This window comes from Falco peregrinus, chromosome 8 (assembly GCF_023634155.1).
Source record: "Falco peregrinus isolate bFalPer1 chromosome 8, bFalPer1.pri, whole genome shotgun sequence".
Taxonomy (NCBI): domain Eukaryota; kingdom Metazoa; phylum Chordata; class Aves; order Falconiformes; family Falconidae; genus Falco; species Falco peregrinus.
Genome location: NC_073728.1, coordinates 9,555,381 through 9,694,388, shown reverse-complemented (window position 1 = coordinate 9,694,388; position 139,008 = coordinate 9,555,381). Strand labels below are relative to the sequence as shown.

The window sequence follows — 139,008 nt, the reverse complement described above, 5'->3', positions numbered from 1 at the left end:
TCCCAGGTGTGCCAAGTTACTTCTATGAGAAATTAGACATTAGGGAAGTGATGCAAGACGGAATTGGTAAGAGGATAAAGTCCAATACTGAATGATCTGCAAGAGTGCTGGAGACATGTTTGCGAGAGGACATGCCCTTATGGGTCCTGCTGTATCAGAGCCAAGAGCTGTGTGTGCCACAGGCAGCAGCACTGTGCTGTGCAAGGGAGGGATCCACAAATAGAGAAAACTGTCCTGTGGAAGAGCTGCTCCACAGGGCCACATGAGGGGTGCAGGGGCTCTCTCCTGATCTAACACACTGGGAGGATGAGAAGAAATGGCCAGCCTTATAGTTAATGTTTCACTAGTTGCTTGGCCAAAACAACAGGTCCACACACCAGAAAGGTAATAGCACCATAAAATGTCAACACCTGTCTGCTCATTAACACTCTTGGCTTGGCCTTTAAACACGTAGCTGGAGCAAATCTGACAGGGGAGAATATTGACCCCCCCTTGATGTCAGTGCCAGACAAAGAAAAAAAAAACCTAGTCTGCTGGCCACCAGGGAAAAAAAAATAAAACTACTAACAGAACACTAATCTTGTAGCAACTGTGCATGCTACAACTAACCTGCAGCAGAGACTTCCAGAGACACACAGGCAAACGGTGGTTAGGTGCCCTCAGGGGCCTGGAGGAGGAAAGATCACACCAGCAGTGAGTGAAGAAGCATAACCAGATTAACTACCATGCCAGAGAAATACACCCAAAGCAGAATGGACCGAAGGAGATCTGCAAGAAGAGCGATTGGGTAATGCCATGACTCATGAAGAGGCAGGACTCTGGTACTTTCCTCTGACCGAGTTTGCAGTGTCTTTGGTTACTGAACTTAGCTTAGGAGCAAGTCCAGACTGTGCAACAGACAGGCTTTCCTCCTGGCTTATGTAAGCTGATATTGACCAAACATTTGACACTCTTCTTAGAGATCTCAGAGATGCTATGCATAGACTTTAGCTGTGATCTCCTACCCACAAGCCAAGCCAAGGACTGCTGAGTGAGCAGCCTTCAGCCCTACACTCTTATTTGCAAGCTGTAGGGCACTCACAGACCAGCGCTGAGCAAACCTGTCTGCTCAAAGTGCACACTTACATGTCCTGTTAGATGGCACTTTGCTAAGGTCACATGCACTAGGAAGGTGCTATGAAATACAAGTGTCACCATTTCTACCAGAACAGAGACAGATGCAGAACAGATCAAGAAAAGCCTTCATGCAATGGGTACAATTAATTTCCAGCTCAAAGCCCTTGGCTTCTCATTTACATGAAGTAGCCCTCTATCAAAGGGTCAGCCTTCAAACCAAGTCTAAATTTTAGGATGTTCTGAAACCAGAATGAGTAGGAATCAGAGTGTCATACACCCTTGCAGCACCAAGGAAGGTAAAAGTTAAAAGTCTATGACCAACTTAAAACACTACCTTCCTCACAGGTAGCAAAGCAGCTGCCTGAGGACTTGACAGCGTTAGGCAACACAGTGCTGGATGATGCTGAAATGGTGTAAGACTCCTGTGCTAACTGGAACACCACTTGCTAAATGATAAAAAAAGCTTTTGCTGGGCAGCCCACGACATTCCCCAGTGACAGACTGCACATACTCTCTGGGTTACGCCAGATTCCTTCCAAAGGCATGGCAGGAGCCTAGAAAGGTAAATTCTTCCACATTTCCTGGGTGCCTCATTTCAGGCACCTGAACAAGGCAAGGTTTTTAGAGAAATGCTCACTCTGCATTTTTTAGGAAAAAAAATCAGAGCCCTCAGAAAAACTAAAATAGGCAGCAATATTTTTAGCCATTATGGAAACTGCAGGTGATGTGGCATCACCACTGTAGCACTCTGCCACCAGCAAGACATTTCCACGATTTATTGGTGGTTTTTCTCACCCCATTAAAATGGATTTGCAAAACAGTCCCTCCTAGAAGCAGTTTTCCCTCCAGTGGTCCACACTCATCAATTAGCTTGGAAATACAAGGATGTTGATGCACAGAGACCACTCCAAAGAGTTCAAGGAGAACCGTGCTGCTGAGTTTTGGCTCAAAGCCCTGGGATATTAACCACTTTATACACAGCAGCCTTGTTTCCAGGAACAAGCCCCCAAATGAGTTTTGGGATACTCTGATATCAGGAGCACTTAAGCACCAAAATCAAAATGTCTGAGCTTCCTGCAAGTGAATTAGAGGCACCACAGGCTGAAAACATTTGAAACAGGATTTTCAGAAAAGCTCATCACTGGGCTTTTTCCTCTTATGTCCATAACGTTCTGCAGGAACAGATTTAGGGAAAGTAGGGAAATGCAGCTTTTGGCTTTAAAGCCATGGTGCCTCTGTTCAAAAGAGCAGTGATGCTAGCCAGCCTTTTACCCTACTTATTTGATGCTAAGGTCACCTTCATGTACATCTGGTCCTAGCAAACCTACTGGTCCATGAATCATTTCCCACCACACCCAGCAGCTGAGGGCTTTATTTACGAGGTTCCCACATGCATACCTACCTTGCCAGAGGTTGCTTGCGGGCTTCACACTGCACCTTTTCCACCAGTTACAAACTCCCGTGATACCAGTCTCACACAACACTGAATCAGGATTACAAGTTAGTTAGAAAAAGAGTCGAGTGCACAACTAATGGGCAGTGAAAGGCAGCTGCTACTGATACATCCTGGCAGCCACCAATAACCCATTTTGTCTCTCCCTGGTAGAGTAAAAGTTCATCAGCAGAGCCATGCACCCCTTCTATCCCACCCTCTTGCTCATCAAATAAGCCCAACAATGTATAGTTCTCCAGAGTACATATTCAAGCCCACTAACTTGGGGTTCATTGTGCTCAGTTATGGTGCCTCCTTAATTAAAACCCTTTATCAAAATCCTTATTCTTGGGGCTGGGGTTCAACTTCGAATCTACACAAACCCAATGAATCCCAGGGCTTGCAAGTGGGCATTACCCAATGCAACAGGCATGCCCGTTTCAATGCAAACTTTGCTCAAGAGCCTTGCTTTGTAAGACCAAGCGGATGAGATCATTGTGAGTTTCATTATTATGTCCTTTAAACCTTCCTCTGGATTATTAACAATGTTAAGACCAGATCTAATGCCAAGGCTTGCAACAAGATATTAGACAGCTACCAGCATCCAAATCCTCTGACACTTCTCATTTATCATTCTTTGTGCATTCAGCTAGTTTCCAATCTGCATGGCAATGCTCATGTCCTGTCACGTGAACCTGGACAGCTGACAGATGGACTAATTAGGGATCACACTATTTACAGTAAGACTGATAACAAGGTCAAAGAAAGGTCACTGTGAAAAATGGATTTGACTTTGCAAAGAACAATGGCTGGGACAACGGTGCTTTCCAAATGAAAGTGTCAGCAAAGCTGCCAAAAAACTCTGACAAACCAGCTTCCAAATTAAAAGGCCTAAAGACAGTCTGCAAGGATAAGGAAACAGCAGAGGCAAGATGCACTTGTGACAGCAGCTTTACCCTTATTGTGCTGTTCTGTATGCAATGGAAATATATATTTCCTGAAAGATTAAAATTGTATTAAGTTAATAATTAACTATGCTCATCTGCACATGATGGGAAGATAAATCCTCAGTCACATGGATTTAGAAAAGAATTTTTTTTTCCTCTGTTCCATAATAAATGGAAGATTGGTTTCACAGCTGGTTGACTTGAATAAGTAGAAAGAAATAACACCAAGAACATATATCCTGAGAGATACTGCAACACAGAACATGAAGCCAGTATCAACAGAGCAGTGATCACCAGTACTGAAAAAGAACACGCCTTGTGCTTCTCCCATATAAAAATGGGACTAGTTAGCAAGTAGGCCGATGTAGGGACAGAGGCTCTTCCAGTGAGCCTGAAATAATGGACTGAAAGACCCAAATACATTTTGGGGTTGGGTATAGATGAGTGCAGATGACCAGACAGCTGTCTAGCTTGCAAAACACAGAACAAGGCATTCTTAGGAAGGTATTTAACAGTCTTGACTGCATAAGGTTAAAAAAGAGCTTGCAATTTCAGATCTAGGGACACCACTGGAAAACAGGTCTGATGAAACTCCACCAAACCAGAGCTAAAGCAAGAGTTCAGCTCACACAGAGGGTACCACTTGATTTTACTGAGCTATTCAAAAGGCAACAGAGACCAAAAACCTGCCCAGTGTTATGAAGACACCCAAAGCAAAAGTTTGTTTAGCTCCAAGCCACATAGAGTCTTTGAATGTACAAGGCTGACTGTATTTGCTATCAAATATTAAGAAGTCCTTGGCCAAGCACATACCTTGATGTCAGACCATTTCAAAGCCCCAAGCAGCTTCAGCAAAAGCCATGAGACTTGGTTGACATGTGCTGAAGACCACAGAAGCCTAGTGAAATGGAAGACACCACTAAGCTCCTGAGATAAGAGAACTTAAAAGTAGCAACAGGAAAAAAATAAACTATGGTTATTATATGATTATAAACCGCCTACTTATAGTCTAGTTTTCTGAGATTTAGTAACTGAGTTGTGAGCAATGCTTACCCCACACTCCCCATAGCTGGTGCATTCATACATGCTCCTTCCCACACAGATTTTCTGTTACCTATACAAGCACAGGATTCTTAGTCCAGGCACTTAACATATTCTTTCTCATTTACCTAGTTGCCCACTTCTGTGAATTATCTGCAGGCCTGATCATTTCTGTGGGATTTATCCATTAGCATGACCTGTCTAAATTCAGCCAACAGGTTTGGAAGCTAGGGGGAAGGATGGACAAACAACCCCACAGACTCAAATTTCCAGAAGCAAAAAGCAATCTGAGAGAATACTCTAAGGACAAAGAGTCACTACACTCCTATTTAATAGGTTTCTAGGGTGTCTATCCATCACCAAGTCACCTGGGTGTTATTACAAAATCAGCTAATTAAAACCACACCCTGAGATCTAAACGAGTATAGGGAGTGATGATGAGTAATGACAAGTTACACAAGGCCAGTCAGCCTCCCATAGCTGGGAACTTGCTTGCTTTAGAAGAAAAGTATGTGTTGTAATAATCTCATACAAGCACTCCAGTGATGGAGGAGCACAGACAGAAGCAGAGAAGGGCTTCTCATCTACAGACTTTTTCTGAAAGCTCCTTAATTTATAGCAAAGGAAAAGAACCCTTTTTTCACTCCAGGTCATTGATAAAAGACAGATGTCCCAAAAGAGGGTTTGATTCTCTGGCTTATACAATGGAGACAGGCAATCTTCACTGAATGGGTGAGGAAGGCTAACTTAGCCTAAGACTCGGTTATCAGCCTGAGAGAGGGTGTTCAGCCCTCCTTTCCCTAATGACTACCACCCTGGCACCCTTCCCGAGAGAATATAGTCTGGTCCTTCATGAAGACTTCTGATCTGATTCACTGAGCTGAAGGCAGTGAAGTGCACATGAGAAGGGTTTATTATAAGGCATTCTCTGAGTTTATGGCCTGTATTTCAACACCTGTATGTGCCTGCACACAAGTCATGCAGCGTGTACCTTGGGAGGCTCGGTAGGGCGTGTGGTACATGTGCTGGGGAAGACAGCAGCTCCTTGGGAGTCGCTGCAAGATGTGCTGCTGTGCACCTGAGCCTCAACTGCAGACCTAGAGTTTACAATTACCCAGCTGCCTGCCACCAGTATGCCCTTGCTAGTGGTTGCATGATGTGCCCTCATCTTGGGAGCTGCCCTTGATATACACAAAGCTCTTTAGCGATGATATGCCCATCCCTGGATAATCAAATGGGCAAGACCCCACTCTAGCTTTATACCTCAGAGAGCTGTCACTGCTGGATTTATCTAACAGCATGCTACAGGTTTATTTTTCAAACAGAAATGACAGCAAGACAAAGTCTAGAGCTGATATTGTGATTTTGCCATCACATAGAAGCTTTCTTGGGTATGGAACAGAGAAAGAGAAGTTAAACTCAAGTACTGTTGGATGGACTTGCTCTACAGGCACTTCAAGTCCAGCACCTTCTGGATTGCCACAGATAATCAATCACACCCAAAACAAGCCATGTATGGTGGGCATATAGTGACCCACCATGCAGGACCTCCTCAGCAGGTCAGACAGGTCCTGGTTGTACTGCTCCTATTATATGTGCACTGCAAAGCTGAAAAGCAACTTTTCTAGAGCCATTAGTCCAGGACCTCTGGATGTCTGGCGGGCCTGGCAGATCCCCCTGACTATTAACAAGGTTGTTTGGTGACTACATTCTTGGCTTGTTGGTCCAAAGTCCAAGCATCCAAATTGACGTGCTGAGTTTTGCAGCTACCAGGTTGCAGAACTGGCCAGAGTTCTAGTCACCTCCAGTCTGGATGTCTGGAAATCTCAAACAGCCAGCCTTGTTTGTTGCTTCTCGTTTTTTTTCTTGTCCAAACAAAATTTCTGTCTGGAGAAAACTTTTAAATTATCAAAAAAAACCCCAAAACTCCAAGCCCTGGATGTGTGTTCTTTTAAATGCCATTACAACTACCACAATAACAAATATGTTCTGTAAGAAATTTATAGCCATGAAATGCAGCTGGACCAGCAGTGAGAGAGGAGCACAGGACAGACACTGTGCCTGTGCATGAAGACAAATACCTTTCGACAGGAAGCTACAGTCTGTCTACAAAGGGCCCTGAAGAGCTTTATTATTTATGGATAGTATCATTATTTAGAGTCCACAGGTCTGCCCTTTTTCTTCAGCCTGTTTCAACAGACATCAAAGGAGGATTCATCAGTGTCTTCCTCTCTATTGCCAGAAGGTAGTAGTAATAATAGTAATTGGGGCTCTTTACAGTCAAAATGCTTATAAAAACCATTCTCTAATTACTTAATAATGAGACATTTGATGATGCACTGGAAGCAACATTCATTGCCTCCAAGAAAACAGAAGTAGCATCAGATGTCTGCTTGAGGAAAAAATGCCATGAAAGAGTGCGCTCTCTGCAGACAGTAACCTGTGTAACCCCTTGAAAGGAGCTAGCTGGTGCCTTATGTTCCAAAAGTAGTTTCAAGATAGACTATAATATACATAGATATATACGTATATCTCACTAGAAATGCGTGAACAAGCCTCAGATTGTGCTAATCTGACAGTTCAACGACAGCAGTAAGGACTTCTGAGGGCAAATAGGATAGTGATATTTATCTGGGATACAACTTCTTCCTAGAAGTTAAACCAGAGGATGAACGTGGAGATAATATGCAGTATCAGTCAGATGACATAGCAAGGCATTAACTTTCTCACCAGTGCAGGCTGTTTAACTTGTATGAAGAAACCTAGAGTGCGCAAATAACATAACATGTAATAGCAGAAATCATCAAACAACAGATCAACTCCCTCCCATAAGAAAAACTTCTCTTCTCAGCACAAAAACAGAAATATTGAAGTCTGTGATATCTAGACACTGTCTTGCATGACAGCTCCGGTGACTGTAGAACCAACATTTTGTCTTCTGCATTTTACCTGAAGCGAGTTAGACACAGATTAATTTGGAAAAAGGGTATGCTAGCAATGGAATGAAATATTGCAAACAATTCTGTGCTGCGTGACTATTTTCACATTGTTTTGGGCACAAAGGTTGCCCAAGAATACATCACTTTGAGACAGGCAAGAGCCTTGGGGCTCCATTAATGTAAAACACTGTGTTCCTACACCATTGCTATTTACAGAGACTCACTCAGACCCATATATTAATGCCACTTCGATAGAATTTCTTGGAAGTGGTCTAAATGGATGTTTTTTGACAGTGAAGTTACCTTAAATTCCATGGAAAAGTTAATGAAAACCTTAGTTTAAAAAATATTTATCTAACATTGGTTAAACAGTGTTTTTTGACAAAAATCTCTCATACATCTGATAAGGTGGAATGATTCACACACACAAACACTCACACACACTCTCTGAAGTGAAAGCATAGGTAGTTTCAGCAGCACCTGTCCCTGAATGTTGAAGAGTCCCTATAATTCCCTTGATTTTTAGAGGCATGCATAGCTGTGACTGCAATGCTTAAAGTATGTTAATGTCCCTGAAAATTAGGTAATTTGGGAGCCTTTGCCTTCACTCGGCAATAAGGTAGCTTGGTAACATTACATTCAGGTGGTTTCTTGTGGCAGACAGTTTCATGGACTGCTTCAGTGTGTGCAGCCAGTTTAGGGGCACTGAGTCACTCTATCACCCTCCTCCCCGCTGCTGAAGAGAGCCAAGCTGGGACTCCCACCATGTTGTGGGTAGCTCAGCCATGATCAATAACACATATGTGATGTTTCCTTATGCTCTGAGCTGAGCAGGAGCAATGCCGATGCAGCCATGGTGAGAGGCATGGTGTATCAGCTAACTGGAACACATTTGCACAGCTGAGGTTTTCCTTCGAGTATGAACAGGGAAAACTCACATTTGCCTGCAAAATCCCAGAAGAAACCATCTTAAAATGTATAGCACTTAAATAACCCAAAGCCTCATTTCTACAATCATTTATACACATGCTCAACTTCACAGACGACTATAATGTGGAACAGCTACCCACACACGGCGAGAAAAGCCTGTGATGGCATCCTTGCAGGACTGGGGCACCAGATTGTGGGAGCCAGAGGCATCTCCTTGATGGCAGGAATGCACTTTGCATGCTGTGGATGCAATGCAAAGCACCACAGAAGTCAAACCTTAATATAAACATCAGTTAGAACTGTTTCATGATTCAAATCTTGGGAAAGCTGTGGAGCCAGGCATCTTCTCCTTTTTACATGAGAAAATGTGAAAACCCCACACCGCCGCCTTCTTTTGCCCTGGACTGGAAGTTGGGGACTTCCAGACAAGACCCTGTAGCATGCATTTAGCTTTGAGCCTTTTGGTTTTTTTTCTCATTTTCTGGAATGCACAACAAGCATCGCTTGCAGGTATTTTTTTTCCACAGACAACAATCAACAGCTACAAAACCAATTCCAAATGCAGCTTGGATCAAGTTTCAAAAAGCCCTCGTGTGTGTGTGTGCGCACAATTTAATTTACTGTGGCTACAGAATTGCATTTGTAGGACTACATTTATTTTTTTATTTTTTAGTCTCCAAGGCAGATATCTACGACAGTGAGTGTGTTACAGGGCATCAATGGTAGCGATTGCACAAATAAGCCTCCAGCCTCTTGCCTTAACAAGCTATGCGACCCAGTGATCATCAGCATGACACTCCTTGTGTTTTATTGCTGGCTAGGAAGATTTGTTTTGAGTCTCTTTCAGTGCCAGAGGTCTTTATTGCTAAATAGTGCTGGCTGTTGAGTAATACGTGAATTTAATGTGCTCATACTGGAATGCCCACTTGGAAGGTAGTGGAAATTCAACTTAAAACTGCAAGCAGCTCTTTTCTTTCTCTTTTTCATTCTGTCCTACGTTTTCCCTTTGCTGTTCATAAACTACTTCCAGGGCTGTTCCCCGTGCTGTTGCAGCTCTTTATGAAGCAGACTATCACCTCACTCCTGCTCAGACACATGAAAGAGATGATCTAGAGGAGGAAGGGGCAGTGGCAAGTCTGATAAAAGCAGCTTCCTACTCGTGCTGCTTTGACAAGACATGAAATAGTTCTATTCTTCCTGACCATCTTATTAATAATCAAAATCCATCCACAGAAGAAAGCATTGCTAGTAACATTTCAGCTGTCTGTTTGGCAAGATGCATGTGGGGAGGACATGGAAGAATCTTATGAAGAAGAGCACCAAAGCCTGTGAGGGACTGTTTCATACCTGGAAGAGGTCAAGGAAGGTTTCTGGGGGCCAGACTTTGGAGAGGGAATAGAAATCACGCTTTTGAACATTCTGCATCAAAGCTCTCTTGAACATACCACTGTTGCCTCTGATACTTTTTTTCTAGGAAACAAAAAGCTTCTGTGACAGCTACCAGCAGTTACAAGAGTGGAGCTATGTTAGTACTGGGGAAAAAGTTCTAAGTCTGTAAATGTGTATGTGAATTTTTAAACAAGTCTGTTTGGCACTTTTCACTGAGCTTCTCAGAAAGCACTCTACACTTCCAGCAGGAGCACTGACAGTTTAGTGGGAGCAAATCCTGTGTTTTATTCTGAAAGAACGTTTGCAGTTTTGTGCTCCCAGGTATTTAATGCTTTCCCTAATGTTCCTGGTGCAGGGATCTGGGGTATAAGTGAGAGTACCATCTTCCCTTAAAGCAAAAGATCCGTTTTCAGCTCTCACAACTGAAAAGAAATGCTGAAAACCATAATTCCTAAAAAAGACATGGACATCAGAAAGACCACTTAATGCAAAAATGTCACAATTTTTGAATGGTTTGGGATAGTGAAACTGAACTTGCGGTTGTCCCTCTTCCTGTTGCACATGAGAAAATTGATTCTAAGAGTTACACTCCCATGATCAGTGAGGAGAAGCACACTTAGCTATCTTTCCAGTTAATGCTCCAAATCTGACTACCAAATATGGCAGAAAACTGCTCTCAAACAAGTTCAGTATTATTTGTCTTATGGTATTTGCATTATTTGTATTATTCAGTATGATTTGCAGAAATGACAGCCATCACTTTGGCATCCTCTGAGAAAACTGTTATTTCCTAATGGGCTGTTCATGGCAACCCCAAATAGACAAAATTACCCTAATAAGGTATTCATTATGTATCATTTACCAGCCTGTGCAAGTGTCAGTCCAGAACACAAGACTACACCTGACCTTTTAATAGATACATTTTTCTAACAGCCACTTCCTATCAGGCTGCGCTGTAAAGCAGCTTAGCTTTTATCCTGGTGACTGATCAAAATATCCCTCCTCCCCTCTAGCACCGAGCATCCTCCACTAATGCTCCACAACTCTTATCACTTAAGTCCCGCTCCTGCAATGAAGAGCAGAAGGTGCATTGTGTCTTCTAGGGCCTCTCAGAACATCACTGTTGCAGGTGCAAGACCAAAACAAAATAAACCAAAACAGGCATCAAGCACAGAAGCAGTGGCCTGTTCTTGCAAGCTGATGATAGGAGGTGGTAGCTCTGGCAGGTCAGCATGTGTTGGGATGTTCCATCTGTTATCAAGGTGAGTCCTCTCCACGTCAAAGCCTATGGATCAATGTGAAAGCGAGACATTTCCCAGGTCATTGCCCTGACTCTCACACACTGACGCAAACAACCCTAGCTGTTAAAATGTCACTGCCTGTCCTGCCCCTGCACTCCAGGTTACCATCCCTAGCAGAGGACAGCAGGAGCCTCTGTGCCAGTGCTGCAGCATACCCATGGCACCCCTATCTGCTGGCAGCCCATATACACTAGCCAGCCTGCAAATTAGGAGCCAGGGACACAGGGATGTGTTCCCTGATGCAAGGCTAGTCACCGTTGGTAGCTGGTCTTGTTAGCGGCTGGGCCCCCTGCAGTCTGATCTTCAAGTTTTAGCCGTGTGCCTCAATACCATTAAAGCTAATTTCAACAGGCAAAAGGGGTTTACAAATGGACAGCAGCAAACCAGTTGCCTATGAAAGAAGTGTCATCACACTCCTGAGTCAGTGCAGCAAAGCATGAAGCTATAATCAAAGTTTGCAACTACTCAGCAGCCCTGAAAATATCAGGGCCCATTCTCAGCTAGTGTGAGTGCTTTGAGAAGTTCCTTTTTCATGGCTTTGATGTGAAGCTCAAAGCATCTTCCCCACCATGAGGGAAGAGACAGCTGTCTTGAACCCAGGGGAATACTACTACTATTCACCTGAAGTGATGCTATGAGGTGCTAGCACTATCTGTTTTGAGCCCCATGGGATCCTGCATCCCCTTTCTGGGGTCTTCTCTGTCCCTGTGTGTCTACCTTGACTTCAGCTACTTTCCAAAGTGAGGAGGATCCAGTCAATTAACTCCTATGTCTTGCTAACTGACTCAGACTGCAAAGAGCAGAGATGAGTCACCTTCAGATTTGCCCGGGGACAAATGTGCCCAACTGCCTGCTCCCATTAGCTACGGTGGGGAGGCTGATACAGTATTTGCCTTTATGTCCATGAGAAACTAGGAACTGTGTAAGAAGGAAAGATAGAGAAGATGCAGAGATTTTTCTTCTCCCATTTTCTGAAGTGGCTGAAACAACCTACAGACTGGTGCCACTACAGTGTGACTGAGGCAAACCTTTTTTCAGTTGCTGGAGAATTGAAGGAAGAAAAGTATGAACATGAAGACTGGTTTTGTTTTACAATAAACATCAGGCACAAACAGCTCAGCTGTGCCAAGTATAGACAAGCATGAATCTAAGCTGCCTTTCGCTCTACGGGTACTTAAGAGTCTCAATCCAAAAGAGTGACTCTCAAACTCTCCACAGGAATGCTGGCTGATAAACTCAGTGTTTCAGACAAACCACAGACTGTCCCATGGCTGTTGACATAGAACCCAAGGGTGCCCTACAACAAGAGTGAAGGTTAGGTAGGGAAATGCAGGTAAAGGGTTCCCAATGCATGGTAACTAGCTCTGTGGCACATTAAGGACCAGCTCACATAGGTTGGGGGATTTTTTAATATGGAAGGTCCTTTCCTTTGGGGTACACTTGCCTCTCCCTTGAATCAATGATCATTTGTTACATTAATTTAGAGACAGAAATCAGCTATACTGCATTCATGCTCCTTAATTGTCCACCCGGAGAAATCAATGCTTTTATTGAATTAGCCAGTTGCCACAACAAGTTTTCTTTGATTTCTAAGGCTCCCATGAATCAATAGGAGTCTGTCATTGCCTCTAAGCAGAGCAAAGTCAGACCCCAAGTCACACTGGTGGATGAAAACCAAATGCTCCTGCAGAATTCTCTGCATTAGGTGGATATGTGACTGCTTAGCAATTTGCTGAAAAACTGCCTCCAATCACTTCCACCCCTGCCACACCAACTGCCTTCAGCTCACAACTCCACCTCTGCCTTATCAGTTCTCAACTCTCACACCTAGTATCTTCTATTTTCCTGCTTCCTTATCTGCTTTTTCTGTGCCCTGGGCAAGATCTGCTGCTGTCTCCATATTGTCTTAGGTGCAGGTATCTATGCCAGAAACATCTTACAGTACACAGGCCTGCATCTGATAAATCCAAATACCTCTCCAGGACTCCCTTGCCTGTGCTGTCGATAATAAGTCATCTTTAATCAAAGTGCCAGTCCAAATATTTTGGGTTTTTTTTCCACAAAGGTAATTTTGTTGTTGTTTTCCAGCCTTCCCATAAAACTGGCCATTTTTTATCAGCACAGCTGGCCGAGAAGCATGATTCATACATAAATTACCGCTTTTACTGCATTCCTTCCCTTTGTCAGCCCTTCTGCTGTCAGCTACCTGGGACAGGACCATTATTCTTCAGTGTTTAGCAAACACTCTACACATAATGGGCAATACTGTAAATAAATGAAAATAAGACCTGAAATCAAATGAAAGCTGACTGACAGGACTTTTGTGAAACCATCAGAGTTTTGCAGGTTTTTAATCAGCTGCGCTGCACTGTTATATGGCACTTACAATGGCTCTGCCTCACTTTTGTAGTGTTAGACAGGATCGTAAGGGGACAGCAATGGAAATCAGGTCTTAAACTCTTTTACCCGTGGCTCACTTCAGCTGATTAAGAACGATCTATGCCTTACAGGCTGTGACTTGTGACCAGCATAAAATGATGGATAGCCCAGCATTTATTGCCTAATCAGAATTCCTTCCTGGAAAATCAGGGGAAGTGATAGAAATTAATGCTAAGGAATGGCAGGCTGCAGGAGATGTCAAAGTGGAAAACTGATAGGGGAAATTTCAAAAGACAAGTTGGGCCACTGTTAGTACGTGCAGGATTCCATAAAAATCCCATGCAAAACAAATGTTGATCATGTTGTAGGGAAGAGAACAAGAGGGAAAGGCAAGAACTGCAAAGACAACTAAGCGCTAATCTGAGCACAACTGAAAATTAGGGGAAAACAATAAAGCAAGCTCAGAGAGCTGAAGTATTTCAGCTACCAGGTGGAAGTAAAAGAAATAAATAGCAAGACAAAACCAAAGTGGTGCACTGCATGACACAGCTCAAACTGGGGCATCAGACTAATATGAATAATATTACATGGTATTCTTCATAGAAGAAATAGCAACGTTTTCACAGTGCAAACAATGAGAAGCTTGTGGATGCACATGTGTTTGAAATGGATATTGTTTGTGTAGCATTGCCTACCCCAAACACTCAAAACTTTCAATATAGGCTTGGAAACTCTGAAACTGACTTGAAAATTGACATGTTTATAAAAACACTGCACAGATTCTGAATGTTTGTCTTCCAGTATTCAGCCTTTGTGCAACTTTGTTGCAACTTTCAGTTTTGTGCAGTAACTGAACTAGAGCTTCATTTTCTGGGGGGAAAACCAACCAAACAAAAACCACAAACACAAACCAAGCGTCTCATCACCCTCAGGAAAAATCTAAACCACTATTCATTGCAAGATTTCCAGTGAAATCATGCAATCAGCAAAAGCCAGCTGCAAACCAAGTAACAGTGAGTCTTTGGACAGAGGAGAGAACATAAATAGTGATGGCAGTGACACGCTGAAATTGGAAGATGGGAAAGGACTGGAAGGAATTAATTGAGTGGTGGCTGGTTCAGATGAGCACAGATCAGCAGCTCTGAGGTACCTTGTTAAGTAGAGTACTTTCTGCCCACTCACAGAATCATAGAATTGTTTAGGTTGGAAAAGACCTTAAAGATTATCGAGTCCAACCACTCAGAATGGTAGATTTGCCTGCAAGGAAGAAAAGTGGTAGAGCATATTTTGTTGAGCATCTTTCAAGATGGGCTGATTTCAGAGGGAAATGCATACATAGCCGTACAGATGGGATGAATCCAGCAAGCGCCAGGCACATGCACAGATAGCAGCATGACAGCAGGCAGAGCAGCAGCTGATACTCCTAGTGCCAATAAGGCACCAAAGGTAGAGAGAGACCCTAATCCAGTTCTGCTCAAGCCATCCCTGAACACAGAGAGGGTTGCCAGAGTGAACACCAGCAGACCTGGGCACAGCCTCTGACCAGCACCGGCCAAGAAGAACCAGCCACAGCCCGGCATTAAGCCAAGCCTGGCATAGTCAGCAGTGTTGGCTGTGTCTGCAGGAACCAAGGTGTGTGCTTTTGTTAATAATGTGGAAACTTCTTTATGGATTAAACTGGGAAGGCTAAATCTACTTCCCGCTATAGCCCTGGCTGATTTATCTTGTGCAAGGGTAGAATCTGCTCCAATTGTCACACTGGAGGTCTGCGACACAAGTGGAGATCAGACTTCAAACACTGGACTTCCCGCAGCCTTGTCATTTATCCCTGCTTCTTTGGGAACACAAGGAACCCCATGAAATTCAGCATTCAGGATCTTCCCAGATGCTTAGAAGAGGATCTCTTCAGCCTAAAATGTCTCTGAAGAGCTGCCCTCTTTACAGATGGGATGATGCTGATGATAAAGGAAGACATTGGCAGAGAAACGTCAAAACTGAACAAAAAGACAGAATGTGAAGAATTAACCATCCTTTCCCTGTAACTGTAACATTAGACTCGAGTCTCTAGCATTAATCCAGGAGTAAAAATCATTTCACACGATTCAATCACGTGTTCTTAACTCCTAGTCTCAGTGTGCTCCTTGCTATGGTTTATGGCATCTGTGGGATTTGATGCTGCTGAACACTGGGATTTCAGCCCCTTGCAGGAGTTAATCTATAAAGGAAGAACTCCCGGTGTTCTGTTTAAAGGATTTTTATATGACCCATCGTTCTTCTCCTGTGTGTTTGTTATAATGCTGATGTGTGCTTGTGAGATGAGTCATGGACATGATCAGACCCAAGCAAGTCTTTTTCCAGGTTCTGACAAAGTGTGTATTTATGCGAAAAGCAGTGTAAATAAAAAAAACCCCTAATCTCCAGCTCCCCAGAAACAGCTAAATGTTCCATATTGTCAGCAAAATTTTATGTTTTGGGAATTATGTCCCCAGCATGTTTTCTTCTTTTCAACTACAATAAATTAGTCAATAAAACACAGGAAAACAAACTGAAGAGTTACCCTGTCCTTATTAGTCACCCAAGTCTTACAAGACAATGGGATGAGGCCATAGTTATGTGATTAATATATTATGATTAATTAAAAACTGGGACTGGAGAAAATCTTAGTTAGGTAAATTGAAGAACACAGTTGAAAGTCTGTAGTTGTGTTTTGCAGTAAGTCCCATTAAGTTCCCTCTGGCCCTGCTGCCTTGGCCTGAGTTCCAGGCTCAGTTTTTACCACATGGGGCCAAAACTGGCACCCCCATACATCTGTTAATTTAGCCTAGGAAAACAGTTCCACACAATTAAAGCATGACTGATGGCTCTAGTGACTCCAGACAAGAGCCACTGAGCAGAGATGGGCACAGAGACACCGTTTCAATGCCTGAAATGTGTGGAGACAATTGAAACCTAGTGTGGAGGAAAGGTGCACTGCTGCAAAGCCAATACTAATGCTGCTCTTCCCCCAAAAGGATCAGACCCAGCCACCTGCTCCACTGCTAATCTGTAGGAATCAGCAAGCAAGTCAGGACACAGCTTGCACACGGGCAGGAACCACAAGCATCGCAACTGCAGCTCCAAGATAATTAGTACCTGCCTCAGCTCTGGTTAATAAGGGGTGGTATTTGTCATCCCCATCCCGAAGGCTCCCTGCCTCTTACAGGTGGATTTGCCACATGAACACGGGCAGTCTGTGCCTACAATTAATGTAACCTACTCCTGCCCCAGGGATTTTCATCAATAGATTTCAACTCCACAGCAAATGCAGACACGTTGTTGCCCCTTGTTTGCATGCAGGGAAACACAAACAGCCCTTGCTTAATTTGCAGAAGATTATCATGCAGGAAGCAGAACCTGAATTTCCCAAGTCTGGAGCTGTGCAAAGCCTGCTCAAAAGCTTTCCTGGGGACCCTGATTAATGGAATAGTAGCTACATGATTAAATTGTAGTTTTCTGGAAAGTATTACCTGGAAAATGACTTTTTTTTTTCTAGAATCTGGAAATGTTCATTTTAAGGCCTCCTGATCAATTTCAAATGCTTGGGTTTTTTTAATGAAAAGCTGAGAAACCTGGCTTTGATTGAAGAAAAATAAAAAGGTTTGGTTTAATTATATTTTCTGGGGGAAAAGCCCTTTCCTTTTCTAGTCATTCCTAGCCCTAAAACTTGAGTGAGATGATTTTGAAAAATCAGAATTTGTCTTGCTGAGACTGGAGACTCTGAGCAAGGAAGGTCAGAACAAAAAGAAGGAGCCACAACTGATTATGAATGCAGGCCATACAGGATAACAGCATTTCAGAAAGCACAGAAAACTCCTGGGGAATTCAAAGCCATCCAGTTTTGAACACAGGAAAGAAACAACATTTATTTTCTTTTTTTTTTTTCTCCACAATTCTTCATTAAATTGTTACCTATGTTTCTAAGGCCCAAATACAGCGACCTAGTCCAGTTACTTGGGAGGGGGTGTGTGTGTGAAAAAAAAAGCAGCGATTTAGGAAAGAATATTTGACTCTTCCCTTCTGTTTGTTTTTTGTTGTTGTTGTTGTGAAAATTAGACTATATGTAAAGTCAGCAAAATCTGAAAATGGATCATTTGCTGCAACTAAGAACATCTCCTATTAGAATAAAAACATCTGCCAGTTAGAGACTGCTCCAAGCCTTCATTGGCTGTGGCACTGACTGCTGTATGATGCTGGACATGTCTTTTCACACAACTCTCTTTTTCCATCCTTCTATTTAGCAATGATTTCTATTCAGATCACAAGGTCTTGCGGCAAGACCTGTTTTTATCCTATATCCTAGCTCTCGGGGGTCCAGATCACAGTTAGCTAGAATGTAACACACATAAATAACCACCTATGACTGTCTTTCCAAGAGAGCCTCCTTGTGCTACGTTTGGCAAGCTGCTGTTTTTTCAGGCATGCTGCAAAATGGCAGCTCTGTCTGCATTTGCTGTCAGGTCTCCCATGAGCCTGTTTGCAAACTGATAGGGCTTCCTGGGCCCCCCAGTGAGCTGGAAATGAATACAGGCTCATAGCATTTGCCCTTCCCTGCAAGCCAGCTCCTGGAGATTAGTCAGGAAGGTGAGCAGAAAGTATGATGGAACTGAGAGATGGGCTTTGTGCCTGAATCCTTCAAAGCCAGCATGGCCTTCCACTCAGGGAAATTATTTTTTCCTCCCTGTCTCAAGTCTGTCTCTTCCCTAGACATGTGTCTTGGGGACTTTGTGAACCAAAAATGGCTGAGGCTGGATTGCTATAAGAAAATGCCTGTGTTCCTTCTTAATTTGTTGCAGGCTTTCATGCTAGGCTTCACTGATTTCCAGATGCTTCTTGACTCTACAATCAGCTTTGACTCTATTTGCACTGCGTACTAAGAACTCCTTCATGACGGATTTTGCTTTGCTTTTTGCTTTTGCTTTGCTTTTTGCTGTAGAACCCCCATGCTGTACAACAGATGATGCCTGGTGAACAGTTAAACTATGTCACCTATCCTCCCAGCTCTCGCTGGGAGACATGAGAACACCCCACCCAGGGAGCATTTAATCATCTCCCAGATTTAGTTGGAGCAAATTCCAAATATCTGGGGAACCACAATGAATTAACATGCAAATTGAATCCTAAGCCAAGATTCATGTCACTGTCATCTTTACATATTGGACTGTAGATAATGAAAGGAATTACACTCCAGCTGGCTAATTAAGTAAACATGAAACAATTGGGGGTAGCAGACAAGAGCTAGGGCCTAGGAACCTGGGTCCAAGTACTGGCTGAGGCAGAAAATTCTTGTGCGATGATGGACAAGTTTGTTAGGGACAGTTTTGAAATGTACAAATGACAACAGGAGGCCATTAATGGGACCTTGAGATGGGCTCCTGTCCTTGCTGACATACAACACAGATTTCCACCTCCTCTGTCATACAGAGCAGTAAGCTGTAGCAAAAAGGGACTGTGAGACGAGACAAGCTAAATAAAAGGCTTGAGAACAAAGCTTCTCCGCTCCCTCTGTGTACAGGCTGGGGTCTTCCAAAAGGTCTTTCCCAGCACTTGACTCAGCCCAAACTCAGTGTACTCGGGCAGCTACAGCTGGCTTTGCAGTACACTTCAGCCTCACCCAGGGAAACTGTAGGCAAAAGATGGGGAAACGCCAGATTCCCTGTTTTAAAAACAAAGGTGCCATTTCCTACATAGGCATCTTTGATGGTTCCGCTCTGATGCCAGAAGAAAACCATCCCCATTTTAATTGTCCTAGCACACTCTAGTGGGAGCACGTTCCCTGCACAGCTTGACAGCATCCCTGCAAGGCTGCTCTCCCAGCAGCAGTTTTCTCACCCAAGGGCACAAACTTATTCAATACAGGTGTCCAAAGAGCTAGGGGTGAAGGGAGACAACTATAAAACCAGCTCCACTGCGAAAGGGTCAGCAATTTCAATGGTCAGATCACAGAAAAGTTAAAAAAGGCTGTTATTATTTAAGGATAAGGTAATTTCTTTGCAAATACGGAAGAAAAGAAAAAAAAAAAACCCACCAAAATTAGTTCCCCCTCTTTTCAATAGGAAATCTTCCTTTCAAGTGAATAGCTCAAGGAGGCACATAAAGAACCTCAAAGTGGATGAGGTTGGGTTTTTTTACTGCAAAACCTGTATTTGCAATTACAAGCAGACCTGTTCAGTCACACCCTTCAAGCATCATCTTCCTCCCATACCTGCACCCTGTACGCCGGTAACATACCACCACCGCTGCCTCCACCTTGCTCAGGTGAGGCTGATCTGAGGACACACAACCTTTCTGTAAAACACTGCTTTGGCGTTTTGCTTACACATCACAGGCTGCCTCCTCAGCCAGCGATACAGGGTATCATGCTCTCAGATTCACTCTGCGTGGGGGTTTCAGACAACAGAGTAGGCACCAATTCGCCAACAGGAAAAACTATTTCTTACCTTTTTATTATTATTATTCTTTCTATGCTTGGATAGGAACAAGCATCTGTAAGGAAAGGAATGGGAACATTCAGAAAATAAATTGTTGTTTGGTTTATGCTCCTTTGGGTCTTATTCATAATCCAGAGCATTACAAGGATAACTCAGGTTGAAATCTGCAATATTTACTCTATTTACAAGGAAATAGTTTCTTTTGCAGGAAAAGGATTAGACAGCGATATCAAAGGTTTGGGAAAACAGACCACTTATATTGGTGCTTGAACAGGGGACATAACCTTCAAACTGCAAGTCAAATTGCACAGAGAGAGCTCTTTGGTGTCTCTGAACTTTAGCTGATAGGCTAGTCATCATTTCTGCAGCTGTGTGGGACCCTGATCACAGACCTACAAGGACAGCCAATAGACAGCATGCCAGCCTTAAAAAATGTGGATAGGGCATAGGGAGGTATATAAATGAAAGCAGGGCCTGGTTAAGGAAAACAAACTTGATATGATGAATTTCAAAGTTGAAGATTGTTTTTATACAGGCAGAGATGCCCGCAATATCATGTTTTTCCAAAGCAGCCTCATGGCATTGAAACACATTTACTGGGGTAGCGCAGATCCAGACCAGACTTAACACTCACCACCAATGACTTCTGAAGCCAGGGCTGTCCCAAACCACACCAGCCATGGGCTTCCACTTTGATTTCCTACATTTCGGTTGGGTCTTCCTTGGTCCACTGCCAGGCCCAGCCCACCCCTCTGCTAGCCCCCAGGCAGCTGCAGCATTAGCTGGAGAATCCTAGCCTGTTGGCTTCTTACCCTAACAAACTAATACAAGGCCAAATTAACCTGTTTTCTTTGCACTCCTCTTGGTGTGCTACATGGAAAAAAACTAACAGAGAACAGAACTACAATAGAGACTCAGAGCCAAGCTAAAAAGCATTGCCTACAGTCTCAAGAGATGGGAATCTAGCATATTGTCCTAACAACAGCAAAACCAGCAGCAACACCATCCCTTTTGTACGTCTCTATTCAGCTTCATCCTTTTTTACTTCTCCTTATTAACGCAGCAGAGTGCATGGCTAATTAAGCCTGATTTTTCTTTCTTGGATATAGGCCCTAGTATGATTTAGAAATAACCTTAATCTGGTATTTGTAATTCTAGTATTTACCTCTTCCCATGATTTCCAGTATGATGTTACTATATTCTTGGCTCAAGACAAGCTTCTGTGATGCTTTAAAACATCGCAGGAAAACACTGCAGTGAGACCTTGTTCCTGTTGAATAAATAATGGAACATGAGCAGAGCACAGGATATTTGAATATCCTCAAACATCACCAAAACCAGTTAATTAGTTAAGCTCTATAATGCAGAACCAAACCTTTGGGGAGGCAGACTTTGTTTTGCTTGCGTGGCCATCCCAAAACCAGGACATATCTATCACATCCCAATCCATACACCCATCTGGCACACAGCCAGAACACCGCTTCTCGGACGTCAGTCTAAAAGAGGACATGGGGTAAACCCAAACCACCCACCTGCCACACAAGCCCCTGTGCAAACAGAAACCTCGACGCCTGTGCTGAGGAAAAAACTGCTGAACAAGGAAAAAAAAGCAAACACCACTATTTACGCTGATAACATTCCTCTTGACTGTTTGTCTGAAAGCAGTAGTGGCACTGTCCTCTTGTGCATGGGCTGACATAGCCACTTGCAAGCATGCAGCTTCTGCAGTATCACAAAACACCCTGCTTCACAGTGTGCGTGCTGCTCCTTAGCTGCTCAGGCGCTGCACCAGAATACGCAATTGCTTTCCAACATTGGATAAATATGCAGAGCTCTGTCGAATTTTTCATTTTCACATACATTAATCATCCCTAAAGCCCACCTCTGCTGTACAGATCTGTACTCTTTGTACAACTTTTATTCTCTCAAAGGTGTGTATTTTCATAATGATAGTGCTCATGTACCACTTAACAGTATATTTTCATTTGGCCCCAGCCACACTTCTGAACGGTAATTTATTACTGCTTGTCACTAGCTGCTACTAGGAGTAATACATATACTGGGTTTATTTAGTATGTTTAGTATTTCTTGCTTGACTCTTTCTTACACAGACAATACTGCCCAAGCCCAGAGATTCACAAATCAAAACAGCTGCGTTTCTGGGCCTTCCAGTTGCACTTGATCTGCATTTCCTGGCTTTTTGTCTGCCAGATCTAGAAACTTTCATTTATTTGTTCTTTGTAATGGAAGTGGAGAGCCTAATCCACTCTGCCTGCCCAGAGAGCTGCAAGTGTAGAGTGACCACCTATGTGGATGACGAAAACATGAAAGAGGTATGTAGGGGTGTCTCAGGAGCCTGATTCAAACCCCATATACCAGGCCTCCTCCACCCTAGAGGTGAGATGTGTCAGGGATGTGTACGTTATCCGAAGGCAGCCAGGTCCCAGCTTGCCGGACCCAATACCTGCAAAACGTTTGCCATTTTGCTGCGCAATGCTACCCACTGGGAATGGCAGTGCTGACTGCTGGAGTGACAAGCCAGCCACGGAGAGGCCTGGTGGCAGCAGCGGCGGGGTGATGGCCAGGGGTCATGCTGCAAATGGAGCGCAGAGCTCTCTACCTGCAGAGCAGCGTGGGTCACTGCTGTCCCGCTGTGCTGCGGCGCCTGCACCTCGCACTGTGGGGTACAGGAGATTTTAACCAGCGGCTGGGTAAAACCCGCAGGCTCTGTCAGTGCTACCTGTCCACCACAAGTGCGGGGAAATCACCTTGAGAGAGGAATGAGAGAAAAATTGGGTCCTAACAGAAGCACAGTATTACAGAAAGCTTTTTAAGGTAAAATACAGCTATCGCCTTTCAGACGGTTGGCGTGCACGAAATCTGCATCACCACAGCTCCCTAAGCCACACTCTTTTGCAAGGAGTGGCAGGAAATTTGGAGGCCTGGTAGGGGACCAAAGCTCCCCGTTTATTCCCATTACAGAGAAAAATAAGTAAAGGGAAGAGCAGCAACATTTCAGTCTTCGCAAGCTTAAGTTTTTACCTCAGACTTGGTAAACAAGTGTTTTGTCTTTGCCTCTACTCGTGGCAGATTGCAAGCTCTGCCAGAGGATTTTCCACAGATGAAATTCCCACGGGCATTTCCGTGAAGAATTAATTGTCCTTATTGCACCACCTCTCACTGCCATGAGGTACTGCCTCCCCTGCACCTCACCTGCCCCCGGCGCAGTCACCCGGCCTTCCCCTCACTGAAGAGGCCCCAGAGCCACCCGCACCCTGCCCCGCAGGTCCTCGGCCTGCATGCACCCCACCCGTGGCCGCCCCCCCTGCCCCCTGGGGACCTGCCCAGCCGGGGTCCCCCCCCGCCGGCCACCCCCCCTCATGCAGCACTGCTGCCCGCTCGCCCCCCGCCCCCCTCCCCCGCTCCGCTTCCCGCCCCGCCCCGGCCGGGCCGGCCCCTCAGGCGCCCGCCCCCGTGCGGCGGGAGCCCAAATCCCGGCGGCCGCCGCCGCTCGCCCCTTTCCTCCCCGCCTCACAGCGCGCACCCACCGACGGCGCCATGGCCGCCCGGCAGCAGCTCGGTAACGCGGGGGCGGCCGCGCCCCGGCAGCCCGTGGTGGCGGCGGTAGCGACGACCGGTCGCGGCCATTGGAGCCGCTGGGGGGTGGCGGGGAGGGGGCGCGGGCTGCCCTCCCGCCGGGCCGCGAGATGGCCGTCGGGCGGGGGGGCCGGGCTGAGGCGTGTTTCCCGGCTGCCGCGCTCTGCTGAACAGGGGGGCGAGCGGGGCCGCCGCTTCCAGCCCGGTAGCTCCCGTGCCCGGAGGGGGCGGGGGGCGTTCTTTCCCTCCGGGCTGGCCGGACCCCGGTGTCGGTCCGTGGCCGTGCGGCTGAGCGGCTTGAGCCCCGGGGCGGGGGGAAGCGGGGAGGGCGGGGGCGGGGAGCGGCGGCGCTGCCCCCCTGCCCCGCCGCCGGGGTCCCGCCTGGGGACTTCGCTGCGGTGGGCAGCGCCTCCCGCCCCACTCACCGCACGTCAGGGAGGATCCATAAGATACGGAGCTTCCCTCTCTTAATCTTCTTGTTTCGTTTCTCTGTTCCACTTCGAAAAACAAAACACTTGCGCTCGCTCTTCCCACCTGTTAGCGCTCCTCAGCGTCTCTGACAAGACCAGCCTGGTGGAATTTGCGAAGAGCCTGAATGCTCTTGGCCTGGGTTTAATTGCCTCGGGAGGAACAGCCAAATCCCTGAGAGATGCTGGCTTGCCTGTCAGGTACAGATGCTTTCCTGTACATCTCCACCAAAAATGCTCGTTTGGGTCCTGAGGTTGCTTAAATTGTTTTCTCTGTTCATGAGCAAAAAATGATGGAAAACTGGTCTCTAAGCAAGTCTTCCAAAAAAAGCCTGCCCTCCAGCAAACATCAGAACCTTCTTGGCCAGAAGTCGGTGGACTGAGGCCAAAGAGTGTTACTGTGCAGGTGGCCACACAGAGGGATGTCAGGCCGTTGTGTTGGACACAGTGCCTTGTCTCCCATAAGACAATTGGTTGCCTTGAAATTCATAATCTGACCCTAGCGCTGCTCTTCACAGCCAGGTAAAAGCTGATCTCTGCCTGGTCCTGGGACAGGACTGATGTGTCAGGAATATCTTGAAGCTCAGTGGAGATCATCTTGGATGATTTTCCCAGCATGATGGCCAACTTTTTCAGATGGAGCCTTTAAGTGTTGTTCATCCACTGTTTGGGAAAGGGCATGTACGTTCACTGGCTGGTTTGGCCCATGATTGCGGGGAAGTTTGTTTTGGTTTCTTTGGCGCTATGATTAAAAGACAGCTCCAACCAAATAAAAATTGTTTGCAGTGCAATGATGAAAAAAATCTCTCAATTATTTGGTAGGACAGTGACTCCTTTTTTGCTTCAGTGAATGCAATGGTAAGGCCCCTGGGACACATCGGCTGGAATATATGCTGCCCCTGGAGCTCCCTGTCCCTGCTGTTACCCAGCACTTGGTCATGTCTCTCCAACTTCTTTGCTTGCCTGTGCTGTCAGTGAAGCCTGAAGCAAAGGATGGTCACATTTCCCCTTCCTTCTCCAGTTCCTTTACCATCATAAACAGTCACAGGGAGTGGTGAAACTGATTAATGTTTTGGCTAAGCTGGGAAGACCACCACTAAGGTATTCCATCTTCTGAGCATGGCCTTTCGTTCTCTCTATAAACCACATTGACTTGGGATTTGCTTATCTGTGTTATTTCAGTGTATTCAAAAAATAACTATACAGATTAGTTAAGTCCGGCCCATGAACTTTTATTTCCCTTTGTGGGAAAAGCAGTCGTTTCCCCTTTGGCATAACGGGGGTTTGTAGTGAATTTATACAATTTTTGGTTTTGGTCACTTATTAGCAGTGTCTTTTTTGTCTTCTGTCAGATGTAGTTTTTGCGGAAGATACAGATCCACATCTTGGGAAGAGTGAGAGAACATTAAGCCAGCACTTTGGCTGTTTCTACTAATGCTTCTGCACCTAGCAGCATTTTGTGAACTAGTTGGCAGATGCCAGTTGTAATAAAAGCAATCGGATCTGTCTTAATGTAGAATGTTTCATCTCCGAACTACTTCCCAGCCCTCTGTTGGAGGGATTAATCAGTCTGTCACTCAGCATAGCTTTTTTCCTAGCAGTTCCTAGCAACACCTTCCACATGTTGTGTTCTTACTGAGATACAAGATACTGAAGTTTAGAGGAATCATGACTGTTTTCTCTCTAAAGTCCTCCTGTCAATAATGGAAAGGTGGCGATTATTTTTTATTTTCTTTTACAGATGGACCAAAAGAAAGCAAAGTTTATTTCCCTCTTTGCTGCCTTCAAAACTCCTAGGTTTTAAATCTCCTTCCAGTAAAACCAATGTTGCCAATAGATCTAAATTACTGTCCTGATGGGAATAATAAACATTCAACCTATAGGTAAAATCAGTATGGCACATTTATTAACATGTTATGTTTTCCTGTTGAGCAGAGATGTTTCGGACCTGACAGGATTCCCTGAAATGTTAGGTGGACGTGTGAAAACCCTTCATCCTGCAGTCCATGCTGGTATGTTTCTGTTAATATATTTTCAGTCTAAAAGAGAAATCTGGGGGCAGTGAGGGTGGGAAGAAGGGGTTGACAGATGTCTTTTTTAAGGGTTGTGTGGAGGAGCTGAGTAATGAGAAAAAATTTGCCCTAGCAGCAGAAGGAGAGGTAAAAAGCACAGAGTGGAGAAGTGCACAGTGGCTGAATTACTTCCTGTGTTGCTACGCTTGCATCTATGCATTAGCAGAGCTTTTCCTCCCTAGGGCTGCATGTAACCGGGCTTCTCTATAAATGCCTTTGCACATTCTTTGCAGAGTCAATTTCAGACCTGTTTAGGCAGAGAACCCCACTGAATTTAACCTGTGGATGAATCTGGTGTGCAGCATAAGGAACATGACAGCATAGTCTTTAGTGGGTGATTTCTGCATGCTCTAATAGTCCCTGGCTCCTCTTCAGCAAGGAAGATGTCTGATAATTGGTCAATCTGCACATTAACCCGTCTGCTTTTTCATGTCCTGTTACTGTGCTTGAGATTTCTCAAATAGAACCTGTTGCAAATCGTACCTGAGGGCTGGAGACAATCTCAGGATTGTGCTGCTGCTTATGCTGTGCCAACCAGTCACGTTTCTCCAAGCTTCTAGACCCAAGCCAGCCACCTGTGCTCAGCTAGAGGCACAGCATCTCTCGCTTCTGCTGTTTCATAGGCTTTGTGTGTTGCTGGCTGATGGGCGGCAGGTGCCCTTTTTCTCTCCATGAACTCCATAACAACAGTTTCAGTGGTTTAAAGGTAGCAACTGAATGCTTATAAAAGTACATTTGTGTGGTTCCTGTTCAGCACTTGGAATGCTTTGGGATTTAGCATTGGGGGGAAAAACCCCACCTATTAGTATGGAATTTGAACAGCCAAAGCGTCAGTACAATGAATTAAAGGTGAAGGCATAAAGTAGGCTGAGGACTCTTGTCTGAACTAGAATCAGAAAGTTTACGATACAAAGTCTCTTAGGAAAAGCACAATCTGAAGGAAGGTGTTGAATTACATTCTTTTTTAATGAAAATGTACTGTTTGTTGCAACTAGGCATCTTGGCTCGCAATATTCCAGAAGATAAAGCTGATATGAACAAACAGGATTTCAGCCTTGTAAGGTAAATGTTGGGGAACATGATGCAATTCATTCAATGTTCAATTCATGTTCAAAATCAAAAATGCACGCTGGAAACCAGTCAGCTCCAGTGAATGGAAGCAGCAGGGATTGTAAAATCTGCAAGCCAGCAGATCTGCACTCTCCTTGCTTTCCTCTGTCAGGAGATACTATGTTTTTAAAAATACAGTTTTTCTGCAGATGCATCTTCATCACTTTTAGTAAGAGAAAACTGCAACAAGAAGGTTACATTGTAGTTTCCACAGGGAACGGAGGTTTTCATTTCCTCTGGTTATCTGGGAATTTTAACACTTTACGTTTAGCCAATGTTGGACCACATTATGCTTCTCGCAAAGTTGAATTCAGTACTTTCGAAGCTGGCACATCTCCCCTCAACTTGGCTCTGGGTGCCTCATCAGATGACAATTCCCGATTTTGAAATACTTGCTTAGTAAATGTACCCTTTGATATTTGCATAATGTTTACTGAGTTTCAACGTGTAAATAAAGAGTAGACATGAAAAGAGGGTCAGGAACATACAGCATTTGTACACACAGAAAACACACAGATAACAGAAGACTTGCCTTCTGAGAGCCATTATGGGACCAAGTGGGCTGCAGCCAGAAATTGTTTATGTGCTAACATGCCAAAAATATTTGTCTTCTGTTAGGATGTATTTACTCAGTACATTCACACAGGGAGGTTTGGGACTGTGTTTAACTGGGTTTAACATCTAACTAGTGATTGTGAGTAACCAATTCTGTGCCAGCGGGTGACTCCTAGTTGAGAAACAAATGGCTGAATCAAACATAGTAAATTGTAGGTATAGCCAGGATGGAGGCAGAGTTTGAATGTAGTGATTGGGCCAGAATTCATCTTAGCTTTTAAAGTTACTTTTAAAAACTGATGTCCGTAGGATGGATGGATTTTCAGGCTGAATTTGAAATCCGGAAATTTAAAGCCACAGGAAATCCTTATAGATGCTCAGCAGTGGTGGCTTTTCAGAGTATGCTGTGTATTAAAGCAGGCTCTGCTGAATTGCAGCAGAGAAGCATGCCTTTACATCAGTGACTTACAGTGCACTTGCATCCAGAGTAATATTTGGATTCGGGTTGTCTTACGTAAAGCAGAAGGAGCTAATCCTCAGCAGGAGTGTCTTTGCATAGTTGCTTAAAATTTACATACCCAAGTCAAGGTAGGAAACCTTGATAAAAGCAATAGCACTGTTAAAGTCCACAGATTCCTGATGGTTTGCAGCAGGTTAGGAGGATGAAAGAATTCGGGGGGGGGGGGGGGGGGGGGGGGAGCGGTAATAGAAGTGGAACAGACAATAAAAGACTTTGTAGGAAATTTAGAGACATAAGGGGTTCTGAAAACTATACTGGAAGCTGATCATCCTTTCTGCTCAAGTTCATCACAGGGTGTGGAAACAAAGGAATATTAAAAGTTGGACACAAGTGTATGCATCACAGCAATTCGCTGCCAATACTGGGCATGCATTGGAATTTGATACCTTCATACATTCAGATGGAGAGAGTAAATTCATTTTCTTGCATTAAAAACATTGTTTGTGAAGGTCAAAACAGATACTTCCTTTCACTGTACTTCATGTGGCACTGGTAGGATGGGACAGGGCAAGTTATTTCATGCTTTCTGGAACACAGACTGCAGCTTCTTCCAGATCAGGTCAAAAAACTAATTCCAGTAATGTCCAGTCTTGAAAGTCAGTTCTACCCCCTGCTTACATGTGCTACAGAGGCTTTATGGGATCCAGGCTGTGCACTCAAGTTTTATATGCTGTTGGTATTTTAAAAGTCCGGCAGATGATACGTAGGTCAGTTTCTGCTCTTGGAAAAGTTGTGGAAAATTAGATTGATTGTACTTTGTTGGCAACGGACCTTGCCCTGAGTGTTTACTCTCTTATGAGAGTTGGTGGATGCCTATTTTCAGTAATGCTGAGAGCCCACTTTGAAATCCTTTGAAATGGCCCAGGTTGTGCACCAAAATCACTGAACATCTAAATACAGCCCCAGGTATTTAAACAAACACTCCCTTTAAACTAACTTTTGTAATTTTGGTTCTGTCTGCTGTAACAGTGTTTAATGCACAGAGTTCAGTTAGATTTCATAATGCATTGTACCATCACTTGGCCTTTGGCTGGACACCGCCGTCTCTTGAGTCTTTTAGAAAAAGAAACCTTAGCTACAGGATTTTGTGTTTGTCCCTGATCTGAGAGACAAGATAGTAAAAACACTTGTGGTATCTTGTGCTTGCCAAGCCCAGCTTGGCATTTTTATTTCTTACTGAATAACCTTGCTTTTCCCCTCAATTCTCAGAGTTGTCGTGTGTAACCTCTACCCCTTTGTGAAGACTGTATCTTCTCCGAATGTAACTGTACAAGAGGCAGTGGAGAAGATTGATATTGGTAAGTTAAAGGGAGAGCAAATCGTTTATCCAGGCAAATGTGATGGTTCTGGTCTCCAAGTGGTCTCAGATCTTTTCTTTTTGTTTGGTGGCCTTGCATACCCATAAAGGAAGTCTGCTAAAGAGCTCAGGAGTTGCAGGGAGCAGGCTGAAACCGTCATTGGGTAAACCTTGCTTTTAAGCAGGCCTACAATTAAAATGGCAAGCGGCTGTTGCACACGCTGTCCAAAAGAAGGAGCCTGATGCACTGTAGAAGGCTGTGGTAGGAAAGTCCAGGTGGAGCATGCTTCCTACTGAAACATGGAGAGCAGATTAAACTTCTTCTGCAGCCTCTGGCAGCGTAATAAAAATAAAAAAACTCATGAGCTTTGGAGAAAAAAGCTGAACCGCTGGAGGTGCTCTGGGGACTGCTGAAAACTTCCCTGCAGGGAAAGGGGTTGGTCTGCATACGTTGCAGAGTAGTTAGGACCTGAGTTTGGAAGCATGGACGCCTGTATTGTCAGCAGTTTTGCTCTTCCTGCTAGTTACTAACCCCCAAAAGGCTTGCCGTTCCTTCACCACAGCATCTCTGCTTGGCAGCTTGTGAACAGTACAGGCACTGTTTTGTGCCATGGGGTTGGATTGGGATTGAATTTTCTTGCAGTAGTTTAGACCAAACGATGCCCAGCAGAGCTCTATATTAAATGTTTTATGGAGTAATACTCGCTCTGCATGTGGCAGTGCCGGCCTCTACTTTTCCTTTGCAACAGCCTAGTATCTTGTATGATTTAAAGTGGTGTAATAGCCGTGCAGAGTCAGATTTAAGGGGGAAGCATGGCATTTTATCTCACACAGAGGACCTTGGCAGGATTCATTAATATTTGCAGAGAGATTTGGGAGCCTCTGTTGTTCAGCAGTGTAGAAATAAATCTTCCAACAGACCCCCTCCCCAGCCAGCGTTGCAGAGGATGGCGCTTAAGCAGTATGTGGAGACAGCCGTCTTAGTTCGGGATGTGGCTGTGCTGCTTGAGGACATTCTTGCCCCAGTTGCTCATTGCAGCACATGACCTGTTTCCTTGCCACTACGGCTTTGCCCGTGTCTGCAAAGGCCAATCAATGTGCACCTTCACCAGTGGGCTGAGATAAACTCACCAGCCTTGTGTGTTTTGAAGAGCACTCTTACAGCCCCTTGGTGGAGACAGAGGGACACGTTCATCTGGCACAAATGATCGATTGGTGCATGTCCCCTCTGGCCTCAGATGCAGCTCTAGATTATGCCATGTCCAGAGGGGAAGTGCTTCATGCCTCCATCCTTCTCTTGCAGGAGGAGTTGCCTTGCTGCGGGCAGCTGCCAAGAACCATGCTCGCGTGACAGTTGTGTGCGACCCTGCAGACTACTCTGCAGTAGCTAAAGAGATGGCAACATCGAAGGACAAAGACACTTCCACGGAAACGAGGCGTCACCTTGCGCTGAAGGTTGGTCATGTTTGCTTGCAGTGAAGGGCTAGGCCAGACTCCTTGCCTTTCATTCAGTCACATCTTTAAACACCAAATCATTTGTAAGTTGGTGTGCATAGGTAAGTTGACAGGTGTCCTCCATTCTGTCCCCAGGCTTTCACCCACACTGCTCAGTATGATGCAGCCATCTCTGACTACTTTAGGAAAGAGTACAGCAAGGGGGTGTCCCAGCTGCCCCTGAGGTATGGCATGAATCCCCACCAGAGTCCTGCGCAGCTCTACACGATGAGACCTAAACTTCCCCTGACAGGTGAGGCCTAGGCTGTGCTGGCCAAAAGAGAGCTCTGGGATAGCTAGGAAAGGAGGTGGTTGGGAAGGGCTGCCCGTTGTCTTTAAAACTGAAATACCGTCTTGTACCTTAGTCCAAGGGATGGTCAGCAGTGCCTTAACAACTACTATAATAAGAGTGGCACTAGCTTTGCAATTAAAGGGTTGAGCTGTGCGAGACAGAAGAGGTGGTCTGCTAACCCCTGCAAGACTTGCAGTAGCTCCACATTCTTCTCTCTTGGTGTAGGATTGTGTGTCCGCACTGAAGACACTTTGAGCAGATTTATGTGGTGCGCTTTCTGCTTGACATAAGATACAGATTTTGCAAAGGAAAACCTTGTCATGCTTTTAAGATGTTTTGCTACTTCCCATTTTCCTTATTTAGTATTTTCCCAATCCTTTTGTGTCATCACTTACTCTGTCTAGAAACCAAGCTGTTCTCTAAGTTTGGATGGGTTTTGTTCTTTAGATTATTTTGAGCAGAGGTGTATTACCTTAGCAGAAGCAACATTCTAGAAAACTAATGGTGGCAGAGGGAAGAGATACTAGTCTTAGAAGAGTTTGGGACAGGTCTGGTGTGTCTGCTGTTTTACAGAGTGTGCCACTCATCATAGCATTGTTGCTGTGAGGGCAAAACCCCTGTTTTGGTGGGAGAGAAAGTCTGGCTACCATTGTTCTTGAGATTGTGTTCAATGTTGGTGAAAACCAGCTCTGCCTTGTGTGCGTGCCTTGTCCTGTTGAATAGACAATGGAGCTTTGAGTTGCAGCATTTCTCAGAGCTCTGGGACCTCTTACAAAGCTTTTCTGTTACTTCACTGGAAGTTCATTTGCTTACAAGTCTGCCTTCCAGTATGGCAACGGAACAACGCTGTGTTCACTTGTCCCGGCCATGGACTATTGTGAAAAAAGTTCTTTTCATCTTGTTTCTTGAAATGCTGATAGTCCTGCTGTGTCAGTACAAGTAGTTCTAGCAGGGCCAGGCCAGAAGGTTTTGAGAGCAGACTTTTAAATAGCCTTTACTCTTGGTGGCATGGATTTCTGATAAAAGGACCAGAATAAGCATTTTTTAAAAGATTTGCCCTGAATTTTGTGTCTGCAAGTGGTTCTGTTGACATCAGTTAGACAACATGTTTGCCTAGTGCAGGAATACTTTGTTGAATCAGAGCCATAGTCACCGCATGAAATTAATTTCCTAGATTTGTAAAGAAATCTGTCTGCTAGGGAGCAGGGATGTGCTTTTTGTGTTCCTCTCTAAGAGCTCTGCCTGTGCACCTTGGTCTAAATTCAGCTGTAGTAGACTCCCTCAGAAAGAGATAAGCTTGTGTTCTAAGTGGCTGCCGGTTGAAGAACTCAAAGAATATAAGGAGGAATGTTGTTGGGGTGGGGTTTTTCTGTTCCTTTTTCACAAGAGGGGAGGTACACGGGGACAGTGTGTGTCTTGCTCCAAAGTCGTATCTGCACCTTCTGGTGGGGAAGAGAATTGTATTTGCATCTCCCGAGTCTCAGGCCTGTGCATTCCTCACAAGTCACTGAAACTTTTCAGAGCACTTAAATGACCCTGGCTCCTCAGTAACTGGTTAACAAGAGCGATTTGTAGTGGTTTTAGTTCTTGGTGGGAGAAATCTCTTCTGCTTGCTCTCCAGATGGAGGAGAGAGGTCTACTCACTTTAACGTGTCTATTTGTGTGCTATGTTTGCAGTGGTGAACGGCTCTCCAGGGTTCATCAACCTGTGCGATGCTCTCAATGCCTGGCAGCTGGTGAAGGAACTCAAGCAGGCATTAGGCATTCCTGCTGCAGCCTCCTTCAAACATGTCAGCCCTGCAGGTAGGGTGCCTCCTTCTAGCCATGCTTTTCTCTTTGACCAGGCTCCCAACTTCTGGCAGGTGCTGTCAGTGGTATGTACGTCTGTGTCCCTTACCCTGGCAGGCTGGGGAGGTCCCAGGGGCAGGGACCAGCACAAAGCTCTGGTTTGAGTGCCCTGGCTTCCATTTCCCACTAGGTGCTGCTGTTGGAATACCTCTCAGCGAAGAGGAGGCGCAAGTCTGCATGGTGCATGACTTCCACAAGACCTTAACACCCTTAGCATCTGCCTATGCACGAAGCAGAGGTGAGAAGCCCAGGAATAAACTGGCATGTCCAAAGAGCTGAGCTTAATTCTCAGCACCTGAGCAGCAATGCTTAGCACTTCACAGGCTCTTCCCTTTGCGCTTGTACTCCTCCTTTGTAGGGTTCTTCCTCCATAAGGAGCTGACTGCCTGTCAAAAATTGTTCTCCAAGTGAGCAGACCTTGTATATTGTTTCAAAGAAAGCAAGCACCGTTTTGGACTCTGTTCCTTGGTGTATATAGAAGGCATGTAGAGATTTTTAACTTTTTTTGAATGTGTGTATACATACACACACGTAAAATCTGTGGGGTTTTGGCTAAAGGATCTGGATAAACAGCTGTGGTGGTAGCACACTCGGACTTCCACTGCAGATGAGGTGCTCAGGAATACTTGAGTAGGAATGTTTCTGCCTGGTATTTGGTGGGTGGCTTTTTAATGCTTTTGTACTGCAGAGCTCACAAAAAAGCTAGAAAAACTAAAAATAAGTAAATAAAAATAGCATCCTCTCTTTAGCCAAGATACTTCACTAATTTTTTCATTTTCCATGGCATTCCTAGAAAACTTGCACAGAGTATAACAAAGCACATTTACTGGCTTGGGTTCATTTTTCACCATTTTAAAGATGACCTTTGAATATTGCCCTCAGAAAGCCATTGCATGATTAGTAGAATAGTAAACCTTTAGAATGGCAGGGACTGAAAAACTGACCTTGCTTAGTTAGTAGTAGAGTATCTGTGGTAGGAGTTGTGTTTGCCTTAGCTATGCCATTAAATATAGAGACTATTCTAAAAAATTTGAAATTGCTTTTAGCTATATTTCTTGATGTGGTTTCTTGCGGGGGAAAAAAACAGCTGGGAGCATAGGCATCTAAAAGCTTTCCTCTTTTTTCCACCTGCTTCCCATCCAAAATTTTTCTGTATGATCCTTGCCTCTCCTTGCCCTCTTGCCACCATGGCTACAGCAGAGCTGCTGGCAGTAATGGAGGTAGTCATTAGAGAGTTAGAGCTTTGACAAATGGAGTGAAGAAGGAAGAATATCTGAACTATGGGAATATTTAAAGGTGCATGTCTTTGAGGTAGGATTTTTGATCCTTGTTGTTCTTACATGATTTTCCTTTGCTGTGGGATTAAATTATTAGCTCTTACGGAAATTCACTGGATTGTAGGAGCAAAGACTTTTCTTTGTATGATGCTATAGTTTGATAAGTTACAAAAAATATGATTTTGTAGGTGCTGATCGAATGTCGTCTTTTGGTGACTTCATTGCCCTGTCTGATACCTGTGATGTGGCTACTGCCAAGATTATTTCCAGAGAGGTTAGTTAAACAGCAGTAAATCACTGGAGTGTAAAAAGGAGAATCACACTAGATGGAGTCATTGGTTTGTAATAGCTATTCTGTTAGAATTTGGCCTGTTTCTCACAGGCTATTTATTGGTCCATTTGTGTAATTTGGTATCCAGACTGCAGAACTTACACCTGTCTTTGATGTGTTTTTCTTCGTATCAGTTAAAATCTGGCTGTGTGTTAGAGCCTGTGAAATAGCAGTGCTTGAAATGCTGTTTTCCAAGAGGTGATTGCAAACCTCTGCCTCGAGTAGGCCTCTGGAAATGAACCCTGATTACACTGTTGCAAGTATCTGGTTGAACAGAGAACTGGAGAGCTGATGGCCAGCCTCTAGCCCAAGGCAGCAATGTGGATGTGGATTTGCTACCTGCAATTGATGCAGGTTTTGTGTAGGCTCAGCCATTTTCCAGGCTGCATTTTTTTGGCTTTGTTGGATTCAGCGTTAACTCCATAGCTGAGTGCATTGCGCAAGTCGCTGGTTTAAATACAGAGTTAAACAACTGGGAGTTAATGTTCGCCAGACAGATTCATCCCAATATATTTTTGCTTACAATTTTTTTGAGACAGGGAAGGCACAATGCAAAGGGCTGTCTTGTACCTTGGTGACTCTTTTTCAAACAAAAGAGCATGTTTGACTGTCTTGAGGATAATGTTTGGTATACTGTTACTTAAAAACAAATAAAAAAACCCCAACACCACACTGTAGGATAAGAATGTATATCACTTCATGGCATTGATGAATGTAAAATCTTTCTTCTCAGTTTCAGTGCTGTTAACAGCTCTTTTGCCAATATTTTTGTCTCATCAGGACTGTCACTGTTGGAATAAGGATTTTTTCCTTTTTTATTTTAAGCCATGTTTACTGTTAGGGCTGAGAAATGGGGATGTTGTGCATGAGCTGTTTCCCCCTGTAAGGGGTTAGTAGTTATCAGTTCCATTCTGCTTAAAATGATAGAGGAGTGGGTTTTTTTTACTATTTTAGTCTTGCCAAGAGATTACTGCTCTGCTGTTTCCTGTTTCCAGAACAGAAACAGATTTTGTAATTGGTGCCTTTGGTATTGAATGGTAGACCTCAAGAGGTGTGCCTTCAGTACCTCTCTGGAAATGGCAGGTGGAGCTTTCAGTATTAACCTCTCTTTTAGATGACGTGGAGGCTGAAATCTCTGTGTTGCAGGTGTCTGATGGTGTGGTAGCTCCGGGATATGAGGAAGAAGCTCTCAAAATCCTTGCCAAAAAGAAGAATGGTGGTTACTGTGTCCTCCAGGTTTGTACTCCTGCTCCTCTATAGCCCTCTGCTGCTCTTCCCATATCTGCTTTTCACAGATGTTGGTGTCCATATAGCTGGGGGGCTGATCCATGGATGTATGTGGATATGTTTCCTCTGGGTCTTTGGGGTTTCCTGTATGAGCAGGAATTCCACCAGCAGTGGTCACATTTAGCCTGTAGTCCTGAAGGGGAGTATTTTTATAATGCCTTCCTTGGCTTTCAAAGTAATGTGGATTTAAAGTAATTAAATCTATGAACCAGCAAGAGTACTTCAAATAAGCAGAATTTCTGTGCTGTTTCCATTCTTTGCCAACTTTCCTCTCACTTTTGCTCTTTTGCTGAATTTGTTTCCTCCCTGGATTCTTTATATCTAAGATGGTATGTGAGTCTTGGCAGTGAGAAGCACGTGCAGTGTATATCAACTGAGGGAAGGTTTGTCTGGGCATGTGGTGTTTGTAGGGCAGGCTTTAGTACAGTCCGTGATGAAGATAGCAGTACAGACAGAGTTTGGACCTGGGTTGATGCGCCTTTACATATTGCAACCAGGATGCTTGTCAAGGAATATCGATATGGTCAAGTCAGTATCAGGTTGCCTTCTTAGTTCCTGCAGTGGTTGTTGGGACTTCAAAAATCATCCAGTTCTGGTGAACATGACTAACAGATTACAGAATGCTGTCAGAGCAGCCAAACGCATCCTATTTCTGCCTGACTCAGACAAATGAGCAGAGACCTTCACTATAACATTACAAAAAGAAAATCCAAGGCTTAGGCTGAAGTAGCAGTGTTATAGTAACAGGGAAGCTGCAGAAGATGTCTCAGAACCTTCAAGCAAGAAGGAATGAAATTGCAGACAGCCTTGGCAGCCGATTACCTCCTGAATTCAATTAGCTTTGCAAGGATGAGGTCATATTGGTTAAGCCTATATCTTCAGGGCCTGTGTGCAGAGGGATGCTAAGGGAAGTTGATGTGAACAAATTTAAATGGATTAGGGAAACCACATAAAGCATATGCATGCTCCTATTTTAGAGCTGCTGGCCTTAATTCGGTTTACTTCATGTCTCGATAACCTGAACTGGGGCTACCAATATTCTAAATAAGTCCATGCATGGGTAGATCCGGATAGTTTAACATTTCCATTTAACTTTGTCCCTTACGCTGGTGTAAATTAACTGTGCTGCATGCTTGTTTGGAGATGTGCCCCAAGAGAGTGCATCTCTGGAAATAATCGCATTTGCTGTTCTCCTTAATGTCAAAGAGGGTTGGGAGTTGTACCTTGAGGCACGTGTGAAGCAGCTCAAAATATTTCTGCCTTCCTGCGGAAGGCTGGAAGACTCTCTTTGTGTGAATTCCTCTCCCCACCCCACCCCCCTTCTGTGAAAGACTGGAAGGCTTTGTATATACGTTTTTGTGACTCGCAACATGGACATTTGTATATGTCTGTATTGAGTTACCTCTCTTTACCCTGTAAATGTCACTTTCTGCTGTTGAGACCTTTGTTGCTCTAGTTAGTTCTGATTACTTCTGATGATTTAAGGTTGCTTTCTATCAACAGTTTGCATCTTTTGGATTCCTTAGATAATGTTTTTTAACCTAAGCTATTACTGGGCATTGGCTTTGAATTGCTTTAAAGAGTGTTTTATTGGCCTATCCTTGGGCTTTTAGATGGATCCCCATTATGAGCCAGACGACAATGAGATTCGAACCCTCTATGGATTGCATCTCATGCAGAAGAGGAACAATGCAGTCATCGACGGGTCATTGTTCAAGAACATCGTTACAAAGAATAAAAATGTAAGCATCGGAAGATAAATGAGCTTAAAGACTGGTGGAATTAACTGGTGTGCTTTCATCAAGGAAGTCATCACTGTTCCATTTTAAGAGCTCTTAAAATATTTTAATGAGATTTAACTGGCTTTTAACAAAACAATGCGGCAAGCTTTCTGGACCAAGTGTACTTGGGTAAATCAGGGTAGTTTGGCTTTGTTTTGATTCCTTGTATAAATAAGAGGAGCTAGACCTTGACTTTTATCTCCAACTTCCAAAATATTTGTGTTTCTTATAAATAAGAAGCTACTGTGTGTAATTTCTTCTGGTGAGACAGCCATATGCTAAGGATCCATTGTGATCTCATTCTGACTCACTGTTTAATTCTCCCTTTTGTGTACAGTATGTTGTATAAACTCTGGCCTTGCTGATATTGCTCATCATTTAGAGTTTACATCAGCAGAAAGCTATCAGTTATTTCTTTGTCTCTGAACTTGTTCTCATTAAAAAAGATGTTGATGAGCGTGTGATTAGTCACAGGCTCAGGAGTAAATCAGACATTGAGGTAATAAAAATCATGTTAATAAATTAGTAATGGAAAGGACTTAAAAACAATACTTAATGCAGATATTGGGAGCTAGTGTTGTTGTGGTCCTGTGTGTACTTAAGCGTGGGTTCAGCTTTTCGTCTATGAGCACATCTGATGACAGTGAGCAAAGAGAAGAAGCATTTGCAGGTGTAGGGCCAGTGATAAAGCCCTCTTGACCTTGTAAGATTGAGTCTTATCGCTGCAAGCTATGAGATGAGCTGCCAAACCAATCATTTACAGTTTTTAATCTCAACAAAATTTGCTGGAACTGAACAAACCAGGATATTTTTAGTTATCTTGTTTCCTCTGTCTATTGTGCTGTATTTGTGAGGTGGCTGTGGGCGTTTGCAGGTCACTAGCCAGTTGGCTAGTCATGGTTGGTAGGATGGGCTGTTGACAATGGTGTTTTGTTTCAGCTGCCTGAGTCTGCTGTCCGAGACCTGATTGTTGCCAGCATCGCTGTCAAATACACCCAGTCCAATTCGGTTTGCTACGCCAAGGATGGGCAGGTAACCAAATCGGGCAGCTCTGTGGAGTGTGCTTTCACAGCCAAGCTGGGTCAGAGAGTGCTTTTGCCAGGCCTGAGTTTTAAAATCACTTAGCGTACAGGAAGCTATTAAACAGGTACAGATGAACTGTCCTAGACAGTGTCATGCAGAACAGTAGCTAAACATTTGTTTCTCAAGAGGCTGCTTCAAAACCTCACTGTTATTTCTTCATGGTAATGACAGGGCCGGCTCTTTCAATTATAGGGTTAGAAAAGCTCTTACATGCTTCTGCAAGTTTGCCCTTGAGTAGTTTCTTTCTAACTAATCTGTTCCTTTTTATCATTTTTTGAGGTCATGTGCATATGCTGTAGTTGGTACAGAGCCTTAGGAAATGACAGTGGTTTTCACAGCTGGATTCTGACTGTCCAAATGATTCTTAGTTTTTACATAAGAAAGATGGGCTGTGCTTTCTTTTTTTCCCCTCTGGGGCATTAGAAATCTTCTGTTCTCCCTGATACATTTTTTTTTTTTTGTTAAGCTTATGATGGGTGTTGGGATTTATAGGGGCATTATCAAATAACCAGTTGAGAGATGAATCTTGAATTTTAAAAAAATCCTTTCTTTCCATGTTATTACTAGGTGTTCAGCTTAAATCAGTTATCCGAACGTTGTTGTAAATGTATTAAAAACTGGTTTTGCCCAGCAGCTCGTTCTCATAATGCTGTTGTTTAGCTGGTTCTCTGCTCTCTGAGGTAACTTTTGCATAGGCATGGATTATTTAAAAAAAATACAGAAGAAAAAGACAAAGAATGTTTTTGATCTTGAGCTTCAGTACATCATAAATCAGAAAAATGGATCAAACAGTGTACCCTACAGGCACAGACTGTGAATGAACTGCAGTGCTGCCCTTTTTGCATTGGTACTCATCAGCATTGGTCGGATTGTTGTTACAGCCTGGAAACATTGCAGCACTGTCTCGCAGTACTTTCTGGCGTCCCGTGCTGTATGGTTCTTAAAAACATGTCTCTGGAGATGTGGCATTTTTCTTTTATTCAGATTTGGGGGGGGGGGGTTTCTTGTTTTTAAATGGTTCTCTGTACTCAAGAGTGTTAGTTCTTATAGCCCCAGAACAAAGGTGTCACTATCTTTGCTCCTTTTCCCTCCTTGCAGCAGCAATTTCCCTAGTGCTTTTGCAAGTCTGGACTTAATGTGGTGCTGCAGATGTTTCTGAAATGTGTGTGGTAATGCATGTACCATATGGAAGGGAGAAGAAGGGATAAGGGAGGAGTGAAAAGCAATGTGGGCTGGCAGGGTTTTAACTAGCTAGGCTTCAGTGATGTTTTGCATATTTGCAGACCTCTATTTTAATCAAATACAAATGTGCATTGTCTTGGTTTGTTGTATATGTGACAGAGGGCCAGGATCAGAGGTCTGTGTACTGCACTAAGAAAAACCTGACTTTTTTAACAGGTCAGCCAGTCATTACTATCACTTACTCGGGGAGGTGGTGAGTCTGTGTTGGGGTTTTCAAATCAAAGCTTAATGTCTTAAGAGACACATTACAGTCCACATGCAGAAACAGCAGAGTGATGTGCTGTAGGTAATGATGGAGGAGCTTGGATAGGAGCTGCCTTCTGGTTTTAAAATCTCTAGAAGCTTCCTGAGATTGTGAAGTATTTGAGACCTTTGTTTTTTTAAGGTACAGATGGGGAAAGAAATAAGGTCCACTGAAAACCAGTCTTACTAAGAAAGTGGTTAGCTTAGATACCTCTTGGTGATGCTGTGCAGAGCTAACTGCTGGTCGTATCTTCTACCAAAACAGAGTATCGGATGTATGCAGGAATACTTGGGTGCAAACCAAAGAATAGCACCAAGAACCAGGGATAGAAAGTAACTTCCAGATTGTGGGGGTTTTTTTAGTGTTTATTTTAGATGGTTTTACATGAGCCAAGCCTGGGAAGCCCAGCTTTCTTTGGGTTCTATTGGTTTTTGTTTTCCAGGGGTTATTTTAGCCTCACAGCATCTCCATTTCTTAGGAAAACTCCTGTGTATCACAGTCCAGAGTGTTTTTGACAGCTTGGCTCTGTTGGATTCATGAGTGGATCAGTCACTCCAGCAAGGTCTAGTGGCTGTGTTAAGAAGTTCTAGGAAAGCATAGAGAGTGAGGAAGCGTTTATGTCCTTGAGTGTCACTTAATTTGCAGGAAGCCAGCTGCCACTAATTGCAATAAACACTTTCACTTGTTTTGTCTGACTTTCATAACCAGCAAAGCCAGTCTGTAACATGTTGATTTACACTTTCTTTAATGATTTAATGGTACCACCATGTTTTAAATTAGCCATTTACAATTATTCTCTTTCTTAATTCTCTGTACAGTAGGATAAAAAAAACCTGTTGATTTACCTTAGTTTTCCACTGATGGTACAGACATTTGTCAGTAACTTCATTGTTTGTCTTCCCAATGGTGAAGTCCTTTATTTGATTTTTAGAATTCCAAATGTATTTAGGGCTTTTGCTTTCACTCACTCTTCAGGGTAAATCTGAGTAAATACAGGCCAGTCTGGACAATTTTGCAAGGATCCTTTGGGCATTATCCATCTCATCCACTCTGTGCTTTTGCACAGTATTCCAGATATGGAGCATGTTTGGCTCTCCTGTGGGCCTAAGTGTTTTGGTCAAGCAGTTCTCAGTTTTCACCCAGGCTTTTATAAAGTGATTTTTCTGCTCGCCCTGTATCGCTGTCTCCTTTTACTCCTCACACTTAATAGGCTCTGCTTAAGCACTTTTTGTTTCCCAGGAGATTAAGCTCTGAAAAAAAATATAATTATTTTTTTTGTAGAAAATAGAAGGGGAAGGATTCCTTTGTGGAGTATTTTGAAGTTTCAGCTGTGTTTTTGCATGGGGGGAAGCCAGCATTTGAGAAGGGGAGAGATGGGATGTAGAAAGAAGGATTTTCACATTAAGTGAAAAAAGTGGAGAACAGGTACATTGAGACAGGCCAGTGTGAAGAGACATTCAGGTACAAGTCTATCATTTGCATTAAACAGAAGCTTAACCTTCTGATTTTTCTTTAGACCAGAAATTCCAGGCTAGACCAAAGAAGTCTACCCCAGCAGTGTTGCATCAAAATACATTTTTCTACACAAAAGGTTTTAATTTTCCCTGGATCAGTATGTTCCAGGGAAGTGCATCTTACCAGCATGTTCTTCCCCAGCTGTAACTGTGCACTTCCTTCTAGAACAACGTGGGCTTATCAGAAGGAGGCACAGAGAAGAAGCTTTTATATTCTTTTTGCCTGTTAAGCTGTTGTAAAAAGTTCCATGTGTTGCAGATAATACCTCTGTAGATTTGGGGTTGCCTATGAAGAGTTTACAGGATAAATCACTTTAACTGAAGTACAAAGTTCCTGCTATTTTGGAGTTGTTGAATATAAGCTGAAGTTCACTTTATGCATTTTTTGACAAAATTTGGATTGCAAAAAATGTCAAGTATTTTGAGTAGCTCCTAGAGAAAAGGAGAATGGCTTTTTTGAGGAGAGTGCTTGGGTGCTGACAGGTAGGAGAGCTTTATTTCTCATGTGTGCCCAGGAAGGAGCTGTGTGTGTTTGGGGCTGCATTGGTCTGGAGATGTTTTCTCCAGTGCCATTGCCCTTGCTGGCTGAAGACCAGGGCTTCCGTTACAGGAGTGCAAGGCCACAGCTCACAAGTATGTGGTGAGGATGGGGCACGTTCTGGCTGGAGAGGGTGCAGGACTCCACATTTTTTTAGAAACTTGGGGATGGTTCATGGTATTTTGGCCCCTGCTGCCAGCAGTCTGTCCAGTACTCTCCACCACCTGCATCCCCAGCTAGAAATTTCTGCCTTAGCCTGGCCTGGCTTGCTAGGCTCACTCTTTAAGGGCTGAGTGACGGTTAATGGTGTGCACTGCATGACAACTCTAAGCCCTCTCCTTTGTCCAGGGAGAGCAGATAAAACTCTCTGGAAGAGATGATATATCTATGTGCAGCTGTTGTTGAGTTCCCTTGAGATGCAGAGTCCCCTGCAAGCCTGAAGGTTAAACAGGTTGATGTGATAGCAAGAGGCTGGACATCAGGAGTGTTTGTGGGGGAGGTGGGGAGGTGTCAATAAGCTGTAAGAAACTGTACATCTATTAAGTATTTATGATAATACTAATATCCTTGGGTTTATGAAGCACTGATGACTTCAGTTATAGCTGAGCAGATGATATTAGATAGCAGCCCAAATCTTTCATTTGCTCCTGGGGGGAATGGTATCCAGCAGCAAGTTTTATGGTTCTGGTAAGAGGTGAAGTCACCGTGTCTTGATGAATGAGAAGACAAATGATTCATTCCTTTGAGGGCAGCCTTTGACTTATAGCTTTACCATCTGTTTCAGTCTGAGCTGGAAACTGTGAGGCATTGGCCAGAACCACTAGCCTCCACACAGTGTCCCAGGAGCAGTCCCCCATGCAAACGGTCTGGTGAACCGTTCAGCTGTGGCTTCATAGGAGGAGGAAATTACGGGAGAGAGACTTGTTTTCTGTCAGATCTCTGGTTTGAAATGGCAGGGGCTCTCTCTGGAAAGCAGGGCTCACAGCTCTGAAAACCATGGAGAGAAGTTACCAGCCTGAGCTTGACAGCTGTGGTGGCTAGGTCTGGTCTTTGTGTGCCTGGCGTATTGTCATGGCAGAGGCAAAGCTGAGGGACAGCAGACAGTCTGGAGCCCGGGAGACCTCAGCTCAGTCCCTTCTACTTGCCAGTTGTGACTGCAGGCAGACCGTATCTGTAGGGGTTGTTCTGCCAGTGTCTGGTAACCAAGATGTCTCCAGCCACATTCAGTTTTTAGTGGTGTCAGCACCAAAGAGTTGCCTTTGTCTCCAGCCCAGAGGGGTGCGAGAGCTTGTCTGCGTTGTGCATTGAACTGTGACAAATAGCTTGCAGAGTTACCTAACCACCAGGCTCCAAGTGGAGTCTCTACCTATTTTAATCTGAATGTGTAGTGTAATAGTGTACCTGAAAAAAATGCACAGAGGTTGAATGTGTCTGATGGGACCTCCAAAGAAAGTAGTCAGCTAAAAGCAAATGGACACTGCACACATACAGTATTTTCTTGAGGGAAAAATCACCTTTTGGATTTTGCCTCTGGAAGCACTTGGTCTGTTTGATATCAAGCACAAGTGCTATTTAATAAGGTTAGCAGCTGCTATTTTAAAAATCCTGGACTCTGGCAGGTGGCAGAGTAGGAAATGTGTTGGTAGCTCCAGGGCCTTGACAATTCATGTGATGTAACAGTCCTGCTGGGCAGCCTTCCTGATGGAGCAGTGGATTTACTTTCTTATCAGCCCTGACAGACAAATGGCCTTGTAATCCACCACATACCATTGCTGATCTGTTTAAGCCGTGTATGCCTGGCCCACCAGGAAAGATGATGGTATTTAGGTGACCTGGGCTCAGACATTAATCCTGTAGCTGAAGTGCCCTTTTCAAGAACAGGTAGGCAGCTTACCATCTCCTGGCAGTCATATTTGTTTCTACAACCAACAGGATTTTGCTTCGCCTTAAGGCCGTAATTGTATCACTCTCCCAAGGTTAACAGTTTGACTCTCGTGGCTGGGGCTCTGTTACGTAGAAGGATGAAAGAACATAGTGTCCTCGGAGTGACTCAGCTCAGCAGAGCTGTTGAAGTTAGCAGTGCAGAGCGCTGGCCCTTTCTGGCCCTTTAACCAATTTACAGGATTGGGGATGCAGGTATTTTCAAAATTTCCCTCGCTAATTAGCTTTTTCTCTGCATCCGTGAGAAGCAGGTAATTTGTGGGAGGTCTTTCCTAATTGCTTGGCTGGAATGCAGCTCTGTGGTCTCTGCAGCAGGGTATGATTGTGCTTTGTATCTGTATTGTTCAGGTCATAGGTATTGGAGCCGGCCAGCAATCCCGGATCCACTGCACGCGTCTGGCTGGTGACAAGGCAAACAACTGGTGGCTCCGGCACCACCCACGTGTGCTCTCCATGAAGTTCAAAGCAGGTGTGAAGAGAGCAGAGATCTCCAACGCTATTGATCAGTATGTCACTGGGACCATTGGTGAGGTAAGGGGTGGTGAATCCAGCTTCTGTGAACCAAAGTGCTTAAGTCTGGCTTGAGTTTCATGCATGAGTATCAGTAATGGATGATCTCAAAGAGCTGGGGGATCAAGTGGCCAGGCTGGCCCAGGATGGTGACTTCCCCAAGGTCATTTAATGGCCCAGTGGCAGAGCGTCCTGATTTGCCCCTCTGATACTGCACCCACCGCTCCAGGTGCTGGAACCTGCCCTGCACTTCGGTGTGCAGCTTGGTTTCATCTGGTAGCTCCCCCCAGCAGTAAGGAAGGGCTAAAGCTGCAGTTAATGTTTCAACTCACTGCTCTGTCAGGGCAGCTGTCCTTCCCTTCTCACATGGTGCTGTTTGCTTGTGTGGCATTTCGGAATCTCAGAATCCCTCTGACCTCCCCATTACAGGCAGTAGCGAGACAAGAAAATAGTATGTCCTTTTTAAGTATCCTTAAGTAAGAAAGTCAAGAGCTGGACTGGGGACCTTGTGAATCATCTCTGTGAGCGGCTGCTTGTTTAAGGGGGTAAGAACTGGAGCGGTTGCTGTTTCAGAACGTGAATCATAAATGAAGCTGCTGTTTGTCATGTGTTAAGTTGTCTACCAGATGCTGTTTCTGTGTGCTGGCATTTACACAGAGCAGCATGCTGCAGGCAGGCCAAGCAGAGCATCCTGGAATTAAAAGGCAGGCAGAAGGAATATCTTGAACCCCCTGAGGTGAGGAGGGGGAAGGAAAGGAGTTAAAAGGATGCAAAAAGAGCTGATGGTGGTAATGTGTTCCCACCGCCACTTGGGATTTTAAAATCCCTGGTATGAAGTTCCCAGCAGCAGAGCTGTGGGAGCAGAACGCACAGCTGAGCTGGATGTCAGAGGGATGCCATCACTCATCCTGCTGTGCCCTGGCAGGGGTTGCCAGGAGCCCCGTGCTTTGGGGCTGAGCTGGCTTTTTGTTCTCGCAGGATGACGACCTGGTGAAATGGCAGGCGATGTTTGAAGAGGTGCCCGCACAATTAACAGCAGTGGAGAAGAAGCAGTGGATTGCCAAGCTGGCCGCTGTCTCCCTCAGCTCCGACGCATTCTTCCCTTTCAGGGATAATGTCGACAGAGCTAAAAGGGTAAGGTCATGGCAGGGCCAGGATGTCAGGGTGACTCTGAAGAAATGTCTGTGCAGCCCTGAGCTTTTTGTTTTCATTTTGTGCGGACTGCTGGGGAATGTCTCTGCTCTGCATGGCTGGCTAGAATAGCGCATCCTGGGAAGGATGTTTCTCATGGTTACTAGTCTCACGTGGACGGTAATTATCCAGCCATTGCTCAGTTTGTTGATTTGGGATGAATAGAGGATTAAAGTTTATTAAACCATTGACGAATATCAAGACGAGGCCTATTGCTTCCAGAGGAACCATTTTACTTTTATTTCTGAGCTGTGGAGAGAACTGACTGCTCATATGAGGAACTCCCCTGTGAAAGGCTTTGAGCAGTGGAAGCCTCAGTTTGTTTAGCGATTAGTGTCGTGGGATGTGTATGAAGGACTGGGGCTGCCGGCTCCTTTTCAGGGGGATTTTGCTTTTCCATCCCCTAATCCTCCTACTTTATCTCTGTCTTTGTTCAGAGCGGAGTACAGTTCATCGCTGCCCCATCTGGCTCGGCTGCCGACGAGGTTGTGATTGAAGCTTGCAATGAGCTGGGGATAACTCTCATTCACACCAATCTTCGGCTGTTTCATCACTGAGTTTGCTGTGGACTGTTATGGTCCCTCTTTGGTCACAGTCTCACCAGCAGCAGTGATTGCAGTATCAGCAGCTTTTAATTGGGAGGCACCTGCAGTCTGAGCTTAGCAAGTGTTTGTAGGATCTGTAAATGAGGTTTTTCCCTGTGTTAACAGAGAATGAAAGCACAAGAAGTTGGCCTCCGATGTAGAAAATGTTTCTTTTGCAAATAAACATACGGTTCTTAGCCATGTGGAGCCTGTAGTCTGTGTTGTCCAAATACAGTGTCCTCAGGAAAAAAGGTTTATATTTGAGGTAAATTTTATGGTCTAGACTTTACTAATTCGGTAGAAGGCCTATGGAATGGTATGAAAGCCTGGCTTATGCCCAACTTCTTAATGAACTGATAAAAATCTGTGTTGTAAACTGAACTAAGCTGCTTTTTCTTGGAGTCAAGCAGGTAGGTTTCTCCAGGCGCTTCTAATCCATTATCCTTTTCTCTGTGAGGAGAGAGGAGCAGGTCCTTTGTGCAAGGCAACCTTGGGGTTTGGTGTTCAGAGTCCTGCTTTGGGCTGGGAAGCAGTGTCGGATTGCTTTCTCCAAGGTAAAAGACTCATTCCTGCGAGTTTGACATGCTTGTTCTCATACCGGGGAGTTCCATCCAGAGTTCACAGGCAGGCATCTGGGAAGCATCTTGCCTGAAGCCACTTCCCTTCTCCATTGTGCACAATTTGCATTAAGCAGATTTGAACTCTGATTAGAAAAACAAAGTGAAGATCTGGAGCACAGTGACATGAATAAAATAACAGCCCAGACACGTTTTCGCTGGCAGTCACTGTGACCATTTCAAAGGGATTTCTTTATTTCTTTTTAGTTCCATTTTATAAAATCTGTTCAGTTTTGGCAAGGAGCAGTCCACGGTTTTGCATTAAATGCTTCTGTCACGGCTCAGATCTCAGCTGGCGCAGAGCAGAAAGCCTGCCTGCGTGCCCTTCGCTCAGGCAGGAGCAGGGGAGCACAGGTAGGAGATGGACATGGAAGAGGGGAAATTTCGGGTTGTGTTCCTGGCTCCCATGTTGATTTGTCGTGACCGTGGGTGTGCATTTTATTTTACCTGACTGCCTGTTCGATCCAGGTTGGTTTGAACTGAGCAAAGCAAAGGTACTTCTTAGGGAATAGGAGTCACTTAAGAGACGATAATCCATGCGCTGGGTTTCCTTCAGCGCGGTCATTCCATCTGCTCTGTGTACGTGCGCTCCCCTTACCTGCCTTGTTCTGCCTGCCCAGCACTGCCCTTGCTCTGGGCCTGAGGGGGAGCAGTCTCTTTTTTTTCTGACTTCTACAGTGGATTGTTTTTCCTTTTCTGATGTCTACAGTGGATTATTTATAAGTGGCTGGATTAGGCAGGACAGTGTACAGGGGATGCTACTGCTTGGGCCCAGATTAAGACAGAAATCCAAAATAAAACTGGTTTGTTGCTTAATGGCTCGCCTGTTGGCTGTGCTAACCCAAGCCTTGGCCTGACTGCTTTCCGTGCTGTTGTTTCCCATGGATTGTCAGTTTTATTAGCTTCTACTTTAAAAGTTGGGCTCCAGACTCGCTTTCTTCCACTGTTCTATTCCTGACATCATCTTTGCTGTCACGCTGCTTTGACTGTGGCTGGTACGTACTGTGCTGTGAGGAATCTGTTAGCCTGTTCTTTACTTGCATCTTCTAAAGCGTCAGCTAAAATAGAAGGGTAGTAAGCAGCTGGCGGCTCCTGTTCTGTATTCCTGCTTATTGTTTACCCTGTTTGCTGTCCTTGGGGCACTGTTTAATCTACTGATGGAAGTTAATGGGTACTAATCTTCCAGGTGAGATCTCTGCATGAGGTGCTAGTAAATGTCTAACTAAGGTGATCCCTATCTAGGGCCCTGTCTGCTGTGTTACTTGTGCTGAGCAACCTGTAATCTCCTAAATACACAACACCTCACAGCATCTGCAGAGGGATGCTTTTGCCTCCTGCTGTGCCTATGGTAAGGTTAAGGGACATACAGGTACGATACAGAATCGGGGAATTGTGTGTCCAAAAGTGTCCAATGTCCCAAGTGGGTGTCCTTGGCTACCCTGCCTCACTGCTCTGTAATGGCTGATAAAGAAACCTCCGGTCTACTTCCAGGTGTGAGGTGATCTCCTAGGAATGCCCCGCAGCTTGGCTTGTCACCTGCACTGCAGTGACATTTTCAACTAGCCTGAAGCTGTCCCCTTGAAGGAAACTGGGGGTGTGTGAAGGCCCGGCACTTCACTGGCTCCTGTTCTGGGCACAGAGCTACGGGTGCCCTTGCAGGAGTCCCCAGGAGCGCGGGCTGCAGCTGCTGCTCTGGGAGGTCAGGTCAGGAGCTGCTGAGGGATGCCCTAAAGAGGGGATCCAGCCCCTCCAGGAGCAGGTCCCTGCTGACAGCTAGGCTAAAGAGCTGCAAGCCTTCCCTGTGCCGCAGGCCAGATGGGTGGCCCTTTGTAAGAAAGGGCTGTTGCTCCGTCATGGTTCCTTACGAGGTGTGCTGATCCCCTGCTAGTTGAACGAGCGACTTCTCCCTTTGATATCTGCAAGGATTCAAAGCAAAATGTGTAGCTCTGCTTAGCATCTGTTTCCCACAGGGAAGAGCATGTCTCTCCTCACGAGGGATAGGTCTGCGCCCTTCAGCTGATGTGTTTTGAAGAGCAGGCTGCTGCCAGGCTCTGTTTTGCACTGTCACCGTGTGGTGCCTTGGCCCTGGCCGGTCCTGTGCTGGCAGGACAACAGTTCCCAAAAACGTGTAAGTAAATGGAGAGCAGGGAGCAATCATTCCCACCCGTTGCGGTCAGTAGCAGAGGAATTTTCTTCCCTTCAGCCACCGAGGGGCTCCTCCTGGAGCAGAGTCCTGACTCTGGTTGTTCCTGTGATCTGACTGAAGCTCTGAGTTAGCTGAGAAGACCAACCATGTGGAGACGTGCTGCCTCTTCTGGAAAAAACAGCCAAGGGCTTGGCGTAGCTGTGAGCACCTTGTCTTGGAAGCTCTGGGCAACTGAAGGCTCCCTGCTACCAGGGGCTGCTGCCCCTGCCTTGGAGGTAACTTGGGCTGGATCTTAGTGCTCAAGTGACCACGGATATAAATCAAGCCTGCGTTTTAAGGTCCGGTTGCTGTTCCTTTGGCCTGGGTGAAGCATGGGAACCTTCAATAACCTTGGTTCTTTTTGTTGCTGATTGTTTCTAAAAGGAAGGATGTGTGGTTGATACTTGGATCTCACAAGTTTCAACGGCCCCTGTGCTGCGCTCTGCTAGTGGTTTGCAAATGGGACTGAAATAAAAGATTTAGCTGAATGGCAAAATACCCAGCGCTACGCTAGTAAATGTTAAACAGAAACTGTCAGCAGCGTAAACCCTCATGCTTTAAGGCTTGGACAGACCTCTACAGGGAGCTTAGGTAAATGCGCTGTTTAAATCATTTTCTCTCTAATGCTTCCTGCGGAGAGGGGGAGGTGTTTGTTGCTGTTAAAATCGATGGGACACTAGAGCGAGAAGATGAGATGGCACATGACTCCTGTTCAGGTGGGCATCTCCTGTGTGTCTGCGAAGCGAATTGCTTAGCGATGCAGTGGCTAAGGAGGGATCTTTGCAATTGGTCTCTGGTCTGAAATACGTAACTCCCTTGGGAAAGACAAATTAATAGAAATCCAGTTTAACAGGAAAGTATTCTTCTGTGTCTGTCTATGCCAGTTTTAGTTCTCGAGTATTTTAGATACTCATTTGGCTCTTGAACATTGGTGGGATAGAACTGATTGCTGCTGCAATCATTTTATTACTTGCAAATGTTTCAGTTGCTCTATAGATAGCGATCTCTGCAATCAACTGCCATGTGTGTTTCTCATGTCAAGAAGCCAAATTTTATTTTCATGCTATGCTTTATTCAATCCAGAGAAAGCCATCGACTTGAGTAATACAGTGCTTGTTTCCAAGAGAGGAATGTGGCCTGAGGAATCACGACAGAACCTTTCACGTTCTGTATTTGCAGATGCTGTGCAGGTTTTTGCAGCGTTGGCAGCGCAAGCAAAAGGGACTTGCTGCTAACTTTCTTCATCGTAATCAAGACTGGCTTTGTTTTAAAAAAAGGTTTTGAGGAGAATTTCATTCACCTCCTTCCCCACCCCACACGGTGGAAGCACAGCAGGTTCAAAAGCGGTCTTTGCCTGTTAACATGCAGCCATAGACGCAGGTGCTATTTGTCCCTCCCATTTTTTTACAGCTTTGTGCAGAGGTAAGGGAAGGATTTCCGGCACGCTGTTGCAGCAGTGCCTGAGGGTGTTGCTCCGTAGTACCTAAACAGCCTCAGTTCTGAATTTTGTTATTTGAATTTTGCAAATGGAGATGGAACAGCTGAGTTTTGAAAGAGGGGTGCAAAAGCCCCTCTGTGAACCCTTTCAGATGGTCACAGGCAGGTTATCCTGTTGCAGAGGGGTGAACTGTGGCCTTCCCCAGGGGCAAGGCACGGAGCAGGGTCTGAGACCCAGCAGAAGGGAGGGCAGGGAGTCAGTGGGTCCCGGTATAGTTAATCTTTGCAACTTCACAGGTGTGGATGGCCTTGCTAATTTGGGCAACTCAGACACTGAGAGCATATTTGATTCTAGGTATCTAAGCGTCTGGCTGGATCAAGGACCATCTCTACCTCAGCTCATGTGCAAAGCAGGGGATGCTTTCTTTTCCCTCCCCCCTTTCTCTCCACCTATTCCCACAAAGCAAGCCTCTGCCTCCTGCAGCGTGGCATACATACTCAGAGTGTCTCTGCGCTTTACTGGGGCAGGGGCTGCAGCAGCTGGAAGTCTTTAATTAACAAACTGCTCTACAAATATTCTCTTGAGGTTTACTTCGTGCTTCATTGAGGTGTTTGTTCCATCTTGTTTCAAGGCAATGTTACTCCAGCTCAGAATAATAATCTTCATCCTAGATTCCATGGTAGCAGAGAGAATCACTTAAACTACATGTCTGGTTTGTAAGTCTTTTTATTAAAAGAGTTGTTTTTTTCTTTTCCACAGTAGTAAAGCTTTGGCACTTACAGTATAAAAATAATCACTGATCATAATTACACCAAATTCCTCTTTGTCAACTGCATACTAACTGTCTTCAATACATTTTATTCCCATATAAAAACACTCGAAGGTCAGGGGAACAAAACTGATAAATAACAGTATGAGATATAAAGATACAGCTAGAAAAATACTAGGATCATTGAGAAGGAATTAAGACTGTGCATATTTTAAATATCACAGTGATTGGATTTGCTGTTCCTATCTTATTGCTGGCTGCACGCTTACGTGAAAGCAGAAGTGTTTGGTGGACTTTCCTATCTCTAAACTTTGGTAATGTTGTCCTCAAATACTCTTTGCATAGCATGGGAACCTTGAATTTCTACACCCTCCCTCCCACTTAATATACAATCCCTCACCAATTTGTGATTTAGCATTCTTCCCCCCCTTTTCCTTTAAATTTGAAAACACTGACTGGCATTCAACACTTTGAGCAAAACCAAGACAATTGCTATCAATCATGAGAAAAGTCTGAAACACTCCAAGAGTGGCGCTTGGAGAAGCTGTGAGTTGAGCTTAAGCTGGGAAAATGGCTCCGGAGCAGCGGGCCATTTTCAAAAGATGCAGTTTTGCTAGCATCACTCCAGTTTGGATGGTAATCGTGGCAGATAGGTATTTATACTTTGGTTTGTCTGTTGCCATTGCCGCAAGAAGTCTTGCTGGATGTTACTTTCCTCGTGGATGTTGTGTGTCTGCCTGTACATCTAGGGGCATGAAACACTCAATTGGGCAGTTGACGTTCTGTCAGGAGGGAAGGAAATTAATTAGCACTGTCCTGTGTGGACGGGACACTTCCATGGTGTGGTTTGGGCTGAGAATTGTTGCCAGCCTGCGTAGCTCTTTAGCTTTCTCAGCACAAAGCACACAGCTGGTTTACAGCAGCAGGTAAAGGCTAGGAAATCACTGCATGCACTACCGCCTCAGCCAGAGCATGCAGGTGCATCCCAGTGCTAGTAAATGAGAACGTCCTGCTGCCGCTGAGTGTGGCACTGAACACTGTGTGGAAGTGTGAGCTCAAGCGTGCGTTCTGTGCTGTGCAGAGTGAGGGCATGCTGCGCCGGTGGCCATCATGCACTTCTAGCCCAGCAGGAAGCTGCACACCACTCCTGGGCCCTACACAGACCCCACGCATCTGTGCCATAGACCAGACTTGCAGTAAGGGAGGGCAGAGAAGGAAAGTGTACTCACGGTGTTTGTGGCCTGGTGGTATCTCTGTGTAAACTGTGTGTAGGTATGGCCAGCAGAGCCTTCGGGGACCACCTCCACGCTGGGTCTACGGCAGTTGTCACAACGCCAGCCCTAGAGAAACAGGACACGTGTGCCGGTCAGATCACGCTGATGCAGGTGGCCGAGGAACGGCCAGTATTCACGCATGCGGCTACAGATCCACCCACACCAGTGAGGTGACTCCCATCTTCTATCCTGCAGGCCCTGATGCCAGTACATAAGCTCTCTGACTGTTTTCCCTCTTACACGGGCCTGTTTTGGCCAGGCATTAGACAGCCTCTGGCCTGAAACCCAGCTGTCTTAGAACTGCACTCCAGCAACAGCCGCCTCTCTTCATTCCCCGTGTTCAGCATGTGAAGTCCCTCCTGCTTACCTGCTGTCCTCCGTAACAAGTGCAGGAGCAGATGGCCCCAAAGTACTCCTTCTGCCACTGCTCTCCAACTTGGTACATTTTCCCATCGTCATAGCATGTGGTCTCATCTGTGGAGGAACAGGCAGAGCTCAGTTGCATGGCTTGTGCTTGGCTTTAAGCATTCTCAGAGCAGCTTGGTCATCAGAACAGGAGCCTCTGGCCAGTGCTCTCTCCCTTTCTGACCGGAGGCTCACTGACTGGCAGGGGAATATCATTCAGTTTTATAGCTCTCCAGACACTTTAACCTAGAGCGTGAGGGTATTCGCCTGACAAGAGCAATGCAGTGTAATCCTTAGTGTGAACCCTAGAGGATCTTCAGGTGACAGGCCCTGCAGAAAAGTCCCATGTTACTGATTAAAGCAATTACACCACTTAGTGCGGTGACATATCCCTCTTGTGTGGCTCCAGGGCCAACGGCAGACAGATGCTGAGCGTGCTGCGACCTGAGCTTTCTTCTTTTCAGGCTTGGCAATGCGAGTCTTACGCCTTTAGCTCTTGTGAGACCAGATTCAGTTGGTCACCAATTCAGCCCCCAAAACCTGAATCAGGCATACTCATACTCTGCTTGCCCCACAGCAGGACCAAAACTTAATGGGAACAGCCCTGAGATGCTGAAACATTCTGAATGGGAGGGCAAATTAACATCAGAAGGAGACTTACGAGGTTCACACTTGAATTCCCCTTTTCCATTTCCAAGGCAGGTGCAGCTCATCATCTGGCCATTCTCCCCTTGCCGGTCCCACTTCTCCCCGATCTTGTAGTTTACACCATTATCGTGGCACCACTCTGGGAAGGCAGAGGAACAGGAGAAGCAGGAGTTACCCCACATGCTACAGTGATACAGCAGGAGGAGAACGGCTTGGTGCTCCTCAGGAACCAACAGAGGGGCAGGAGAAATAATCTTTTCAGCTTATTTAAGTCCCAGGGAGGAAATGGGTTCAGCTCGTGCAGCTTTTAACCACTGAGGATGGCTACAGGCTCTTAGGAAAAGAGAAAGTAGGATGTGACAAAGACTGGGGAGGGGGAGAAGAAGAGAAATGAAAGGGAACTTATTAAGACATGGGGCAGGAAGGGAGAGGAAAATATTTTAAATGCTCTTTGAGCAAACACACAGTAAAACTGTATCACAGACTGCAAAACACAATGGGTAAGCCGTGTGTATCAAATGCTGAAATGTAAGTATTAATCCTGTAAAACAAGTGCCTTCCCTGCAGTCACTCCTCTGAGTCTCTGCAAATTGCAGACATACCCTCTTTGCTTAGCTTACTCCACAATTTAAAAGCATAATTTAAATTAGTTGCATATGAGCTGCGTTAAACCACTCCATCGCAGACTTCTGTTCTATTCCCTTACATGAAGTTTGATATTCTTCCACACAGTCCTGCAAGGAATAAAACTTGGTGCCCTGGCAGAGGTATCGCCTGCTTAACAGAGCTTCAAAGCACCACCGAGAAAATTAGAAAACTGGTTCCACAAGATCCTTTGCAAAGGCTGTCTGCAATGCAAAACAGACTTGGTACTTGCTGTAATACCCACTGAAATCCACACAAGTTCTGTCTGGCCCACTGTGATGATGTATATAATTAGGAGATGAAGATTCAACCATAATTTGATATTCAAAGCTATCTTATTAAATGGCTACTCAGATACTGTCACTTCGGCATCTTGCCTATCTGACTTTTACACATTACCTGGACGTGGCTGGCAAGGGTAGGGAAAATGAAAGAAACATTTAACTTTGGTGAAAAGTCAATACGTACTAATACAATATTGATTGTTGCTGATGCAGTGAGTGGCAATACTAAATAACCTGCACAGCTCACAAGTAACCAAAGTTTTCCATCACTTCTCATGATGCGAAACACTGCTTTGGTTTAACAGCTGAAGAGCCTGCATTCATTTGCATCGTGTTTGGATCAGGTTGGTACTGTCAAACATGCCATTAGTGCCCAGGGAGCCTGGAGACGGGGAGGGTCAAAAGCAAGCTACTCACTAGAAGAATCGCATCTGAAATGACCGCTGCCAAAGCCTAAGCACTGGCACCAGAGTTTAAAGCCAGTTTCAGATAACCGCTCCCATTCCTCGCCAATGGAATAGAAGGAGCCAGTGTAAGTATCAAAGCAGGTGTCGTCAGTGGGCTGGTTTAGTCCTTCAGACACTGGAACAAAAAGAGAACAAACAGGCATCACACACAGCAATAGGAACTACTGAAAGACAGAATGATTTTCACGGAATACATTTTTTTTTTTTTCCTTACAATATCCTGGCAGTAATGGAGCTACCCCACGGGCATATACTCGATGGTTCTGTCAGCAGTCCAGACTCACTGTGATTTATTTTCCATTTGCATGTGTCAGAGCAGTTGAATGATAAAAAAACCTGACACGAAGGCTATTTTCATTTTGATTTGCCAAGTTCCAAGCAAGTGTGAGTTTTTGCATTTGCGGCTGGAGAGCAACAACCTGACTTAGCCTGTTTTTAAGAGAAATGTGCTGTGTGATGCTGGGGAACAGCAGGAGGTCGGCAGCTGCATGTGCACTTCTTTTGGGCAGTTCGGAATATAGCTCACGGCTGGGGGACAAGAGAAGGAGACCAGACCATGCTGTTGGATAGATTGATTTCCACCTTAGGTGTCTGCCTTCACTGGAAGGTGGGTGTTTTACAATCACCAGTTCAGTGTATGATAATTAGGGTCAAGAGTTAATGCTCTCTGCTCAGTCTGTCACAGATACAAGGTAACTGGGGTGCTGGAAGGAGAGAAACAGCCTTATTTCCCAGGGACGTGGGAGCAGTAGGAGGCTTAATGGGCAGACAAAATAAATCCTTAACTCTTCATTTCCTCTTCTCCCATCCTCTCCTTCTCCTCTTTTTGACCTCAAATTACACAAAGGAGGAAATGGAGGGAGACTTGTTGACCAGACTCCTGTGCTGGTAAAAGCAAAGCCCAGGTCCCACAGGGTGTGTGTGGGCTCTGGGCTTTCCAGCTGTGGCAAGTGTTGTGTCTGACCACAAGTACTTGTGGTTGGTCACATGGCTTCTAAGTGCTGCCTGTTTGTGCTTAATCAGCATCTCTGCAGGCAGGCAGCCCTGCTGCCAGACCTTCAGGATGGTCTGGCGGTGCTGCTAGATAACCAGCACAGAAGCAGTGGCAAATGAGCGACAGAGCAGTTAAGCTGGCCACCACAACTTCCCATAAGCATGACATGTTGCTATTGACCACACATTCCTGCCCAGCAGCGAAGATCTACAACGCTGATGTGATCCCCGACTTCCTTTGAGAGCAGCAAATACCACCAGATCTCTTGCTCTCTGTTGGGCACTGACCCTAGAGGAGTGCGTGGAGACTCGAAGCACATTCTTCGTGATTAGACAATAGATCAGAATAACTCCAGTCACGTGATCAGTCCGTCAGTTACCCAGAATGAGCAAACCTCACAAATCACTTGTCCTAGTATCCTGCTATGGACTCTCCCCGTCAGGAGAATGTTCTTCTCTGAGCTATTCTCAAGCCTGGGCACAAGATAGGTTGCCTTGAGTAAGGGATATGAGGCAGGGACAGCACAGGTTCCCCATGACTCCATAAAGCTTTTACTTACCAGTATTGCCAACTGTGACCACCTCCTCCAGCACCTTTTGTCTCCGGTGATCTTTCAGGGCTTCCACTATGATGTTGTAGGTGGCCCCTCTCGTAAGACCAGTAAGCGTAGCACTGGAGGAAGTGCCAGGAACCCTGAACTGCAAGAGGCAATGCCAAGTCACCAAAAAGGGAAGAGTGGAGACTCCTTCGCTATCACCCCACTCACAGGAAAGACAGGGTGCTTAGGTTGACTTCTACGCTCTCTGCCATGATGGAGCCAGCCCATTCCTCTTAGACATTCTGAGAACTTCAAACAATACCAAGTTAAACTTGACTACTCTGGACTATGGTTCATGCAGGATATATTATTACCAGCATTTTAGGGAAACAGAAACCGAGGGAGACAAAGGAGAAGCGCTAAATGAGTCTTTGGCTTGGAGAAGCAGCACCTCAGTCTCTGAACTCCCAGTCACCTCCCCCTGACTGCCCCCTTCCCTGGTGAAATGCTGATACCGACAGGTTTTCAAGGGCTTGTGTTTTATCCTGGAGCCTTCTCCATGAAGGAGAGGAGGGAGATATTTAACCTTCCTGGTCTCAGGTACGTGTTAAAAAGACTCTTTAAGCTAACTCTGAGTGCCTCTCCCTTAACACTGCTAAGGGACTAGACTCCCAAGAGACATCTGCTGCCACAGGTGAGGCTGACGCCACTCCTGTGCTAAGAAGTTCAGTTACCTGCAGAGTATCTTCATCCTGGCTGACTGGCTGACACGAGATGATGTATTCAGAGCTCTCCAGCAACGGCCTCCAAGAGATGGTTGTTTGAGAAAGAGCTTCTTGACCTGTGGTGTCGTTGTGCCTGGGCCCACGGGAGTGAGGGTACGAAGGTTCGACTATGACAGGCACTTGGTACCCAGGGATTTCAATTGCTTCATCTACGTTTGGTGGGGGCCGTCTTGACCCTGGCCTAAGGGGAGTTGCTGTTGTGGGTACAGGCCGTCTGTAGCCATGCTCCTCAAAGAAGATTTGTTGACCCTGGTGTCCTATTGTCTGCGGGTGCCCAGAGGTGCCTGGAAGTTGGATACCATTTCCATTGTCATACCTATTGTTTGTGAGGTAAGGGGTCCCCTCATCAATGGAAGGTACGTCGAGAATGTCGGGTTGGTTGGGGTGCGGTCTGGTAATCAACGTGGGAAGCTCATCTAGCCAAAGAAAGGTTAGGAGTCATGAAGCAAAGCGCAGCAAATTAGCAATGGTAATTTAAACAGCTAGAGTGGATGCTGTACACCGCTCCAAGCATCAAAGATTAGCCATCATCCCAAGATGCAACACACTTTTTATGACCTCATTGTGATTGTGAAGGTAACATGTAGCTCTCAATATATTTATACTACATAAATATATGTATATCTTCCATACATAGGCATAAGAAGTGTGTTGGTATGAATTTTCCATACAGCTGAGCAACAGTTTTGAACACTGCAACCCAAAGAAGCCACCACTGCTCAAACTGAGAAGAAGAAAGGATTACAAGAGATAGTCACAGGTTACCAGTTTAAGAAAAATCATTGGTGTGTAGTGAGAAACTAGCTCCTTGATTACATTTGGATATCCAGCTGGTACTTTTCTTGCTACAGGTATCTCAATATCACACTGTGGAGATTGTAAAGAAAAATGCAATGGGCAACAAATGAATGGATTCTGCCTTTGATGCCATCACTTGCTAGACAATAAAGTGAGCATTAACCCTAATTTAATTACCAACTAGGTACCCAGGCGAGAATCAAGCACCAAGCATGTTGTTCTGTTCTTAAGTCTTCAAACACAGCTAAAAGTGATTAATATAACTTTAGAATCTTACTTCCTACATCCTAGAAGGGAAAACCTCGCAAAGCCTATTCAACTCATAAAAAAGGTGTGGCTGAATGGTGCAAACAGGATATTTTAAATAACATTACTTCACTCCTGAAATTGTATCCCCCAAGTGGAAGAAATCATCTCCTGTTGGCACACAACAATCTAGAGCTTTGTTTTACCTGTCCTTTTTCTGCCAACCAGTGGTTCACTTTTTTGATTGTTCTTCACAGCAATGATGTAGATGATGTATTCAGTGCCTGGTTCCAAGCCTAGGGATGGAGGAAGGACAAAGCATTAAGAGTTGCTTTTCTTTTATGATTATGTGTGGGATCTAAGGCAGAATGAGAGATGGGTATGGCTATAGTATGGGTATGTGCATTTTGAATCTGAGGTTTTTAGGACAGTCCAGTCCAGCCTCCTGCTCCTTACAGCAAGTTTGAAACCTGACGATGTCAGCTGGCACGATAGGTGCTGCAGACACAAAGCAGCAAATCTTCAGAATGTGTGACCATGAATGGGTGACAGTTGTGGTGGCAGTGGAAACAAACATCTATGGATTGTTCAAATCTGATGGTTGATCTGATCAGTGAAGTGTATTGTCTTTTTACAACACGTGTACTTATAAAACCGCTCTCTGTCATTAGAAACTACAATAAAGGAACAAAACTTTGTCTTGCTCTTAGCTGACCACCAACATTCTATAATTAGGCCTTCCCCCTCTCTCTTCAAATCTAGGTCTTTCCGCTTAAAAGCTCCAAAACAAAACAAGAGACAGGTACCAGTAATAGTAGCCTCGGTGGTGCCAGGCCGAGGGCGAGGCAGAACCTCCTTGGCTGGTGAGCCGGGTTTCTCATATCTGATGATGTAGCCTGTGATCTTGGCTCGTGGAGGCTGCCAGGTAGCCAGGAGAGAGTTGCTTGTGGTTGTGAGGAAGCGCAGGTTAGAAGGAGCATCAATAGCTAGGTGAAAATAAAAGGAAACAAGTCAAATGCAGTCAAAGGCAAGCAACATTCTTCACCTGAACTGCACGTTCTTGTCATCCTTCTCAAACTCAGCAGTAAAACCTATTTGCTGTAAGTCACAGTAAATATTATATATGATTGGGTATAGACAACTTCTGACCGTAGGTGTATTACTGTGTGTTAGCATGAGCAGAAAAGTCAGACAAGATCATTACCAGTGGAGGCATCGATCACTACTGGGGAACTGCGTGCATTCTCATTCAGAGTGTAAAGGTAGATCTTGTAGTCATTGCCAGGTTGCAAGCCTAAAAATCAAGTTGAAACATAGAAGTTAGCTAATCTGAGGAAGCCATCTAAAAGGGACATCAAAATGTCTTTCAACACCTTGGAGACTAGTCTTTATGACTTGGTTTTTTCCCCCCACCTTTTGTTCCTATAGTATTTTTCATCAAGGAAATTCAACTACAAAACAAGAACCCAATGTACCTTCCGGTATGACCCTGGAAGCTCCTGCACCTGCAGGAGCCCTTCACTTACCAGTGATAGTGTAAGTCCTAACATCAGGGCTGATGGTCCTCTGAATGGGGTTCTGGCCACTTGCTGGGACAGCATCGATTTGGAAACCAGTGATGGTCTCAGTCTTGGTTCTCCACGTAATGGTGATGGTTGTCTCGGTGGCATCTGTCACACGGGCCCTGCGAGGAGGACTGACATCTACACCAGAAGGAAAAGGTCTCCTGTCAGCTAAGCGTTTGTGAAGGCCTTTGCCAGAGCTTCATATAGAGCAGAGCTTTGTATAAAGCCCTACTTCTGACACAGAGTAGGATCTCAAACTCTGCACCCAGCACAGTACTGACTGGTCATTTGTGGAGGATCACCACTTACTTTCAAGAGTGGTGACCACCCCCTGGGCTGGTCGGCTGGTCAGAGAGTCCTTCAGGGCATACACACTCACTTCATACTTGGTTGCTACCTAGAACGGACAAAGTTATACCGTGTTATGGGAAGGACCCAACACAGTGGGAAATACCTCTGCTCTCATTCAGTGTTTGGTGGAGACACGTTTCTTGGTCACCTGCTACTGAAGCATGAAACCTTAAAATAATTCAAATCAGTGAAGAATTGACAGGATAATTCTAATTATTTCAATCTGTATTAAAGAGAGTAGACATGGACCCTGATAAACAATGCTGTTAATAATACTAGTAGTGCACATGTGCACGCTCAAGACCAGAGGAAATCCTGGAAGAAGCTTATTTCTCATTCCTCATTTTGGAATCTGTGTTTCAAAGCTGATTCTTCAGAAAATCCTGTTTTTCCTGGAGTTAATGGATGCCATTCGCTATGATAAGGTGCTCTTGTTGTGCAGAAAAGAGAATGGTGGAAGTTACAGCATGGTCTGTCGTCCTTGACTGCATCAGACCAGGAGTTCACTTAGATTAGAATGTTTTTTAAGGCTCATTTTTGAAAATGATTCATAAAACTCCTTAAAAACAGATCAGTAGCTTTTTAAGATAGCAGGGACCATAAAAGCAGCAATTTTCAGCCTTTTCCAGTTCAGGAACTCCTGAAATGTTTCCAGTGGAGAAGATGGCTGTATAGCAAATTTAAACCTACTCACAAAAGACTTGCATTTTTTACTTACATTTTGCAGGTGTCTTAAAAATAGGCAATAGACTGCCAGAGCTCCCACATTACAGCTCGAAAACCTCTGCATTAGGTCACTTTATCTGACCTCTTTTGTGAAAGATGAGCAAAAGCATTTTACTGGGTTACTGTTGATTGTGAATGTGGTAATTTGCATTTGATTAAGGCATCCAGTCTTCCTGTGCTAAATGAGGAAGGGGAAAGAATGCAGATTCAGCAGGCCAGTTCCTTGCCTTTTAAAAACTATGGTAAGGAGTAGTAACAGCCTGACTAGCCATCAGCTTCAAACAGAGTCAGACCCTTAGGAGCTGTAATGATCTAGTCCAGCTGAAATTCCTGACCCAGGAACTTGAAATTGCTTCAGGTTCTCCTGACATCTCCTTTCCACAACACAGCCTGCGTTACACAAAGAAAACAGTTACCATTAATCCAGACACAACAGCAGATGTACTGTCCGGAGAAAGGTTGATTTCTTTCATAGGACCAGTCTTTTCTTTGGGGTTCACTCTGACTCTGTAGCCCGTGAGGCGAACGTTTGGTGCATTCCAGTTGACGGTAAGACTGGTGGGAGTTACCTGAGTAAACTTCAGGTTTGTTGGAGGTGGAATTGCTGCGAAAATCCAGATTGGTACATGGTTAGTTTAAAGAAGGCAGCCTTGGATAAAACAACATTCTCTCCTGAACACGAGACAGGTTTAGACCTGAAATATATGGGCAGGAAAGTGGTGTGCCTTCTGCAGACACGGGCATAAAGCACCATGGAAGGGGACAAGGTATTCAGAAGAAGATTCTCAAATCTACAGTAACACTTTTCAGCAGAAATAAGGAGATCTCAGTGCTTCAACCCTGAAGTCAGATGAGTAACAACACTTGCTGTGATATAAGGTGAAAACTTTGGGAGGTGCTTAAATCTGTAGCAGGCCAGTCTGTTTTAATTCTTCTACCAGTCTCTGCTTTTCATAACATGGCTAATAGTTTAGTCCTGCTTCACTTGCCTATCTGTTCATTTCTAAAATACAATGGATGATTTACAAAAGTAAGTAGGAAGCAGGCTCAGAAATTGCAAAGAGGATATAAAATACTGCAAATGCAGAGGGGAAGCATTTTACAGCCACTTATGCAAGTGTAAATTACTACACAGAGAGCAAGGCAATGGAAAAGCAGAGCTGTGGTGGCCATAAGGCTCATCACGCAAGAGTCTGTTCACAAGCTAACACATCTAATATCTTTAAAAACAAATGTTTGCAGTAAAGAGACCATCCACTGAAACATTTTCTTGCCTTACTGTTGGTAATCCTTGGGCTGTAAACACAGGAACAATATACCTTAAAGTAGTGCCCGCTATTAGCATATTGCTGTGAAGTGTTCTAATTTTATAGAGTGGAAATAGAAGATAATTCTCCCTTGTTGCTTTGCGCAGAGCTCAGTCAAAAGTCCATGAGCATCAATGGAAAGTCTTGAATGACTTCAAATCACTTTTGAACAGCCCACAAAGGGTAAACCAGAGAGCAGGTTTTAAAAATTACTGTATTTGTACTTCTGGCAGGTAGTCAGCCAGCCGTTTCAATCATTACAGCGCTCTGATTCAGTTTAGTATAGCGATCTGTACACTAGGAACTACTGTCTTCATTACCCCCCTGGAATTACGGTACCAACTTTTCATCCACCAATAAACAGGAGACCTTTATTACAAAGGTGCTACCTTTGTAATAAAGATATGTCTGGTAAAGCTGGAAGCTTTGCAATGGATGCCATATTGCTGGAAGTAATTTTATTGCAAGCAATTAGCCTTTTCCTCCTTTTTCACAAAGGAATTTTAAACATATTCTACATGGAGTTGGATCAGACTGGCATATAAGGGAGTCTCCTGAATGGAACATGTCCTCTTCTTGTGGAGGTGGTGTGAGCACAGGGTGTGGGCATGCACATGGGCTGCAGACTTAGGGTAGTGCCAGCAAAGGATCTAGAGGCTCTGTAAGACCTGAGGGTTAAACCATCTCCTAGCCTTTCACACTGATCTTCTGCTCCGTCCAGCAGTGAGGATCCTGGGGGATGAAAGCTGCCCTGATCTCTCTGTTGTTGGTAACCTCCACTACTTGCAGGTGCCCCATAGCCTAAAGACCAACATAAGAACTTTGTGAGGGGGTGGTTCACCAGGAATTAGGCTCCGTGACTAGGGACCAAACGTCACTAATCCACTTGAGGACTAAGAGGCTGTAAGGTAACATCCCTCCTTTCTCTATAACCTGCTCCTTCAATCCTGCAGATCTTTCCTATATTCCTTAATGTGTATGTGGGCTGACCCCACTGGCAGCCAGCTCTCCAGCACCGACTAAGCCATCTCTCAAGAGCAACCACATCCCCTTGGCTGCCCCTGGGGCTTCCCCGGCACGGACCACCAGTTGTGCATGGAAGCACGCTTTACCCAACAGGGCAGAAGCCACTGCTGCCATGGCCTGCTGGGTGGCGTAGTTAAAGGTGTACCTGTGGACTGGGTCCCAGTGAGGGGTAGGCTCTCCATGTCATCGTATATGGCAACGATATTGATAGTGTACTCAGAACCTGGCCTGAGGCCATGCAGCTCAGCAGTGTCTTCTTCGCCACCTGGGGCCGGCAATAGCTCATGGATTCCATCCTCAGGGCTTGAGTAGGTCACCCTGTACCTGGTGACTTGCCCCTGCGGGCTTTCCCAAGCAATTTTGATGGAATCAACATCCACCTCAGTGAATGTTAGTCCTTTAGGGCGGTCAATGTCTGTTAGGCAAATTAACGGTAAGAGGTTATGTGATAAAAGCAGGTTGTGGGTGAGGAAAATAAAAAGCATTTTTATTACATGCAAAGCAGTTTTCGGTTTTGCGTGAGAGAGGGGGTACTTGATTCTCCTCTGTGCTGCACCTTGCGCATACGCTTATACCGGTGCAGAATAAGGCTGAGACTTTGTGGGTGCCAGACAGCAGGAATGCAATCTTGGCCTTGTTGAAACCAAAAGGACTTGCATTACCACCTTCAAAGCAGCCCGACACCAATCCTTGTGTGTATTTGAATCCCCTTGCACTGAAACCCCTTTTACGTAACTCTTAACAGCATTAAGCTACATTAAAGCAGTCAAGAGAAAAAAAGAAACCAGAATTTTAGCACCCATTTTTACCAGAGCCAGTAACTGGTTGCTAGTGCTAAAGGCAGCCAGACAGCCCACCTGACTCAGTAAGTTTGGATTCATGCTGCATTTGCTTTTCACTATTGTAAGCTGCTGTGCAAAGTGCATGTCCAAGGAGAATCAGTCCCACTATTTTCTTTCATAAATTGATTTCCAATTAACACACTTATCAAGAAAGCAAATTACTCAGTATATTATATTTTAAAATCAGTTAGAAACAAACTTCCTTTCAGCTTTGTATTGAGTGCACAGGGAACGTCCACAGGTGCAACTGGGTGATACACACATTCCCAATTAGACCAATTCATCAGATTTTCCTAGCAAGGTGGGAACTCAGTGCTAGACAGCAAGGTAAGTGAGCCTTGTTCCACAGAAGTCTAGTGTGGCTACCACAGAGCTATACCCATTTGTTCCACAAAATGGGAGGATCTGGCATGTCATTTTTATTCTGGAACCAAAGTATGCTTTTCTATAAGATTTCAGCTTTTATTTGCCATGTTGTATTAGTCTTGAATTTTCTGCATTTTCTAGTTGGCAAAGGTGACTCTCGTCCAGGAGTTTGTTGTCTTGAAACTGATGTGGACTCTCTTCCCATCCCTGAAAAGCTTCAGAGAAGCTCCTGTTGTCTTTAGGACAATTATGTAAGTATTTGGGGCTGAGCTGTGGTTTTGAATATGAGCCTGAGCAAAGGAACAACATGCATGCAAATCCCTATCCCAGAGGTGTCCCTGAAAAAGGCACTTCACATCAGAGACATCCCTCTCCGAGTTACATGTTCCCTCTTGCCTCCTCTGTGTGTCCAGAGTAGTACTGCTGTATTGTACAGGCAGATATAGCAATTTGAGGGCTGAGCTGTCGTTTCTTTTGCAGTGCTTCAACCCAAGTTCTTGATAAAACTCATGTGGTTTCCTTTACGCCCTTGCACAGGGCAAGTGCTCCCAAGCCTAGCTGAGTCCCTTAACAGTAATCACCTTTGCCACCTAGCTCCAGAAAAGAGATCTTTGCACAATTTTTTCCACTGATTAGCTGATGGCAATCAAAACCCCAAAAGACTTTGCGGCTTTAGTGAAAGAAAATCAGAAGCACAGCATTTTGGGGGGGGGTGGGGAATTGCATTTTGCCAGTGTTTGAGGGAGAGGATTGCATTTTTGCCAGCATCTGCAATTTAGGTGCATGGAACTTAACACAGGGCAGACCACCTTGCATTCTCCTGGAGACTAGGCACCTGCCACTTGCTTTCACTGGGAATGTGATACTGCATGGTAGATTCAGGTATCAATAGATAACACTTGTTTTGTTACCGTGAAGTGAAATACGTACTGGTGACAGCTGTCTCAACCAAGGGGAGGCTCTCTCCGTTCTGATTCTGAGCATAGACACTGACCATATACTCAACTGTGGGCTGCAGACCTTCAATAGTGACCTCCGTTTGATCTGACAGGAAAAGAATAACGTTAGTCCATCAGCAGCTGCACAAAGCTGTGGAGAACTGGCCTCTAAGTAGCCTTGAATGAAGGGCCTGTATAAGCTGTATCATGAATATACATCATTAAAATGAGATGAGATTGACATATAAAGTTTGCCTTTTGCTTGCACTATGCTTCTTTGGCAGTGCACGACAAGGCATCTGCAATTTGTACCTGCTTGAAGGCCCCACAGCTAAAAAGGCAGGTTAGCACAGCAGAAAAAATAAAAAGACCAGCTTTCATCATTTTTTGGGATAAGACTGACCGTTAACCCCACAAGCATCCTGAGTGCTAATCTCTGCTGATCCCACAAAACGCACTGTGTTTCTGAGAGCAACCCGAGAGCTGACTTGGCAGGTCTACAGTAACAAGGTCAAGCCTGCAGCGTATGTGACCGAGTCCATGCTATGACCAAGGGTCACGTTATGTGACCTTCAGAAGGATTTCTGAGGAAGTTTTGCCGGATGCTAGAAAATCCAATGGCATTTCTTTGAAATCCAGGTGCCTTTCAGAGGCACTGAAGTTGCCAAGAAAAAACCTTTGCAGCAGTGATGTCAAAGAAATCTGAAGCTTTCAGGGGAAAAATCTGCCCTAGCTGCTTCTGGATGAGATCCAACTGAAGTAAGCAAGATGGCAAAAAAAGGTACAAGCAGGAGAAAATTTGGCTTCAAGTATGTGCCTACTGCCTAATAGTGTTGATTCTAGTGGTCACATCTTGCGTTATTTACAGATCAGGCAAAGGATGTCATGTACTCTTACCTGCAGGAACATTTTTAGTTTTTGTGGGCCCATGTCCTTTCTTGGGGACAGCTGTCACTCGATATCCTGTGACTGGGGATGTCGAAGGGAGCCATCTGATGCTGATACTGTTGTCCTGGACATCGGTAACCTGCATCTGGGATGGTGTGTCTATTTCTGGGCAACAAAAATAGTTTTTTCTGAGTATGTTTGTATAGGAAACCCTCCCTTCGCTGTTGCCTCCTAGCTGAATTTTGTTCTGCTCTTTGTTTTTTAGGCTGTGCATCTTAGAATAGACAACACATGTTGCTATTTATTTGTCCTTCATGCTAGCCCAGAACAAAAAAAGCTTTAACCATAGTATGTGGGTGACTGGCCTCATATCAATGTTAGTTGAGGATTTTTATTGTTCTAAAGGCTACGAAGTGCCTTTATCTGCAGATACCGTAGAAGCAGGATTAGGCTATATCCAGGTCCAGATCAGGATCAGAGACAACAGTCCTGGAGTTATAAAGTCAGGTCTCATTGGGATCACATAATATGACAGTGCACCAGAAGCACCAGAGTTCAGCCAACAGTGACCCCGTGATATGAGAGCCCAACAGGATTGCCACTCTGCAATAAGCATTCAGATATTGCTTGTATCCCCATTTGGACTCCACAGGGTCTCCCTCCTCCAAAGGTCCAAGTCCACGATCCCCTTCTGTGTCATGTCATTATCATGGTAGGCCACTATGATACACAGCTCCACTGAAAATGACAGGCTTGCAACATAGTCCATAACTTATAAAAGAAACCAGGGATCAGCGATACAAACTTAAGGGGATAAGCCAACACAAAGCTGTAGGGTTTTTTTTTTATGTTGGGGTTTTTTTTGTTGTTGTTTAAACAGGTCTCACCTGTTTTGTAGGTGACAGTGACTGGCTTGCTACTGGCAGGGCTGTCTCCACGGCCAGTTACAGCATACACAGTGATAGTGTAGTCTACACCAGGTTTGAGGCCAGTGATTCTAGCAGTAGACAGGGTGCCAGGCACGGTAAACTCCTGCACAGGGCTGCTTCCACCTAAGGAGGACAGGGTGGAAAAGAAACGTAATGGCTTTCTCAGTTATACATTTTAAATCATGACAAAAACTGGGACAATCCTATATGCACCAGGCTGAAGACGGGACCCTGTTGATTTCAATGGTTGTTGGGTCTAAGTCTTTTTCAAACCAACCCAAGGAAAAGAAGGAAATATGTACACAGCACCACCTCTGAAATGACTGGAATGTTCCAGGTGCTCCTACTTTTTGGTACACAAGAAATGATTTGCTGTCCTTTTAAAAAAAAAAATAAAAAAACACACCTATATTTGACAATCTTCTCTAAATATACTGCAAGAATCTTAGATACAAGAGTTTTTTGTCTGCTACAGTCAGACTTGCCTTTGCTATTTGCTGTGGCTTTCTAATGGTCTCAGAATAGAGTTTCTGGTCTGTGACTGGTCATAGCAGCTTGCCCTCACCTGTTTCACCATAAGTGATCCGGTAGTATCTGACTGTCACTGCAGGAGCATCCCAGGAAATTATGAGACTGGTTGGGCTGGTGGGGGTGACTTCCAGGTCCCTCGGAACATCAGACACTACAAAACCGGCGAATTGAGAGTTTAAACGCAGTTAATGTACATCAGCTACATATTCCACCTATCATACCATGCTCCTCTGCTACTCATCTGCCTTAGTTTTAGCCCAAAGCATGCACCTCTACCAGTGATGCATCTGGTTAAAAAACATATGACATTGGACTAGATTTAATGAAAAAGGTTCTGCTGGCCCTAAAGACATCTGACTTAATCTGAAAGTAGCATGGGCCCTCCCACTTTTTTCTAAATCAGGCCCTACCTCAGTATCACATGGTACTTCCTCATGAGCAGCGTTTCACCAGCTGGTAGGGAAGATTTGGTTCCAGAGGACACCCAAAATCCTTGCGGTATCTTTTAGCCAGTGCTCTCTCAAGGCTTACCTGTTGTTTGTTGGCCAACCAAGGGCATGCTCTCCTCCCTGCCATTGATGGCAATGATGCTGACCACATACTCAGTTCCTGGAAGCAGGTTGGTAAGAGTGATGGAGTTCCGTGATGGGGGTACACGATCCTCCTTGGGCCTACCAGAACCATGCTCTGGGTGATGCCGGATTTTGTAGCCCGTAATGGTGGCACGAGGAGCAATCCAGTGGACGGTGAAAGAATTAGCAGTTATATCCGAGAAGTCAAGGCCAGTGGGGGAATCAAGACCTGGGTATTTCAAAAAGACAAGAGCCTGAGCTCAACCAAGCTGCTGGCCATCATGACCACTGCCATGTTTCATTAAGCTTAGTACCATCGCATTGCCAGATCCTCAGCTAAATGCTGTTCAGCCACAGAACTAAACAAACATGTTCAGGTTCAAAGCGAGATAAACAAACAGTGGAATGCAACTGTAGGAAAAGATTGTACAGCACACACAGACAACACAGCATAAAACAATGCACATGACCAGCAAACTGTTACACGGTTATGAAACAAGACTGGGTGATAGATTTGATAGGCTCTGCCTAGGCTTGTGCTCAGGCAGTCCCTATTGGTACATTCACACTAGGAGCTACAACACTCTGTTTAAAACCAACAGAAGTTCTGGCTCTCAGACATAACAAAGTGCAAAATTTTGTAGTACTTCCCAAGGCGTGCATCTGCTTTGCTCTCTGATATCTAGCCGATGACCCATCAACAAGGTGGCAATACACAAGAAAGAGCAACAAGGTCCCATTAATGAATACTTAATGGACAGCATTAACTGAACATGTGTCTCAGGGTGCATGTAAGTACCTGTCTTCTGGATTCCAGACAAAGGTGCACTCTCATGTTGCTCAGAAACACTGTAGACTCTCACCAGATATTCAGTACCAGGGAGCAGATCTGTGGAGTTCAAGTACAGGAGTTTAGACCTATTTCTTTACTAATAGCTACAAGTCACTCAACCTACAAATTTTTAACTGTGTTTCTTAAGGGAGGTAATCAGGTTTTGCTTGACAGAAGATCTCAGCCTCCAGGATAGTCAGATATTTAAATAATTTCCTTTTTTTGTGCATTATAGCTGCTTGCAATGTTTTAGCCTGAAGGAGCATGGTATCCTGTATTATTGCTTCATTAGTTTGTGGAGACTGACTAGAAGCAATTATTTTTCTACAAGGTCCTTTCTAGTTATCTAGTAGTCTAGTTATGCACCAGGCCAAAGTTTTAGCTGTCATAAACTGGAATAACACCAAGGATTTTCAACACAGCTGTTCTAACTCAGATGAGCCCCAGATCTGATCTCTTATCCTGAAAGTGGTTATTGTCTCTCACTCAACCAACCTGATTCTAGGACAGAGAAAAAAACCTTCAAACATAATACAGCTTTTGCACCACCAAAAATTGTCACCTTTTGAAAATGCCCGTGCTTTGTTGCCGTGTCCTATAAGGCTCCGAACAGTATTTATTTTCTTGTCCCAAGCATACAAAGCCAAAGGAGCAACGACCTTTTGCCCATTCTGATTCTCTCCTCAAACCTCTGCACTGCAAGTCCTTGACATTTTTGGCAAACCAGGCAAGTAACATGTATTTATCTTAATACCTAACCAGGCTGCAAATCAATGCAATTGGCCTGTAGCCTGATTCATCACTGTCCTTGGGTTGATAGGAAAACCTTTCCTGTAGTTTGGCTTTAACTTGGGTAAAGCAAGTGGCCAAACCCCATTTAGTGTGAGCTTGAGACTACTTTGACATCAGCTTAGTTCAGCTGAGAATTTGGTCAGCTACACTTACAGTAAGCAGTTTTTATTATGTTGTGTATAAAAGGCCTCATTTGTTCCATTTATGTAGCCAACCCACTTACTTGTTAAGACCACCATGTTGTCTGAGGGTGAAATTGTCAGCTCTGCAACATCTTCCTCTTTCTTCACAGGCGAGTAGCGCACCAAGAAACTACTCAGCATGATGGAAGTTGGTGCAGTCCAAGTCACTCTCATAGTATCGGGCCCCACGTTAGTGAAGCGGAGATCAGTGGGAGGAGGCACAGCTACATAGCAAAGAACATATATTCCTTAGTTCTCTGATTCATAAAAGTTTATCAAGATGTACGTTCAGGGAATCACCAAAGAAAGTATCTCATGCATAACAGACTACTGTGGCAGACCCATGCAAACAGACTTCTAAACTACATTTGGTTCCACTACAGTTAAGAGCAAAATATGTCTGTACCACTGTCAGGCTCCTTTAACCTCTTGGCAATTCCCAATAGTTTAAATATACCCTCCGGGGCTAATTTGAAAACAAGGTAGCAAGTTTCAGTAACGTGCTTCTTGCAGCTGGATTTCATATTACAGATGCAGAGCCAAGAGAGGTTTAAAGTTGCCATACAGCGGATTACAGATGGAAAAGTAATCTCATCTAGAATTCATACATGCAGACATAGGAGAGGAGAGGGTATATCACTAATTTCCTACGACTCTACTTCTACTTGTGTCAAAGGATTTACAGCCTCAGGATTTTCAAACACAATAGGATTTCATGCAAGAACCAGCTTTCAGTTCGCCTTCTGCTCATGCACTATAGAGACCCTTGACGGTGTGGCATGGCTGTCAGTGGCATGTACCCAGGGAGTGGCGTTTCATCTGCATCCTTAGGGGCATTGTGGAAAGAGCAGGGCCACCACTGCAACAGACTGCTGGAAGCTCAAACAGCTATTGAGGCTGGAGGGTGTCTGCTGAACTGCTCCACCCTTTGGCACTCTTATTTTGGGGAAATCACAGTTTAAAAGTCTGGTGAATATACAGTTCATGTTTCATGCTCTTTATTCCAACTGGATGCTGGAAATCTGAACAGCAGAAGGTGAATGAGCCTGGCAAGTCTGCAGCCATTCACAGTATTAAAATACCTCAAATTAGAAGACTGAGGAGTGCATATCTGTCCCCAGCTGCCATTTCAAAAAAGTAGCAAGCTGGGTCTGTCTGGCTTCCCCGCAGTGAGCAGCTCGATCCCTCTTTAGACAAAGCCCCATCATCCCGACAGCCAGTGACAGCATGAAACACCGTCCATGTCATGAAACACAGAAGTTTTCAAAATTCACCCGTTTGCTGTGTCAGAGTGGTAGGGGCGCTCTCTCCGCCATTAATGAGTGTGATTACACTGATGCCGTAATCAATGCCCGGCTCCAAGCCTGTGACTGTGTAGTATCCTACTGAGGAGTCCACAAAATCTTCAAATATAGGGACACTTTCTCCTGCCGCAACTACTGTGATGCGGTAACCAATAATGGTGGAGGCATTTAACGGGGTCCACCTCAGGCCGATGCTTGAGTCAGTTATGTCAACAAAGCTTAGGTCAGTGAGTTGGGGCACCTCTAATGAGTTAAAGAGCAAATGGGAAAGGCAAAGACATACGGAGGCAAAAGAAAGACAAGGGAGAAAAAAAGCAGTGTTCATCACTATTAACATTGACAGAACTTCAGAAGCAATTGCGGTGATATGCAAAATTTCTCTTGGGGTTTGGAGGAAAAGGGGGTCTTTTGGTGGTTTGGGTTTTGTGTTTGTTTTTTTGGTTGCTTGGATTGGGTTTTTTTCCCCCCTTTTTTTATTGTACCCTTCAATGCAGTCTCCATCTGCCTCCCTGGGCAGACAGAAGCCAAAACTCTGATCCCCTGAGACAATGCACTTCCACTTTAGACATACAATTTCCAAAAAGACCTACAAGAGGCACTTGCAACAAATTTACTTTGAGCAATGGTGAGCCATAAAGACCTGTCATTTTCTGATTAAAATAGAAACGGAAAAAACATACCCAATTTTTTTTTTTCAGGTAGAAAACAAGAGATCTAAGTTTATTAGCATATAAATAAAACAACTCCTCTGAAATAGGTCGATTGACCCTCTAAATTTTTGGTTTGCTCGAGTGGTAAGTCTAACTTTTATCACTGGGATCATAAAAATCATGAAAATATCCACCCATCTGAGGAGGCTAAATCAGACTACACCTTAGCTGGTGAGAGCCATCACAAAACTTCAGGGTAGATCATCCACTAACCAAACTATTTACACTGGACTTGGAAAAAAAAGTCTCATATCTGTGTAACTGCTTGAGGACCTGGCCCAGAATTCCTCAAGTTCTACTTACCCCTAACTGCTGCAATATTTGTGCCAATAACAGATGATATGGAATAGTGAGTAGTAAAACACTTTCTTGGAAAGATGGCAAATGGTTAAAAATGAACTTTCAATAATAAGAATTCTGTAAGAGTGACAACTCCTCCATATTCATGCCCAGCACATGATGTGGCTAAGAGGCTGACTTGATTTGTTGGCTAAATTGTTCAGTCTCAGAACTGATCCAATGAATAACGATCCTCTTCAATGACCTTGTAGATATTGCCTAAATTTCTGTATGGCAAAGAAGCACAGCTGTGACTGTCCTCCCTCTTGATATTATTCCTATTAGCAAAGCTGTTCTTTTCCTGCATGTTAGGACCAACAGAATTCGTCAGGGAGTGGGGGATGTTAGATGCATCTTTAAAAGACAGTGGCCAAACCCTCAGTTGCTCAAGTCAATAGATCAGTATTGATTTAAGCACAAGATTTGGCTGCGTAACTTCAGCAGGGTGATCCTGAAATCAGTGGGAGCTAATGACTCCGGATCAGACACCAGCATGTGAGTCAAAGATGCAGGACTTGGTATCCATTCTGTTGGATCATTACAAGCTAGTTTCAAAAGGAATTATGGGACAGTAATATCGCAAAAGGCTGGCTTTAATAATAGTAGTTATGTTGTATTTTAACGTCCTTCTAGGAAAAGACTTATTTTACAGAATAGATACAAAAAAATGCCAGTTTTCTGTAAAATCATTGTTTATCCACATGGAATGCACGTACCATATCACCTTTAAAGAGTGTTAAAAGCCAGACATACATTCTTAGCTTTCCCCTACCAGAAGATGGTAAAGGGCTAAAGCTATTACTGCTTTAATTATGCAGTATCACAGTATTAGTTCACCCCCAGGGAGCATACAGCACTTCAGTGAAGCACAGAAATTTTAAAGCAGTGTTATAAAAGCAAGCAAACACAGTAGCTGGCATCATTTCAGGGCTGAGCAGAAACAAAAACAAACAAAGCCCTCACAAAGGAAAATGAAATGAAACCATTTGGGAAGATGCATATTCATTCGCTACTGTGGTTACAAAGGTAGTTCTGCAGTCATCGCAGCATGTAATGTGAGATGGCACGCACCACTCTGTGTCCCAGAAGTGCTACAGTGACGGACCTTTTAATCTTGGCTTTCTTCTCCATTGTGCTGAAGTGATCTTCTGCCACTATTACTGCCAAAATTTCTCCTGTGCTTGCTTCCCACTCATACCCCTCTTCGCCTATTTCCACCAGCTGTGCTCCAGATGCTGGGGCACTGCCAGGCCAAGTTAAAACTCTGCTGCTCTCCAGCTCAGTGTACTGATACAACAGATCCATCTCTTTACCACCACCCTGCTGAAAGACTAGGCAGGCTTCCCATGCAAAGAAGTCACGGGTATAAAAACTGCTCTGTCGCTTGGCGGTACATGGCTATTCATCTTCTTAAGACTAAATATAAAGTCTAAGCCCGCTGCCATCAGGCTAACAGGAGCTCTGCAACGCAGAGCTTCCAGGCTCAGCAATTTGACTTTGAGTAGCTGAAACTGCTGCTCAACTTTCTGTTACCTTGTGTGATGGTTTCAGAGATGGGGACACTCTCCTGGTCGTCCTTGACTGAGTAAACACTGACGTTGTATTCCACACCAGGGTTTAGGTTTTCAAAGGTGCAGGTGGTCTGATCTGCACCTACTACTTCTTCCAAGGTAGAGCCCTGCTGCCCATTGGTAGGAGCAGTGGTCACTCGGTACCCGCTGATACCTGAAATACAGATATACCAGTATGCAGTAATCTCACGCTGTATTTATTTACATCACATCTCAGTATAAACAGCTGAAGCAAACGCATTACATTTCACAAGTGATTTTGCCACCCTGAGCCCAGCAGGCAAGAGGTTGCTTTGTCAAGCACCCTGAAATGCGCTTCTCAGGAGCCAGCCATGCCATTTTCACAGCATCATTTCAGTTCCCTTCAAGACCTTACCAAACTGAAAATCTCATGACGTACTGAGAAAAGATACATCTACTGACTGGAAGTGGAGTTCTCAAAAGCTTTCAATTCTTATTTTACAGAAGTCAACTGTTCAGCTCCCATCAGCTACTGTGGAAGAACAGTACATCTTGAACACTTTCAGAACTTCCATGCTTACTCTCAATGACATGAACTCATTCCTCACTGCCAGAAATCTTTTTGGTCCATTTTGTTTTCCTTCCCTTGGAGTTTTTTTAAACCACTGGGGATTATTTGAATAAGTCCTTCAAACCCCTAAAACAGCTGAAACATTTTGGAGTATGAATGTGTTTAAATAGCATTTTAAATGGAATGTAAATCATGAGGAGTCCTATGGCAACCTGTACTTAACTGTGAATTATATCCTTGAATATACCTAGAAATATGTATATTTTTCCTTAAATTGCTCAACAGCAAGCTTCCCATCAAACTTTCCTTAATGAACTGCAAGGCACTGCAGAACAAATGTTAGCATTCTGGTACACCAGCAGGCTTGAGCATAGCGCGAGTTCACATAGTTACCTGGAGTAGTGCTTCTATCCCAAGAGACTACCAGGATCCCAGTATCAGGATTGGGTTCCAGGCGCAGGTTGGTCGGTGGAGACAGTGCTGCAAGTATTCAGACAATGTGTCATTTATAGCACTGAGAATCATGCTAGCTCCCTCAGCATCCCTTCTCCCCACATTATATCCTCACCCTTCAGAATTAGCTAAAAATATTCTCCTGAAGTTGTGACCTTGCATTGCATGAGCTAGTGCTACCGTCACCTACGCATCAAAAAGAAAAACACCTTCCAGATTATGACAGCAGGAAAAGACTAGAACTGACTCCCAGAAGACAGCCATTGATCTGGGAAGCATAGGGAAAGCAAATGGAAGAAGGAATAATTGTGGAAAAGCAAACGTGTCATACGTGTAGTCACTCTCCTGATGATCGGAGTCTCTCTCTCCTGGCCGTCCATGAGGACTGTTAGGCTGTAGGTGTACTCCACTCCAGGGGTCAGGCCAGATATCACGATGCTGCCAGAATCAGAGATGACCTCCCGAGGAGCCTCTCCACCTTGGCTTGGGCGCACACCCAGCTGTAGAGAAGCAGCAAAGTTTGCTTTCCAGTCTCAAACACTATCCCAGCTAACTATCAGCATCCTGACTTATCCAGCATGAGTATTATGGGCCCTTATGCTGAATGCCAACTGTTAATCCTGTAACTTGTGTTGTAGATATCCCACTGATGAAATCGACCTGGAGCCCAGAGGACAAGCTTGCGTTGACCCCTGCCCCCTGTAAGCATCCTATCTTTTGCACTTCTTGCCTTTGTGCTACTACCTTCACTGCAGTCCATAGCAAACAGCTTTAATTTGTCCTCCCTATCACAATGAAGAAAAAAAAAAAAAAGAAAAGAAACACAGGACTTCAGTTTCTCCTACCTTGAAACCAATCCTTGGGGCAGGTGTCCAGGTGATGACAATAGAAGTTTCTGTCACCTCTGTGTTAAAAGGAGGAACAGAGCCCACAGGCTGATCTGTGAAATGAATTGACAGAGTTGAAGTCTAGCTGCTGTGATGGCACCAAACAGTTAGAAACCCTGACCTAAAGCAGTCCAAATAGCAAGCGGCACGTAAGTGCTGAACTATATTATTTCTGAAAATCCAGTGATTTGGGAGGGATCTGACAGATTACATCTGTCTGCTGCTGGGCTTGATAGACACAGTATGCAAGTGGTCTAGTCATAGCCGGCACTTTTGTTGTTCCCGAGGAAAACAAAAATATTAAACTGGGCCTCATGAGTCCTCTATGCATCAAGCCCCAAGAATTTGGGGAATATTTGTTTTGGCATGATATCTAAAGTGTTCCTCAAAAAACAGCTTTTTTTTCCTTCACCCACCATATGCCATTCAACCAGCAGAACTCTACACACTTGTCTGTCACCCAGTTGTCCCAGCTAGGACTATCTCATCCCTCACTAATATGTTCAACTCTTTTGAAGTCAGCAGAGTGAAAGGGAGCTCAAAGTCAATCTGAGGAATCTGTGGTCTTATTGATATCTGTCAGGAGCATCACACAGAAGCAAAAGCCTTTGTGTACCCCAGAATCAGTCTAAACAACTCCACTAAGTTTAATGTTAACTGACTCATTATTAATGAAGATACTGGTTTATTAATCTATAGTCTTAAATTGGACTGATTTCATTCAGATAAGCCAGAATTTGAAGGCAATATTCACCCATGATATGCAATTATATCCTAACTGAGAAATATTTATAGATAAGGCTGTCAGCAAAAAGCACCTTGCCAATGTCAACAATGTTACACTGATAAAGTTTGAATCCTTATTTTAATTTCACATTGTTCTAAAAGAAACCACATTCTCTTTTAAAAAGAGGATGTGGTTCTGAGCTTGGATGACTTTGAATTCTGTTGAGTTTATACGGTGGCTTCACCATTATTTAAACAGTGAATCTATTTGTTCTTTCTAGAAGTATGTGTGGGTTCTTACAGAACTCCCTTTCCTCCCAAAATCTGTATTTCTTCCAAGCCAGCAGCACAAGTACAGATGACTGAAATGTAAAAAAAAAAAAAAAAGAAGGATAGAACACAATGCTTGTGTCAGTTCTGTAACTGCATTTGAGCTGCCTTAGATGTTATGGTTGGGCTTGAGAAACGACTGCCTTCAGCTTTATACAAATGACAGACTAGTTATTCCTTGCCTGTTTAAGGGAGCTGTTTGCTTTCCTTGATTTGTCATGCTAAAACCAAACAACTGAAAAGATCAAGTAAAATTAAGTTTCTTTGTCATTCAGCTAAACAAAAGCTGAGGTATCAATAGTAAGTTTTCCCTTTTGTTTTTAACCACCAAAAAAGCTGAAATATATTTTAGTAAAAGCTTTTTGATGCAAATGACTCTCTTTTTCCTGCCAAATAGTTCAGAAAGAAGAACAAGGAATATTTCCCAAGCAGTTCTGCTGGAATGCTAACTTCAAAAGGCTTCTTCTGTAAACCAATTCACAATAGCCACTTTCAGCACAAGTTTTGAAGAAGGGCCAGGGCACTAAGGAAGAGGAATATGTGCCTATTATACTTACAAGTTGTGAAGACCCCAGTTTCTCTGGTGCTTTGCAAGTCATCTTTAACTGCCACAAGGTACACTGTGTACTCAGTGCCAGGCTGCAAGTTCCTCAGAAGGTACTTGGTGGCTGAAGGTCCCACATTGTAGGTCCTTGGTTGACCTCCTCTTGTGGGACCTGCAGTCAGACGGTATCCTGTGATTACAGCACGGGGCCGCGTCCACAACACCAATACTGAATGCTCCGTGGTATTCAGAAATCTCAGGTTGGTGGGGGCATCAAGCTCTGGGGAAGAAAGTGCATAACATGCATCAGTGTCCCAGTTGAATCTCTACTTCACTGCTATTTACAAAGCCCATTAATTACCATTCAAAAAACCACGGGTGCACAATGAAGTTGAGCCTATATTTTTTTCACTTACGGTGCAAGAGCCACAGTCGGGAAGAGAGAACCTAAACGATTCCATGATTCTATAGGACAGCTGGAAACAGAAGTCAAATAACTACATCCACGCCTCAGTGCCATCTAGGAATATGCTGGGCCAGGCAGACCTGTGCATTTCAGGCAGCACAGATTTGGGTGGCTGCCATACACGCCATCCCATGGGGAAGTCAGGCTAACGGCTGAGGCAAGACAGATGAACCAAACCGCACTCAGGAATTTCCATAGTTTCTCATGAATGCTGAGCATTTTTTAAAAATCAGCTCAGTTTAGACTTGTCAGCACAAGCATAGAAACCTAACTTTAGCCCTTTTTCATTGAAAAGATTTATTCTTTTAGATCTTTGCCCAATCCTACTCCCTGCCCTCTCAAAATCCCTTTAACACCCCCACTTTGTCATTTTAATGTAAAAATAAATAACAGTGACTTTCTGCAGAAAAACAGTTTCTAGATCTACTTAAAAATAACCACACTGTGGAACTAACTATACAACAATTCTAAGCATGCTCATCTCTCCCATGGGACTCACACAACAGCTCTTATCAGGCTTCCTCCCCTTTTTATCACTGCCCCTGGGAAGCTGCTGAAACTGATAACCTAGAAAACTACATAAACAAGAGGCTGAAGCAACACAGCTTCTTCAGCACTGCACTGGAGTCCAGTGAAGGGTGGAGATGTCGCTACCTTTGGCTCAGAAAAGGAGGCTCAGAGGGGGAAAAACACTAAGTAATTTGCACCGGAGGGTAGCATTGGCAGCAGTGAAGAGTTTGTAGTGTTTACGTGGCATGTTTCCCCACCTTTTCTAGGTCCTAATCATATGTGGAAATTAGAAGCGGTGAGGAGAGGTTCCATCAGTACTATTTTTTGATGGCAAATGTTTTTTTCTCCCCGAGTAAATAACATTTTTGTGACAAAAACTAATGTTTTAATCACTCTCCCAGTAATTCAGCAGGAAGCATTTTTTGTCCTTTTTGAGGAGGGAGGGATAAGGAAGCGAGGACTTACCTATTCCACCACTTGCAAAAATGGAGGAGATAGTTCTAAAAGACAAAGGATGAGTATGATCCTCCCTTAGTCTCATCTCCAGCCCACAGGCTGAGTCAGCTTTATCTCTTCTTGGTACTTAGATCTGTGCTAAGTGTCATTTGACAAGGATTGTATCTTCCTCCAATTTGTAGCCTACAGTCAGTTCCTTTCTGCACAATTTAATTTGCCAGCTCTATTAGGCTTTTATCACTTCCTCTCCCCATACTAAAGGAAAAAGGGGAAGATTAAAAAGCCACACACACACACACACACACACTCAAGAGTTTATTTGTAGACTGCTTTTTAACGGAAGGCCAAAAAGAGAATCACATTTACACCGTGGGAAGAGACTTTTGCTGCAGGGTTTTCCTTGGGAACTCTGAACGATTTCTGTTTCCCAGGACTTTCGATTACAGGATGCAATTTATGTGAATGCTTTCTGAAATGTGGTTTAGGCAAAGCAGTTAAGCGGATGATCATAGCCTATGGAAAATGATTCCAGACATTTGTAACTAGCTCTGTGCTGTCTGAATTAAATGTCTATGTTCTGATGTACACCTTCTGTGTGCGGACTTTCAGAGTAGCTCTACACCTAGCCAAGGCCCCTGAAAACAACCACAAAAAACTACAGATCTAACTGGGAACTGAGCACTTCTTGTTCTAAATGCTTCCAAGAGAGTTCAGACTCCTAAGTTGCATCCTTGCTTTTGAAAGCCTCACTTGAAAGATTAGGGAGGGTGCTCACACCAAATTAGACACCCATGTCAAAGGACAAACTTAAGAATCCCACTCTCCCTGCGTAGTCAAGAGAGATGGTAAGAGGCAGAGGCACTATTTATGGCTCCTAACTTTATGGATGTTAAGTAAATAGTATTTCTCAAACAGCATGGCTATATTCACAGATGATCCCATTTCCTTTCCTTCCCTCTCATCTCTGTAAGAGCTGGGCTGGATTCTCAAAAGTTGCTCACATTTACTGAAAAAGTGTCAGAACAGCAGCAGATGTACATAGCTGAATTTTAGTCCTTTGAATAACATGACCGAGTCAAAGAGTACTACAAACATCAAACTATCCTTCCACGGCCTGATAAACAGGATCTGCTCAAATTAACCAGAATCCCAGGTTCTGTCTGATCAGCTTCTCTTGGATCAAAAATAGAGATAACCACCCAAACCCACGTTAAACCTCCTCTTCTATCTAAAAGCCTACATCTTGCCCAGACACGGCTCCTCTCTTCTCTGCACTTCTGCAAAGCAAAAAGCAATACCTGACAGACTGTATGCTTTGCTTGTTGTCTTGCCTCACACTGGTGACATGCTGCACTGCCACTAGATCATTAGCAATCAGTTTCTGAGAGATCCTGCGCTACCCTCCCTGAAAAATATACGCCCCCCATGGCTCTTGTCAACAGTCCTTTGAGGTCACTGCAAACCAGTTCCCCAGGTTTCACTGGGATGACAGTGAAATTCCAGGTGGTGAGACAGCCTGTGGAAAGCCAGGCCTGACCTGGCAAAGCTGAAATGCAGTCCTGTTAATGACAAGGCCTGTTCTTACACATGCATGCAGAACTCCTACTGCTGACAGCGAGACAAATAGGTATGTAGCTGTCAGAAAGGAGATAGGGATTTTCAGAGCAATCTCAGCAAGGCTCCCAAATCATGCCGAACTCTGCCCTAAGGTATCCTCAAAAAAAAAAAAAAAAAAAAAAAAAAATCACAGGCTGCGTTCTGTGCTGTAAAAGAACTGCAGGGCCCATCAATTCTCAGTCAGTAATAAAAAAGTTGAATTCCAGCCATACGAAATTGTTTTAAAGTGCCATGAGAGTTAAACTCCCATTGGAAAGCCCTGGAGGAGGATAAATCTGCTGAAGAGATCATTGTTTGACTGAATGAATTCCCAGCCCTGTCATCCTAGTTATGGGATGCCTCCTGGGCTACAACTGTTGCACTTTAAGTGCTCTGTTTATATATTTCTCTAAGCGACAGAGAAATATGCACTTCAAAAGGTTGAAAAAAACCATGAAGGAAAGACACTTACTGGTGGTTTGCTCTCCAGTCAGAGGTTTGCTCTCCCTGCCTTGGCTCACAGCAAAGATCTTAAAGAGATAGGTTGTTCCTGGGAGCAGGTCAATGACTTCAGCAAAAGAGCTCCTGGTGATAGGCAGTCTCTGGCCATGTTGGCCAGGACGATTGACAGGAATCACTTCCACTCGATAGCCAGTCACTTGGCTCTGCGGTGGGGTCCACATGATGGTGATCTTGATATCAGAAACCTCCACAAACTGCAGATCTTTGGGTGAAGGAACTTCATCTGAAAGCAGAGCGACAGAACAGTGGTATAGAGGGAGTCCTTAGCAATTGGCAGGAGAAGCTATAGGTTTACATGGAAGAAGAAAAAGTTAAATTTGGACTGAGCAATGGCTAGCCCAAGAATATTTGCCAAATAAAAAGTGTTATCATAACCTTACTGCAAACATGTATACACACATTCCCAGACAATATTCAAGCAGACTACAATTCAGATTGCCACTACATAGTTTTAAGTATTCTAAGCCTTCAGTCATAGAAGGTATCCTGCTGTTACAGAAAGAGAACTGAAAGACCAGGTGTAATATATGCTACAGAACTTCAAGTATATGCAGAACCAAAAGCTTGGGGTGGGGGAATAAAATACTCCAGGCACCGGAAATAGGAAACTCCTTTTAAAATTAAAAGAGAGGGTTTTCAAAACCGATGGCATGTTCTGAATGTCTATAATTAACTTCAAATCCATCTTTCACAATTAAACAAGTACAGGGGCTGATCTGGCCTTACTGTAGTCAATAATAAGATCCAGTTCCCTCTGTGTTGGTCCACAGTACTGCACCCTTGAATTCCTACGTTCAAATTAAGTTTCTTCAGATTAGGACTGATACTGCCCTAAGGTTAACCAATGCACATTTTTCGGAAGATACAGATGCCAAACCATAAAACAACTGAGCTGAGTTCATTCCTGGTAAATCCCATTTGCAAACATGTGCTTGCAACTTGCAGGACCATCAAATTCCACTGCTACCACATCAGATCCCAATTCTTTCACTATCCTTTCTTTTGGTTTGGCTATTCAGCCCAACTGGATACTTGAATAACCTGAAACCAGTAGTTTTTTAAATTATAGGTGCCTCAAGTTTAGATCATATGGTGTTACTTTGGCACATCAGTCAGTGCTGAGCAATCTCCCATCCCCACTGACTGCAGTGGAAAATAATGGTTAGGACTGCAAGGGAGAGGGAGAAGAGTCAGGTGAACAATTTGGATTTGTGTTGTGGCGTCTGAGTACATAACCTTAAACATCTGCAGGCCAAGTACTGAGGCAAAAATGATATAGCAGGCTCTTAAGATCTCTTAGCAGAACCCCCTTAAGACAAGTTAGGAAACTCTGATCTCTCTTTTCCATAGACACAATGCAAGACCAACTTTTTGAACTGCCTGCAATCTGATCCATAGGAATTACAGCCCTATTAATGCAGAGTGGTGGCCTGACTGTGTCAGTTCACAAGTGACCATAACTTTACTACAGAACTTCAATACCAGTGACATTTACAATTAAAAACCACAACAATTGTGACAAAAACTAGAATTGTGTCCATTTAAGGATTCACTTAGCTAAAACAACGTGAGCCTGCATTGTCATTTAGCTCTATGTACTAACAGAAAACTCAGTGACTGATAATGAGAACATGCTGACCATTACCTGTGCGTGGGACACCTGTGGTTTCCTGTTGGATGAAGACAGGAGTGCTCTCCTGATTTTCTTCCACTGCATAAATGCTGATGTTGTACTGAACACCTGGCATCAAGTCACTGAGTGTTACAGAGGTTGCAGTGTCAGGCAGGTTGAGCTCTGTGCTGCTGCCTTCCACAGAGGGTGTGTAGATAATTCTGTAGCCTAAAGCAAGAGAAAGTATATATAATTCTCTGCCACAATCAGTAAGCCAGCACAAGGAATACCAGAAATGAGAATTAAACTGATCTCCCTACTGAGGTTTCATAAAAATAGTCCTGAACTTCAGCAGGACTTGTGGCTTGCCTGTGCTCATGTCCCATCCCATCTATAGAGCACACACTCACAATGCCCTACAAAGCATTATCTGACCTGGATTAGAATATTTCTGAGTTTTGACATGTGGATTTAGGTCTATACAGTTCTTATGCTTGTTATGGGATGGTCTGGATGACAGATACAAAGAGAAGGTCATAGGACTTGTTTTTATTTAACACGAATCCAGAAGGAATTGTTTTGCGTCCAGCCTCCTGAATTGCTTGGTTCAGACAGCAAAACCAAGCAAATGCAAAACAGCCCATGTGCTTCCCAGCTGGTCTCTCAGACTGGGCAGAATTATATGCTAGCCCTCTGTCCCAGAGTTGTACGTCATTGCTTTTTTACCTAGATTTCAGGTTCTACCAACAGTGCAAAATAGGTGCACTCCCATTAGACTTACCTGTGATTGGAGCCTGTGGTCTGCTCCAGCTAATGACAATTGATGTGTCATCTACACTTTCCACGGTGTGATCGGGAGGCGCATCAGGAGCTGTTTAAGGAAATAAACAGAGGAGGACAGCAAGCATGAGGGTAAGAGGTAAAAATTCATTGAACAAACAATAAGAACAGCTTGCAAAGTGCACCCACACATACCTGTAGTCTGTGAAGTAGACAGGATCAAATTCTGCTCTCCTTCTTCAGAGATCTGATAGACATTAACAATATACTTGCGACCAGGAAGCAAGTCAGGGATGTTGACAGAAGTGGCTGTACTTGGCAGATCTAAGGAAGGCAGGAAAGAAAAAATTGCCTTAGCAATTCTACCTTCTTGCTTTCTCTTCAACTTAAGTAATTGAGACCTCTGTTCTAATTTGAACCAAATCACAGTCTTCCTGCAATGAAACAGCAATTGTTCTGCACTGTGTCTTTAGTCCACATCAGAAAAGTTGTGTGGAGAGTTGGAACAGGTCCCCACACTGGGCAAGCAGACAACACCTCGGACAGCAACACTTGATGTGTGTGATACAGCAGGGCAAGCCGAGCAGCAGACCCCTGCACACTGCTGGCATCTAGCCATTTCAGCTAACCAAGTACTTATTTCATATCCTGACTGTTGTATTTTCAATACAGAAATATATGGAAGAATTTTCACACGAGTAGGTTATGTGGAAAGACTGACTCATGAGTAGAGAAGAATGACATTATGAGGGCTAATGAACTTCTCTCCCTGCTCCCTTCCCCCAGATGTCCACCTACATGCCAGATGTAGGAAATTCCCCAAGAAGCAGCTCCTTACTGGCCAGACTGAAGCCAAGCATCTTAAGGGAAAATGGGATTTGCCTTTCAATTTGCCTGTAAACCTCTGTCTGTAGACAGATGAGCTCAGGAGGTGCTGCAGAACACAGCTCAGCTGTCAGGGCAGCCAGTGTGCAGACAAGAAAGGTGGTGACAGTGCTGGCAATCCCAGCATAAGCCACTTCTGCTCATGAGTCCAAGCCTGTGAATTCAGGGGAGCAACAGTCCAGGGAGAATTATTAAGTTAGAGGATTACTGTTCTTTTTCTCACGTTATTCTTCCGTCGCACTCATGTCCAAGTAGCTATTGTAACCTCAAATCCTTGTGAGATACTGCTATTACTATTGTTAAGACAGGAAATTAGGAGAAAGAACTTAAGATGAAATTATGCGTGGTGACACAGGCTCTACAGTAGATGTTGGAAAAGTAGATTCAATTCTTAGGTCTGAGTCCAGTGCCTCGGCTTCCAGCTTTCCAGCTTAGATAAGTTGCCACATTATCAAAGATGAATAAGATCCAATCCAAACAAAGGAACTGACAGAGCAAACTGGAACAAACATCCATGAGATGACAATTAACCAAGAGAGGATATATAGGAAAGTTTTCTCAATTTCTCTGTCCATTGCGATGGAAGAACAAAGGTATAACAGAGGAAATTAACCAGGCGGCAAGTTTGAAAAATAGATTTGGTTCTCTCCTCATCTGCACTGCTGCTCACTTCATGATGCTGTGGAACCTAGTAAACTTACATGATTTCAAAAGGAAAAAAAAAGACTGGGCAAATTCAGAGCTGCGAAGAATAAATGTATCTACCTACAGTTATTACAAATCCACCACCTCTGGCTCAGGGAGTTTTCCTCCGCAGCTTCCTGGGGCAGTATTTTGAGGTGCTACTGCTATATGCTTGTCTTGTTCTCATACTCTTCCTTGGACATGAACTTACAGCCATTGATGCAGGAAGGACAATGAACAAAGTGAGCTTTTTATCTGAGCTATCCTGCCACTCTCATCTCCTAATTGAATCCTACTGAAAGATAGCAAGACCCTCACTATTTACACCAGCTATGCTGATCGTCATCGAAAACAGCGATGTACTGCTGCCAATGCTTTGGTCTAGTAGACTCAAATATTGTCTCACCAAGATACTGTGGCTCATCACCCTCTTCGCTCAGCTCATACTCCACACGGAATCCAGAAACTGTGTCAGAAGCAGAAACCCAGGAGACAACAAAGCTGTTGGCTGTGATTTCAGTCACTGACTCTGAAGTAGCAACCACAGGAGGAAGAAGAGTTGTCTCTCCTGAAACAGTGTTGCCTACAAAAGAGAGGTATAATTAACCATTGCTACCTTTGTGTTAACTGGGATGCACGAAAAAGACTTGGGTGAAGGAGATCAGGTTTTTCTGGATGCCCCACTGTTCAACTTACTTGTCACTGCTGTGGTGCTGGTTGTGGTAAAATCAAAGCGGGTGACTTCTTTGTGGCCATACTGCTGAACACTGATGAGCTGTCCTTCATATATCACACCAGGCTTCAGGCCTGAGATTGTGTAGGAGTTCTGGTAGCCAGGGATGGTGGCTTCCTTCCACTGTCTCCCAGAGTTTTTCTGCAAGAACAAGGACACTTAAATAGTGAGAGACTCCTTAGCCTGCTAGCAGGGGTATCTAGTGACCTAACCTGCCACATGGTTACCAAGCACTGTGATATTCAAACACAGGTATGACTTGAATGGCAAATGCACAGACGGAATCAAGTCAAAGATGATGAGAAACTATGGCAGGAAGCAGGGCTCATGACATTTTGGGTGATTAAGTTTTACTGTGGTAAACAAAAATCATTTAGCTTTGGACTTCTTCCTTTAAAAGGAGCATTACTTGTAATATATAAACTCATTCCTTTATCAAAAATACAGTAAGGCATGAAGTAAGGGCTGGAAAATGCATATTTGAAGCCTGTTCACAGTAACAATCTAAGCCATCATCTGAAAACAATATACAGAAAAGTTCTTTCCTTCTACCCTGTGTTTGAACTCTATGGGAAGCTCTAATATAATGCTCCATCCTCTGAGGTTTGTACTCCAGTGCTTTAAAGTCCATTTCATTCAGGCCTTGTTCCAAGATACACTGAAGTCAGTAAAAAGAAACTTAAGTGCCTTTAATGGCTTTGGATCAGGGCCTTTATTGTTCTCTTCGTAACAGGCAGCATCAAGGTACTAATGTTCTTAATCATTAAGTGGTCTTTTGTGAAGCTGTACTCAGGAGAAATGTAAAGCAACTCATATACATTGGTTAAACCAAATCATTCCTCAAATATGAATGAGCCAACAAGCAGTGGTTAACCAGCTTTGGTTTAGACTGTAGAGAAAATGGGAGATGACTGTTTATTTAATCCTATGCTAGCTGTTTATATCTTCATATCCTATGAATTTTTACCTCCTCATTAATAAGAAAATTTATGCCAGTTGTCTCTGGATAAGTACATGGTACTAAAACAATGTTTCTTATGATGAAGAAGCTTCCACAAGGATTTACATTACTTAAAGTGAAGAAGGATATAAACTTGTCTGCTTACCGTGCTAGTGCCTTGGTTAATAAGATACTTCATGAATGCAGTGACCAGTAAAGTTTGGGCAGGGAAACATCAAGTGTTTATAAAGCACAGAGTAACTGTTGACCTTGACAGGACAAGGACACTGAAGTAGTAACTACAGGTTGCTGAAATTGTGTCAGTCACTTCCTTCAGACACCAAAAAAAGCCAAAGAAAGTATTTTTGATGAATAAATGAATGATGACGAATGTGGTACTCACTGGTCTCCAGCGCAAGATGTACTTGGTGATGTGAGATCGTTCAGGAGCATTCCACTGAATAGGGTGGGAGTTTGGCTGATTTGTACTCTCTGTGATGATCACCTGAACAGGCCCAGATGACCCTGGGGGGGAAAAAAAAAATGCCTTATTTAACATATTGGAGATGCTTTTGTTCTGCCTTTGTTGTGGAGTCAAAAAGCAAGAAAGTTGTGCAGTTCACGCACTATGTCTATACATAGGAAATAAGTTACCTTGTCTTTCTACACTTCATGATTCACCGCTACTTAGAAAACTGGTGAATTAGAATATATTCTGGGGGGGAGTTAACACGCACTGTTTGGGTTAATTTCCTGTCAGTTATCAATGAAATAAGAAAACGTATCAGTCTAATATAGAAAAAGTCTGCAAAGCAAAGCTGTCCAAAGAGAGGGGGCTTCTCAGCAACTAACTACTTTCATGTATTATCTTCTGCAGCGGGAACAGGGAAAAAGATCAGAAATGTCTACCAAATCCAGGTCTAATCTTGTGGCATGGTGACAGCAAATTCCTGATCTGACATTGAATACACCTACAAAGAGACACTAGTCTTCTGCTGGTTTACTAACTTATTCAATCAGTTGATTGGAAACACTAAATTTTCATGCCACTGTGGAACACTCCACAGGTAGTGAGGCATGTCTTCTGCACAGAAACCACACTAGAAGGGCTGGTGGAAGCCTTGGAGACAAATCGGGCCCATAAACTCACAAAAATACAAGTTCAGCAGTGCTTTAATGATGAAGACTACAGACTGCATTTAGCCAGATCAGGCTTAGGTGTATTTCCTCCACAAGGCTCTCCAATAGAGAAGGAAAGGATTTATGATCCCATGGTGCTCCTTTCAGTCCCTCCCAGCCTTGCCAGGGAGGTTTCACTGAACACTCAGCAGCACTGTCCGCATTTTAGTTCTCGGAAAATGCCAGCAAAGACCACTCTGGAATTTGCAGGAAAGTGTCTTGTTTTAGCCATTAAATACCTTCACTCTCCTCCCACTCCTAACATTACTAATTATAATTTATTTGTACAACTGTGTAATATATACCTGCTCCATATTTAACAGGACTTCCAGGCAAACAAACCTGTGCCCACAGGCAGAAAATTTCAAAGCTCACCTAACCCCAAACCTACATTCAGAAACATTAGATTTAGTTTATTTACACATTTTCAGTCACTCTTGTGTCTAAAGAAGCCCAAAGCCCTGGTTCTCCAGTCTGGAGGCATGCATATTTGACATAGCTCAGGGAGATGTTTGTGTAAGCAATCTGACAGGAGTCAATGAAGCTCAGCAAGGTCCAGGAAGAAACTCAAGAAAGTCCAAAGAAGGCCTGCTTCCTATTCTTGCCCTCCTTAGTTTCCTGCCCCAAAGAAAGGCAAGTCCATAGCTCTGTCTGCCAAATATCCTTTTGCCTTGTCTCTGGCTCACTAGCTGTTATGGCCACAGATAGAAATGCAGTCAGGTTATTGACAACACTGCTGGGTGTAGGTCAGGTTCAATATAGTGCTGTCACAAAGATCTTCTATATGATGTGTGTGAAGCAAGTCACAGAGAAGAGGTACCTTATTTATGTGAAGCATGTAGTTTCAACATGTTTCAAAGGGACTAGCCCCCTTCTACGGCTATATTAAAACCCTTTTTCCAAACGAGCCTCATATCCCCTTTCTTACCTCACAGGGCACTTTGGGTATAAATACACTCCAGCTAGTGACTGGATATACTCTTCTTAACCTATCTTGATATAAAAGCAGAGAATCACCTCAGCATTGAAACTGCTACATCCAATCCTTACACAGTTCCTCCACATTTATGCTCAGAGATGGGTTCAGGAACCAATGACATGAACACAGTCTTCTCCTCCCAACAGGGAAGCCAAAACAGCCTTAATATTTAATTTTATTCAGATTAAGACAATGGCAGTAGCAATCTTAAACAGGAAAGTAAAGAGGTTCCCCTTATCATGTTCTGTTCAGGGAACTGAAACAGAACAAGCCAATAAACAGGCATTGCCTGTGCCTATAAAGATTTCCTGGAACTGACTGGGCAAACAAAAGTTCAAATATTTAATTTCTTCAGGGCACCGATCAGGAAGAATCAGAATCATACAATCATTTAGGTTGGAAAAGACCTTTAAGATCATCAGATCCAACTGTAGGACTTAGGACAGTCCCGTGGCCCTAAGCACCAAATCCACGTAAGCCCTAAGCACCTAAACACCTCCAGGTATGGTGATTCCACCATCTCCCTGGCCAGCCTGTTCCAGTGCTTGACCATACTTTCTGTGAAGAAGTGTTTCCTAATATCCAATCTAAACCTCCCCTGGTGTAACTTGAGGCCATCTTCTCCTGTCCTGTTGCTTGTTACCTGGGAGAAGAGACCAAACCCCACTTGCCTACAACCTCCTTGCAGGTAGTTTAGAGAGCAATAAAGTCCTCCCTGAGTCTCCTCTTCTCATTCCATGGTATTTTGCTTCCATGGTGAGTGGAAAAGGAAAGACTACATACCTAAGAGTTTTAAGCAATAGGAACTGAAGTTTACAAATGTGGTATCATTAAACACCAAGAAGCAACATAAACCCAAGTTGTTGTGTGAACTGACAGTTATTCTCTAAACTAACCCTGGCCTGAGGAACAGCTAACAGCCTGGCCCCCTCTTTATAATCATGACACCTGTTTGTGTCTGCCAAGGGAGGGGGGGAAATGGTTCTGTTTAAAAAGGAAACCAAAAGGAATAATGTACAGAAACCTGAAGAGGTGAGAGGTGGAAAGTTTGCTTTCCCCATGTCTTACTCAGCAGATGAGTTAGTTGTCTGTTGGCTTTCTTACCAGGATAGGTTTGCAGAGGCTGGCAATGCCATTCTCCAATACCGCGACCATAGCAATAGCACTGGTATCTGACACCGTGGACGTACTTCTCCCACGAATCTCCAATTTGGTAAAAGGTACGGGTTTCTGAATCCTGGCACTGATCTAAAGGCACAAAAGAGACAGTTAACCACTGCACATTATTGAAACTATAATGAAAAATCTCTGCCAAACACAGAAAAGCCAGTCATAACAGACTTACAAAAAGAAATCTAACACCAATGTTTATCTGCAAATATAGTTAAATAAAGAGAAAGCAGCAAAAGAAATTGAATCTCAAATCAAGGTTCTTGATGTATCACTGCGTGTGTTAGATACTAGGGGGCTAATTCAGTTGTGGTGGATTTCTTCAGATACTGTTAAATACAGGCCATCCACCTGGCAAGCTTCCCAGGGAAGTCAATGGGATGTTCCTTCAAGAAAGGATTTATTTTGAACCATCTATTGTGGAGCCCAGTTTTGCTCCAGTCAGCTAAGTTCATCTCTCATCCAAAGTTAAACCATGCTGTTCTCAATGAAGTTAATGGCAGAATTCCTACTGGCTTCAGCAGAATTCAGTCATGCTTTGTAAGTCCGAAGTTACCCGTTAATTTTCAGCAGATTCTTTCTGAATTTACCATTATATAAACCAAAAGAGGACAGATCAGATCCTGGAATCAGTTTAGCTAGTGTAAATACAACACAGGACCAATGCTTCAGTACACTTTCCAGTCTGACCTATGCCTGTTTCTGGCTCAATGGAAATTTTCATCGAGAACTAGTATCATGCTTGCTTGGATAAACAGAAACCCTGTTTAGAGAGAGCCAACAAAACTGAACCAGTTGCACATTTACAGATAGCTGAAGTCATTCCCCCTCCCCTTCTTTCAAAACAGTAATTTTCAGGAGCTTTACAATCCAACTTCCTCCAGTAAACCTGTATAGATATTACTGTAAATAAAGCAGAATTTAACCACTAGTAATTTCTAATAGATTTTCTTGGCAATAGTTTGAAGTTCTCTTGGATTTAGTAATTGTAAACCAAACAGCCAGGTCTTATCTTCCAATCAAGTTTCACTAGGAAAGCGGGGGAGGAAGAAGAGATGAAATCTCCTCATTCCTGCAGAGAACCATGATGGTTTTAGCTAACCTCCAGAGTGCTATTAACACGTGTTCTCATCCTGAGCTTTCTCTCTTTGCCAGAACCAAGAACAGCCAAAAAAATCAATTTAGTCCAAAGCTAAGTTAATATATGCTGGTGCTCCTTTCTCAGTTTAATGAGGAGAACTAAAGATTTTAGGATAGAGAAAGAAAAGAAAACAGATCCTAGCATCAGCGCCTAGCTGCATATTGTTTTATCAGCATTCAGTCCGAGAGCCCTGCCTGCTAGGCCAACAGAGTTCAGCCAAATCACCCCAGCCAGGAACTAATGTGCCCTGTTACCATGACCTCCTACATTTTAAAAGGTATGTTGCCACAATCCATTACTACTGCATTGTCATTGACTTCTATGGCATGTCTGATAACCCAGGCTTCATGTCCTTAAAACCACAAATACCTTTTCACTTACCCTCCAGCAAATCCAGTGTTACTTGTACTTTTGCAGTTGTGTGATTCAGGGCAGAAAGTGAGCAAAGACTGAGCCCAAATTCACACACCAGTTTCACTGTGCCGTAACCAGTTTCTACACAGCCACAGAGTGCATTTGGCAAGTGGGCACAACTGGTGACTTACCAACAGGATCACACTTCCATCTCCCCCGGCCCTGGCCAAAGCATGTGCAGTTCAGCATGTGCCCCTCATCATGACGCTTGTGGAAGGTCTGGTTCACATCATAGGTGATACCGTCCACAATGCACTGGTCTGTTTGAAAAAGAGCAGAGACAGTTTGTCAGCAATAGCTCTAAGTGTTAAGACAAAATCTGTCTGCTTGTCACATCACTCCCTCCTCTTGATCAGCTTACAGACACTGACTATGACAAGCTCTACTCAGGCAAAAGGGAGCCCTCCTGATATCTGTGATCACCACAGAGTAGTGCTGCATACACCCCTGAGTTTATTTATCAGCTGTGTGCAAATAAGCAACACTTGCAGAAAAGAGGTCTGCAGGATGCAGTCCAGACTACAAAACTGCCTGGTTGTTCCTTTTGACAGATTCCACGTGTGAAAGAAAATCTAAAACAGCACACTACCTTTCACACTACCTCCTCTGAGGAAGTTCTAAACTGAAACACCTCAGTGAGTACTGTCTGAAATCATTAGAACTACACAAGGAGAAACGGCTACTCCAAATTCATAAAGATACCATCAAGAAGTACAAACATCCTCAAGAAGTTATTTTGCTGGGCATCTTCTGCTAACACTTTGTAGTCATCTGAAGACAGGAGCAGACCTATTACACATCCAAGATGCTACTGGCATCTACTAGTCCATTTTTCCCTCAAAACACAGTAACCAGACCCCATGCTGAAGTACAATGGTATCAGTCTATTAGGTTCAACAGCGACATGTCAACCTGTGATCTGGCCCAGAACTCCCAATGCCAGTCTAATCACAGCAAGGAGCAGAAAGACAAAACAAACATGAAAACCACCCCAGCAGCATATTGGTTTTTTAACTGGAACCCAAGAGACCCAAGTTCAGTTCCGGAGTCAATCACAGACCATCTGTTCTTGGGGAAGTGACTTTGTTAATTCCAGGCTTTCATTCCCCATTGTACTTTCTCACACCACGGGCATGGCATCAGGATAAACCAAGCAGCACTCAGACCCTTCTATGGGCACCAAGGACCTTCTCTGGGTGCTATGTTTAAACAGCTCTTAGGTAGCCTTTGCAAAGTATCTCCACCCTCCTCACAAAGAAAGACTACTTTAAGTCCAGAATGAAGTTGCAGAGAACTAGCTATGTATGTGGAAAAAGGAGTTTCACAGACCAGAAATTGTAGCAGTGCATTTCTCACTGTTCTGAAGGAAATGCTTAGGAAAAAAACCAAAACCTCCCAAAGCCCTTCAGCGAGCCTTTCCCTATAAACTATAACCCATTTCAGCAGTGGTGTTAAAAGGCCTTTCTTGGCTGCTTGACAGCAGCCCCCTGCCTTTTCCAGACATGAATCCAATGCTGTGAGCTAGCTGTAGGATGATCAAATGTCTGTGCTTTTAAGTCTTCTTTTTTTGGTATTGCTTAAGCACTTCTCCACTTGGATTACTCATATAAATAAGTAAACAAGAGTAATCTCAGTGCTGTCCTGCCAACTTTTCATATAGATTACCCAGCAAAAAGCTAATCCAGCACAGAGGAATTGAAAATTTCACTGCAGAACAAGAAAACAGAATGACTCTGCATTCAAAATTCAGACTAGTCTGGAGTTTTGTCTGTTATTGGGGCAGGGACATACTTCTACTAGGTTCTCTAAAGTCACAGTGGTGCTGATTCCTCAACATAGAGGGATACCTACTGATCAAGCTAATCAAGTTTGCTTCTGCTTGCTAGCCTGCAAAGACCGAAATAGTACTTTTCCAGCACGTAAACAAGACAGGAACTTCACATAGCTCCTCTGATTCCCTTTCTACTACAAAGAAAGGCTTGATAATACATAATTCTTGAGCCTGGGCTCAAACATGCAATGATGGAAAAGAAAACCAGTTTCTCCCACCCCCCCAAAGCTTAGGCTAAAGTGGTGACATCAACATGAAAAACAGTACCTCTGAGTTGTGAATAGGCAATGCAAGTCCATTCTCCGCGGCCATTTCCTACACAAGTACATCTCATCATATGGCCCATATCATGTTGTTTATCCCACTGGTCCCCAACACGGTACATGACACCATCGTTGGTTGTGCAGATTTCTTCATGGGCTGATTGAAAAGAAAGCAAGACAATACTTTACATGGCCAGAATTAACAAGACCTTGAGGGTTTAGACCATTTGCAATACCCCTTCATACTGTGTAGTGGTTTCTGCATCTTAACAAGGAAGCTTTAGGCACCCACTCAATTTCAAATAGCATTTTTGCTGGGTGATGACATTCTCTAAGTGCAGATCTCTTGTAGGGGTTCGTTAATTTTAATGCTCATTTGAAAGCTACTAGAAATAGCTTCTGTACAATGTCCAAGGGGTGCAATGTGAAAGAATCAATTCTTGTTATGTACATGCCTTTATATAAACATAGCCATTTGAAGACCTGCACGTTACACAAGCTGTTTAAGGACTCAGATGCTACATTGCCATTAGTTACCAAAGGCCTTTCTTTTAAGAATTGGTAGTCACATTCCCTCCTGCATGTCCCCTCTTGACATCATGGAGACTAGCACGGATTGTAGGAATGGACCACAACATTGATTTTGACATTACTGTCATTTTCAGGGCAACACACTGACCACAGACTTGGGCAAAAGGAAGTGATGAGCCATGAAGCAGCAGCTTTGGTAGATGCAAGATAAAAACCTCACTGGCCACAAAGCACTACATTCCAGTGCTCTCTAATGGATCTACACCAGTTTGCACCAGCTGAGAAGCATGCCCTACCACTGGCTTGTAGCAAAGTAGTAATGAAAATTGCCTTCTCCTGGCATTGCCTAAGTCTCTGCTAGAGGTGATCAAGTGGGGTAAAAAGGACAAAGCAAAACTTCAGAAATGCCTTAAGGGATTTTGGGCTGAGGTGCAGCTCATTGGAAGTCATCAGTAACTGACCAATGACAGACATTTTACTTTCCAGCTCAAGGAACCGCTTAGAGGTAATCCATAATCCCTTTATGGTTCCCAGCCTTACCAGCCATAGGGCAGAAACCAAATTTCTGGTCAGCATCATAGTTCTCAGTGGTTCCACACCACTTCATGTTGTCTCTCCGCCCCTCAGAAGTACAGTCAGTATAGTTGCGGTTGTTGTACAGGAAGGGGAAGTGGCACAGAGCACCATTGGAATTGCCACCACGTGTCTGGACCAAAACTACAAAAGTGAAAAGAAAACAGAAGCAAATGAAGTCTGCACTATCCATCAGCATGCACAGAAGAATTTGGAAAACCAACCACTATTTTTTCCTACATGTACCCTGTACATTATCCCCAGGCCTCTTTTCTTGGCTTTAAGTAATTCAGATCTGGAAACATAAGCCTTACACAAGGTCAATTCAGTTCAAATTTTGCTTTGGAAGGAGTTGCAGAGCCAGCCATGGGAATTCCTGGGGAACAAGGAAACCCAAACCTTACTGTGTTTGGGAAGTAGCTTTGCTTTGTGCCAAGGCCTAGGGAATCAAATAAACTCACAGTTCTCAGCATACCTGTATTATCTGAGTAATAGCTCAGTTGTGCCCTTTGGCTTAAAGTAAAGCCTTAGCCCTCCAGAAAGGGTTACAATTCAGTTACGTACAACAGGACGAGTCAAAACCTCTCTGCAGGTTTGAAGCTTCATGTTTTGCAAGCAGCAGTGCAAAAAGGTTTGTAATCTAAACTCCTCACCTCTTGAGCAACTCTGCTTTACAAATAATTGACAACAAGGAGGCATTTGTTGAGGCTTTTCTATATTGATATTTCTAATTTCCAACAGTTTATCACAAGAAACCTCACTAAAACAAGAATGTGTGTGTGGGCAGGGACAGTGGTGGGTTTTTTGCTTGGGTTTTTTTCTTAAAAAGAAAGAATATTTTATGTCCTGCAGAGACAGGCTTGACTTTCATCAGAAAAAACAGCTGAAGTGGAACAGAGTTTAAAAAAACAAACAAACAAACACCTATGCAGTGTAAGAAGCAGCATTTTCACATGGGAATATGAAAAATTCTCTCCAAGGTCAGATTCCAGAGAAGCTGTCTGGGTACTGTTCCATGGACATCTGATGGGCTTCCCAGTAAGTGTAACCACACAGGTAGATTGTGCTGCAAAGGGAACGCTGACCATTCACAGACAAGAGGGAATGCTGCTGCATGAGTCATGCACCAGCTCTTGATCAGTGATCACAAATCACATTAAGATTCTGCTATATATGGTAACCTGGCTAGATAGTCGGGATGGGGGGAGTGACAGAGGACTGCACAAACTGTACTCCACGGATATCCTCTTCTTCGCAGCCTAATATGGGCATTGCTCTAGGAATTCAGCCAAGCAAAGTCAAAGACTAAGCATCCTTTGGGTCAATGCTCTACCCCACCTAGGCACTCCCATTCTAAGGTCAGCTCAGAGGAGAGAGAACAGGACTCAGAAGGTACATCTGTATCACCCTGAGCACCCTCCAAAGATGCCAAGAGCACTTCTGTGCCCTGACATCAGGCAGTCCTTCATTCACAGGACTGCTCTGGTGCAGAGGCATGCTTCCCTCCAGACTGCCGGAATTGTTCAGGTAGCCTGTCCCCTATGTTCTCTGCTGCTTCCTCCATCTGTGCATGAAGGTCACGTGCATGTGAAGATCTTCTGAGAAGAGCTTACCATTCTGCTCAGTACAGAAGGAGTATCTCCTGTCCTGCTCAAAGTTGGAAGTGGTGCTGCACCAGAGGTGCCCATCTGTGCGGCCTTCAGTGGTGCAGGAATAGAAAGTCCTTCCATCGTAGGTAAAAGGCAGAACACAGGCTTCTCCATCAGAATTGCCACCATATGTTTGGGTCACAGCTTTAAAACAAGCAAATCACAGCATTAGACCCTGGCTTAAGCAATCCCCAAACCTTGGGGCTCTAAAATGGCAAAAATCCCTCTAGGCTAAGCCACCGGCTGCTGCAAACCCACATTGAATGCCATGGACCTAGGCCAATAGACACCAACAGACAACATAGCTCTGCAGCTGTGTCATTCTTTTACATTCTTTTCCAAACATATATTATCGCAGCTCGATTTGAATAAAGTTATTAATGCTGCTCCCCAAGGGCTCTGTTTTCCCTCAGCAGGTTATATATAACTCACTGGGAAATGTTTCTGCCTGACAGAAGCAGGCTTCAAATAACCAAAACAACTATTTCTTCACCCCTTGCACGTCTCTCCAGTTAATCTTCTTCAGAAGACATTTCTGATACACACACAAAAGTCCCAGAGATCCCACTGGACTGAACAGGCACTAAACACAAACTCATACCTATTTCCTGGCAGCTGACTCCATTGCCCAGGCAGGTACAAAGCATTTGCTGGCTTCCCTGTGTCTTCAGCCACTGCATACCCACAGAGTACACCACTCCGTTATCAGTTATGCACTGGCCATATGGCTGAGGCTGGGGCTGTTGAGGCTGGGGCTGGTACAATGCAGTCTGCACATTCGTGAAGCTAGGAGAGCCAGATCCTGCAGAAGAACACAGGACAGAACCAAAACTAGTTACACGTAAAGCTAAAGAACAGAATGCTTCAATCAAACACAGAAATAATAAAACCTTTAGGCACTCCATCAGATCGAAGGCACAACTCTCTTAGCTTCCCTAGACACGTTTTAGTTATTCCACTTAGCAAACTTCAAAATTAAAATAACAACTCCCACTTCTACTAATGACAGCCTCTGGTTTCCACCACTGTAGAGTGGCTTTAGAAAGGATTAAGGGTCAACCGCTTTTCACAGGAATTGTTTAGAAACAAATTTTTTGGAAAAAAAAGGTTTTGTGGAAGGAAATCTGGAAAGAACAATCAAGATCAGTGACAAGGCAATAAAAAAAACACTGAGGAAGTAGGAAGATAAAGCCAAAAGGATTTGCTTTGAATTTTCCATTGGAAGAGAAAAACAAACCACAAACATATTCATTTACTCTGGAATTTGTAAACATTGAATCAAAAGGTTTTGGCCCATTATCACCTGGAATAATACTAAGAGACAAAGAGGCATGTTGTCTACATTATGGAAGTTTTTGCTAATGATTCTCAGAGGAATCTCCACAAATTCAGCTCTGCTGAAAGAGGGAAAACAATAATGGGAACAAAATACTGGCACCCCTGAAGCTTTACGCATTTTGAAGTTTAGACCTTCTGAGAGTTTGAAGTTAACCTGCTGCTATCAAACTGTTAAAGTTCATTTACCAAGAATAATATAGTGTAGGTAATGCAAGAAAACAGAAGTTTTACATTGCACTCACCAATAGGAAACCTAGATCCTCAAAACGGTCAAAAAAAATTTAGAAGCTGAAAACTTTAATAAACCTTGGGCAAAAAATATATGCTACCTATAAACCAGGTAATATTTCATATCAAAATGACCAACATTCTAATGTAAATGCATTAAGTAGCACTGCATACATTCCTTGACATTTCTGGTTTTTAAAGCTCAACCATTAGTAGGTATATTTATCTTGTCAAAGAAACCAGATGGTCTCAGTGGGGTTTAAATTAAGGACACTTCAAGAAAATTACCCTTAGGCTAATACATAAAGTTCAAATATTAACTTGAAATGCCACCCTCTCAAGACAAAGCTAGTATAGTTCCTGTGGATGCGTGGCCTAGACATGATTTACTGCACTGTGATTGTGCAGGCAATCACATCTGTACATGCAAGCCCCATTTGTGCACGGAAACAAGGTATAAATTAATCTTATCTACACATGCACAAACAAGGTGTATTTCCTGAACTCTAACCCTCTTTGTTGCTGATTTTTCCTGGACAAGACTCTTTAAATACCTAAATTAGGATGGCACAATCCAGCTCCAAGTCCTAGCCATTCAAAACCTGCTATTCCTTGTTCCTTCCCCTACCTTACACACTATGATGCCCCACTTACCTGTGCTAGTTGTATGCAGGGATGTGTGTCTTTCGCATTTCCATTCACCTCTGCCATTACCAGTACAGATGCACTGAAGCAAGTTTCCACGGTTATCCTTCTTGCTCCAGGTGTCTCCAATTCTGTAGGAAGTCTTGGTGTCATGGTCATTGCACCTATCTGTATAAGGAACATGACTGTTTAGCTATTTCCACATTGCATGACTTCACCATGTAACTTATAGTTCTGAAAAACCAACACTATCAAATGAGCTGATAATTTTAAAACCTTTACTGAAAGCTGACCTCAATTCTTGCAGCCCACTATTACAAGTCCTATATGCACTAAACCCTGCATTGACTGAGAGCATCTGAAAATCCTGATGCTTTCGTCTAAGGTTCCATTTGTTTCCAGAATTGTGCTTTTACTTTGCAGCCATCGTCAAAATTAGCATCATAACATTACCAGTGTGAACATGGTAAACTATGTTCAAAATGTGAAAAAGCACACACTGGATTGAAAACATTCCTACTAGTTACTTTTAAAGCTATGTTAAACCCATTCTGTCTAGCATACACCTTTAAGGCTTAAATTTGTTTTAATGACATTTTTAAAGCAGATGCCTCTGTAGCTGGATAACTTCATACTATACACAGGGCACAGTTCAAGTTCAGGCCTCTACTTCAGCTGGAAGAAACTAAAACCTCTTTGAGGGCAGTATGTTAAATTCCATTTCTTCCAAAAGAAGCGTGCATGAAGCTCCAGTAAAGTTAATATGAGCTGGTCGTGTCATACCAGCAATATTAGACTTTCCAAATCTCCCTGTTGCCTTTAATAACCCACAGCCCCCGATGAATTGAGTAAATGGGTTCAAAGGACAGTATAACAAACTACTTTTGTCTGGATGCCAGATCCACATGGATTAACGACTTCTTCTTCCATTACAAGTTTTTACCTTCTCATTCAAGGGCAACTTGATACAGTGGCTCAAATACAATCATGGATCAATGAACATGAATTTATGAAGAACTGTGGAAGGATATATGCATCATGCTAGATTGCACTGAAAGAGCTCATGGGGTAGAACATGAACATGGAAAACAAATTACTAATTTGCAGTAGTTAAAATGATCAAAACCTGAGTATTTGCCAGAAGAGGGGTAAATTGGAAAAGTATTCATAATGTAATTTTGCAAATGTGAGAAAAACCCTGTCTTATGGACACTCAGATTCTCAAGTTAAACAATGAAAAGCTGAAGTGCCCCCAAGAAATGAGTTGTAATTCTGGAAAATGCTGGCCATAAAAGATATATAACAGCAGCACATGTAATGCCCCCTTTGTGGGCTACAGGTATCACTTTACATACATAAATTTGAATTTCTCTATTTGATTATATTTGGAAAACAAAATGAAAAATGAACAGGTCATTATATTGCCATTTCCCCTATGATACCACAGTGCAGGTCCGAGTTATGGGAGGAAAGATACTGCCAAATCATTTTTATTAGTAATAATAACTCCTCCAAAATTCACAAACACCACCTTCTGTTTTATTCATTCCTATTTGACAGTTAATGATTTTTCCCCATGTGTTTTTAACAGACTTAATATTGACAAGGCTGGTTTGATTTTTATAGCTTATTTCTTCAGCAATTCTCTCCAGATCTTAAGTTTTAATCCCAGCCCCCTTAGTGTTTTAGTTCTTTACAGGTCTGCTGTTTATATCAGCAGAAAGTCATTCTCTGTGTGCCCCAAGGCAACTGAATATGAAGCAATTTAAATGCTACAGAAGAGTTTCTCAAACCTTGCATAACAAAGGTGTAAGGTACAAAGTTAAATTTTCTTGAGGCAACTGGTGTAAACCATGATAGCTCCACAACAGAGCTTGCCTCTAACAAAACTGGAACAGAAGGTAAACAACCAACCAAGATTTTGGATTTTAGAAGTCTTGTTTGCTTTGCAAATACAAATAAAATGGAATATTTACGGTAATGTCCTTCAGTGATGTTAAAACTAAAAAAAGTTACCTGCACTGATGAAGAATGTTTACACTGACAACAAAATATTGGGAAACTAACAAGCGAGATGGTAGAGCAGGCAAAACAAACCCTGTTTTAGCTAACATACATATTAAAGAGTAATACTGAGAAAAAACAAGAAGACATTTTAGTCTGGCAGATCCTGCTGTTGGAGTAGGTAAATATTTCTCTTTAAAAGCACCTAATTCTCCCTCAGGAGGCTATGTAAAAACACAGAAATGGAGATATTAAGCCAAACTCTCCACCATTTTGCAGACCAAGCAATTCTCTTGACTTCCTGGGAGACGTGCCACCACAACTCAGCTGGCCTGCGGATCTCTTAAACCTTTCTCTCTAAATCAAGTTTAAAACCCCACAATAATCCAGCCACTCTGTTACCAGCAGATCACCAGCTCTCTGGCACATTCCCAGATGGCAACCGGGATATGTGAACGCTCCCCTCTCACCTCAGAGGGGCCTGCTTCCCACCCCTTCCCAGGAGTCGGCCATCCCTCTAAAACTACTGCCACTTACAACAGGGCAGAAAATGGAATGCCTTTTCTTTTTGACACAGGACAGATTTGGAAAATAAGTAGAAAGGAGGTGCCTGCGGGTGCCAGGCCAGCACTTACTTCTGGAGGTGCAGGTGATGCGGCCGCTGCCCTCCCCCAGGCAGGTGCAGTCCACCATCATCCAGCCCTGGTAGGGCTTCTCCCAGGTCTCACCCACCACGTAGGATGTCCCGGCTGTATTGTCATAGCACCGCTCAGCTGTGAGAGGGAAAGGGATAAACAGTCCACCTAGGGCTATCCCACATGAGGACACCTCAGGGAAGACTAGGAGAAAAGAGACTGTACACCTTGACCAAGCAGGGAGGAGAAGAGGGAAGCCACCACTTACCCACGGGCTTGCAGGTCCACTCGCCCTTCCCGTTGCCCAGGCAGACGCACTCCAGCATGTAGCCGCCAGTCTCATGAGGCCGGCGCCAGGTATCACCGATCTTGTAGGACTGGCCACCCTCATGGCAGCGATCTGCAGTGGGATAAGAGGAGAGCCAAGGTGATGGACCACACCAGGAACAGCATCATGAGGACAAGGTAAGGGCCAGCTGGCCAGAGGCGGAGGGGGGCAGCTGGAGCGGTGAGGAGGAGTGGGGCAGGCCACAGCTACCTCCTCCTCCAGCCTACAGAGTGGCACCCGCCATTTTATGTGCCTCCTAGCCCCTGTTCTCCTCAGCTAATGCCCTCCAGGTTCACAGCTACCACTGGAACCTGGCTGGTGAAAGGGAATGCCATGGCCTGCTTCTCCCTCAGACCTCGCTCCAATCTGAGGGCTGGTGTGGGAGGGTTGCCTCCATCTTGTTCTGAGGTGGGTAGCACTTGGGCCTCTCTGTCACTGTCCCTGAAAAACTGAGGGACATGGCAGCCAGGCCAGCATGCAGAGAATACAGAGATGCTTGGTGTGACACCCTAGTGGGACATCAGTCCTGTTAGGTTTGGAATCCCTGCCCTGGAAAGGCAGATTCCCAGCCACCAGTGCCCCACAGCCCTGAGGCAGTCCGGGCCCACCACTTGGCCCAGGTCCAGGGAGGAAAACATAATAAAGGACAGTTTGTATACACAGGGTCTTCTTCTTCAAGTAAAAAAAACAAGCAAAAAAACCCCTCCACACATCCTGTAATTTATTAGGAGCCACTGAAATGTTTCATTGGCTTATTTATGAAACTAGGGAATCTACGAGTTAGGAAGATTGATTCAAAGACAGTTGCAGTCAGTGAGACTCTCCAGTGAGTTCTAAAACAGGCTGATAAGGAAATGAGACTGCTCTCATGTTTGCCATTTCCTTACTGACTCTTTTCTTACAACACTTACCATCCTTGCCCAATAAAATGCCAGTAAATTCAGGAGGGCTTCAGCTCTACTTGTTAGATTCAACATATTATTTTTTTCCCCATGCTATAATAACGGCTGGCTTCAGAGTCTTCTGTGGCAATGCTACTAGGATCAGCATGTGTCTTAAGAAACTGGACACTTAAGAACAAGATTTTTCTCAAAAGGTGCCTCAAGGACTTTGAAATCTCAGTCTAAAAGTCCTGACACGCAGTGATCTTCATCTTTGCTCACAGAAAATCCAATTATGAACTTAAGGGAAATTGTGAACAATTCAGTGACTCAATAAGGAAAGGATTTCCAGACAGTCAGACGTGAAAGGAGAGCTGGGAAGAAAGGACCAAGGGAAGAGCAAGGAAAAGGAAAGTACAGGTCAGGCTGGTGAAAAAGGAGTTGCAGAAAGACATTGGGCTGGTGTCTGGATATTAAATCCCAGCTCCCTCAGGGACAACTGTTGGCATGACATTTTTGGAGGGCAGGGGTACTGGCTCTTGGATAGTATTTATTTATTATCATTTATTCAGAGTAGTCCCATTAGTGCTGATGGTATTATTCCAACTCACTATCTGCAGATCAGACTCACTTTTTTCCAAGTCAGAAAGCTACTTTCATAAATGCACCTATGAAAGTATAACACAGTCCTGTATATAGTAAATGTACTAACCTATATGGCTGGACACTAACAGTAACTTTTGGCATATGGCTGGGGTTTTCTGTTTGGTTTGGTGGGGGAGGGTTTTTGGGGGGGTCGGTGCGGTTTTTTGTTTGTTTTGGGTTTGGTTGTTCTTTTGTTGGTTTGGGGTTTTTTTTGTTTTGGTTTGTTTGTTTTGTTGTTTTTTTTTTTTGTTTTTTTTTTTTTTACACATAGCACTTCACCCCCTAAATAAAAGGGGCATTTGGTTGTGCAAATGTATATACATGGGGCAAAGGCTTCAATTCCAAGATTTTAATGGACTCTGGACTAACTCCCTCCCAACTCTAGTTAATGGGCAATAGGTATATTGTATAATTTGCTGTGGAAAATACGACACTACGGAACAATAGCTCTAGTAATAGGCTCTTAGTTACATACTGGCAATGGTGCAGCTGATTCTCCCACGTCCAGCTCCAATGCAAGTACAGTCCCAGATCATGGAGTCCTTGGGGCGCTCATAAGTCTCCCCTACTCGGTAAGTGGATCCAGTGTATTTGTCAAAGCAAGTCTCTTCAGCTATGAGAGGAGAAAAATCAAATTCATGTAACCATGCCAGTAACATGCACAGCCAACAGAAACACATATTCCTTGCCTCCTCACACAGATACACCTTTTTTCTGAGGACAAATGCCTATCAGTCTCCTCTTTCTTCCTGGGATAGAGCAGCAGCTAGGAACTTGGGTGAAATTTGCCCCCTCAAGGTCCCCATGATGCTGAATAACCTCAGCTTCACTCCCGCAGTGAGCCAGAAGTTGAGCATGGCATGTGGGCAGCCATGCTCTGAAAGGATCAATCCCAGCTGTCTGAAGTGTAACAGGACAGGAGGGAGCAAACATCCCCTAGAAGCGGCGTGCCTTGTCACACTAATCATTCTGACTTGGTAAATAAAAAAGTGCATTAATCCCAAATTCTGCAGCAGTCCCACTGAAGTCAACAGTACTACTTGTGAACTGTTCACACTCATGCATGAGTAAGTGATTACAGAATGGTTATGTCAGTGCTGCCACCAGACTCAAAATCTGCAACAGAACAACCTTCTGCAATACCGGACTGATAAAAGTTAACTGTGCCGTAAGGTAAACTTGCTATTAGACTTTGAAACTTTAAAGCTTGGGAATCCCTGCAGGGGAAGGAAGGGTAGATCAACCCCCTTTTATGGGGGAGCAAGGGGGTGAGCATTCCTTAAAATACCAAAGCTGCAAGGCAGACAGCACACAAATCTTGCAAAACAGATTTCTGGGACGCTCCCATCCGTCTTACACGAACACTATCAGCTAGGAACCAGTTTTTCTCTCTTGCATATCCAGCGCAACATAAAGGAGTTATGGCAAAGCAGTGGCTTCAGAACAATAAATAGAGATAAATCACATCTGATAATCTAAGCTGCATTGTATCCCAGAGAGAGGCATCTTCCAGCAGGCGTTGCACTTAAATTTCTTTCTGTTACCTAAACTTTTTCTGCAGAAGACTAAACAATCTCATTTTACACTCAATTATAGAAAGCTCACAGCACGGCCGGGGGCTGTGGAAAGTTGTAAGTTGAAGTATTTTTAAACAAGCTGACGACACTGCGCAGCTATGAAAAGTTGGGGTGAAGCAATCAAACAGCACAGAGCCAGAGCTGCAAAGTGACTCCAGATTTGAACTTCCCCGTGCGAGTCCAGGAGTCAGTTCAGTTCATTATAAAGAAGAGGTTGGCTCGAAAATTAATGTTTAGATCCAATCCTCCAGAGAGATGAGTGATGTTTGGCTCAGGGTTCTGATGGCAGGCCCATCGCTAATGAAAAGCATTTCTTAAAATCCCAAGCCAGATCTTCAGTGTAATTGAGTGTAGGTCCGTTACCGACCCTAAGTACCAAACTTCAGCTGCAAACCCAGACTGCTAGTTATAGCTCAGTATGAGACTTAGCTTACTCCGCATCAAAAGCCATGCTGGGGTCTTGATGCGGACAAAAAGAGACCACCGACTTACGTTCAGGCTTGCTTTCACAGTTAAACCCTCTGCTTCCACCATAGCAGGTACAGACCAGCGTGTTTCCCAGGTAAATGCGCTCCCACTGCTGGTTTATCTGATAGTATCTTCCGTTGTCATAACAGGTCTCTGGGGGGAGAGGAGGAGGAGAGGGGAGCACAGGGGAAGAGAAAGAAAAGTTTGGAGTTACCGACGGTAGAGGCGGGGAGGACGGGACACGGCACCGGCAAACGGCGCCTGCGGCGGGCACCGGCGGCTGCCCGCAGCCTCCCACGTGTGCGGGTCTGGCCGAGCCCGAGGGCTGCGATGGGCCGAGCTGTGGAGCCCGAGCGACAGAAAGAGCCCCCCGGGGGTCACCCGGCGGCACCGGGCTGCGGGGAAACACTCGCGTCCCGTCCGCGCTGCGAAGGGGCCGGGCCGAGCCCCCGCCATGCCCTGCCCGCGGGACCCCATCCTGGCGCGGTACTCACGCTTGCCCTGCGCGGGGGTGCCCTGAGGTACCGAGGTGGTCTGCGCCTGCCGCCGGCTCTTGCCGCCGCCTCCGCGGCGGTGCCTGCCGCCACCCCCAGCCGCTGCAGCCCCCAGGCAGAGAGCGAGCAGCGCCAGCCGCCACACGGTGCGGCACGGCATTCTGGCACGGCACGGCACGGCACGGCACGGCACGGCACGGCACGGCACGGCACGGCACGGCACGGCACGGCACGGCACGGCACGGCACGGCACGGCACGGCTTGCGGCGCCACTCGCAAGCAGCCCGACGGACGGGACAGCGGCGCCGCCCGGGCGCTATATAGGGCGGGCGGCGCGGGGAGGGGGCGGCCGCCGCCACCCCGACGCCCATTGGCCTCGGTGCCGGCGGGGGCCGCCACCGCCCCGACGAGCGCCGCCGGCCCGGCCCGGCCGCACAAAGGGCCGATCCGCGCGGGGCGGGGGCTGCGAGCGGTGGGCAGTGCGGGAAGCCTGGTGGGGGTGAGAGGCCTGGCCCCGCAAGGAGAGCGGGCTGCGAGGCGGTCGTGCCATTTTGTAGAACGTTTGGCTTAACAAAATGGCTTTTGTGGGGAGAGACAAACTTTTCTTTTTCCTTTGAGCAACGCTGCCTGTAAGCTGATACCGCTCCGTTCAGGAGAAATAATGTTCTGCACAGGGGAGAAGGTGAGGCATAACATACGTGTACGGGTTGGAAATAGGAGACCCTAAGAGATGTTTAATCTGTTGCTAGTGTCTCAAAGTTAAAATCTTTCACACCTCACTTGGAAAAAACTGTGAGATTACATTCCTTTCAAAGTAAATTCAGTAGCCTCTTTCTCTGACTTTATCGCTTGCTGTCCAAAATCAATTCTGAGAACAAAAGAAAAGGGGGGGGGGGGGGGGGGAAGAGATGCTGGGCTTTGAACCCCTTTTCAGGATATGGGATCTTCAGTGTGAAGATCTAATGTAACCCCGCTGTACACAAATTTTGTTGTCTTCTTTCCCGTCATCTTCCCATAGCCATCTCTGCTGCTTTGGCGGGGCGTCTCTTTTTCCGTAGTTTGAAGGAGGTAGTGCAAAGCAGACAGTGTGCACTGTAATTGTGGCTTCGAGCAGAAACCTGCTAGTGAGCAAAGCAGTGTGCCCATTCCTGGTACAGTGCCTGGACCGGTGCTCAAGTTCAGATTGTATAGGAAGGTCTCGTAGCTAATCATTTTCATGCCTCTCATGCATACCCTGCCTTGGCAAAGGGGTTATTAATCTAAAAGTCTGCTGTGGTTCCTGATCTAGTAAAGCAAATCTTCAGACAAACATGAGTGTGAAGTAGCCTACAGTGTTTCCAGACATCTCAAGCTGAACATCCACAGGTCTCCATAAGAGTTCTCAGCAAGTTGAGCACCAAACTGTGGTTCCCTTTACTGCAAACCATTTGTATTATCTTTACTGAAATGCAAGCAGTAGTATATCACTTGGGACGAAGACTCTTTCAGTAAGCAGTGTACAGATCCAGCACATGCTTTGTTCTAGGAAAGCGCGTAGTTGTGATGTCAGGTATCAGTTTTCAAAGAAATTTCTATTCCTCCGTATGAGGGATGCTCACAGATACATTAACATAAGCTTCCCTGCTGGAAACTTACTGGAAATTAAAACCTGACCTGACAGTTGAGGCGAGCTGTGGTGAGCTAATTCCCATCTTTCCTAATTTTTATTTTTAGACCCTACTGTGCTGCATTATTTTTTTTTGTTACCGAACACACATTATTCCTCAAAATAATCACAGTACTAAGGCAGGTATAGCAAGGGAGAGCTTTAGCTTTGGAAGCAGAACACATTATCATAAACTAGCAAATACCCGGTTTCTTAAAATGAGAGCCTGCTTTCAGAAAGTGTTCCTGCTTTTCTGAGACCTAAGATATGAAGCATCAAACTCAAATTCCAGCTTACAACATGTCTGGAATTCTCTGGTAGAAGTGAGGTGAAAAGCACATTGTCAGAAAATGATGCTGTATGACCATTTATAACTGGGGTGTAGTGTACCTATCCTGCTCCAAAGGAAGCATTGCTGAGTGGAAATCAGTACAAAAGAAGAGTTTTCCTTGTAGGAAACACATATGTGCAACGAGGAGGCAATTTTAAATCATTTTTCCAGTTAGTGTGATTAGGTCTTGGTCAAATTTTCAATTTCTTCTGCACCGTATGCAGTGTAGCGCTGCTTCTGTGCAGTACTTGCTTCTACATACCCTTCCAGTGAGTGTTTGAACAGGTCCTGCTGCTGCTACCAGTTGCTAATTAAGCTCAATTGACATGGAAAAGGAAAGGGTAATGTGGAGTTTTCAAGTACAGGAGGATCATGATAAATAAAAATTGCCAGGGGAAACTTGCTTAAAATGTAAGAACTAGGTACAGGTAATTCATAAGGAATGGGATATGGTGGCGTAAGCAAACATGAGGAAGCAACCAGCAGTCCTCATTGTGGAGGAAGAGCCTGTGTGTGCCAGATGCTGTGCAAACATAGCTGAAGAGTGCTCCAGGGGGTCTATAACCTCTGTAAGTCTAGGTACGTGTACCTACCAGCTCTTTGCAGGCAACAGAAGAGGAGGGTCCCTGCTCCCAAGAAACAGGACTTCTAGATGCATTTCCATGATGCTGCTTCTAGTGACCCCCATTTCCAGCACGTTGCTTTTAGCAATTGTTTTAAAATGGCATTTTAAAGGTTCATATGCTGGATGTACTCCCCATGAAGGCTAAATGATAAACATTGACCTCATTTATGCCTGCTTTAAGTCCAGTTCATGTAATTTTGCATTGTGCTTAGGTCTTCAAGGACAGTATAAGTATTTACATAAAACTGAAAATGGGATTCAATCTGAAAATGGCATGAGAAATACAGTGTTAGCCAGTGTGTGACTGTGTCGAATGCTTTCCACAGCATTAGTTACACAAATACAGGGACAACTGTAAGATTCCTGCTTAAGAAAACATTTCTGAAAGCACATAAAACAAAATGATAATTTTCAACAATGTTCAAATTTGTTTCTTGCATAGCCATCATTTATTAGCAGCCACAAATAATCTTACAAGTCGTATTTCAACACAATTTGGAACAGCATGCTTTTACTTCTAAGGGATCTCTGACAGTAATTATGACACAAACAGGCAGTAATTACTATATTGCATGCTGTTTGACTTTCTGAGATGTCTCTTACTTATTTCGGGAAATGGATGTAACTCCCTTGTCTGTCCCACTGTCAGTTTGTCCCTCAAGCTAACTGGAAAGGAAAGGAAGATTCACCTGAAGTCTTCCTTAAGATGAGATCAGTTTGAATTTATAACCACCCTTCCATCATTTTTGCATCTGAATAAGGATTAAGAATGTCCTAAACCTCTGCTTTAGCCATGGGTATTCTGATTCATATTCTTGGCTTTTTCAAAATTTTCTACTGAAATCCTAACTTTTCGATTCTTGGTTAGAAAAAGCACACGCTTTTAAGGTCTCCTAACTTTTGTTGCTCCATTGTATTGCTCTGCAGATAACCCGGTCCACTGGGTTGACTTGATTTCCTTTGCTGCACACACTCACAGGGGGGCTGCACATATAAGTGGGAGCACAGTCTGTCCCTGGAACCATTCTCCTGCAAATTCCAATAGCAAAGAGGGAAGATGAATCAGCACAGAAAGGACCAAGCCGGGTCACTTGTTATTCCTTTAGCAACCTTAGAAGGAAAGCCACATGGGCTTAATCATCTCCTTCTAAAATTATCACTCATAGAAACAAGAACCATAAAGACAAGAGGTCAGGATTCCTCTCCTTGACATAGGGAGACCATTAAACACTTCCTGCAGTTCCCAAATATTTTGCAAGAACTCCTGTTGCGAGCTGAAAATTTCTGAATCATCACAATTTCAAGTCTGTGGTTTTTGTTAGGTCACAGCAAAATTCATTTCAGGGCTGCTGAGGCTCTACTGCACAGTGGTTCATTCACTCCTGAGTGTCTCATCCAGGAATCTGGAACATCGTTCTTTAAATGAAATTCATTCTTTCTGCCGGTTAACTACAACTTCAGTGGTACGTAACTGTATGCTGGCTCCCAGCGTAGGAATGAATTTCATCGTGTATAAATGGTCCTTAACAGGATATTAATTAGATCCTTGGCACTCTCAATGGAAATTCCCTTCTCTTCTCCCTCCTCCCCAGTCTTTCTTATTGAAATGTTCAGTGTCATCAATGCAGAAGAACACATTTCCTTTCTCTAGCTGTCCATGGATTATGTTACTTAGTTTGGTCTATCTGAACTGTCATACTTTGCAGTGGTGAGAAGTTCACAGCCACAGCCCTTGTTTTGCATTCTGGTCTGCAGTACTGTCAGCCCCAGGTGTTTAACCCTCATGAGTCACACCCTGCAAAATCAGAGGAACAGCTCTGGAAGGCAGGGGGCTAAACATTTTCATTCTTTTCTGGATAGAGTGGTTCTATTGGGGGTTTCAGTTTGTTTGTTTGTTTGTTTTCCTGATTCTTTAAGGAGGTGTTTACATCATATACAAAGTGATTTAAGAATGGAAACTGAGATTCTGTCATGCTTCCTGATGCCAGAACTTCAAGAAAAATGAGAACTCTCATGAGACCCATGACAATGTGAATTGGCAGGCAAGTAGCATGAGACAGACCCTCATCCACAGGATAAGCTTTTGGAAGGGCAGTACCAGCATGAAAGAGCTGAAAACATGTTCTTCGTCATATTTCCAGATGTTTGGTGGAGATTTTCATAGATGCGTGAATCCTGTTGATGTTGCCCTAAATCCTTTGGAAATCCCAGCCTGATGCCCTGCTGGGGAAGTTCTGGAGCACTTCTGGAAACTTATCAGGACAGCTTTCAAGTCTGAATCAGTGTTTTGGGATGTGTCATGAGCACTATTGTATGGGGCTGTGGGACCTGGCTTGGGGCACCAAGCACAGTGTTGCCAGCTCCTGAAAGATATTTTAGGCAGAGCTGGAACTATTTTGTCTTATTGAGGAATGTTCCACCTCCCCAGCTGATGTCTGTCCTGCTCAGAAGAAATCCCCCCCTAATTGCCTGCTTGTGCCACTTATTTTCCTCCTTTCAGAGGTTAAGCAGCCCCCAAGGACACCTGCAGGGAACAGGCAAGTCTTCGTCCAGCTCACAGCTAAATATTCCTTGCATGTAAGGAGATGCGATCCTGCAGCTTTTCTCCAAAGCAAAGGTGAGAGAGCTCCAAAGGGCCCTGAAAGGGGGCTACTGGGACAAAATGTGCTAGAGAGGATTGCTACGAGGAGCCTGGGCAGAATGGGGATTTGCATTGCTGAGCACAGGGTTGACAGATCAGGAGCCAGAAACCCCCTCCACAATTAACAGGGGAGAATTAGCAATGCCTGCAATTGTTTGCAATTGCAAATGTACATGTTAAGCATGGACAAAGGAAGGAGAAAAGTCATGACAGCTAGAAAAGTGCAGTTTCTTATGACTTATTTTCTTTTTCACTTCTGCATTTTGGCCAAAATCCCACCCAGTGGTGGTAATGGGGGAAGACTCCTAATTCTAGTGGCTGTTTTTATTTAATTATTACAGGTTTTTAACAATAATTTGACTTTTCAGTAATAGATGGGGGGGGGGGGGAATGGAAAGAAAACAGTTATGTCCATGTTGTTAGCGTAACTTGCTTCTCCCTCAAAGCCCAGAGACAGAATTGAAACCCTCCCTTTTTCCACATCAGTCTTAAAAGTACTAAAGCAAAGTTAAGTAACGGTGATATCGCCACCAGCAGCATGAGGTGAACTTGGCCATGAACCCTGGTGTTTGAGTGAAACTGCTTTTATTCTCTCCCAATGAATATGGTAAATCGCACTGAGTCTTGTTTGGTTTTAGGCAGGCCTGGTCAAAATCCAGAAATAAATGCTAGTGCTGGGTTAAGTCTGGCTTGCTGCAGGGGAGTTGAATGCACTGAGCAAGCAAACAGCTATTTATTATGATGATTATGGGGGAGTGCGTAACGGGTTGAAATTGAGAGTCACAAAGGGCTGAACTGAGCCAGGAGCATCCAGAAGGAAAATATTTTGGCTCCAAGCTGCAGTTTGTCCCCTGTTTGCTTCTTACCCCTTCCACCCAGCCTTACATGGAGCCAAGGAGTGTGGATAGTTATTTGCTGCCAATTTTGAAGGGTTAGCTTTTTTTTTTTTCCTCCTTTTACTGTTGGTAGCCTGAGTTTTTGGCTGCGCTCGTAAAGATGAGAGAAGCTCTCACTTTCACTTGTTTTTCAGCCCTGCCCAGAAGTTCTTGTTGGCCGCCTTTTATACTTTCCAGCTTCTGGGGAAGAACTTGGGTCTTCTCCCTGTCTTCATTCTCACTTTCTTTTCCCTACTCTTCCACCCTCTCCCTTCCGGTAGCCCAGGTCTCCTGGCCAGTAAGTTGTTCCTTGGTTTTGGATGTATTTATTTTAACTTGGCTGTTTCTGTGGCCCAGCAATACTGTCACTTCTCCTGTGGGACTTCTGCAACTATTTCTCTTCTGTGGGTGGGAATCCAGCCCAGGGAGAGGCCCAGAACAAGGGCTGTTTCTGACTTACTCAAACCTTTGTGAAAGATGAGCTTCTAGCAAGAAATTTTAGTAAAGGGGGCTGGAGTTTCATTGTGTGTCAATCATTCAACTCATAATTAGTCTGAAGTCAGGGCCCCTTACAGGTATGATTCTTACCTAGGGAGCTTTGCTAGTGGAGAGTTTTGGTCCTATATAGGCATAGGTATTGATAAGATTTCTTGCTCCCAAGTCACTCCTGTTGGATACCTCCAACTGTAGAGTCAGGCTGAGAAATGGAGCTACCTCAGTCCTATGTCTCATTGCTTAACTATTTCTGGTGCGGGTATATGTTAAAATCTAGATGTGTTTTGATTAATTTTTGGTTGAAAGCTGGACTTCATGGCAACAGACTGACTCAGAGAATTTCTGCTCTGTCATTAATCCTTTGAATTAATTCCTTACTTTCAAATGTTGATTATAGTGGGCTAGACCTTGGATTTTTTTGAGATTTTTTGTTTTGTTTTTGTTTTTTTTTTGCTGGCACTCAAAACTGATAATAGTCTGCATATGCTTTTTTATTATAATCCTTGTTCTGGTTTTGGGGTTGCTTTGCATCTTGGAGTTTGTATTTTTAGTCTGTACTGAACTACCTATCCATGAAATCATACAGATTTGGAGCCGATGCTTTCCAACAATCATCACTTACTTCTGTCTTTCTGACAGTATTTATGGAGTTTGCAGCGTTCCTTACTCTTGGGATGATGAATTATTGTAGCAACAATAAATATACACAGTTTTCATGGACCATTTTACATAACACTTTCTGTCATCTATACTGATAACAGTCACACCAATGGAGTTTCTGTGTGCAAATTGAGGTTTTATCACTGACGGTATTTAACCATTGATGTATTTACGATTGGCTTAGACAGCTACACTGCAAGAAGTTTTCCACTGGGCTGTCACGAGTGTAAACAAGTCAGTTTGCCCAGAACAAGGAGATGCGCCCATATTCCAGGAATCCATTTCACTACTTCCAAACACTTACACACCAATTTAAAGCTTCAAAGTGTTTTGCAGGAAAGGTGGTCATTCCAACACATCCCTTCTCTTGCAAAATTCTCCTTTCAAGACCAGCAAGTGCCTTTGGTGTGTAGGAAAGAGATGGCATTGTAATTTAACCTACACTTTCTTGTCTACACTTCTCCTGTAATGTCATAGAGTGGTCACCAGGCAGACACTTAAGCATGTAATGGATGAAAAACTGAATCTCTTACCTGATTACAGTAAGGTGATTGCAATCCAGCCTGTTGAACTGAACAATAAAATTCACATTTTTTTAAAAGAGTAGGATTTGGACCTGCTGGCAGGTTGATCTAGGGACTTTCCAAACTGAGTAACTGTTCGCATTTCCACAAAAAAAGGGGGGTTCAAAGGAAAGAAAAGCCTAAATAGTTTGACACAGTCTGGAGAGGAAAGCTTCTCATAACGTTTTCCAGGATAGCTTCTGGCAACACCAACAAAGCTGAGCATAACTCTTAAGTGAAGTAGGAAGTTTTACGAAGATGCATCATATCTTGTGGTCATACACTAAAAACAAACATCCCAAAGCTCTTGATGATGCATGGGATATTTGTACTCATAGAATATGTCCCAAGCCAGCCATATTTATTGCAGGCACATTTTTGCTTAGTCAGGTCATGCAGAAATTAAAGCAAACATTGCCTAAATACGTATTGTCAAATTAGGGTATTAATCTGGCTAGATTAGTATAAACCGACTTTCTGTCCATGCCATAGCTGAAATATTTGTAAAGGCAGGTAGAAGCTTCAGCGTCTGGAGATATACATTGCTTCTGCATTTGATTATACTCTCCAGATTTATACACAATATGGAAAGAGGTCATAAATAACTTTACAGGAACAGCATTTATGTTTTCCATAGAGTGCTTTAGTATAAAATGCGGATTACATGCACATTAAATGAAGGGAAAGGTTTTGACAGTGTGTCTCTTCAATTAATTTATAATGAGAAATGTCATGCGTAATATTGAAAATAAGTGCTACACATGGCATTTATCTCCTGACTGATGCTTCCTTCTCAGTGTTTTTAGGTTGTTTCAGTGGTGTGCAGGGACGTGGAAATGGGAGGCTGTAAAGGGCCTTTTATGCCTCCTGTCTTTAGAGAGTATTGCTGAAACATAGCTTCTAAAAATTACACTTTTTCTCCCTCTGGCAAATAAAACAGCCTGAGACAGTTTTTATATGGAAAGCCTTGAAGGAAAAAAGGGGAAGAGAGAAACATACCTTTGATACAATTTTTTTATAGAAAGTGTATCATCTGTGCATGGGAAATACTTAAGACAACAAAATCTAAGGATCACAGGAAAATCAGTAGTATTTTACCAATGTTGTTGTAAGATGACTCTGTGGTAGAGCTTTGGGCTCTGGAGTACTGGTATTTAAGCATCTCTGAAATGCCTGGGGTTCAGGTTGACATATGGGCATCTACCTCCCATGTGTTTGAGATCTAATATTGTTCAACAGGCCAGGTCCAAGAGACTTGTGAGCCTAAGTCCCACTGAAGGACAGTACAATTTAGGTTTCTTAGTATCTGAGTCTATACAGACATGTCATTTAGGCCCCTGGCTCCCGTAGGCACATAGTGTCTGGTAGAAACATTGCCAAGGGGAAGGTAGGTCAGCTGAGGGAAGCAGTGTCAGGCTAGAGGAAACCAAGTGCACTGAAATTGTTGCTGTTGTTGGCTCACGGCTTAGAGATCTGTGAGGTACTTTCTGGAACTGAAAGACTCTGATCCTGACCCTGCAAAGATTAATTAAAGTGTCTAGCTTTACCTGTTGCAGTAATTCCACTATTTGATTTACCTTGGCTGTCACTTGAATAGAGCTAGGCATGTGCCTTGTTTCTCCGGACCCCGCTTCCCTCGCCTCTATGAACAGCATTTAAATACATCAGTATCCTCAGCCTTGCCACTGGGAAAGTGTGTATGAATAAGCTGCATGACAGGGTCATAAATTACATGGAGAGTAGAACAAATCTTGGCAGTGGATCATAGCTCCTAGAGAGATGAGAGCTATGGCAAACACATAAGGAGAGAAGGAAAGGAAGACTAATATTTAAGAGGAAGGCAGAAATATTACCACTAGACTGTTCCATTGAAATGAGACCATTTCTGACCTTGGGTCCTTTGGGAGCAGGCTTGGTCTCCTAAATTCTGTTCAATATTTTTCTTTTTGTCTAACCTCTTAGGGAAGGATTGATGCTTAAAGACCATTAGAAATTCTGCCTTCTTTATAGAAAAGTCAAAATCAAACCATAAAATACAAGTGGTTTTCAAGCAGGCTGGAGAAATCCCACAAAATGCCTATTTCTAAATCCATGGTCTGCAGCTATATCCTTAAATTGTGTGTCAGCTTTCATGGGATATGGGACTAAATATTCTTTCCATGTCTAGTGTCCATCACAAAGTCTAAACACCATTACTGTGTAAAATTCATTTTTTTCTTTGAAGTTTCATAACCTTAGAACATTTCTTATAAATGTGTTTGAAAACTGGAGTGTGACTTTAAGACATGCTTGGAAAACCTTCAAACAATTACAAATATGCACACAAAAATATCTGTGCTTAGATGAGGTAATCCACAAGAGGGTTTCCAGTTGGCCTTTTGAAAACCAACTATTTTGTATATAAATGTCAACATTAATTAAAAATCAACACAAAACAGGAAGTAAGAAGCCATGATGCCATATTGGTTATGATCTAAATATACTGATTAACTCTTACCCCATAACTAAAAGTTTATTCCTGTTCTTGGAGGCAGTCAAGTTTTTTAAAAGAAAGAAACAGATATGCGCCCACTGGAGGATGCAGCTCATCGGACGACTTCATATTGAAATGAACACGTGGAGAAGAATTTTCAAAGACGTTGTGGGTCCTTGCATGATGCCTGATTAATACTGAAAATGGAGCATCCTAATCCTTTTGGCATCTGTAAAAATCCTTCCCATGATTTAAGCCTATTGGCCAAAGTCTCCTCCCTGGAGAGCTGCTGTTGTCTGCATAGGTTTATTCCATGAATCAGTGAGACCTCATGAGTTAATATTTGTGTGCTTATGCTCTTAGCTGGCTTTTATGAGTGGTACTAAATGGCTTTTTGGATCCGGTTCTCAGATAGACAAAATGTGCCTTCCAACACTGTTGCTTATATCCAGACTGCTGGAGGGAATAGGAAATGGCCTGAGCTTAATCCATCCTCAAGACAATCTTAAAATGATTAATTTGCAGTTGTCCTCTAGTGCCACACAGCAGGTTTTGCTACTACTGAGTTTTTCCAGAAATCTGCTTATTTATTACTGCTACATACATTACTGTATTTTTTTAGGGATGAGAGAATATGCCAGTGCATATTCTGCTACCTCGATAGTGGGGCACATGCTTTAAAAAGTTACCAAATCATAGCACTTTAAATCAGAAATCATATACAGATAACTTAATTTCAAAAACATGCCCCATAGTGTGTCCAGTGTTATGCGCACCATTTCTTTTTATGAATGCACAGGGACACTGCAAACATACTGAGTTCTTACATCTTTAAGTCCTATTAGGTCAGCTTTTCTCCTGGATGGTAGACACAACATAAAGAAAATGGCAAACTACGCTCACATCCTTCCCTAGAAAAATTATCCATCCTGGGCACAAGGTGGGGTCAGAATGGTGTGTTCAGACTTGGAAGTGGTGGTGGGGTGTTAGGTGAATGAGAGCCCCAGGGTAGGAAGCCGGCTGGCAGAGCAAGGTCCCTCAGGAAAGAAGGGAGTGCTTAGTGTTTCCTTCATGGGTGCTGCAATAAACATTACTGAAATTTGTGTTGCCTGCCACGTGAGGTTTAGAAAGTGGAAAAGAGACTGGTACCTCGCAAATGAGGTAGCTTGCATGATGCTCATAATTGATTAGTGTCTTTTTATCCTTTCTTCTGCTATGGGGCTTAAGGCAAAGAGGAACTTTGTAAACTGCCAATCCACATGCTTCCTTGATGAGAAAAGTTTCCAAGTATGAGAAGGAGAGGTTTAGACCTGCTGTAGGCTGCTGTAATGAAGTGACTTTCCCCATGTTTCTTTCCTGCCCATTTGATCTGACATGCTGCCTGGACTAGTGACCACAGGCAGATAGAACAGGGCAGAGAAAGCAGCCCTGTGCACCTCCTGCCCCATAAAAATTGTCCACTAGATTTCTGAGAATCCTTCCTAGTACCTGCATGTGACCAGCATCTAACCTTCCTGCTATGCAGCTGATGTCATTGCCAGTGCAAGTTATGTGTATGTGACTATGGCCTGTGGTTATGTAGTTCTTAGACAAGTGTGTTCTTGTTTGCATATATAATTCTATATATAATTCCAAATTTATGTGTTTAAAGAGGACATTCGTCTCCAGGGAAGGTAACACTTCCTGATGTTCAAATGCCACACTAGATATCAGGCACTGATTTGTTTTGCGTCTTTGGAAGAAGAGACATCATTTATAACACTGAAGTTTTACTGTTGATTTTAAATCCAAACATGGCTTCAGGGTGCTTTGATCAGGGATTTTAATTTTAGATTCATATTCAAATTTATGATCATATGTCTACTAGATAGTCATAGTCATACTAGTCATAGTGTAAATTCTGTATAAATGAGCAAATAATATGATGTTCATTGAGTGGGAACTAGAAGACATGACCTTGTTAACTCATGCTGGAAAAGCCAACAACAGGGGAAGCGTAACAAGCATCACCTGTGAGTAATGACTTCCCAAGAGTAAAGGTTTTTTGTAGAGAAAAGGCTCAGCAAATACCCATAACTGTCTGGAAATTACTAGAAGTCAGCCTTCAGTCTTTCCTGCTGCAAGGCAATCTAAGCGAGGCTGCAAGCAACTGCCGAATCCTGCAAACAAAGGAAACTTTTCACCTGTCACCATTTGCAAGTTGCCAGAGGCAATGAAAGTATAAATACAATAACTCACTGCAGTAGCTTTGCAGTGAACTGCACAGTCACCCTAAACCCTCATGTTACAAGGGTATGCTGAGCATGATGAATGCTTCTGGTTTAAAATATTCCAGAGAGAACACTTTTTTTTATCTCTCTCCTCTTCCAGACTTGTACCAACTGTGCTTGCATCTAATAAAATCCAGATGCTTTTTGAAATAAAATTATTACTGTATTGGATTGCAAAACTTCTTTTAAAATTAAGGTTGTGACATTTTTAGCAAATGTTCCCTTTCACTTCAGTGGACTCACAGCAGGAAATAGTAGATTTTATGACAGTGAAACACAGACAGAAGGTGTTTATTCTTATCTGCTAACAGTGGTATTATTGCTTTGTGGTGCTCTGGTGGACAGTTTCTGACAACTCGTATCTAATATTTGTAGACTCCCAGATCTTGGAAAAACTATTTCCTTAGAACAAGTCTCGTTTCTCCTAACATAGTGTATACATACCTAAACACAGCTACTTGACATCTGAAAAATACTAGAGGGTGTCAAGATGACTTGACACATTAGAATAAGAGTATACACATGGAAATTTGGAGACATACTCCCATAGGAAGACATTTTTGGATGCTATGTCAAGGAAGGCTATAAGGCATCATTGTAATGGTTTGCAACACATTATGGCAGAGGACCAAGCTAGACAAAAAGTGGATTTATAGTTGGTCTATTATGACTACAGTAATAATAAATATAAAAAAATAATTTATACTGGTATCACAGCCTGTTTTCATTTTGTTTAAAAGACCAAAGGCCTTTATGTACAAACACTGGCTTGCACATACCTATTTTAAATCTTTTTCACTACCACTACAGTAAAATACATTGACTCCTTGTGTATTTTTTATTGTCGTTCATCCCTGTGCACACATACCAATTCCAGGAATCCTCCCTTAATCATATCTCTGGTAGGCACAGGTTGTCCCCAACCCAACTGCAGCATTAAGAAATATGTTTCATTTTTTTAAAGCACTGAAATATTCTGATTGTAAGAGCTGGTCCCCCTGTGTTCAAAAGGAATTCACAGGTGGTCAGGTGCTTCTGAAACAAATGCATCTCAAACAATCACTAATTTCTTTTCCCTAGGGTTTCCTCAGGTCAGGTGCTACATGGAATAGCATGATGCTAACTATGCTCTTTTTTTATCCAAGTCAGAAAAATTTCATAGCCCTCCCCTTTGAAAAACTGAAAGTTTACAAGGAAGAAATTAGTTTTCAAGTTCATCTTTGTAAGGAAAAAAGTCTTCACTTTGAACAAACTGAATGTATCATTTATGTAAAGATAAAAGTCAGAGAGAAGTTTCAACTTAAATATCATGGCAAATTCTAATAATAAATGAAAAAAATAAAGCAGTCTGATGTCCATGACAGTTTCTAGTTATGCTGATACTGACTTGAAAAACAATATTGAGGGAATTCAGGAAGGAAAGATGTTAATGCATGGATTGTTTCCTGCAAAGTATATTGAAGGGCCATAAAACCAGCTGTCTATTTTGGATGTGGTTAAGTGGAAATGACATAAAGTACAATCAACAAAAGAAAAGATGGAGATCGCTGCTCTGCAGATCCTGATGTCAATCACTTAGTCTGCTAATGTGACACTGTGTATCCAAATGCATGCTAGTTTGTTTTGAAGGTATCACTGTACAGGAGATAAAGAACATTCAGTGTCTTTAGTGTATTTAGATTTATAAAAAACTTACTCTGAGAACAAACACAGAAGATTAATTCAGTCTTTAAAATCACCCACTGCATTTCCAAAACCAATATACTTTTTTCAAGAACTGTCATTCGTGTCTCCACTTAAACACATGCTGGACTTCACTGGTGATATGCAAGCGTGTGTAGGTGGACAGGAGTCACAGCTTCTGTTTCATACCAGCCATGTATATTGGCAAACTGTATCTGGGAAGTACAGATGACCTGCAATGTGATGGATGTAAGTATTTTGCAAGGATGTAGCAGAGAAAACTTAAGCCCATGAATTGCACTGGTTATTGTCCTTCAACATCACATTGAAGATGTTAGGATTCAAAGTTTGAGATCTGGGCTACTTTGAAGTCCATGGCAGAACTCCATCAGTTCTAAGAAGTTTAAAATTTCAGCTATTAATCATCTTGGCTGCAGAGAGAAACTGGATGTAGACTGGTTTACTGCAGGGGCTTGTAATCATTGGAAAGTAAGGTTACAGGACTCAGAAGATTGCATGCTCCAATCCTGGGCTTGAACATACCAGAGGTGTAGACTGTTTCAGCAGGCATTGGCTTCACCTTGACTCTAGCCCCTCCTGTGAAGGAGATTGCTTTGATAACCCTTCTCAGGGCTGCACTTTCCTATTTCAGAAAGTTTTTTTCTGAAACACTAAGAGCTGAAAACTATACTAAATTATTCTTTTGTTGATGTTGTCCAGTGGCCTTGGAGAGTGACTGGTCTTGATTTTCTTGAACAGATCTGTGTACATGCTTTAGGGCACTGGCTTGGTGACTTTCTTTTCCTGCTTGCTTGCTTGCTTGCTTCCTTCCTCCCTTTCTCTCTTTCTCTCTTTCTTCCCCAAATAACACCTGATTCATAGCTCATGTCTGATCACCTTTTACAGCTTTCCTTCTGCTGCCTTCTAACCTCTTTTCAGTTTGTCCCTAGCCAACTTCTTGAAAGGCTAGAGCACCACAGTAACAGGAGAGGCATCACAGCTGATTAGGCAGAGCATGGGAATCATCCTCTGAGTCCTGTCTATACTATTCTGCTTTTCTCCATTCCTGCAGCCGAAAAAGAGAGTTGTAATTTTTGGCAACAACATCTCACTGATTTTTTTGTAACCTGAAGTTTTCCTTATCCCTTAATTCTGTGCTAGAGTTCTGCTGCTGAACTACATAAGCTCCCTTTATCGCTGAACAATATCCACTTGTCTCTATCAGATTTCATGTTATTGATTTCAGAGGTGATGTCAAAGTCATTTTGAATCCTGACACTGTCCTTGAAATTATTGGAAGTTTGGGTGACATTTGGCCACACACAAGTGTCCTAGTTATATTCTATTTATTCTTGACAGTTATACTAGGGAACCATGCTTTAATTGGAATAATTTGAATTTTTAGCTTAAAATTGGTGCCTGAAAAAAAAGCATTCAGGACTGGAGAAATCCTAACTATAATCATATTTAATGCAAACCTTATCCTACCTTATCTCTTCTTTCTTTGATTTTTGAAAGATGTCAAAGGAGTGATTTATTCATAGTCTTTATAAGTGAGCACTAGCAGTTATGTTCAATGTGCTAATAATGTGCAGCAGCAAAAGAGAAATGGAAACTGGATTATGTGGTAAACGTTTCTTTTTTCCATGCATTCTGATTACTTGCTGGGGTTGTAGCATCCCAAGAAATATGTAAGTTTTACATACAGAGTAACAGACGGAACAACTTTCCAACAAAAATTCCTTTCTTTCTGGCTAGCTTTATAAAAACAGCAATTCTACTCCTAATGAAAAGTGCGGTTTACGTGCCTCATGTACATGTGTCTGTGTATATGTGTGTCTTTTGAACATAAACTGGAGTGAATCATATTGGAAGAGCTTTCCTGACTCGTATTGTTGGCAGGGCCTAGAACAGCAGTCTCACGGAAAAGTCAGTTGCTGGCAGGCAGGTAGGGACGGCAATTGTTTCCTCACTTGCATGAATCAGAAGAGGGTGGGTTTTTTTCCCCTTTGCTTTATATTTCTAACCAGTTGCATCTGTTTCTGCAGTCCCATCAGTATACTGAGGACTGACGTTCTTTCATCAACGGGCTTTTAAATGTAGATCCAGCTGCACTGCTGGTTTAACAACACTATCTATATTGCAGCCCATGAAAAATGAGTGATTATTTGGTGGGTATTTAGTGAGGTAACTACATTCACTTGTAAGAATTTATACCAGTCGTCTCTGTTATAGAAGGTGAACTGCTCAAGTACCCACAGCCACCAATAACACCGAGTATGTAATTTCTTCTAATGACTGCAGGGAATGAATATCGGCAAAACCTAAGATATTGCCAAGACTGTTGCTCGCTGGGTGGTAGACTGTTGTAAGAGAAGCATTCCAGACTGCCTTTGATTAAAAAGCTGACTCAGCAAGGGTTTGCATGAGGTACAGCTAACTGCCTCATTTGCTCAGTGTTTTGCTACCCTGGTGTGATGGAAATCACAGGTTTTATAGTGGTGGTGCTTTTTCTGATGGGCATGCTTAGCCTGTAGGAACCCCATGGGTTCTTCTTGTGCACCCAGGCTGCCCCTGGGGATACATACTCTGTCCTCTGACCCAGCACAGCCACACTGGAGCATGAGATCCTGCTTGCTGCTGTTCCCTTCTCTGGTGCCACACTCATCAAGCCTATTGCACTGTCCTGCACTCTCTCCTAATTTTGTATCCTGACTTTTCAGTTTTGGAGGATGTGCCAGAGGTTATACTGAGCTCTGAGAGACAAAGAAAATACGTCTCACTCCTACAGTTGGCTAAAGCATTTGCAAAAGCTTAAGGTGACTGACAGCATTTTGAATTGCACAGAGATGTCGGTGGAGGAATTACAGCAGGTAAAATGATGCACAGTTGAACACCCAGGGTATTTATTAGACCTAAGCTTATAGGAGCTGATTTTCCTCTACATTTTTCATTTCTTTTAACTAAACCTTTACTTACTGGCCTAAAAATAATCTCTGGAGGAACGGATTAGCAGGACTATTGTGCCATCTTGCCTAATACCCCTCAAGATTTATTCCCACTGGGAGCTATAAAAAAATATCATGTAATCTCCTCCAGATTATAGAATACATTGGACACATTGGCAGTCACACCTCCATGATATCAGGATCTTCATTAACTTCAGGGCTGATAGATGATACTGTAGGAACAGAGATAAACTTGGCCATTGGTGTATCATGAGTCTGATTTTTAAAGCAGCAATTTTCACATATAGATTAAATGTATAAACTTGCAATTTTAAAAGACATTTATCCAGGGAATCCATTCTTTGGCTGTCCTGAGCTTGTGAAACCCCTCAAGAGAGGCTCTACAGCCAGGCTTCTGCTGCCCTAATTAATTCTCTTGCACAATGGCATTTACAAGCAAATAATTTGACTCTCTGTTTTATTAAAACACATACTGTAAAATGGTCAGCTAAAGAGGAAATTAAAATTTCCTTTCACACCCAAGACTTTTCCTGGTAATACAAATACCTTGATACTACATCAGCCAGCATGTTGTATAGACAAAGCAGTGTAAAGCAGTCAGACACATACCTCACGGAGAATGTGATTAAGGGCATTTGTGGAGACATGAACTCCTCTTGCTGCAGAGCTGGGGCGAGAAGGGAGAGCAAGAATGTGATCACAACGTGAGTTGATCTTTAGCTGGTGCAGTTTGGTGTAATTTAATTAATTCCAGAGGAGCCACTCTCCCTGACACAGTGTGGGTGGAAATCCTCAGAAAGGCTTGTGCCGAGGACCTAGCTATTCATAAGCTGTCTGTACAGAGCTTTATTTCTACCATAGGCAGCTCTGAAACAGGCTTGAAATGAAGGGTTCAGGAGAGAGGCCAAGGGTACAGCTATTGCAGCTGTTCCACAGTTGGTGGGGGGAGATGTGCTCCACAATGTATTTTGATCAGAGACAGCTCTATGCTGTAAGATCCTGAAGTGCTTTTAATTATTCACTAGAATAATTGTTCAGTGGAAATACTTATTCCAGAGAAACAATTACTCAGGAGAAAGTAGCCATGATCAGGAGGAATGAAGCAGCATATCCATGTGTAACAGCATTTATGAGAACAAGAGGGAAACAGCAACTTTCCTGGTTGAAACCACAACTGAAATTATAAACTGGCAAAATCCCATTTGAAACTCATCCAGGGCTGTGGGCCATCACTCCTACTCTCGTGGCAAGTGCGATGGGGTTTTTAATGATGAGATATAGTCACTGATGAAGTGGTGCCTCCTGTGAGAAGCAGGAGGATCCCCTTCCATTGACATTTTCTGTCTCCTGAATGGACTTTATCCTATGACCTTGTTATTATGTGAAAGTCATCAAAAGTGCTGTGCAGTATCTTGTATGTCTCTTAGGAATCTGTGTCTTTCTTTTTCTTTAACTGAATAGCTATTTTAATTCTTTCATGATCCAAGTGTGTTTGGGTGTTGTTTGCACTCCTGGATGAGAATCCATGGGGCTCAAATGCCCAGACGGAACATTTTTCTGTTGGAAGGAACTGTATCCTCAAAGTCAAAACTTTGGAAATGTAAGCAAAATGTCCACAAAATTTATAGACAATCAGGTACAGCATTTTGATTATATAAAATACCCTCAAAACTGCAGAAAAAATTATATTTTAAATTTATGCTGATTTCAAATTTTTAAACTTTTGAACAAAATTGTCTTTTGAAAGCTGGTATGAAAGGGAAACGTGGGTCAGATTATTTCTGTTTTGCTCAGAATCTTGGAAAGTAATACTCCTGTTTAATTTGGAATGAAAATACATACTGAAATTGTGGGACTTTTGAAATGCCTTGAAAGCAAGTCTGCTCTGATCAGAAAGTCAGATTCCTGGTTTATTAGGTCTAACACAGGTCTGTACTAAACCTCACTGATATGCAAGAAATTCTAATGACTTAGGGCTAACTTCGCCTTTCTGCACAGGTATATCCCTGATGTCTGTTAGACGCTTCTTCTATGTCACAGTCTTGGGAAAACCACCATATAAAAGCAACTGGGTCTATTTTTTCCTGATCTTTGGAGCAGCACAAACACGAGATCCTCTAGGATTTCTTGCCCTACTCTATTATATAGGAGTTGTATATACTACTCTAGTATATAGGAGTTATGTAGGATGGGGCTGCTTCTCTTGAAACATTTTATTGCAAATACCTGTATAGGGTTTATCAACTCCTGATGCATGGTTGGACTTCTGTCCCACTCACTTGAAAAACCTGATATATTCCCCGCTTAGTGAAGGAGCTGGCACTTCAGGAGTGGGCTGATTTGAAAAATAAGGATGGAATGTGCTCTGAGCTGGGATGGTGGTAATGGTGGTTTGGATCCAAGCAAAAGCAACTTTACCTTAATCATCCTGTGTTTGCTTAATTACCCCAAAGTATGTCTTTCGTTACCCTTCCCCCTCTGAGAATGTAAGACAGGCTTGTTATAAGTATTAGGAAGTATGAAAGGTGAATTTCCCCTTAATTTAACATATTTCCGAGTTGCGCACACTCCCTTCAGAACACAGCTGCTTTGACTGGTGTTTTTTGTTTGCTTTTCTTCCAGCAGTCTTGCCTTTCTTTGGCCTGTTTTTCCATCGTCTCCTCCTCCTCCTCTGAGTCATATGTTGACACAACTCAGTTTTGGCCCTGGTTGTTAGACTGGGGCATTGTTGCTGCATATAGGTACAAAGAGGGGTTATTTTCATGCTTGTCATGTGAATACCAAAATTCCCTTCACTTCTGTTTCTTCGAAGTCGGGTATTTAGTGTCAAGATGTTCAATTGTTGCCAGTTCACTTTCACAGATCTATTCTGGTGGGCACCAGTTAGAGTTGGTGGAGATGACTGACACTGCATGAATTAATTTTTCCTGTTTTCAGCCAGGACCTGCCTTCTCTGAAGTGATCTTTTTTCACCCCCTAGACTGACCCCAGTGAAAGCTGGTGTCATAACTTTGAAAGGCTCCTTTTACATGGGTGTCTTATTTCCCAACAGGTATCACAACAGCATGACGCAGTGCTGCAACAGCTGATTATTTATGCCCTCTGGTTGGGATAGGGAAAAGGACCATCTGTGTATCCCATGTTGAGGCATATATTGTGTCCTGGAGTGACTTGAAACTTGATTTATTTTTTCTGAAATGTTCACACTCTCCTCTGTAGCCCTATTGTGAGTGCTGCATGAATGCAAAATGTTTCCAGTAACATGTGGGTATGGAAAGCCCTGCCCTGTTGTCAGGTTGTAAATGGTGATAGAAGATAGCTGAGAACTGCAACAGTGGTGTGGCATGACCAAGGTCAATTCGTCGTGGCACTGATTCCCATCTCAGTTGGCCTGGCCAGCTGGCAATCTTGTCCTGGTCCATGAACCTGGTCATTTTGGAAAACCTTCATCCCTGTGACCACAAGAATGCAGCTTTATCAGACCACTCCTGTGCACTGGGGTAGTGTCTCTTTACTTCTTTCCTGCTACCTTTCCCATTGTCCTTATTGATACAAAGACACCACTGGTGAGAGACTGGGCTGGTGGGTTTACAAAATAGAATTTCAGACTTTGTAGTAAAAAAAGTTTTAAAATATGAACATTTCTTAAATGACAGAGATCTATTCTTCACACAGAAGAATAATAAGACTTTTTGCACTTGTTGCACTGAACATTTAACTGGTATCAGGGGAATCAGTGTGCTGTTCCCATTCCCCCTGCTACAACTCTTTGGTACCTTGATTTTCTTTTTGTCTGCCTCTTGCCTTTCAGGCTGAAGCAGTAAATACTTCAAGGCAAGGACTTTCCTATAGTTTGTTTTACAAAATACCATGTATTAGAGTCCTTGTTCATCATTTTAGGCCTCATGGTGCTAGCACAAGATAAAACTGAATATTGCTGTCTCAGGTATTAGAGAATGGATGCTTAATGAAAATTTTTTTCTCCTTTAATGATGTGGTTTGTTTTTAGAATAATTCCTACCCTTTCTATTCTAGTGGTTTTGGGTGGGGTTTTTTTTTCTGTTTTCTTCCTTCTCTGCGTGATGGCTCAGTGTTGCGTGGTTATTATGTCGTTCTTCACTCTGCTCGGAGTACAGTGTACAAAGAACATGGGTTGTGACTTGCTGATAAAGATGGATGAATCTGTGTTTATATTCCAAGAGAAACCATGAGCCATTCCTCCAGCTCAAAACAGGGCTGATTTTGCTTTGATGGGTTTTGTGACCCCTTTTCTTTGTTTTCTGCAAACATCTGTCCAACCATTTTTATTTATAACAGTATATTCATGGAAAAAAGCATGTCTCAAATATGGAAAGGAAAAAGTGTGACACCCTCTGAAAGCATTTGCTCAGCTGTTTTGGAAGTTCTTTGTGGGTGTTGGAGTGTTTTAATCATTCAGTAAAAACAATGCCATGTAATTTAGCAGTTCAGAGGCCATTTACACAGCCTACTCACTATTCTAAGGCTGGATTACATTCAGCTGGTCTTGACCACCAAAGATCTACTTAATTCCTAAAAAACTTGGTGAATTAAGTTGGGTGTTTTCATTAACATGGTTTCTAAATAGAGCCCTTGCTGAATAGCTCACAAGCAACTCACATTCAGAAATACTGTCATACAACATTATGTTCCCCTGTGGGTCTTTTTAAGAGCATGTTGTAAAATGCTTTACCATTAGTTCTTACATAGCCTAATTTAAAAAATGAGTTTGTTGTAGAGGAAGTGATTCAATAGCAGGGGAAAGAATCCCAAAGAGATGGACCCACACAAATGAAATAACAATACTCCACTGGGGTGAATTAGGCAGAGTAGAAATACAAATGAAAACAATGGGTCACTGGGGGACCAAGTTAACATGAGATCAGAGCAGTAGGATGAGATGGGTACATTCGAGATCTTTAAAATCCAGGGAGTGACTCTTAATTGGATTAAATACTGGATGAATTGTTAGAGGTATAAACCAGTCAATGTGTCTGAAAATGCGGGAGATTTACTCTCATTTTTTGCAACAAGGGATTGTTCTGTTCATGGATTTGGGATCCTTACAAGTTTCTGAAAGGAAGGATTTGGGAGGATGTGTCTTACAAGGCAGAAATAATGTCAAAAGGCAGGGTCAAGGTAAGGATAAATGCTAAACGCTTTCCATAGGTGAAGATGGGCAAAATTGCTGGAAGGAGAAAAGTACCCAGGCAATAATATCTTACTTTCCAACTGCAGGATGTTAAACAGAATACTTAATTAGGCAGCTGGTGATTAATAGAAGCAAGTAGGGTTTTATTACAAAAAGAGTAAGGTGATCAGAGAAAAGACTGGGTTTATCACGCTTTGTAGTGAAACATCATTCAAACACAAAGGGCAGAATTTGTAGCAGAGAGAATAACTGGGGAAAGGTTTGTAGGGAATTTTGTTGAGTCAAATGGGTGATGAGCCCAATACCCTGGAAAAAGTATTGTTTTAAAATATGACGCACCAGCTAGAATTAGATAGCTGCTTGTGAAATTCTTTTTCCTTGGAAAGCTAGTCACAAGTATCTCTTCAGCAACAGGAAACGAGTATACAAATCACTACAATATTTATTTTTTAATTCAATAATACATGGGGTGATCTGCTTTTATAGTATATCTGTAGTCAATGTATTAAATAAGCGCTCATGCTCTCAGCAGCTGTTTTCCATGCCACCCACTTCCTAGGATAAAATGTGATATTATCTGTCTGTATACCTATACTATAATACAAAAACATAACATGTTCCACGTTTGAGGCTCCTTGTGATAAATCTCTTGGCTTTAGCCTTCCTTTGAGTCTTTCTACCTTGCAAGGACAGGCATTTAAAGAGGGAGTCATATCCCTGTGAAAGATGAGGTTGGTTTACAAATTGTGAGATCATTTCAGCTGTGCTGCTTACACTTGGTTTCCTTACACAATCATACTCCTCCTCCCTCAGCTTCTGAACCCACTGACTAATGGCAACCAACTTCACCAGAAGGGTAGAAACATCAAAGATAATTTTGTTTCTGTACGTGTCAGCAATAAACTGTTGAGTAGGAGAGAAAGATGTCTTGTGACTGAAAGGAAAGATTGAAGTGTGAGTTCAGGCATGAGTAGGTCTGAATGTGCCCAGGAGAGATGTTATGAAAGCTCCACTAATGGGGAAATGATTGAGAATCCACACATCTGATGTGGCTCAGTAGCAAACCAGCTTTCACTGTGTGTTGAACTAGTAAAATTCATTGGGGGTGCTTTTCACTTGTGGCTTTCAAATTTGTAAGGTTCTCTGTTCTGCTTTCCTCTACAATCTAGCAGCTTTTATTTTTTTACCATGAAAGTCAACATTGTTCTACACCTCTGTCTTTAGAAGGTGAGCTGTTAAGAAAAATGCCAAATAAATTGAGATTAATGGTAAAATTAAAGGTGTTGACGGCACAGCAGAGGTCTTCAGAGAATCTTGGATTCTAACAGTCTGGAGGCCCAGAGGTGGTGTGCCACAGGAACTCCATGAACCTATGAACTCTCAGGAAACAATTTCATGACCATTATGCTGGTTACGATTGATAGAAAAAAAATATGCTTCCATATATACACTTCACCCCATTTCCCTATACCTTCCCATTAACTGACTTATTCTGCTGCCTTCCTGGATTAACTGTGAGGTCTCTTTGTGTTTCCTGAAATAGCTCAACTGGCTCTAGAGAAATTAAAAACTTGCCTAGATGAGGCCTTGAACAGCTGATCAAAGCTGTCCCCTCCTCTGAAGAGGAGGCAGGTTGCACCAGATGACCCCCAGAAGTCCTTTCTAACTATCAGCCTGTGAGTCTGATGCTACAACTCTTGTGACATTGCTGACTCATTGTGGAACACCCTATGAAGATGTTTGCAAGCTATCCAGTCATCAAAGGGAAAGTTAACTACTACTGGCAAGGCAGTCCAATATCGAGGATCCTCTTTTTTTCCATTCTGTGTCAATCTGTTGGAAGACAGGCAGAAATAAAGCTGAAGAATTAAGCTGATTTATGCAATCTGTCTTGCAGATACCTGATGCCCTCTAACTAGAAGGCTTGGACAGCTTGAGGGAAATTGAGGCCTACAAATTCCTCCAGATCTAGGCCTGGGTGCAGGCAAAGTTGCCGAGGGCAGAAGCCTGCTGGAGGTGCCAAAAAAAAGATCATGGTCATGCTGCCTACTTCCTTATGCCAGAGTCCCAAAAACCAAATAGCTGGGTCTGTTATTTCTGCTGAAGAGGAGATGGGGACATGTAGGGTTTGGCTTTTGCAGGAGGCAAGAGTCTATAGTAACAACAGGCCTTTTCCTCTCCATCCGTGATTCGTTCACTTGTTCTGCATGGATATGTAACCGACCTTTTCAAGTTTCAGAGGGGAAAAAGAGACCTGGAAACTTCCCACAAGTCTTTCCTAACCAATTCTCTCTTATTTATCCTGAAAATTTAAACAAGGCCCATAAAGAGAAAAACAGAAATGAGAGGCCCTAGAAGAAGTCAGAGAATTCAAAGAGCTGTGACTCTCAGCCAACCAACTGATGAGTCAGACACCCTCAGACCATGAAGCTGGCATAGCTATCAGGAGTTATTTGTACACAATAAATCTGATTTTTCCCTCCTACCAGGTGTTTTTAGGTGATGTCTTTAAAGATGTTACATTAGACTCCAGTTTTATTATGTATCTTTAAAATGGGTACAAGAATTTAATGACAGGACCAACTTTTTTCAATGTTATGCAGAAGATGGGGTGTTAAGGAAAACAACCAAGTGTTAAAGGACTCATTAAAAATGGCAAGAAATTGTAACATGGGTATTTTTTGTAAGCATTTGATTCTCTATTTTGCTGGTTTGTGAGAAATGTGACAAACTGGGTTCCAGAGTGTTTCTTTGTCACAGGTATTTAGACTTTACCTGCTCCGTGCCCTATGAGCTGACGCTTTCCCTATGGCAATGGGATACTTGGTTACATGAGAAAGAGGTGAGGCATCAGTATCTTCACTGCCACTGAAGCCACAGTCATTAATTGTGTGGGTCCTGTTGAGCTATTGCTCTTCAAAGGTAGCTGATCCTTTGGTCGAATGCTAACGCTTCCCTCCAAGGCTGTGAAAAAAAAGATCATGATATAGCTGCTCATGGAGAAGACAGTGGTCCTTGTTTGATGTTTCCAAGCTCGGGAGCTAGGGTCTGCTGCCACACCCTGCCCTGCCTGGGAGCCATCTTTGTGTAAGATGTGACTGCCGTTGAGCAGGAGGCTGCTACCCCCACATCTGGACACATCTGTGTAGCAGATGATGTGAGATGGTCCTGGACCAGCAACCTGGAAACATTGTCCACAGTTCCCTTCCAACCATGTAATCAGACTCCGTTCCACTGAACCAGGGCGAGTTTTGCCCATTCACCTCCCTGGGAGCAGGACATGCTGCTTAAAAAGTGATGGTTAGAAGTATGCAGGAGAACTAATAAAGCTGTGTCATACATTTTCCTGGTGGAATTATCTTTTCCAGCTTTTCTTAGCAGGGGGGTGGGGGGGTGGGGGTGTGGTTATAGTGAAAAAACTGGCTGTATGGCTGTTTTCTTTCATAAATTATGTCAGTTCACAAATTACAATTTAATTTGGCCACACCCTTCCTGTAACAGAGTAATAATTAAAATCAGATGAAAAATAGATTGTAACAGAAATAAAAGAAACACTGATCAAAGGGTTGGATTAGAAATAAAAAGGTTTTAAAATAAATAGGATGGCTTGGTAAACATAACTGTTGAATTGAATAAGGAGAATGATTTGAAAGTGGAAGCCCCTTCCTGTTATGATTATTTGCATCTAATATATTCAGGGTAAAGGAAAACGTACTGGAAATTTCCAGTCAAAGCAGAGCTTTGATGGAAAACGCAAATTTTTCCTCAAGCCCATGTTATACAATTTAGGTGGACAAACCACTGTGGAGTAGTGAGGCAGAGCACGGTGTGTGGCAGGGGGCTTAGGGACCACAACTGAAGGAAGGGGAGTTCAAGACAGACTAACTCCTTTGCTCTGGGATATGTAATTTTAGCATGCACTGAGCAAAAATTGAACCAAATTAAGCTTTGTATTTACAGAATCTTTTTAGTTGCTTGAAAAGGAGGGTGGGTGGGTGGGGAATAATTTCAGCATTTATAACCAACTACAGCATAAAGCTGATGCTTGTTAGCAGAGCAAGCTCATTACTGGGATAGCAACAGTAGGAGAAGGAAGCAGGGATAGGGAGAAGATTCCATGGCGTGCACCAAGAGATTGCTGTTTTTACCCCTTTAAATGGAGCAGAAGCTCTTTGGGTGGTTCTTTATAAGGGAGAGTCTCTACTAGGTATCCCTGAAGGTGCAAAGCTTACAATAGGTATTGGCTCTGTATGGCTTGGAAGAGTTATTTCTAGTTATGCCATGTTGTCACTTCTACTTGGTTGTTGTTGGGGTTTTTCTTATTTCTTGACTCAAATTTATATGAAGCTTTCTCAAAGCTCAAAAATGTGAAAGTTTGTTGTATAGACTTGTCCTTTTTTGAAGAAAAAATCTGCTGCTAAAAGGGTGCTGTGTCTGTGTGTGAAGGGGGGTTTCTAGATACTGACAACTTTGCTGCATTCTAATTGTGCCCCACTACCCTTAAAAGCTAAAAAGCTTTATGGATGGTTGAGCTGAGTCTTTAATTTTGCCCTTTGCATAGGAGGATGTTTACAATGAGGAATAGTCAACCTCTCACTGCTTGCAGTGCCTGCTTGTGCTTTCTGCTCTTACTAACCAATGGTGACTGGAAAAAAAGTCTTGTATTTCTTTTGCCCCTACTTGTTTTGAGTAGCTCTGAAGTGTGAGACTGACTAGAAAACCCCATGGAAGATTAGGCATGACGATGATATTTTTCTGGTGTGCTCTTTTTCAGCATTGTGCTGTCCTGTGCATGAACTTACATTTAATGACAGCAAGTGGCCTGCCACAGCTCTGTGACTGAGTGAACAGCCTCTATGTGTACAGCAGATAATGCCTTTCATTTACCAGGCTGTGGGTTTTTTTCAGCCTGGCTCACTGAATTTTACAGGTAAGACAACAATGATTGGTGCAGATGTGCAAAGGAGTGAAAAAGAATATGTAGTGGTAGAAATACAAGTATTCTGAAATAGTTCTCTGTATTGTCATGTGGAAAAATCGAGGCCATTCATAGTGCAGAAGCTTAAAGACAGCATCTCTTCATGTGTGTGGGAAGTGAGCAAATAGACAGTGAATGATTGACCATGATGAAGTGATACTGATTCACCTGAGACATTGTCCATGATGTTCATGTGATGCTATTTCTCAAATGCTGTTTTTCCTCTTGCTTCTTCCCTCGCCAAGGTAATGGAGTAGTTTTCTCTGCACACTTTGAAAACTTCGCATTAGGAAACGGAAGAAAAATAAAACCTACTTTTTGTCCTAAAAAATGTTGTGACCTTTATGACAAGGAAACAGATTTCTTTTAAGAAGAAAATGTGTAGGGTGTGAATAGGAGTTTACTGTATTTTGTCAATAATCCCAATTTTAGTGTTGTGGTTTTTTATTATTTTAAAACCACTTCTTTGTTCTTGTGTGAAAACGGTGAAAGCCTTGTTTTCTTATTTGGGGAAGTGTTAACTCTTCTGCAGAAAACATTGAAAGTGCTTTTGTAAGGAGGTCTAGACAGAGTGATATTTCCCTCTGAGCAATGCACAGAAACACAGCCTGAGACAAAGCCTGGCTTGTTTATGAAGTATGGCACAGATAGCAGCTGCAAGCAGTTAAGGGTTAGAGGAATCCTTTCATAGCTGCTGTCTTCCCCACACAGACCCACCCATTTCTTATGCTGCTAGTCCCTGGGGAACTGGCAGGGTAAGGTATTAATGTAAACCACCATTTCTTCTTATTCCTGTTGTTAATGATCTGTTTTGGGAACAGTGTATGTTAAACTTGTAATGGTCTGGGAAGGCAATACTTGTGAATACTCCTAAAAGTATGGATAATGCTGGTACTATTAATTCTCCCAAAGCCCTTTAAAGTTCCTCTCCTTGTTTGGGTAGTTTTACAACCAAGGAAACTAGAGAGGATTTCTGGTGTTCTTGGTGTTCCTTACAAAATGCATTATTTTTAATTTGAGTCAGTTTCTAAAGGCCAGATACTACTTTGGTTTTCAGAATGCTTGGACTTACATCAGCCAGCTTTCAGCTTTTGTTAGAAACTGATGTTCATCTGAGGCAAGTCTGTTCCTTAACCTTTTGCTTATACCTCTGAAACAAATGATGGTTGGCCAATTGTTAGAAACAGTCGTTCTCCTTTAAGTGTGAGAGAAAGGTACAAAGGAAGGCAGTGTGTCCTTTTTCCATGCATCTGGTGCTCCCATCTCTTGTCCATCCTACTTGTCCCCGTGAAAGGGCAGCACTGCTCTTCTAAGGTTTTGAATGTGGGATGAACTGGATAATCTCCATCTGGACTATCTGAACAAGGAGCTGATGCAAAGTCTTGTCCAAGTTAATGACTTCTCTGGTGCTATATTTGCCTATGGTTGTGGTCATATAAGCTGCTGGGAAGTTTACCCCAGAATAATAGATTTTAGAAGTGCTGTAGTCCAACCCAAAACATTAACTCTGATACCTCCCCATCTACCACAAAGGTATAGGATTCATCCTGGAGACTTCTGGTCTCCCCCTGCCTTTCTCCTGGCTTCTATAACTCTGGCAAGGCTGGCTGTTAAAGGCTCAAGAAGTGAAGTGTGAACCACTGTCATGTTGAGTTTGATCCATTTAAAATGAAATATCAGTACTCTTATTACAGCATGTGCAAATCCAAATTCTTGGACTTTAGTCAACTGCAATTATCAATGCCTTTGGGCTTCACCCTGTGGTTCTCTCCTGTGGTAAAAAGAATCCTTTGACCTGCTACTAGGATGGTGGTTGTGGGTTATCAGCTTTACACTATCTAAAGCAGCATTCAGCTCTCTGCTTGGGGAGGTTATGGGCTTGATATACTAATATACTATGTTTTTTTTAACTAGCTGAGAGCCCAGTTTGTGTTAAGAGTCAGTTTACAGTATTTTGAGCACAGCCAGTAGCTGGCTAGAACAACAGATAGAATTAGAGCTTGCCCTGTTTCTGCAGTGATGGAGAACTGTAAAGTCTTCCTCCCAGTAGGTAACTGGGAGATTGAGCCATCATGTTCCACTATATTATTCCCTCTCCCTACTGCTGCCTCTGGCTTTATGCCAATACAGTGGATATCTTGTTTTCCAAACAGTGGCTGAAATCAATCATCCTTGCATCACATGAATGTCACAGGCAGAAAAGACTGTGCCTCAATATTCCTTACTTTCCTTCCACTTTTTGGGTTATCTCAATCTTAACATTACTGTCACTAAATTCTTTTCTTCTGGCCAGCCCTTGATTTTTCTGCTTTGGCATTCTTTCCAGTTCTTTAGATGATTATGAAAGCAAAATTTCAAGGTTAGATTTTATCTACTGGATTGCTACTTTTGAACACACATAACAATTCCACTTGCTGGACAGTTACCATTGCAATTAATTTCTTCAGTGTGTGTGTCTGAGACCTGCCTCTTGGAAGCATTTAATTATAATGATGATCTTAAAGGTCCTTTCCAATCTAAACAATTCTATGATTCTGTAAATACAGAAAGGTAGAACAGTGGTATCTGCCCTGAATTCTTTGAACACAGTTATTTTAAGGACTTGTCCCAGGGTGTGGGCTTTTTGCCTGCTCTCATGCAAATACATTCTACTGCTGATTCCTGGTTCCATCGGTTACAGGAGCTGTTATTCATGTGCATAGTGCCAATAGCTTACCAAGTGGAAACTGGTTATATGAGTGAACTTTTTGCTGGTTCTAGTCCTAAGTTACAAAAAGTCAACCACTTACTAAATGTTAAGTATCTCTCTCAAAAGGCTAGGTGGAAATACGATTCATGGCTACATAGAAAGAGTACTGCTTGCCTGGCTGAAACCCCCAGGGCAGCAAACTTGGTGGCTTCAGTGGAGATTGTTGCCCAGATAATTACCACCCTGAAGCATGGCTAGTAGAAACTGAGATTGGAAGCTTTATAAAATGATGTATTTGCAGTCTTAAGGGTTTTTTTCCCTCATTTGCTGACCTAAAATCATTACGAGGTGCAAAAACTGGAAAAAAAAATGGGGCTGAAGCAATAGGCAAAGAAGAGAAGCTGGGGTCAGTTTTAAGGAATATAAAGCGTTTATTGCTGAAAATTTGTTGACATGTAAACAACACTCTTTTAGCAGTATGGAGATGCTGATTGTTAGTAGTCGCGTCTGTAATCTAATGACTCCTCACAGGGTGCGTTGCTCAACAGAGCCTTGTGGTGACAGCTAGGGAGGCAGGCTCTTGGGAGCAGATGTGGTAGGAAGCCTTCTGACAAGGTTTCCACACAAAATTTGTTTTAACCCAAAAAAATTTATGGTAAAATGCTGGCATCAGTGTAGTTGTCATATAAGCAAATGAAGATGAAGGATTTCCTTCCAGAATAATGCTTTTACTGAAAATGTTGAGTTATAGCATTATCAAACTTCAGAACACCATTGTTTGAGCAAGTCAATTTTATTGCAAAAGAATAATTCTTTGACTCCAACAGGCATTTGTCGGAGATGGTAATTTGATTGTTGAAATGTGAAACTTCTCTAATTCAGGGTGAAAACTGACCTGGAGGTTTTCAGTAAAATTGAAATGTCTATTTAGATGTCTCTAATTGGGAGTTCTGAGTGTGTCCAGCATATGGAAGAAAACTTTGAATGGGAGAGTAGAGGAAATGGCAAGCCATGGTTTAAATGTATACATCCAAGAATGTGACTTTTCTGAATTAATTCCTGTATAATATATGACTATGTATCATGATGCTGGGAGGAGTTCACAGAACCTCATTAGAAGTTGGTGGTGGAAAAGGAACTGTAGCCTGCTCCCTTTGGAGATCCTCAGGTCCCTACCTGATAAGGTAACATACAGATTTGCTTATTCTAATTTATTTAGCTGTCTTCAGGCTACATTTCCAAACTGCAATGGAAAATTAAGAGGCTGTGAAAATGACAGGGGAAGAGTGGAGTACCAAGAAAGTGGTTTGCTTACTGTAAGAGTGTGTTGAGGAATCACTGTGCTAGAGAAGGCAATTTGGAAACTAGTTCAAACACTCCTTGAAACTGTCAATTCTATGGATGGAAGTTAGCCTTTCAGTTGGTCTCCTGTGTGGCTGAAGCTGGGGGTGTATTTAAGTGTTGAATGGAACTTGTGAAGAAAACAATTTAAGATACTGCTGGCATGGGGCTGTGAAGGTAGGAAGTCCCATGGGGTTGACACATTTTTAGCCAAGTCTCCCTCTGTGGAAGCTATGAGGGAGGCCAGAAAGGTGAACACAAAGGGCAGACACCTAAAGTAAGGAACCTCCAGGCTGGAAACCTTTGTTGCTGTCAAGGACTGCTGAGCACCACTCCCTGTGGCCCTCCCCATCTACCACTGGGGTCCATAGCCGGTTGCCCAGGAGCTGTGCTATCAAATCAGCCCTTCCTGAGGCGTGGCCAGACCTGCCTGTTAGGAATGCCACTAATTGAAGCTGATGCTCTGGGACATCCTTCTCCAGCTGTAGGATGAAGGCTCTGGCTGTAGCCTCGTCCCAGAGCAGCTGACTGTGTTCCAGAGCATCATGTAAGGCAGCAAAGAAGAAACTTCAGCTGTGTTGACTAAAAATCAGACTGCTGACTCATCACCAAAGCATGGAAGGAAAGCAGGGAGCCTGGCATTGCAAACTAGCCTCCTGCTGCTGTCTAAGTATTGCGAGTCAGTGCTAAGGCGCTAATTCTGTTACATAAAATATTCTGTAGCATATCTCTGTGTCCTGGCCTCTGCTTGTCTTGAGTGGAAAGACTTCTTCCCCTCTGGACAGCTTTTCTCCAAGGGGTCAGCTGTAGGGTTTGATAGTTAGGGGAGCAAGGGGCTTTGCTGATTCCCAAATAATGACTATTTGCTTTGAGGGAATAAAACCTATTTAGGCAAGATGCTTTTGCAGCAGATTGGATCTTTCAACTACCCCTAGACAAGAAAAGTTGCTTAATAGTAGTGACAGAAAAATGTGCACAGATTGAAAAAGTAAAGGCAGAAGAGATTTTCTGTGCTTGTTGAATAAAACTGTCTCTGCTGTCTGGGTTATGATGTTCTTATGTCAGGCTTATCACAGAAAAGGCAATAGTAGATGAAATAGTTTGGTTGCTAGCACAAATTAGAGGAGTTCTGGGACTGTTCTTGCTTTTTCCTGTAGTTCCCAGAAAGCCAAGTTAATATTAGAGCTCTGTGATGCACAGAGAATAGCACACGTTGAGGGGAGTATTTGTTACCTGGGAAGTTTATATCCTAAAGCAGGAGATGAGTATTGCTTTCTTGCTGATGTTGGGCTTTTCAGACATAACTGGAAAGCAACACTAATACATCTTACTGAAGCTTTGTCAGTTACAACGTGGGAGGAATGTTGTACCTCTGGGTCATATGAATAAAC

At 43.5% G+C, this 139,008-nt stretch overlaps 2 protein-coding genes across 7 annotated transcripts; one reads left to right on the top strand and one right to left on the bottom strand.

Moving 5' to 3' along the window:
• The first annotated feature begins 23,393 nt into the window (after positions 1 to 23,393).
• On the top strand, positions 23,394 to 46,917 carry ATIC (5-aminoimidazole-4-carboxamide ribonucleotide formyltransferase/IMP cyclohydrolase). The gene is made up of 16 exons (XM_055813041.1): positions 23,394 to 23,521; positions 24,080 to 24,206; positions 25,941 to 26,017; positions 27,073 to 27,139; positions 29,472 to 29,560; positions 30,863 to 31,014; positions 31,150 to 31,306; positions 33,023 to 33,148; positions 33,324 to 33,431; positions 34,659 to 34,744; positions 35,948 to 36,037; positions 37,702 to 37,830; positions 38,809 to 38,901; positions 44,780 to 44,962; positions 45,920 to 46,075; positions 46,570 to 46,917. Exons 1-16 carry the CDS (start codon positions 23,500 to 23,502, stop codon positions 46,687 to 46,689), a joined length of 1,782 nt encoding a protein of 593 aa, XP_055669016.1. The 5' UTR covers positions 23,394 to 23,499; the 3' UTR covers positions 46,690 to 46,917.
• A 4,570-nt stretch (positions 46,918 to 51,487) lies between these two features.
• Positions 51,488 to 106,469, bottom strand: FN1 (fibronectin 1). Of its 6 annotated transcripts, none has more exons than XM_055813035.1 (46): positions 106,210 to 106,469; positions 105,740 to 105,868; positions 104,146 to 104,283; positions 102,085 to 102,216; positions 101,817 to 101,954; positions 99,187 to 99,345; positions 97,568 to 97,768; positions 96,931 to 97,110; positions 95,285 to 95,461; positions 94,218 to 94,370; positions 92,251 to 92,379; positions 90,499 to 90,642; positions 87,640 to 87,761; positions 86,260 to 86,437; positions 85,970 to 86,146; positions 84,190 to 84,318; positions 83,996 to 84,085; positions 83,248 to 83,442; positions 81,553 to 81,825; positions 78,066 to 78,332; positions 76,411 to 76,505; positions 75,897 to 76,065; positions 75,506 to 75,592; positions 74,543 to 74,734; positions 71,931 to 72,203; positions 70,698 to 70,880; positions 69,650 to 69,739; positions 68,810 to 69,079; positions 68,313 to 68,429; positions 67,706 to 67,870; positions 66,828 to 66,983; positions 65,923 to 66,036; positions 63,930 to 64,199; positions 61,868 to 62,055; positions 60,684 to 60,771; positions 60,336 to 60,512; positions 60,014 to 60,103; positions 59,616 to 59,795; positions 59,016 to 59,105; positions 57,715 to 58,181; positions 57,002 to 57,140; positions 55,399 to 55,563; positions 54,066 to 54,191; positions 53,367 to 53,473; positions 52,955 to 53,065; positions 51,488 to 51,623 (listed from the first exon to the last, which is right to left on the bottom strand). In XM_055813035.1, the coding sequence occupies exons 1-46, from the start codon at positions 106,367 to 106,369 to the stop codon at positions 51,594 to 51,596; spliced, it is 7,410 nt and encodes a 2,469-aa protein (XP_055669010.1). In that variant the 5' UTR covers positions 106,370 to 106,469; the 3' UTR covers positions 51,488 to 51,593. The 6 variants fall into 6 exon arrangements, with proteins under 6 accessions (XP_055669010.1, XP_055669009.1, XP_055669011.1 ...); XM_055813034.1 differs by lacking the exon at positions 51,488 to 51,623 and adding an exon at positions 51,665 to 52,507 and having other exon boundaries at positions 106,210 to 106,468; XM_055813036.1 differs by lacking the exon at positions 51,488 to 51,623 and adding an exon at positions 51,665 to 52,507 and having other exon boundaries at positions 57,715 to 58,049; positions 106,210 to 106,468.
• Positions 106,470 to 139,008: the final 32,539 nt, after the last annotated feature.

Bases quoted from the DNA above. Each gene is read 5' to 3' on its own strand.
- FN1 (XM_055813034.1), bottom strand. From the start codon at position 106,369: ATGCCGTGCCGCACCGTGTGGCGGCTGGCGCTGCTCGCTCTCTGCCTG. The intron at 66,984-67,705 runs GTGAGACCTGTT...TTTGTTGCCCAG, and splicing joins CACTGTCACCTACAAAACAG to AAATAGACACACCATCCCAG. The intron at 60,513-60,683 runs GTAAGTGGTGAT...CTTCTGGTGTAG, and splicing joins GGTGGTCACCACTCTTGAAA to ATGTCAGTCCTCCTCGCAGG.
- ATIC (XM_055813041.1), top strand. From the start codon at position 23,500: ATGGCCGCCCGGCAGCAGCTCG. The intron at 37,831-38,808 runs GTAAGCATCGGA...GTTTTGTTTCAG, and splicing joins TCGTTACAAAGAATAAAAAT to CTGCCTGAGTCTGCTGTCCG. The intron at 44,963-45,919 runs GTAAGGGGTGGT...TTGTTCTCGCAG, and splicing joins TCACTGGGACCATTGGTGAG to GATGACGACCTGGTGAAATG.